This window comes from Hypanus sabinus, chromosome 6, assembly GCF_030144855.1.
Source record: "Hypanus sabinus isolate sHypSab1 chromosome 6, sHypSab1.hap1, whole genome shotgun sequence".
In the NCBI taxonomy this organism is placed as follows: Eukaryota; Metazoa; Chordata; class Chondrichthyes; order Myliobatiformes; family Dasyatidae; genus Hypanus; species Hypanus sabinus.
Genome location: NC_082711.1, coordinates 182407022 through 182528917, shown reverse-complemented (window position 1 = coordinate 182528917; position 121896 = coordinate 182407022). Strand labels below are relative to the sequence as shown.

The 121896-nt window shown below is 41.3% G+C and overlaps 1 long non-coding RNA gene across 3 annotated transcripts; it reads right to left on the bottom strand.

Moving 5' to 3' along the window:
• Positions 1-517: 517 nt before the first annotated feature.
• LOC132396206 (uncharacterized) lies at positions 518-104437 on the bottom strand. 3 transcript variants are annotated; one of them, XR_009512899.1, is made up of 8 exons: positions 104308-104437; positions 79908-80096; positions 79673-79761; positions 78068-78197; positions 65995-66105; positions 64991-65056; positions 58135-58256; positions 518-6277 (listed from the first exon to the last, which is right to left on the bottom strand). It is a non-coding gene; the product is annotated as an uncharacterized LOC132396206 (long non-coding RNA). The 3 variants fall into 3 exon arrangements; XR_009512898.1 differs by lacking the exons at positions 78068-78197; positions 104308-104437 and adding an exon at positions 68323-68574 and having other exon boundaries at positions 79908-83802; XR_009512900.1 differs by lacking the exons at positions 78068-78197; positions 104308-104437 and having other exon boundaries at positions 79908-83802.
• Positions 104438-121896: the final 17459 nt, after the last annotated feature.

The window sequence follows — 121896 nt, the reverse complement described above, 5'->3', positions numbered from 1 at the left end:
AATTCTTTTAGCCAGAGGGTGTTGCACTTGATTAGTAAGGACATAAAAATTATGGAGGGAAGACCAAAGAATGGGGTTGAGAGGGAATAATTTATCAGCCATGATTGAATGGTGGCCCAGATTTGATGAGCCAAATGGCCTAATTCTGCTCTTATGTTTTGCATTCTTAAGGTAAGTACCAAAAAAAGAGTTATCAATAGATATAAAGTTACCAACGATAAGTTCTGTACTGAAGATAGGTACCACTTGGTTGACAGCTGAAGCTATGCAGCAGAATATTAAGGAGTTCACCATATGATATGCACAGTTATTAAAGGTATATTAACTTGCATATGCTAACATTTCCCTAGCTAATCTTTATTCATATATCTTTTCCTTTTTCAATATTTTTATTAATTTCTACATAGAAAAATAGAGTTCAAGAAAATATATATTATAAAACAAAACAAAGATATAATACCAAATACATTATATTTGAATCACATTAACAAACTCCTTTCTTTTCAAATCTTTTTATTATTATTATTCAAAAATAACACAGGTACATCGAAGTAACCACACTTACAATGCCTCAAGAAAAAAGAAATTATCTTAAAGATAGAAATTTTTTGTGAATAAAAAAAAAACCCTACTAAGCAAGAAAAGTGACAGAAAAAAAAAAAGAAACCTATTGGGGGGTACAACCCCGGAGCCATATGTCATACAAAAAGCTTCTAAAAATAAGCATCAAGCTGCCAACAAGAAAGAAAGATATATCAAGAAATACAAAATTTACACTTAGATTGTGGAGGAAATCTATCAGTTAACTGAAATGATAATAATGAGCAAATGAGCCCCATCTCTTCTCAAAATCAAATAAAGGTTCAAAGGTTTGACTTCTAATTTTCTCCAAGCTAAGACACAGCATCACTTGAGAGAACCATTGTGACAAAGTAGGAGCTGATATATCCTTTCATTTCAACAAGATGGCCCTCCTAGGTATCACTGTAACAAATATAATAACATGTTGGTCAGTCACAGAAATACCATGGATATTTTGAGGAATTATTCCAAAAAGCACAGTCAATTTATTAGGTTGTAAATTGATTCTGAGTGCTTTAGAAATTGTCAAAAAGACTGACTTCCAAAACTGTTTTAATATGGAACCTGACCAGAATATATGTGTCAGTATAGTTATCTCAGTTTTACATCTATCACAATATTTTTCAACATTGGGAAATATTTTAGAAAGTCTCTCCTTCGTCAAATGGTAATGATGTGCAATTTTAAATTAAATCAGTGAATGACTAGCGCAGATCGAAGAAAAGTTAACCAGCTTCAGAATCTGCATTCAATCCTCCCATATAAAAATCAAATTGAGTTTCTTCTCCCAATCCTGTTTAATCTTAAGTAAAGGACGCTTATCCCATTGTAATAATAAATTATGAATTCTTCCAATAGAATCTTTTATTGAAGGGTTCATATTCATAATAGTATCTAACAAGTCAGCCTCCAATATGTAAGGAAAATTACTTAAATATATTTGTTAAAAATGTCTTTGAAGTTATTGTAAAAAGTGCGAATATGAGAGAAAATATTTATCGACTAATTGTTGAAAAGACATCAACCTGCCTTTAAGTAAATCCAAAAAAGAATTTATACCTTTATTTTTCCAAAGTAAAAAAATTGGATCACTCCAGGAAGGTTTAAAAAAGTAATTATGATAAATTATACTATAAAGTTTAAAATTTTTAAGATTAAAAAAATTGCGGAACTGGAGCCAAATTTGTAGAGTGCTTAACTACAGGATATAGGTTTAAATTAGCAACTTTAGCTAATTGTATAGGTAGAGCAACTCCTTATAACAAAATTAAATAAAACAGTTTCACAGCTCTCAGTTCCAGGTCTACCCAAATTGGCTGATCATTCCTATCACCCCAATATAACCAAAAGGACACATATTGCAAATTGACAGCCCAATAATACATTCTTAGATTAGGCAAAGCGAGACCTCCATCCTTTTTCAACTTTTGCAAATGACATTTACTAATTCTTGGTCTTTTATTATCCCAAATAAAAGATAGAATAATAGAATTAATCCAATCAAAAAACTTATTAGTCAAAAAACAGGAATATTCTGAAATAAATATAAAAAGTTTGGTAAAATCATCATTTTAACTACGTGAATATGACCAACAAGTGAAAATGTAAGTGGGCTCCATCTACTAAATGAGTACTTCAAAGAGTCCACTAAAGGAGGAAAATTGGCTTTATAAAGATCCTTATATTTTTTAGTAATTATGACATCTAAATATTTAAAAGAATCCGTAACTTTAAAAGGAATATTATCATATATAGAGATAGGTTCATTTAAAGGGAGTAATTCACTTTTACTAAAATTTATTTTATATCCTGAAAAATCTGCAAATTTGTCAAATAATTTTAGCAAAGCAGGAATAAATTCTTCAGGCTTAGATATATATACTAATAAATCATCAGCATAAAGAGAGATCTTGTGCATGGTCTCATTCAGAAAAATCCCATGAATATTTTTGGCTTCATGAAGAGCAATAGCCAGGGGTTCTAATATTAAGTTAAATAACAAAGGACTTAATGGACAACCTTGTCGTCCCCCGTGATAGCTGAATAAAAGGAGACCTACAATTATTAGTGACAACAGTAGCAATAGGAGCTTTATATATTATTTTAATCCAATTATGAAAATGAATACCAAAACCAAATTTTTTTAAAACATTAAATATTTCCATTCGACTCCATCAAATGCTTTTTCAGCATCCAAAGATACAACGCATTGTGGAGTTTTAGAAGAGGGCGAATATATAATAGTTTCCAAACATTTGAAAAAGAATAACAACCCTTTATAAAGTATGTTTGATTTTTAAAAATGATTTCACCCAATAAACTCTCCTACCGATTGGCCATTATCTTTGAGAGAATCTTAGCATCAACATTCAATAATGAAATAGGTCTGTATGAGGCACAATCAGAAGGATCTTTATCCTTTTTGAGAATTAAAGAAATAGAAGCCTCATAAAAAGTAGAGGATAAATCACTTTTCACAAAAGAATCTTTAAACCAATCTCCAACATATATGGAGAAAGCAATTTTCCAAATTTTTATAAAATTCTACAGGATAATCATCAAGTCCCTGGGCCTTACCAGATTGTATTGAAAAAATAGCTTTTTGAATTTTGGATTCAGTAATTTGGGCATCAAGAGATTTTTGGTCCTCAGCAGAAATTTTAGGAAAAGCAATCTTTCATTAAAAGGCATTCATTTCAGAAGAATCTACTGGACATTGAGATTTATAAAGTTCCATCTAAAAATCTTGAAAAATCTTATTAATTTCTTCATACTCCCGAGCCAGGGTACCATCCTTTCTACGAATTTTCAAAATTTGCCTTTTGGCTCCAGCCGATTTTAATTGAGATGCAAGTAGTTTATTATTTTTATCTCCAAACATATAAAATTGGCTCTTTAACTTAAGTAGACAGCCTTCAATTGGATGTTAATAATAGGTTATATTGTGATTGAAGTTCCACCCTTTTTTTAAATAAGTCAATATTACGGGAAGTCACATAGGTATTATCTAAATCTTTAATTTGTTTTGAAATTTTATCTAATTCTACTTTAGTCTGTTTTTTAAGTTTAGCTGAATAAGAAATAATTTGACTACATAAAATGCTTTGAATGTATTCCATATAATTAATTTGGACATACCTCCTATATCATTAAAAAGAAAAATTTATTTTATCTGGCTTTGAATAAAACTGATAAAATCAGAGTTTTCCAATAAAGTCTGAGACATGTGCCATGGTGGACGGGCAAAAATGACATAATCAAATTCAAAGGAAGAACTCAAAGGCGCATGATCAAATATAGCAATAGTGTCATATTCACAGTTTTTAACATTAGGCAAAAGGCAGGGATCAATTATAATATAATCAATCCCCAAATGTTTTTATAAACATGTGAAAAAAATGAATATTTTCTGTTATCAGGGTGCAAATGCCTCCATAATTAAATCAACCCAAAATCGGTCAAGAAGGAGTTAATAACTGATGCAGAATGATTTGGAAGTCGCTGATCAGTTGAGCTCTTGTCAATCATGGGATTTAAACAACAGTTAAAATCCCCACCCATTATCAACATATATTCATTTAAATCTGGCAATAAAGCAAATACTTCTTTAAAAAAAGAAGGATCATCTAAATTAGGACCATACAAAATGACCAAAACAACCTTTCTATTACAAATCACTCCTTTAACAATTAAAAATCTACCATTAGAATCTGATTCAATATCCTCTTGAGTAAATATATTAGATTTAATAAAGATAGATACACCTTTAGTTTGACTCTGAGAAGTAGCATGGAGCTCTAATCCATTCCACCATCCAAAAAGATTTTGATCTTTTTTGATCTGTTTTGATCTCCCGCCCTGATATGTGTCTCCTGAGCAAAAATTAGGTTGGAATTGATTAATAATTTTAAAAGTCTTTTCTCGTTTAATAGGATGATTCCAACCACGTACATTCCAACTTATTACATTAAGCCGTTTAATTGCCATACTATAATTTTATTCTAATTTACTTTATACATGCGCAGAACACATACCAATATGGGATTATCAAAGATGGCAGTGATGAAGAATACAACCATATAAAAAACACGCATGCTCCGGAACCACCCAATGGGCAAAAGCTCCTAACTCTAAACCCACCCACCCTCCCAAAAGCCTGGAAAAAAAGGCAAACAAACTAAGATAGAATACAAAGCCATGGGCCACTCTGTCAGTCTTGTCTCTCCCTCCGCCCAGCCAGTACACAAAAAAATAAAATGACCTTGCAAGAAAGACAGTAACATTTCAACAAAGGGGAACGTTTACATTCCATCATATATTAAACAAAAAAAAGAACCAAAATAATATAATCTCTTAAAGAGAAAAACCAGTGCCATCTTAAGTTTAGTTTTAAATCTCAAAGAAAACTCTAAATTTGGTTATAGGATGCTGTAATAAAACAGATAAAAAAGGTTAATAGTATATTTAACTGAACTAAATTTACAAAAATATTAATTAGGAATATCATAAGTAACTATACCCTCCCAGATATATATAAAAAGAAACCCTATTATTAGGAAAAAAAACTAAAAATTAGTAAATTAAGAAACAACAAAAAGAAACATCAAACCAAATATTAGATAAAAGGAACAAATCCTTTTATCCTCTTTTCTCAGTCAAATATCTAATTAGCCATTTAAACAGTCAAAATTGAACAGTAAATCTTCTTCCCAAAAATAATCCAGTAGGATGTAATGATGAGCAGGTTTTCTTATCTTCTTTTATTAATCTCTCAATGAAATATCCAAATAGCCTTCATATATCTTCTTTTCGAAATGTGAATAATATACAGATAATCAAACAGCTTTTCAGATAGTTTTTTTGGTAGTAACATCAGCGACAGTGACAGGTATAGCCTGAACAAAATCCAGTGCGGCTTTTGGGTCGAAGAAAGTACATGGAAAAGAATTAGGAGGAAAGACTTTCATTCTTGTTGGGTAACTCAAAGAGGGAAATAGTTTCTTATCATATGCTTGTTCCATTACCAAAGCAAATCTTGATCTTTGTTCCATTACTTCTTTCGGATAATCTTCATAAAAACGGAGCTCAGACTTGTTGAATTTGAAAACTCTTTGTTTTCTTGCCTGTCGCATTATTTGAGCTTTAATTTTAAAGTGATGAAAACAAACCAAAATAAATCTTGGTCTGGTGGAGTCTTTAAATTTTGAAGTAGACAACCTTCTTTCAATAGCAGGCAGCTGTGATAAAATAGTCGGAAATAGAGTTTGAAAGAGCTTACCAAAGTAAACCGTTAAGTCTCCATTTTCAGTTCCTTCTTGCAATCCAACAATTCATATATTGTTTCAGTGAGACCTAGTTTCCGGATCTATAATCTTATTTTGATATTTTTCCAAACCGGTTGTAGTTTCAGACAATTTTTGCTTAGTTAACTCCAATTCCTCTTCATGTTTAGTAACTTGAGTTTCCACATCTTAAGTTTTCCCAAAAAAAAGTACATTTCATTATTATTCTTTTCCAGTTGATCTTTAATTGCCCTGTTCTGATCTTGAATTGAATTCAGAGTCCAAACGATATCTTCAGCCCATGATGGCATTTCATCAGATCTTTCCTTAGGCATCGTTCCTTTTCCATTACCTTTATCAGAAGGTTCATGCAGATTCTTTCCACTTCTCGTAGACATAGACATATTACTCCCCTTCAAGAAACAGCAATTAAAATTTTTAAATTCAAAATTTAAACTGGGGGGAGAGAGAGAAAACTAAGAGCAGCACAAAATTACTGCTACTCCATCGACAAACGGAGGCAGTCTCCAAACTCCTTACCCTATATTCATGTAGATTAGATTAACTTGTATGTTCAGATATGAATAATTTTTATATATATAAAAAAAATCTAACCCCACTACCAAAGCCAAAGCTGTTTGTTAAATTGAAAAAAAGGGGAAAAAACACCTTATCAGATAGTGAAATATGCTATTAACCAGCATCTGTACTTTAACAGGAAATAAAAGGTTTTGAAAATAATTCAAAAAACGGTCCCCATAAATTTGGAAAATCTTGGTTAGATTCAGAAATTGAACAACGAATCTTTTCCAAATTTATGCATGCCATAATGTCCCATAACCACTGAGTGTGATTAGGCGGAGTAGCATCCTTCCATTTAAGCAAGAGTGCCCTACTAGCCATAAGAGAAATAAAAGCCAGAATGTCCAAGTCAGATGTCTTCAAAATGATATCTTTCCCTCCAACAATACCAAATAAGGTGGTCAAAGGATTAGGCTTAAAATTTACTTTTAAAAGTGCAGAAAAAGTTTGGAATACTTCCTTCCAATATTTTTCAAGACTTGGGCATATCCAAAACATATGAATGAATGAATGAATGAAGCTTCTCCATTGTTACACCTATCACAGTAGGGAGATTTATCCATATAAAAATGAGATAGCTAATCCTTGGTCATATAAGCCCTATGGACCACTTTAAATTGTAGGAGGGAATGACAGGCACATAACAATGAAGTATTAACCAGTTTAAAAATTTCATTCCAAGTTTCTTCAGAAATTGAAGTCTGTAAATCTTGTTACCAAAGATTTTTGATTTTGTCTAAAGAACCATTTCTCATTCCCATCAAAATATCATAAATATTAGCTATTGAACCATTATAAAAAGGTTTCAAATTAAGAATTTCATCTAATAAGTTCTTATCAGGACTTCCAGGAAATGTATATAATTGAGATTGCAGAAAGTCTCTAATTTGTAAGTATCAAAAAAAATAGGTTTTTGGTAAACTATATTTAGTTGACAGTTGTTCGAACAAAGAAAGACTTCCTCCAACAAACAGATCCTGGAAACAGTTAATACCCAATCTATCCCATTGTTTAAAAACTACACCAGTCATAGAGGGCTTAAAAAATAATTCAGAAAAATGGGACCAGAAAGGGAAAATCTCAATAAACCAAAGTGTTTTCTGAATTGTATCAAGGTCCTCAAGGTACGTTTAAGTACCACATTTTTAGTTATTTTACTTAAAGATAAAGGAAGTGAAGATCCCAAAAGAGAAATAATAAAAAATGTATTAACAGAGTTAGCTTCTAAAGAAACCCATCCCGGTCAGTCCTCATGATTAAAATAATATAATCAAAGTGTAAGATTCCATATATTAACTGCCCAATAATAAAACCTAAAATTTGGTTAAGCTAAACCTCAATTCTTTTTAACTTTCTGGAGATGAACTTTATTCAGTCAAGGATGTTTATTTTTCCATATATAAGAGGATAAAATAGAGTCAAGAGAATTTAAAAAGGATTTAGGAATAAAGATGGGTAAGGCCTGGAAGAGGTATATAAGTTTAGGTAAGATATTCATTTTAATAGGATTAATTCAGCCGATTAATGGTAACGAAAGAGGCGACCGATGATGTTCATCTTATATAATTTAATAAAGTAAGAAAATTTTCTTTAAATAGGTATTATAATTCTTAGTAATTGTTACACCCAAATAAGTAAATTAATTTCTTACAATTTTAAAAGGAAGATTAGTATTGGTTGATACCAAATTATTCAAAGGAAAAAGTTCACTCTTATATAGGTTTAATTTATATCCAGAAAACTGGCTAAAACGAGAGAGTAGAGAAAGTGCAGAAGGCAATGAAGTCTCGACATTGGAAATAAAAAGCAATAAGTCACATGCATAAAGTGAAACTTCGTGGGTAGTACCCTTCTGCAAAATACCAGTGATATCAGTGAAAAAAGGAGAGACTGAGTGAGGTAGTTCTCTTTTGGAAGAGGACAGCGAGGCTTTGAGAGAAAGTGAGGTGGCGGCCATTTTCAAATTGTCCAATTGCGTCTCAGATCGGAGTTCTGAGAGGCGGGACTGTGCAGGCACGGAGTGCGGAGTGCAGAGCAGCGGAGTGCGCCGGGAGCAGAGTGTAGGGCTTGGGCTTAGGTGGAAGAGGGCACAGTAGGCTTATCTCTTAGTTCTTGTTATTGTCAGTTATTTGAGAAGTATAAGTGTGAGGGCAGCTTGTTGCTCTCGGTGTCGGATGTGGGAGGCCCTGGAGTCTCCGAGCCTCCCGGACATCCACATCTGCGCCAGGTGCACCGAACAGCAGCTCCTGCAGGACGGAGTTAGGAAACTGGAGCTGCAGCTCGATGACCTTCGCCTGGTCAGGGAGAGTGAGGAGGTGATAGAGAGGAGTTACGGGCAGGTGGTCACTCCGGGGCCACGGGAGGCAGATAGGTGGGTCACGGTCAGGAAGGGGAAGAGGCAGGTACTAGAGAGTACCCCAGTGGCTGTACCCCTTGACAATAAGTACTCATGTTTGAGTACTGTTAGGGGGGACAGCCTACCTGGTGGAAGTGACAGTGGCCGGGCCTCCGGCACAGAGGACGGCCCTGTAGCTCAGAAGGGTAGGGATAGAAGAAAGAGGACCGTAGTAATAGGGGACTCGATAGTCAGGGGTTCAGACAGGTGGTTCTGTGGAGGTGATCGGGAGTCATGGATAGTAATTTGCCTCCCTGGTGCCAGGGTTCGGGACGTTTCTGATCACGTCCAAGATATCCTGAAGTGGGAGGGTGAGGGGTCAGAGGTCGTGGTACATGTAGGTACCAATGACATAGGTAGGAAAGGGGAAGAGGTCCTGAAACGAGAGTATAGGGAGTTAGGAAGGCAGTTAAGAAGAAGGACCGCAAAGGTAGTAATCTCGGGATTACTGCCTGTACCACGTGACAGTGAGAGTAGGAATAGAATTAGGTGGAGGATGAATGTGTGGCTGTGGGATTGGAGCAGGGGGCAGGGATTCAAGTTTCTGGATCATTGGGACCTCTTCTGGGGCAGGAAGGACGGGTTGCACTTGAATCCTGGGGGGACCAATATCCTAGCGGGGAGATTTGCTAGGGCTACAGGGCAGACTTTAAACTAGTGAGATGGGGGGGGGGGGGGCGGGAATCAATTTGAGGAAACTATGGGAGAGGAGGTTAGTTCACCAGTAGAGCAAGTAAATAGACAGTGTGTGAGAGAGGAAAGGCAGGTGATGGAGAAGGGATGCGCTCAGCCCGAAGATGTAGGGGAGAAGAAAGAAAAGGATAATAAATTTGAATGCATTGTTAGGAATGAAAAGAGAGGAGGAGGTGGAGAGTATCTTAAATGTATCTATTTTAATGCTAGGAGCATTGTAAGAAAGGTGGATGAGCTTAAAGCGTGGATTGATACCTGGAATTATGATGTTGTAGCTATTAGTGAAACATGGTTGCAGGAAGGGTGTGATTGGCAACTAAATATTCCTGGATTTAGTTGCTTCAGGTGTGATAGAGTAGGAGGGGCCAGAGGAGGAGGTGTTGCATTGCTTGTCCGAGAAAATCTTATGGCGGTGCTTTGGAAGGATAGATTAGAGAGCTCCTCTAGGGAGACTATTTGGGTGGAATTGAGGAATGGGAAAGGTGTAGTAACACTGATAAGAGTGTATTATAGGCCACCTAATGGGGAGCGTGAGTTGGAATAGCAAATGTGTAAGGAGATAGCAGATATTTGTAGTAAACGCAAGGTGGTGATTGTGGGAGATTTTAATTTTCCACACGTAGATTGGGAAGCTCATTCTGTAAAAAGGCTGGATGGTTTAGAGTTTGTGAAATGTGTGCAGGATAGTTTTTTGCAACAATACATAGAAGTACCGACTAGAGATGGGGCAGTGTTGGATCTCCTGTTAGGGAATGCGATAGGTCAACTGACAGATGTATGTGTTGGGGAGCACTTTGGGTCCAGTGATCACAATAGCATTAGCTTCAATATAATTATGGAGAAGGACAGGACAGGACCTAGAGTTGAGATTTTTGATTGGAGAAAGGCTAACTTTGAGGAGATGCAAAGGGATTTAGAGAGAGTGGATTGGGTCAAGTTGTTTTATGGGAAGGATGTAATAGAGAAATGGAGGTCATTTAAGGGTGAAATTATGAGGGTACAGAATCTTTATGTTCCTGTTAGGTTGAAAGGAAAGGTTAAAGGTTTGAAAGCACCATGGTTTTCAAGGGATATTAGAAAATTGGTTTGGAAAAAGAGGGATGTCTACAATAGATATAGGCAGCATGGAGTAAAGGAATTGCTCGAGGAATATAAAGAATGTAAAAGGAATCTTAAGAAAGAGATTAGAAAAGCTAAAAGAAGATACGAGGTCGGTTTGGCAAATAAGGTGAAAGTAAATCCGAAAGGTTTCTACAGTTATATTAAAAGCAAGAGGATAGTGAGGGAGAAAATTGGCCCCTTAGAGAATCAGAGTGGTCAGCTATGTGTGGAGCAGAGGGAGATGGGAGAGATTTTGAACGATTTCTTCTCTTCGGTATTCACTAAGGAGAAGGATATTGAATTGTGTAAGGTGTGGGAAACAAGTAAGGAAGTTATGGAACCTATGACAAAGAGGTGGAAGTACTGGCGCTTTTAAGAAATTTAAAAGTGGATAAATCTCCGGGTCCTGACAGGATATTCCCCAGGACCTTGAGGGAAGTTTGTGTAGAAATAACAGGAGCTCTGACGGAGATCTTTAAGATGTCATTAGAAACAGGAATTGTGCCGGAGGATTGGCGTATTGCTCATGTGGTTCCATTGTTTAAAAAGGGTTCTAGAAGGAAGCCTAGCAATTATAGACCTGTCAGTTTGACACCAGTGGTGGGTAAATTAATGGAAAGTATTCTTAGAGATAGTATTAATAATTATCTGGATAGACAGGATCTGATTAGGAGTAGCCAGCATGGATTTGTGCGTGGAAGGTCATGTTTGACAAACCTTATTGAATTTTTTGAAGAAGTTATGAGGAATGTTGACGAGGGTAAGGCAGTGGATGTAGTCTATATGGACTTCAGCAAAGCCTTTGACAAAGTTCCACATGGAAGGTTAGTTAAGAAGGTTCAGTTGTTAGGTATTAATGCTGGAGTAATAAAATGGATTCAACAGTGGCTAGATGGGAGATGCCAGAGAGTAGTGGTGGATAATTGTTTATCAGGATGAAGGCCGGTGACTAGCGGGGTACCTCAGGGATCTGTTTTGGGCCCAATATTGTTTGTAATATACATAAATGATCTGGATGATGGGGTGATAAATTGGATTAGTAAGTATGCCGATGATACTAAGGTCGGAGGTGTTGTGGATAATGAGGTGGGTTTTCAAAGCTTGCAGGGAGATTTATGCCTGTTAGAAGAATGGGCTGAACGTTGGCAGATGGAGTTTAATGCTGAGAAGTGTGAGGTTCTACATTTTGGCAGGAATAATCCAAACAGAACATACAGGGTAAATAGTAGGGCATTGAGGAATGCAGAGGAACAGAGAGTTCTAGGAATAACAGTGCATAGTTCCCTGAAGGTGGAGTCTCATGTAGATAGGGTGGTGAAGAAGGCTTTTGGAACACTGGCCTTTATAAATCAAAGCATTGAGTACAGAAGTTGGGATGTAATGTTAAAATTGTACAAGGCATTGGTAAGGCCAAATTTGGAATATTGTGTGCAGTTCTGGTCACCGAATTATAGGAAAGATATCAATAAATTAGAGAGAGTGCAGAGATGATTTACTAGGATGTTACCTGGGTTTCAGCACTTAAGTTACAGAGAAAGGTTGAACAAGTTAGGTCTCTATTCATTGGAGCGTAGAAGGTTGAGGGGGGATTTGATCGAGGTATTTAAAATTTTGAGAGGGATCGATAGAGTTGATGTGAATAGGCTGTTTCCATTGAGAGTAGGGGAGATTCAAATGAGAGGACATGATTTGAGAGTTAGGGGGCAGAAGTTTAAGGGAAACACGAGGGGGTATTTCTTTACTCAGAGAGTGATAGCTGTGTGGAATGAACTTCCTGTAGAAGTAGTAGAGGCCAGATCAGTTGTGTCATTTAAGGTAAAATTGGATAGGTATATGGACAGGAAAGGAGTGGAGGGTTATGGGCTGAGTGCGGGTAGGTGGGAGATTAAGAGTGCGGCACAGACTAGGAGGGCCGAGATGGCCTGTTTCCATGCTGTGATTGTTATATGGTTATATGGTTATCACTAGATTCTTGAAAGACAATAGCTCAGGGTTCTAAGGCCAGGTCAAAGAGCAAAGGGCTCAAAAGACAACCCTGTCTGGTTCCATGTTGAAGTTTAAATGGTTTAGAATTCTGAGAATTAGTAAGAACCGAGCAGAAGGAGATAGATATAGTAATTTAATCCATTGAGTAAAATTGGGCCCAAAATTAAATTTTTCTGAAATTTTAAATATATAGTGCCATTCAACCAGATCAAAAGCCTTCTCAGCATCTAAGGATATCACACATTCTGCTATCTCCTTTGAAGTGGAATAGATAACATTTAATAACCAGCAAATATTAAAATGCGAATATCAATTTTTAATAAATCCAGTCTGATCGTCAGAAATGATAGATGATAAAATATTTTCAATCCTATGAGCCAGAACTTTAGAAAGGATTTTAGTATCAACATTAAGTAAGGAAATTGGTCTATGTGAAGAACATTCAGTTGGGTTCTTATTCTTTTTAAGGATAAGTGAAATAGAAGCTTCATAAAAAGATTGCGGCAACCTACCCAAGTTAGAATCCAAAAAGACTAAATATAAATGAGGTATAAGCAGTGAAGAAAGAGCCTTATAAAATTCTCCAGAAAATCCATCAGGGCCTGGAGCCTTCCCTGAATGCAGTGAGTATACAGCCTCCGCAATTTCTTCATGAGAAATAGGTTGATCCAACTGTTTTCAGTTATTCACAGAAAGTGTAGGAATATTTAATTGGTCTAAAAAATTATGCATTACAGTATTATCGTTAGGAGGGTCAGAACTATAAAGTTGGGAATAAAATTCTTTAAAGATATCATTTATTTCTAAATGATCAGTTGTCCTGACACCATTAGCTTTACACATTTTGTTAATCTGTCATTTAGCAATAGAAGTTTTAATTTGGTTTGCCAATAATTTACCTGTTTTATCTCCATGAATATAAAATTGATTTTTATCCTTTAGGAGTTGAGTTTCAATAGGATATGTTAATAAAAGATCATATTCAGTTTTAATTTCAACCCATCTTTTATATAGAACAGGATCTGAAGCCAAGGCATATTCTTGGTCTAATTGTTTCAGCTGATTGGCTAAATTAATTCTCTCTTTATTAGCTTTTTTCTTAACACTTGCAGTGTAAGAAATGATTTGTCCTCTAATATATGCCTTAAAGGCATCCCACATAACAAGGCTAAAAGTCTCCTCCACCATATTCTCTTCAAAAAAGAGAATAATTTGTCTCTCCAAGAACTTTAAAAAATCCTTGTCAGATAACAAACTTAGATTAAAATGCCAGAATCTGTTTGTTTGAGGAAAACCAGGAAGATTTAAAGATGAAAGCACAGGAGCATGATCAGAGATAGCAATCTCTGTATATTCACAAGATCGAACTAGTGGAATCATTTGGCTATCAATAAAAAAAAAAGTCGATTCTGGAATACATATGATGAACATGAAAGAAAAATGAATATTCTCTATCTGCTGAATGAGGAAAGCGCCATACATCAGCAATACCACATTTCATTAGAAATGAATGAATAAACAAAGCTGATTTATTAAGTGATTTATTAGAAGATGACTGATCTAAACCTGGATCTAACCAGCAATTAAAGTCTCCTGCCATCACCAATGAGTACAAACTCAAATCAGGCGGAAACGAAAAAAATGCTCAAAGAATCCTGGGTCATCTATATTTGGGGCATATACATTAGCAAATACCATTAATTTATTCTCTGATTTCCCTGATACTAATACAAAATGCCCATTAGTATCAGAGACTACCTTGTGTTGAACAAAGGGAAATGTATTATCTATAAAAATCGAAACTCACCAAGACTTGGCCTGAAAACAAGAGTGAAAGTGTAATTCTCTCCATCGGCTAAAAAGGTGTGAATTATCAGAGTTACGTACATGAGTTTCTTGTAAAAAAAATAATGGGAACCATAAGTATTTTAATATAGGCAAAAATCTTATTTCATTTCACAAGGTGATTTAACCCTTTCATGTTAAGACTAAGTAAGTTCATAGTATAATCCATTTTAATACTATGTAATAGAAAAGTTAGAGGGATAATCACTGAAATGATTAATAAAACTGAACAATGACCTTTGAGATAAGGTAACCAAGCAACAGATTTGGCTAAGAATCCAAAACAGCTTCCAGGAAAAAAAACCCAACCTCCCTCCCCCCTCCTAAAGAGAGAAAGTCGACAAAAGAAAGTCAACACCTACATCTAATGAAAACTTTGCCCCAGAGAACCTACTGGCTTATCTCCAAATTAATTTCAAGGTTAGAAGCATCCCAACCTAGTCAAAACAGCAGATAAAAAGGAACACTTAATTCTGATATCAAGAACTCCAGAGAAATAAGTATAATATAAAATAATATGAACAGACAAAATATTCGCTCATCGTATTCTCAAAATAAAGCCTTAAAAGGTTCAAAAAAAGAGTTGACTACAAGGTTTACCAAAGGTAAAATATGTAGTTATTCATGTAAAAAATAAACAGTCAATTTTCTGACTTTAAAAAGTTCTGAGCCTCTAAACTCGAACAGAACCATTCCTTCAAACCATCCCTCAGTGTAATTCTGAGCTGAGCTGGATACCGTAAAGAAGGTTTAAAATTTTTGTTGAACAACTCTGACATAGCACTTTTAAACTTAGCACACTCCCTCATGATCTCTGATGAGAAATCCTCAACAATCCTAATCTTCTTGCCATTGTAATTGATCATACCTTTCTGAGGGGATTCACAAAATATAAGGTCCTTTGTTTGAAATTCATGAAAACAAATTATTACTGAATGGGATCTGTTTCCAGGCATTCTATTCCCAGGCACTCTGTGAGCTCGGTCAATCATTGGTGTTGACCTTAAAATATTAGGGAATAGCTGAACCAGAAAGTTTGCAAAGAATTCCGTAGGGTGATCACCTTCAGTTAACTCTTCGAGACCAAGAATTCATAAGTTATTTCTTCTGCTTCTGTTTTCTAGATCAGTAATCTTCTGTCTTAATTCTTCATTAGCCTTGGATTGTTTTTCATAATGTTTTTGCAGGTCATCTATTTTCTCATCCAGAATCGACAGGATTTCTTCATTCTCTTTTATTCATTTATCGTGCTCAGTTAAGGTTTACTTTTGAATAGAATCCAGTTTTATACCTAGTTGTTTAACTTCAGAGCCGAGTTGCTGGAACTCTTTGGAGGATTCTTTTCTGAATTGTTGAAATTCCTCGGAAGCTTCTTTTCTGTGTTTTTGCAGCAATTCAATAATAGAATCCAAGGATGTAGAAGGATCATCTTCTTTTTTAGACCCTTTAACAGTTCTTGTGGCCGAGGTAAGACAATGTCATGTTCAAAAGTAAGGTTTCAAATCAGGTTGGAAAGTAAGAAAAGTAAACTAGGAGCAGCTGAAAAAAGCTGTTATTCCATCCACAGCCAGCAGGAAAGTCCCATATATCTTGATAAAATCTATGCACTTTTTATTTGGTAAAGTGTAGGATTTATATCAAGATAAATGAGTAAATTGAGAAGAACCCAGAACATGAAACCTACTCATATTGATTCATTTTTCTCTATAGAGAACAAATCCAGGGAAGATTTACTGAGTGGATTGCAAAACCTTCTCCAACCAGTGATCAGTACTTTTTTTGTAGGTGAGTCCAGAGGGCTTGATGATATCTTATTAGTTTAATTGCATGGCATTTTGTATGAGTATTTTTGAAGATTAGGAAATCTGCCAATGTCCAAATCTTCACTAGCAGTAAGTGCTCCCAGCTGCACGTCCTGATTGACCATGTTAAGGAGCTGGAGTTGGAATTACTTAGGGTTGTCTGGGATGCTGAGAGCATCATAGACAAGAGTTTTAGTGAGGAAGTCACACCTAAGGTTTAGGTGGCAGATAGTTCAGTGACCAAAGCAGAAAGTCAGTGTGGGATTCCTCTTTGGCCATTCCTCTCAGCAACAACTGAATCTCTTTGGATACAGCTGAGGGAATGGCTTATCGGGACACAGTATCAGCAGCCAGGTCAGTGGCACCATGACTGGCTGTGACACTCAGCAGGGAAGGGCAATAGTGATAGAAGGCTTGATAGAGGAAAGACTGGGGATTCTGCATCCACAAAAGAAATGCCACAATGTTGTGCTGCCTCCCAGATGCCGAGGTTAAGGCTGTCCCAGAGTGGTTGAAGAACATTCTGAAGAGGGAGCCTGAGCAGCCAGAGATCATGGAACATATTTGTAAAAAGGGGGGAAAAAACCCTGCACAATAAGAATAGGGAGTTAGGAAAGAAACTGAAAGGCAAGACCTCAAAAGTTGTAATCTCTTTATTATTCAGTGCCATGTTCTAGCCAGGGTTAGAAAGATAGAGCAGATAAATCCATAGCTGAGGAGCTGGTGCAGGGGCAGGAATTCGGGCTCATTGATCGTTAGAATTTCTTCTGTGCACGGGCAACCCGTATTAGAGCGATGATTCACCTTAACAAGAGGGGAACCAACATCCTGGTGGGAAGTTTTGCTGATGCTACTCAGGGGGTTTAAACTAGTTTGGTAGGGAACCAGAGCATCAAGTCAGAAAGTGGAGAGATTGAGAGAAATGTAAATGACATGGCCAGTAAATCTGTAAAGAAGGACAGGCAAGAAAAAATAATAATATAAAAGAAGTGATGAATGGGTTGAAGTGTGTCCATTTTAATGCTGGGAGTATTAAGGATAAAGATGATAAACTTAAAATAGATCAGTGTATGGAATTCTGATGTTGTAACCATTACAGAGACTTGTGGGAGAGACAGAAAGTATTGGGTGCTTTATATTTTAGGATTAAAATGTTTTAAAAAAGCTAGAGAGGAAGGTAAATGTGGGGATGGAGGCAAGAACTGTACTGCTAATCATAGACAATATCACAGCTGCTCTCACAAAGGACATAAGGCTCATTCACTAAGTTATATGGCTAGAAATTGAAATTAAGAAACTCTGAGTTTATATTTCAGACTTTCCGGTGGCCACTGGGACACTGAGGAAGAGATATGCAAGTAGATTATAGACAGGTAAAAGTTGTCATGAGTAACTTTAACTTCTCCAATTTAGACTGGACAGGAATTATTAGATGCATCCATGAGGGTTTCTTAAATCAACATGCAAATAGTCTAACAAGATATTAGTAAATCATGTTGGTAAATGCGAGGTCATTCACTTTGGAAGGAAAATTGGATGTAAAGATTATTATTTAAATGGTAAAAAATTGCAGCATGCTGCTGTGTCGAGAGACTTGGGAGTGCTTGTGAATTAATCACAAAAGGTTTGTTTGCAGGTACAGCAAGCTATCAAGAAGGCAGATAGAATGTTGGCCTTCATAGCTAGAGGGATTGAATTTAAGAGTAGGGGGGTTATGCTGCAACTGTACAGGGTACTGGTGAGGCCGCACCTGGAGTACTGCATGCAGTTCTGGTCTCCTTACTTGAGGAAGGATATACTGGCTTTGGAGGTGGTGAAGAGGAGGTTCATCAGGTTGATGAGAGGGTTAGACTATGAGGAGAGATTAAGTCACCTGGGACTGTACTCACTGGGATTCAGAAGAATGAGAGGATATCTTATAGAAACATATCTAGCAAGTTAGATATGGCCCTTGTGGCTAAAAGGATCGGGGAGTATGGAGAGAAAGCAGGTACAGGGTTCTGAGTTGGATGATAAGCTATGATCATACTGAATGGCAGTGCAGGCTCGAAGGGCCAAATGGCCTACTCCTGCACCTATTTTCTATGTTTCTATATAAAATTATGAAAGGAATACATAAGATAGAGGCAGGAACGTTGTTTCTGGTGGTAGGTGAGACTAGAACTAGGGGACATAGTCTCAAGATTTGGGGGAGTAGATTCAGGGCAGAGATGAGGAGGAACTGCTTTTCCCAGACAGTGGTGAATCTGTGGAATTCTCTGCCCATTGAAGCAGTGAAGGCTACCTCAGTAAATATATTTAAGACAAGGTTGGATAGATATCAGCATTGAAGGGGAACCCACCCTTCCCCCATAACACAAGTGATATGGGGGGAAAGCAGGGTAGGTAGAGATGAATCCATGGCCAGAGCAGTCATGATCTTATTGAATGGTGGAGCAGGCTCAATGGGCCAGATGGTCTACTCCTGCTCCTATTTCTTATGTTAACTTCTTAAATGAGTCTGGCCAGGTGACTAAACTTTCCGTGAGGGAGCATTTAAATAGCAGTGATCACAACTCTTTTGAGGTTTGAACATTTAACTGTCATTCATTTTTTGAGGCACTCCTCTGTTTTTGTGGATGTTTGTGAAGAATAAGAATTTCAGGATGTATAATGTATACATTTCTCTGACATTAAATTAAACCTATTGAAGTTTTTAGACAGCTATGAATAAGGACAAATATAGACCCTTGCAGGAGACTATTCAATTCAGGAGAGTGCAAATTACAAGAATATATAGGGAGAGTTAATTGGGACCAGATGTTTTTGGTCAAATCCACATCTGACATGTGGAAGGTGTTTAAAGACCATCTACATAAAAATAGCTGATGGTGTTTAACCCAGTTAAGTGTGAGATGTTGTGCCTTTGAAGATCAAATGTAAAGAGATAAACACAGCTAATGCCAAGATGCTTAATAGCATTGAAGTACAGAGAGATCTTGGAGTCCATGTCCATTGCTTCCTGAAAGTGGCTGCACAAATTGATAGGGTAGTAAAGAAGGGGTTATGGCATGCTTCACACACAAAATGCTGGGGAAACTCAGCAGGTCAGGCAGCATCTTTGCAAATAAATAAACAGTCGATATTTCAGGCCAAGAAGCTTCACCAGGACATGCTTGCCTTTATTAATTGTAGCATTGAGTTCATGAGTCAGGGAGTTACATTGCAGTTTCATTGTTTTGGCTACATTTGAAGTATTGCATTCATCTGGTCTCCCCATTAGAGGAAGGATGTGGAGATTTTGGAGAGATTGCAGATAGTATTTGCCAAGATTCTGTCTGGATTCAAGAGCATGTACTATAAGAACAGCTTGGACAAACTTGAGTTGTTTTCTCTTAATGGCAGAGGCTGAGGTAGGACACTTTCTAAGATTATGAGAGGTGATATCTTTTTCCTAGGATCAAAGAGCATGTACTTAAGATGTGAGAGGTTAAGTTCAAAAGAAGATGTGTGGGATAAATTTTTTACACAAAGAGTGGTGGATGCTCGGAAAACATTGCTGGGGTTAGTAGTGGATGCAAACTTAATAGAAGTTTTTACAAGAGGTTTTTTAATAGGTTCATGAATATCTAGACAATGGAGGGATATAGACATTATATAGCCAGAAGGGATTAGTTTATAGGCATTTCAAAGTTCAAAGTAAATTTTATTATTAAAGTACATATAGGTTAGCATATGCAACCCCAAGATTCATTTTCTTGTGGGCATACTCAAGAAATTGATAAAATAATAATTGTAACAGGATCAATGACATATAAGCCAGAGTACAGAGAAGACAATAAACTGTGCACATGAAAATATAAATAAATAGCAATCAACAATGAGAGCATGAGACGAAGAGTCCTTAAAGTGAGATCATTGGTTGTAGGAACATTTCATTGATGGGGCAAAGTGAGTGTAGTTATCCTCTTTTATTCAAGAGCTTGATGGTTGAGGGGTAGAAATTTTGATTCAACCTGGTGGTGGGAATCCTGAGGCTCTTGTACCTTCTACCTGATGGCTGCAACAAGAAGAGAGCATGACCTGGGTTGTGGGGATCTCTGATGATGGATGCTGCTTTCCTGTGACAGCGTTTCATGTAGATGTGCTGAGCGACTGGGAGGGCTTTGCCCATGATGTACTAGGCCGAATCCACAACCTTTTATAGGATTTTCTATTCAATGGCAATGGTGTTCCTATACCAGGCTGTGATTCAGCCAGCTGGTATACTCTCCACTGCACATCTATAGAAGTCTGTCTAAGTTTTAGATACATAGAACATAGAATAGTACAGCACATTACAGGCCTTTTGGCCCAGAATGTTGTGCCGACCCTCAAACCCTGCCTCCCATATAACCCCCCACCTTAAATTCCTCCATATAACTGTCTAGTAGTCTCTTAAAATTCACTAGTGTATCTGCCTCCACCACTGACTCAGGCAGTGCATTCCACGCACCAACCACTCTCTGAGTGAAAAACCTTCCTCTAATATCCCCCCTTGAACTTCCCTCCCCTTACCTTAAAGCCATGTCCTCTTGAACTGAGCAGTGGTGCCCTGGGGAAGAGGCGCTGGCTGTCCACTCTGTCTATTCCTCTTAATATCTTGTACACCTCTATCATGTCTCCTCTCATCCTCCTTCTCTCCAAAGAGTAAAGCCCTAGCTCTAGATGTCATGACAAATCTCTGCAGACATCTAAGGAAGTAGAGGTTCTATCTTTCTTTCTTCGTGTAGTGACTATGCCCCATTTGACTCCCGTTCATCTAGGGTAAACTGACGCCGACTCTGCCAACTCTGTAATCACATTGGTGAGGACACGGTGTGATGCTCTCCGGTACACACCACAACATAAAATATCAGACAGTACACAATATGCAAGTAAATGATTACACTTTATAATTTTGCTGGAACTAGGAGGTTAATAGAGAACCAAATACAAGTACAAAAGTGAAAAAAAGTAAGGCGCCACACTTTTATCAGATTGTGCACAAAGCTGTTGGAGCTCAAGAAGCGGGGTAATATCTCCACCATTTGATCCCCTTCGAACTCCTCGACCCTTGGCTTGGGACCAATCATGGTGGTCGACCAGAGTACTTCCCGCACACCCTTCCTCTTCTCCTCTCCACTCCGAAGATCCCAAAACCCACACAAACTAACAGCTTTAGACAGACAAGAAAGAATAACATCTCTCCCATTGGATAAAAGTCCCATTATCACTAACCATAACCCAGACATGCTGCTACAGAAAACCCATTACCTCAGCAGTTAACATTACAAAGAAGCCATCTTATTACTAACACTACGGAGAAGCCATTTCATTAGCAGTTAACATTTAAGTCAAGTCAAGCCAAGTCAAGTCAACTTTTATTGTCATTTCGACCATAACTGCTGGTGCAGTGCATAGTAAAAATGAGACAACGTTTTTCAGGACCATGGTTTACATGACACAGTACAAAAACACAGAGAAAGCTATTCTAGACTACAGATCTACACTGGACTGTATAAAGTACACAAAAACAGTACCGGCATTACAATAAATAATAAACAGGACAATAGGGCAAGGTGTCAGTCCAGGCTTCGGGTATTGAGGAGTCTGATAGCTTGAGGGAAGAAACTGTTATATAGTCTGGTCGTAAGAGCCCGAATGCTTCAGCGCCTTTTCCCAGACGGCAGGAGGGAGAAGAGATTGTATGAGGGGTGCATGGGGTCCTTCATAATGCTGTTTCCTTTGCGGATGCAGTGTGTAGTGTAAATGTCCGTGATGGCTGGAAGAGAGACCCCGATGATCTTCTCAGCTGACCTCACTAGCTGCTACAGGGTCTTGCAATCCAAGATGGTACAATTTCTGAACCGGCAGTGATGCAGCTACTCAGGACGCTCTCAATACAACCTCGGTAGAATGTGATGAGGATGGGGGGGTGGGAGATGGACTTTCCTCAGCCTTCACAAAAAGTAGAGACGCTGCTGGGCTTTCTTTGCTATGGAGCTGGTGTTGAGGGACCAGGTGAGATTCTCTGTCAGATGAACACCAAGAAATTTGGTGCTCTTTACAATCTCTACTGAGGAGTCATCGATGTTCAGCAGAGAGTGGTCGCTCCATGCCCTCCTGAAGTCAACAACCATCTCTTTTGTTTTGTTTACATTAAGAGACAGGTTGTTGGCTCTGCACCAGTCCATTAGCTGCTGCACCTCCTCTCTGTAAGCTGACTCGTTGTTCTTGCTGATGAGACCCACCCCGGTGGTGTCCTTGGCGAACTTGATGATATGGTTCGAGCTGTGTATTGCAGCACAGTCGTGGGTCAGCAGAGTGAACAGCAGTGGACTGAGCACGCAACCCTGGGGAGCCCCCGTGCTCAGTGTGATGGTGTTACATTACAGGTAATAGTACTAAGAACCCTACATTCTCCCCCCCCCACCAAATTTAGTCATGCCCTCATGACATTCAGATAATTTGCCAACCCTTCCTGTAGAACACAAAGACCAATCCAAGTGCAAAAAGCAATGACCTAGTTTTCCAAAACAGTGAAGATCACATCCTGTTCCCTGGGTACTACATAGGCCAACCTATCTGGGGGGTTCCTACTTCTCTGAGACCTACATACCCCCTTTTCTACCTCTTCCACCTCAGACACTATGGGGGGCTCTTTGGAGCTATGGGGCGAACCCTCCCATGAGCGGTCACGCAAACCCCTCTGCACCCCGGAATCCTCTGACTCTTGTTCAGGCCCTACACTGCAGTACCACCAATGGCCCATCACTAGCCCCCCTTACCCCATCTAACCCAGTGGGGGAAGGGCCAGGAGTCTCTTCCTCCTGTACGGGAACATCAACGAATGGCAACATGTACCAAATGTCTGAATCATCATCCTCTGAATCAGTATCCCTTACAGGGGCTGGGGCCGGGCCCATTGATGCACCATCAATAACTCTCTCTGAGACGTAAAGGCGAGATATCGGCTTTTATTGACTGGAAGAAGAAACAAGCAGTGGTTGACCACCATACTACATCCTGGAGACAGAGAGGCCGGGCTCAGACCTCAATCGCCTTTATACCGGGGTCTGTGGGAGGAGCCACAGAAGCAGTCAGCAGGGGGCGTGTCCAGACAGGTATATATAGTTCACCACACCCATCTCTTCCGGGGTGGGCTCTTCTGTCATCCCACGAGTATGCAGAGTCCTTGTACTAGGTGCAGCTGCCACGTCGGGCTCCCGCTCTACCTGTACGTCTTGCCCCAGGGACAACAGGTGATTCTGTTGGAGAATCTTGACAGGCCCCTTTCCATCCTTGGGCCGCACCCAGACAACCAGTAAGTTTGGCGTCTGACTCTCTACCACATAGGGCGTGGCCACCCAGCAATCAGCCAACTTGTACTTTCCATGTAATCCCAAATTCCTTGTGAGAACTTGGTTTCCCTGCAGGAGTTGGAAGAATTTCACTTTCTGGTTATACCTGCTCTTATTTCCCCGATTCTGCTTGGCAGCCGCCTCCTCAGCCAACTCGTAAGCCCTTTTCAGCTCTTTCTTCATATCAGACATATACTTCAAGTAAGGCTTCGGAGATATTTCAACCCAGTCAGTCCTGAAACAGAGGTCAATAGGCAACCTTGCTTTGCGTCCAAACATCAGATAATAGGGTGAGTATCCAGTAGCTTCATTGTGTGTACAGTTATAACAGTGAACCAAAAGCCCAATATGTTGACTCCATCTGCTCTTTTTGCTGATCTCCAGAGTTCCTAGCATGTCTAGCAATGTCTGATTAAATCTCTCTGGCTGAGGATTGCCCTGAGGATGATAGGTTTTCTCAACCCCTAGCATGCCCAGTAACTCATAGATGAGCTTACTCTCAAAGTCCCGTCCCTGGTCACTATGTATCTGTTGGGGAAGGCCATAATGCACAAAATACTTCTTCCATAGCACTTTTGCCACCGTAGTTTCCCTTTGATCCTTGGTAGGGAAAGCTTGAGCATACCTAGTCTAGTGGTCTGTGATGACGAAGACATTCGCCGTGTTGCCGGCATCGGGTTCTTTGGCCAGAAAATCCATACATACCAGGTCCAAAGGCCCTGTACTCTGCAGGTGTGACAAAGGAGCAGCCTGCACAGGCAGCATCTTCTGGCGTATGCAATGAATACAGGACTTGCAGTACTCTTGACCTCCGACCTCATGCAGGGCCAGTAAAACCGGTACTTGATCAATCCATAGGTCTTTTCTACCCTCAAATGTCCAGAGTCATCATGAAATGACTTCAACACAACCTTTCAATACTTCTCAGGCAGGAAGAGCTGCCAACACCAAGGTTGGTCCGGGGGTGGCATTATCCAGTATAACATTTGGTTCTTCAACCTCAACCGAGGCCATTCTCTCAGTAATAGAGACACTGAAGTGTGTTGTGTCTTCTCCACCCGGGCCACTTCCCCCTTCTCAACTGCATACCAAATAGTGCCAATGCCCGGGACATCTTGCTGAGCAGCTGCCACTTCCCCAGGACTCAACTCTGGCAGCTGCATGGTCTTCAGAGCAGTCAGGTCACAGTAAACTAGGGGTAGGGCATCATCGGACGCCCCCAGTGGGTCCACTGCACGATCTGGCCTCTCTTTTTCCTCGGCCTGCACAGTGATAGCAAACTGACACATGGCCTTCACCCTGGATGCAGGAATGCTCTCCCACTCCTCGTACCTCTCCAGGTCCTCATGCCTCCATCAGGACAGAGCGTCTGCATCGACGCTCTGGCTTCCCGGCTGGTACTTCAGGCTGAAATCATATACGGACAAGGCTGCCAAACACCGATGGCCTCTGGCGTCCAGTTTCACTGTGGTCAGGATGTAGGTGAGCCGGTTGTTGTCAGTCCTCACCTCAAACTTAGCCCTGTAGAGATAGTCACTTGGCTTATCTACCACCGCCCATTTCAACGCCAGGAACTCCAACTTGTGAGTGGGATAGTTTTTCTCAGAGGGCGACAAACTCCTGCTGACAAATCAGGCCTCAACCCGATGCCCTGATCCTGATACAGGACAGCCACTAACCCCTCATGGCTGGCACCTGTGTGCAGCACATAGGGTAATCAGGGGTCCACAAAAGCCAGCACCAGACCCTGAGTCAACATCTCTTTCAGCGACTGAAAAGCCTCTTCACATTTGTCATCCCATCTCTGTTCAAATACTCTCCAACCTCCTGTCCTCTCCTCCTTTTCCATTTCTGTCCCAGAGGTGGGTAGCCATGCAGAAGCTGGTTCAAGGGATAACTCACCTTGGCATAGCCCTTCAGGAATCTCCAGTAATATCCACAGAACCCCAGGAACGAGTGCAGAGTGCTCACAGTCTGGGGCCTCAGCGACATGGTCACCGCTTCTATCTTAGTCGAGTCTGTAGCTACTCATTCCACAAGATAATGTGTCCAACATAGTTAACAAACATCTGGCAGAACTGGCACTTGTCCAGGGAAAGTTTTAACCCTTCATCCTTCAGTTGAGCACATTCATTAGCCTCGCTTCATGTTCTTCCAAGGTGGATTCAAATACTATCATATCATCCAAATAGACCAGCACTTCAAGCAAGTTCATATCCCCCACAGTCTTCTCCATGACATTCCGAAAAGTGGCAGGTGCTCCCGATATGCCCTGAGGCATCCTTTTGAACTGGAAAAATCCCAGAGGGCATATGAATGTCGTTTTCTCTTTATCGGCTTCAGTCTTCGGGATCTGGTAATACCCACTCCTCAAATCCAGCATGCTAAACCACTTCGCCCCACTCAGACAGGCCAGCGCATCTTCGAACCTTGGGACCATATACTGGTCAGGGACAGTGCGCCTGTTCAGGGTCCTATAGCCCACATACATATGAATCTTCCCGTTTCTCTTCCGTGCCACTACTATTGGAGATACATATGGACTTTGGGACTCCATGATGATCCCAGCTTCCTTCAACTTACACAAATACACATCTTCCACATCTGCAGGGGCCAGTTGCCACAACCTCTCAAAACGGGGTGTCCTCAGTCACCCGGATGGTGTGGCGAGTGCTCCAGGAACACCCCATATCAAACTCGTCTAGGGAAAAAACATCTTTCAGCGTCAACGTCTTCTCCACCAGTCTTTGCTTCCAACTCTCCGGCACAGGTGAGGCCCCAAAGTTAAAAGCCTCTGTGGTCAATTTATCCCTGTTTTTCAACAGCTGTCCCCCAGCAGGCCTCACGGGGGCACTATGCATCACCATCACCATGAACAAATGCGCCAGGGGCATCCCTTGCTTAAAAGTGACCTCCCTTTTCGTGGTGTTCCTAACAATCACAACCATCCTGTATGCCTGTACCACTGAAGGCTTTTGTAACTCGGGTCTCACCCGCATCTCAGTGGGGAATCTTGATTCCCCCTCAAGATCTCCCAGGGTGTCCACTAAAAGGGCTTCACCCTCAGGCACTCTGGAGAATCTGGGGGTCCCCATCACTCTTTGCTACTTCACCAGATCGTACCATCCAGGGCTTTGACTGGGCACACCACACAGTTCCTCTTTCAAATTCCGTGTCCAGCCCACTGAGGCCACACTCTTCCTTAAAAGCAGCTTGAAACACCGGGTGCACCTCCAGGGTCTCCAAAATGTCCTCACCCACCTTCTCCTTGCAGGCCCCCAGGAATCTCTGCACCACAGGGGTGTTGCTCCCCACCAGAATTGACACACACTCAGTCTCAACTGGGTCCGGGCAAACCAGCAGCAAAGCCTCATGAGCCCCAGACATTCCCACCTCAGCCTCTAGGAACTCCAGTTTCACTGGCAAATAGCCATTGTACGGGTAATCACCAGCACTGATACCCCAACTTTCCAGAGCACTGAAGGGTGTCAAGGGTAAATGCTGCAAATACTGATCATAGAATGACCAGTTATAGTAACATAACTTGCGACCCAGTGTTGAGTATGGCTTTTGCGTCTAATCCCTTTATCCATATCGACACGCTGGATCAGGGTCCCACCAATCCTTCTGGGATAGAGTATTTTCCTCTCGGGGTCCCGTGGCACATTGCTGGGAGTGTTTTCCCAGAGACCCCAGACCCCAGAGACCTCACTGGGTCTCCTGTAAGTTTCCTGACCCCTCTTCCACTTGGGACCCCCGTGGACTTGCTCTCCGAGGGGCTCCCTGCCATTCACATTCCTGCCTGAAGTGCTGTCCTTCCACACAGTTGTAACATACACCTTGTCTCACGGGACCCCGACCTCCCCTGGGCCTCTGTGCAGTCCATCCCTTCCGGGAGGGGCCCTCTATGCTATCCCCCTCCCTCAGAGGGACCCCACCTGCTGTGAGCCCTTTACTATTTCCCAAGGGGAACTGGCCCTTATCATTTCATCACATGGGGATACTACCGAGGACTGCACTGTACTAATGGAGCCCTCTGCCAACTCCAATGTGTCTTCCTCCTCCCTCACCACTCTGAGCAACTGAACAAAGGATGGGGGTGGGATGCATTCTACAGGACTGCTGGAGACTCGTAGCAATCATATCATGCCTTTGCGCACCCCTGGCTACCTGGTCTATCCTTATCCGATCCACCTCAGTCCCCGATATGACCCCCCAGCACCTCAAACAATTTAGCTTTCACTCTATCCGGAAAAAATACTGAGAAAGCTTTTCCCCATTCTCCTGATGCAGATTCCAAAGCCCCCCTAAAAGCTCCACTGTGCTCCCCGTCAGGCCAAAAGCCTCCTCCAATGCTTTTAGATATTCAATCAGAGAAGCAAAGGGCTGGTTAACTTTCACACCTCTTACTACCTCAGCTGCCACCCCTCTCAAACTTTCCATCAATCTCTGTCGCTTTTCTTCCTCAGAACACTGCCACTCACCCAGCAGCTGAGAGACATGTTCTATCCAGGTCTTATAATCATCCTCCCCTTTGGGGGTGGGAGTCCTCCCTGAGAAAATTCTCAACTTCTGAGAAGGACCTGCCACCTTGTTCACTAGGGAGTTAATGGCAGAGGCCAGCTCCGAGCCTTCATCCTTCCATGGGAGATAGGGACTAATTAAATTTTCCAAATCTGACCACTCCCTTCTTCCATCCCTCAGAAACGATTGGACCCGATCTCTAAAATCTCTGTGCCCAGCTTCAGGCAACTCCTCTGGTGTCCCTTCAGACCTTTCCTCTGTAACAATGTGAATGCCCCATGGTCCTGCCTCACTGGGGTCACCGATAGACGGTGCCAGTCCCACCGCCGTGACGTCCGCACTAGTCTGAAATAACACAAAGCCTGGGTCCACCATCTTACCAAACTTTCTGGCTATGATCTCAACCTTACCAATAGCTTTAGCCGTACTCAACCATCGAATTGACTCTTCCTCTGAGGACGCATATCCACCACACTTAATACACAGGCATGGTTAACCAGTACGTCCTCGAACTCACATCAAGGTTCAATCTTATCCAAGTCCATCTCCACTAATTTAAACCGGGCGAATTACACCATATCCAACAAAATTCAAATCCCGGATGAGCCCCCACAATGTCGTGACTATGCCCCAATTGACTCCTGTTCGTCTAGGGTAAACTGACACCGACCCCACCAATTCTGTAATCATGTTGATGTGGACATGGTGTGATGCACTCCGGTACACACCCACAACATAAAATATCAGACAGTACGCAATATGCAAGTAAATGATTACACTTCATAATTTTACAGGAAATAGGTTAATAGAGAATCAAATACAAATACAAAAGTTTAAAAAAAAGGTGCCACACTTATCAGAGTTCATCAGTTTGTGCACAAAATCGTTGGAGCTCAAGAAGCAGGGTATTCTCTCCACCATTTGATCCCCTTCGAACTCCTCGACCCATGGCTTGGGACCAACAACAGTGGTCGACCAGAGCGCTTACCACACGTCCTTCCTCTTCACCTTTCCACTCCGAAGATCCCAAAACCCATGCAAACTAACAGCTTTAGACAGACTAGAAAGAATAACATCTCTCCCATTGGATAAAAGTCCCATTATCACTAATCATAACCCAAACATGCTGCTACAGAATACCCATTACTGTAGTTTGCTTTAAACTAGAATTGTTGGGGGGGTGGGAACTGAACTGAAGAGACTGGGGAAGAGGAGGTTGGCTCACAAATAGAGAAAGCTTGTAGACAGTGCGAAAGGGAGGATAGGCAGGTGATAGAGAAGGGACGCGCTTAGACCGAAGGTTTGATATGTGTCTAACACAAGGACTGTTGTGAATAAAGCATTTGAGCTTAGAGCAAGGATCAGTACTTGGAGATATGATGTGGTGACCATTACAGAGACTTGGATGGCACAGGGACAGGAATGGTTACTTCAAGGGCCAGGTTTTAGATGTTTCAGAAAGGACAGGGAGGGAGGTGAAAGAGGTGGGAGCGTGGCACTGTTGGTCAGAGATAGTGTCATGGCTACAGAAAAGGTGGACACCGTGGAGGGATTGTCGACAGAGTCTCTGTGGGTGGAGGTTAGGAACAAGAAGGGGTCAATAACCTTACTGGGTGTTTTTTAACAGGGATATTGAGGAGCAGATAGGGAAATAGATCCTGGAAAGATGTAATAATAACTGTTGTCATGATGGGAGACTTTAATTTCCCAATTATCAATGATCAAATATCTCCCTTGAGCAAAGGGTTTAGATGGGGTGGAGTTTGTTAGGTGTGTTCAGGAGGGTTTCTTGACATAATATGTAGATAAGCCTACAAGAGGAGAGTCTGTATTTGATTTGGTATTGGGAAATGAACCTGGTCAGGTGTCAGATCTCTCAGTGGGAGAGCATTTTGGAGATAGTGATCATAATTCTATCTCCTTAATATTCAAAAATAAAAACACAAAATGCTGGCAGAACTCAGCAGGCCAGACAGCATCTATGGGAGGAGGTAGTGACGATGTTTCCAGCCGAAACCCTTCATCAGGAGAGAGGTAACATGGGATGGTCAAGGGGGGGATAAGAAGTGGGGGGAGGCATGAAGTAGAGAGCTGGGAAGTGATAGGCTGGAGGGAAATGGGCTAGGGGGAAGGTGGAGAATTATGGGAAATAAAAGAGAAAGAAAGGTAGAGCTGTGGGGAGATTATAGTGGGGGGGAAAGAGAGATAAAGAGAAAAAAGAGAGTGAAAGAGAACCAGACTAAAATAATAGATAGGGATGGGGGTAAGGGGGGGCAGGGGTATCAACGGAGGTCTGTGAGTTGGATGTTCATGCCGGCAGGTAGGAGGCTACCTAGGCGGGAGATAAGGTATTGCTCCATCGACCTGCGTGTTGCCTCATCTTGACGGTAGAGGAGGCCATGGACAGACATATCGGAGTGGGAGTGATCTGTGGAATTGAAGTGTGAGGCCACAGGGAGATCCCGCCACTGCTGGAGGACTGAGCATGACCTGCCATGCTGACTACTCCTAATCATATTATACCTCTCCAAATGTTCATAAATCCTGCCTCTTCTCCATCAACTTACCATCCACTGAGGTAAGACTCACTGGTCTATAATTTTCTGGGCTATTTCTACTCCCTTTCTTGAATAAAGGAACAACATTTGCAACCCTCCAATCCTCTGGAACCTCTCCATTGATGATGCACAGATCATCACCAGAGGCTCAACAATCTCCTCCATCACCTCCCACAGTAGCCTGGGGTACATCTCATCTGGTCCCAGCGACTTATACAACTTGATGCTTTCCAAAAGCTCCAGTACATCCTCTTTCTTAATATCTACATGCTCAAACTTTTCAGTCTGCTGAAAGTCATCACTACAATCAACAACACGAGTGAATCTGCAGATGCTGGAAATAAATAAAAACACAACATGCTGGCAGAACTCAGCAGGCCAGACAGCATCTATGGGAGGGTGTAGTGACGACGTTTCGGGCCAAAACCCTTCAGTGTTTCGGCCCGAAACATCATCACTACCTCCTCCCATAGATGCTGTCTGGCCTTCTGATACCAGTGGTGTGCCTCAGGGATCTGTTCTGGGACCCTTAGTCTTTGTGAAATTACTTGGTTGAAGAAGTGGAGGGATGGGTTAGTAAGTTTGCTGATGGCACAAAGGTTGGCAGTGTTGTGGATAGTGTGGAGGGCTGTCAGAGATTACAGTGGGACATTGATAAGATGCAAAACTGGGCTGAGAAGTGGCAGATGGAGTTCAACACAGACAAGTGTGAAGTTGTTCATTTTGGTAGGTCAAATATGATGGCAGAATATAGTATTAATGGTAAGACTCTTGGCAGTGTGGAGGATCAGAGGGATCTTGGGGTCCAAGTCCACAGGACGCTCAGGTTGACTCTGTGGTTAAGAAGGTGTAAAGAAGGTGTACTGTGTATTGGCCTTCATCAATGGTGGAATTGAATTTAGGAGCCGAGAATTAATGTTGCAGCTATATAGAACCCTGGTGTGACCCCACTTGGAGAATTGTGCTCAGTTCTGGTTGCCTCACTGCAGGAAGGATGTGAAAGCCATAGAATGGGTGCAAAGGAGATTTACAAGGATGTTGCCTGGATTGGGGAGCATGCCTTATGAGAATAGTTTGAGTGAACTCGGTCTTTTCTCCTTGGAGTGATGGAGGATGGGAGGTGACCTGATAGAGGTGTACAAGATGATGAGAGGCATTGATCATGTGGATCGTCAGAGGCTTTTTCCCAGGGCTGAAATGATTGCCATATGAGGACACAGGTTTAAGGTGTTGGGCAGCAGGTACAGAGATGTCGGGGTAAGTTTTTTACTCAGAGTGGTGAGTGAGTGGAATGGGCTGCTGGCAATGGTGGTGGAGGCAGATATGATAGGGTCTTTTAAGAGCCTTTTGGATAGGTAGATGGAGCTTAGAAAAATAGAGGGCTATGGGTAAGCCTGGTAATTTTTAAGGTAGAGACATGCTCAGCACAACTTTGTGGGCCGAAGGACCTGTATTGTGCTGTAGGTTTTATATGTTTCTATACCTCAGCAGTTAACTTTACAAAGAAGCCATCTTATTATTAACACTACAGAGAAGTCATTGTATTAGCGGTTAACAGTCAACATTACAGGTAATATTACAAAGAACCCTACATTCGCAATTGCACCTAAGTGCTGGGTCTGGGACAGGTCCTCTGAAATAGTAACACCTAGGAATTTAAAGTTACTAACCCTCTTCACCTCTGATCCTCTGATGAGGACTGGCTCATGGACCTTTGGTTTCCCTCTCCTGAAGTCTATAATCAGTTCCTTGATCTTGCTGACATTGAGTGAAAAGTTGCTGTTTTGACACCACTTGGCCAAATGTTCAGTCTCCTTCCTGTATGCTCATTCATCACCATCTTTGACTTGGCACGCCGACAGTGGTGTCATCAGCAAACTTGAATATGGCATTGGAGCTGTGCTTAGCCACAGATATAGGATAAAGCGAATAGAACATGGGGTAAAGCAGATAACTTTGTAGTACACTTGTGTTGACAGAGATCGTGGAGGAAATGTTGTTGCCAATCTGAACTGACTGCGGTCTACAAGTAAGAAAATATAGGATCCAATTGTACAAGGTAGTAGTGAGGCCAGTGTCTTGGAGTTTATTGATTTGTTTTGAGGGAATGATTGCATTAAATGCTGAGCTGGAGTCAATAAAGAGTGTGCTGATGTTCCAGGATTGAGTGAAGAGCCAATGAGATGGCCTCTACTGTGGACCTGTTACTCCATTGGCAAATTGGAGCAGATCCAAGTCACCTCTCATGCAGAAGTTGATATGTTTTATCATCAACATCTCAAAACACTTAATCACTGTGGACGCAAGTGGAACTAGACAATAATCATTTATAGTTACCCCGTTCTTCTTGGGCACCAGTAAAATTGACCTCTGCTTGAAGCAGGTGGGTACCACACTCTGCTGAAGTGAGAGGTCAACTATCTCAGTGAACACACCAGCCAGAGGGTCAGCACAGGTCATTACTACATGGCTAGGTACCCCATCTGGTCCAGATGCTTTCCATGGATTCGCCCTCCTGAAGATAACTCATGCATCAGCTTAGGTGACTGAGATTGTAGGATCATCAAGGGACATGGGGGTTCACAATGGTTTTGCCATGTTCTGATGATCAAAGCGAACATAGGTGGCATTGAGCTCATCTGAAAATGAAGCCCTGCTGTCTCTCATGTTGCTTGATTTTTAAATACTAGTTTATTTAGTTTTGCACAAAATTATGGGCTGAATGTTCTGTTCCTGTGCAGTACTGTTCTATGTTGCATGTTCTGAGTAAACTTCCTCCATCAACTCAGAGAACACCTCTACTAGCTGTGGTATTTAACACTGCAGATCACAAGAATATAAGAAATAGAAGCAGGAGTAGTCTATGAAGTTCTTCAATCTACTTTACCATTCAATACTATCATGATGCATAACATTTGAAAAAAAATTCAAAGAAAATGCAGGAATAAATAAACAGTCCATTATATACATAAACCTTTGAAGCCAGCAATAAAAGTTAATAATGCTAAAAATGGAAATTAATCCCTGAGCTTCAGTCTTCACTGTGGAAGTTCCAGTTGTCAGGGGGCATGAGATGTGTGAGGTTGCCATAACCAGAGAGAAGATTCTTGGGACACTGAAACTCTGAAAACAGGTAAGTCACCTGGACCAGACGGTATACACCACAGAGTTCTGAAAGAGATGGCTGAAGAGATCGTAGAGGCATTAGTAATGATCTTTAAAGAATCACTAGATTCTGGAATGGTTCCAGAAGACTGGAAAATTGCAAATGTCACTCCACTCTTCAAGAAGGTGAGAAGGCAGAAGAAAGAAAACTATAGGCCAGTTAGCCTGAACACACTAGTTCAGAAAATGTTAGAGTCAATTATTAAGGATGAGGTCTCAGGGTACTTGGACGCACATAATAAAATAGCCCATTGTCAGCATAGTTTGAGGGAAAATCATGCTGACAAATCTGTTGGAATTCTTTGAAGAAATAACAAGCAAGATAGACAAAGGAGGATCAGTTGATGTTGTGTGCTTGGATTTTCAGAAGGCCTTTGATAAGGTACCACACATGACATTGCCTAACAAGCTACAAACCCATGGTATTACAGGAAAGATTCTAGCTTGGATAAAGCAGTGATTTATTGGCAGGAGGTGAAGAGTGGGAGTAAAAGGAGCCTTTTCTAACTGGCTGCTGGTGACTAGTAGTGTTTCACAGGGGTCTATGTTGGGACCAGTTCTTTTTGTGTTATATGCCAGTGATTTGTATGGTGGGATTGATGGCTTTGTTGCAAAGTTTGCAGATGATACGAAGATAGGTGGAGGGGCAGGTAGCTTTGAGGAAATAGAGAGGTTACAGAAGAACTTGGACAGATCAAGAGAACAGGCAAAGAAGTGACAGATAGAATACAGTGTTGGGAAGTATATGGCCATGCACTTTGGGGGAAGAAATGAAAGGGTAGACTATTTTCTAAATGGAGAGAAAATACAAAAAACAGAGACACAGAAGGGCTGAGGAGTCCTTGCGCTGGATTCCCTAAAGGTTAATTTGCAGTTTGAGTTTAATGGTGAGGAAGGCAAATGTAATGTTAGCATTCATTTCAAGAGGATTAGAATATAAAAGCAAGAATGTAATTTTCAGATTTAAAAAGAAATGGTGGGGCCTCATTTGGAGTATTGTGAAAAGATTTAGGCCCTTTATCTTAGAATGTGCTGAAGCTGGAGAGGGTTCAAAGAAAATTTACAAAAATGATTCCAGTGTTGAATAGCTTGACATAGAAGGGCATTTGATGCTCTGGGCCTGTATTCACTGGAATTCAGAAGAAAGAGGGGTGATCTCATTGAAACTTATCAAATAGTGAAAGACCTTGATAGAGTGGATGTGGAGAAAATATGGTGGGGGGTGTAGTGTCTATGACCAGTGGACACAACCTCAGTCCTTTTAGGGTGTCCTTTTAGAATGGAGCTGTGGAAGAATTTCTTCAGCCAGAGAGTGGTGAATGAATGCAATTCTTTGCCACAGGCAGTGTGGAGGCCAGTCTTCACATACTTTTAAGGCAGAGGTTGATAGATTCTTGATTGGTCAGGGCGTGAAGGGATACGAGGAGAAGGCAAAGGATTAAGAGGAGAATTGGATCAGCCATGATGGAATGGTGGAGCAGGCTAGGTGGGCCAAATGGCCTTTTCTACTCCTGTATCTTATGTTCTTATGGTCTTTATAGGTGGAGATTTGAAGTCTTAAAACATTAACTGAGATGATCATATAGAAGTGTATAAAATTATGAAGGACATAAATAAAGTGAATACACTGGTCTTTTTCCTAAGGTTGGAAAACTCACAACTAGAGGGCATAGTGAGAGTGGAGAGATTTAGTAGGACCTTGAAAGGAAACCTTTTTACACAGTGGGTGGTACATACCATGCCTTTAAAATGTATTCACTCCTCTTCAAAGCTTTCATGTTTTATTGTTTTACAACAGTGGATTTAATTTGGCTTTTTTGACACTGATCAACAGAAAAAGATATTTTTGTGTCAAAAGTGAAAACAGATCTCTACAAAGTGATCTAAATTAATTACAAATATAAAACGCAAAAGAATTGATTGCATAAATATTCACCCCCTTCAAGTCAGTATTTAATAGATGCGCCTTTGGCAGCAATGATAGCTTTGAGTCTGTGTAGATAAGTCTGTATCAGCTTTGCACATTACAAAACTGCTCAGACTCTGTCAGGTTACATGGGGATCGTGACCAAACAGCCCTTTTCAAGTCCAGCCACAAATTCTCAATTGGATTGAGGTCTAGATTCTGACGTGACCACTCCAGGACATTAACTTTGTTGTTTTTAAGTTATTCCCATGTAGCTTTGGGTTTATGCTTGGGTTCATTATCTTGCTGGAAAACAAATCTTCTCCCAGGTCGCAGTTCTCTTGCAGACAGCGTTAGCTTTTCCTCCAGGATTTCCCTGTATTTTGTTGCATTAATTTTATTCTCTACCTTCACAAGCCTTCCAGGGCCTGCTGCAGTGAAGCATCCCCACAGCATGATGCAGCCACCACCATGTTTCATGGTAGGGATGGAGTGTGGTGTTTGGCTTAGTCTGATGGCCAAAAAGCTCAATTCTGGTTTCATCAGACCACAAAACCTTCTTCCAACTGATTTCAGAGTTTCCCACATGCCTTCTGATAAACTCCAGCTGACTTTTCATGTGAGTTTCTTTTCAACTCTTTGCCACTCTCCCATAACCGCTGTGACTGGTGAAGCACCCAGACAACAGTTGTTGTATGTGCAGTCTCTCCCATCTCAGCCACTGAAGTTCGTAACTCCTCCAGAGTTGTCATAGGTCTCTTGGTGGTCTCTCTCACTAGTCTCCTTCTTGTACAGCCACTCAGTTTTTGAGGACAGCCTGCTCTAGGCAGCTTTACAGCTATGCCATATTCTTTCCATTTCTTGATGATTGACTTAACTGTACTCCAAGGGCTATTTGTTCGGTGACTTGGAACTTTTTTTGTATTCCTCCTTTGATTTGAGCTTTTCAATAACCTTTTCACAGAGTTGCTTGGAATGTTCTTTTGTCTTCATGCTGTAGTTTTTGCCAGGACACTGACTCACCAGCAGTTGGATCTTCCAGATACAGGTGTATTTTTACTACAATCAATCGAAATACTTTGACTGCACACAAGTCTTCAAAAACAGATTTCCATTTAACTAATTATGTGACTTCTAAAACCAATTGGCTGCACCAATGATGATTTGATATGTCATATTAAAGGTGGGGGTGAATACTTATGCAATCAATTCTTTTGTGTTTTATATTTGTAATTAATTTAGATAATTTTGTAGAGATCTGTTTTCACTTTGGCACAAAAGAGTCTTTTTCTGTTGATCAGTGTCAGAAAGTCAAATTAAATCCACTGTGATGCAATGTTGTAAAAAGTAAAAGAATAAAAACTTTCAAGGGGATTAATACTTTTTATTGACACTGTACATACATATATTGAATGAGCTATCAGGAAGTGGCTGAGCCAGGTGTAACTTTCAGTGGACAATTGGACGAATTCAGACGACGAGTGCCGAGCACAGGCACCTTGGTCAGAATAGACTGTTTGGCCAAAGGACCCTTTTTCATGCTGTATGACTCTATTAAAGTTGCACTAAACTCAGTAGGCGTTTGCTTGTTTGCTTGTTTTGATGACCAGTGATTGACCTGAAATTTTTATTGCGTTACTCAATGTAATATGTTGAGTATTTCTAGCACTTTCTGATCTTAATTCAGACCCCAGCTTTTTCACTGCTTCCAGATCTAGGCACCATACCTTGGGAAGAATAGAGGAAAAGCAGAAGAGAATGATTAGTAATGAATTAGTCCAAAATTTATGGCAAAAACGGTCATTTGTATGATTGCTGCCATACTGCAGAAATGAAGAGCTATTTTGTTGATCCTCTCAACCTACTCTCAGTTTCTAACTTTGTTACTTATAATCATCCATCTAATTTTAAATGTTTTGATGATTTCTGCCTCAAGAACAAATTTTGAGGCACCTGACCACTTGTGAAGATATAATGAATCATAGCCATAGAGCAGTACAGCCCATTGGCTAATCTAGTCCCTAATAACCTGGTTTTCTGCCTAGACCCACCTACCTGCACCTGGACCATAGCCCTCCATACCTCTCTCATCCATGTACCTATCCAAACTTCTTTTAAATCTTGCAATTGAACCCACCTCTACCACTTCTTCTGGCAGCTTGCACTACCTTCTGAGTGAAAACATTTCCTCTCAGATTCCCCTTAAATATTTCACCTTTCACCCTAAACATATGACCTCTTGTTCAAGTCTCTCTCAACATGAGGGGGAAAACCTGTGTGTATTTACCCTATCTATACCTTCATTATTTTTTTTATCCCTCTATCAGATTTCCCTTCCTTTTCATATGCTCCTGGGAATAAAATCTTAACCTGTTCAAACTATCCATGTAACTCAGCAAATAAAGTCATGGCAAATCCATGTACGTTTTCTCTGCACTCTTTCCAAGTTTGTTGATATCTTTCTTGTAGGTAGGTGGCCAGAATTGCAGACAATAGTCTAAGTTTGACCTCACCAACATCTTGTACAACTTCAATGCAACATCCCAGCATGCCAAAAGCTCTCTCTAGGAACCCATCTACATATAATGCCGCTTTCAAAGAATTGTGCATCTGTATTCCCAGATTCCTTTGTTCTACTACACACCTCAGTGACCTATCTTTTACTGTACAAGTCTTACCCTAGTTTGTCCTCCCAAAATGCAACACTTCACACTTGTCTGCATTAAATATAATATGTAATTTTCAGCCCATTTTTCCAGCTGATAGCTTTAATAGACCCATTCTTGGTGTCAGTCAGAAGTTTGCTGATTCAAGTTAGCACCTTATCAACTAAATCTTATAACAACAATACAGATCACTGAGGCTCACCACTAATCACAGGCTTTCAATCAAAGAGAAAACCATCAACAGTGGATTCTGGTTAATTGAGCCAGCAATTAATCAGGGCAGGCACTTATTTAGGACCACCCATCAAGAACAAAGAGTAATTGAGAAGATAGCTGGGATTCCCTTCATTTACTTGGGACACCATGCCACTTAATTGGGACAGTCAGCTGTTGCTGAGCAGTTTCTAACTAGCGTCAGTCATGTGCTATTGTGTGGCAGTAGACACTACGCTCTGCTTAGAACAAAGTTTTTAAACAGTGTTGGTTTTGTGTGTGTTCAAAAAGCAGTGATATTTGTTACTGATAGTTGGTGAGAAATAAGTAGTAAGACAGTTCAGAACCGTCTTGCTCACTGCAGTTTCAAGCATTCAGGCTTGGAGATTCTAGAAATGGCTGGGAGTGATAATGAAACAATTCACTATTTCAACAAGTTAAGACCTACAAAGAATTTGAAGGCATCATCAACTATCTTGATTGTCACAATCAAAATGAAGATTTGGAGGATGCAATTGTCAAAAGCATTATATGAAAGAAGTCCATTATCTGCACTAGGTGTCTGCGCTGATTTTGTTCACTTATAGTCAATCAAAAGTACACAGCAATGTACGCTGGATGAATTCCTACATCCATAACTGTAAGAAACTAATACACATTTTTATAGTTCTGTAGTAGTGTTTGTAGAGTTCTAATTAATTTTTTTCATTTAAGTACATGATTTCTTAATCACTTAAATGACAGTTTGTCATTTTTATACCCTTTTAACTATTTCCATGAAGCTTCAGCTAATTGAGGCAGCCAAAATGTACTGGCCATGATGTGTCCCAATTAACCGGAACCCCCTGTACTCTCACGCACAGGCTTCCTTTTATTAAGACCATAACACCGTAAAACATAGGAGCAGAATTAGGCCTTTCAGCTCATCAAGTCTGCTCCGCTAATTCATCATGGCCACTCAACCCCATACACCTGCCTTCTCACCATATTCTTTGATGCCCTGACTGATCAGGAAACAATCAAATTCTGCCTTAAATATATGCATGGGCTTGGCCCCACCCCAGTCTGTGACAGAGCATTCCACAGATTTACAACTCTCTGGCTAAAAACATTCCTCCTTACCTCTGTTCTCTAAGGTCGCACCTCAATTTTGAGGCTGGGCCCTCTAGTTCTGGATACCCCCACCAAAGGAAACATCCTATCCACATCTAGTCCTTTCAACATTCAGTAATAATGCAATTCCACAGATGACGTAATAACCACTGCTCTACCCACTGTCCTTTACACACCTGGAGAAGAAGGATGGTTATGTAAGAATGCTGTGCTTGGAGTATAGTTCAGTATTCAACACCACATTTTCCTCAACGCTTGACAAAAAGCTCGGAGACCTCGGCCTTCACCCTGCCTTGTACAGCTGGAACCTGTACTTGCTGTCAGATTGCCAGCAGGTGGTAAGAGTGGGCTCCCTCACCTCTGCCCCTCTAACCCTCAACACAGAAGCATCCACAGCTGTGCCCCCTCCTTTACTCTCTGTACACCCATGCCTGTGTTGCCAACCACAGCTCCAATCTGCTAATTCAGTTTGCAAATGATACTACATTGATTGGTCGTATCTCAAATAATAACAACCTCTCCCTCAATGTCGCAAAAATGTTGTAGACTACAGGAGGAATGAAGATAGGCTCACCCCTATTGACATCAATGGACCTGGGGATGAGGGGGTGAACAGCTTTAAGTTCCTCGGTATACACATCACCGAGGACCTCATATGGTCTGTACATAATGGCTGTGTGGTGAAAAAAGCATAATAGCGCTTCTTTCACTTCAGACGATTAAAATTCAACATGAGTCCCCAAATCCTACGGACTTTCTACAGGAGCGCATTTGAGGGTATTCTGACTGGCTGTATCACTGCCTGATATGGGAACTGTACCTCCCTCAATCGCAGGACTCTGCAGAGAGTGATGCAGACAGTCCAGTGCATCTGTGGATGTGAACTTCTCACTATTCAGGACATTTACGGTGACAGATGTGTAAAAAGGGCCCAAAGGATCATTGGGTACCCGAGTCGCCCCAACCACAAACTATCCCTGCTGCTACATTCGAAAAATGGTACTGCAGCATTAAAGCCAGGACCAGCAATCTCTGGGATACCTTCTTCCAGCAGGCCATCAGACTGATTAATTCACACTGACACAATTGTATTTCCAAGCTATATTGACTGTTCTGTTGTATATCTTACTGTACATACTATTTATTATGAATTACTGTACCTGCACCTCCAATGTTTGAACCTCCTCCCCATTTAGATAATAGTCTGCACTATTATTCTTTTTACCAAAATGCAATATCATACATTTCCCAACACTGTATTCCATCTGCCACTTTTTTGTCCATTCTTCCAAATTGTCTGAGTCCTTCTGCAATCACATTGCTTCCTCAGCTCTACCTACCCATCTTCCTACCTTCGTATCATTCGCAAACTTTGCCACAAAGCCATCGATTCCATTATCTAAATCACTGACAAACAATGTGAAAACTAGCGGTACTAATATGGACCTCTGAGGAACATCACTACTCACTGGCGCCAACCAGAAAAAAACATAGAACATTGACATCCATAGCACATTACAGGCACTTCAGCCCACAATGTTGTGCTGAACACGTAACTCTAGAAACTGCGTAGAATTTCCCTACCGCATAGCCCTCTATTTTTCTTTTCTAAGCTCCATGTACCTATCTAAAAGTCTCTTAGAAGTGTTACATAACCCCATAACTGGGTCAATTACCAGCAAAGATAGAGAGGTCCGTTGAAGTCTGATGGTACTATTTTTTAAAGTATTTATTGGAAAAGGGGCACAAAAGTAAGATTAATGCAAACATACAGATAATATACGTCGTCAATACTAAATCTAAAAGCGCAGGTATAATAATAATCAATAAGAAATAGCTCTATCGTTGTCTAGGGGATAATGTATTATCCGATGGAAATGTAAAAGTCACTGTTAGTTCGTTCAAGCTGCAGCGTTTTGGGTTTAAGAGAGAGACAGGTTAAACTTGCCCAGGTCTCTTATGATGCCAATCCTTTGAGTCGTGGGAGTTGGTTTCCCCGTTGTTAGCTAAAAGCTGTTTTCCGTGGAACAAGCCACCAGTTCCAGGCAAATGCAACTGAACGCACGTGGCCTCCTTCCAATGGCTTCCGCTATTATGGGATCGCTAGCGTTTCTTCTGGTGCGTCTGAAGGGCTGTTCCCACAGACCCTCTTTTATCCTGACTCACAGGGTTGCAGATGTCAATCAGGTTGGGGGTGATGCGATCCCTCCCTCAACCAGCCCACTTTGCCTGAGGGCTTCCACGTAGCACAGTATTTTCAATCCACAAGTTCGCCTTCCAGAAACAATGGCCATGTCCCGTAGCTTTATATTGCCGGGGAACGAGACATTCCACACGTCTCTCTCTCATTTCCTGGGTCTCCTGACCCAACCTAATAGTGATCTTGCGATTTTCACAAAGGAGGGGGCTGCAAGCGTAACAGAAGACCCTATTGTATCTGCTTCTACCACGATCGCTGGCAGTACATTCCACGGACCCACCAGTCTCTGTGTGAAAAACTTACCCCTGACATCCCCTCTCTACTTACTTCCAAGCACCTTAAAACTATGCCCCTTCATGTTAGCCATTTCAGTCCTGGGGAAAAGCCTCTGGCCATCCAGACAATCAATGCCTCTCATCGTCTTGTACACCTCTATCAAGTCACCTCTCATCCTCCATCGCTCCAAGGAGAAAAGGCCAATTTCACTCAACCTGTTTTCATAAGGCATCTCTCCAATCCAGGCAATATCCTTGTAAATCTCCTCTGAACTTTTTCTATAGTATCCACATCCTTCCTGTAGTGAGGTGACCAGAACTGAACACAGTACTCCAAGTGGGGTCTAACCAAGATCTAATATAGACTGTAACATTACCTCATGGCTCTTGAACTCCATCCCACAACTGATGAATGCAAACATACCATATGCCTTCTTAACAACACTGTCAACCTATGCAGCAGCTTTGAATATCCTATGGATATGGACCACAAGATCTCTCTGATCCTCCATCCTGCTAAGAGTCTTACCATTAATCGTATATTCTGCCTTCAAATTTGACCTTCCAAAATGAACCACTTCACATTTATCTGGGTTGAACTCCATCTGCCACTTCTCAGCCCAGTTCTGCATCCTATTGATGTTCTGCTGTAAATTCTTGACACCCGTACAGACAATCCACAACACCCCCAACTTTTGTGTTATCAACAAACTTACTAACCCACCCTTCTACTTATTCATTTCTAAAAATCACTAAGAGGCGGGGTCCCAGAACAGATCCAAGGCACACCATACAGAATATGACCAGTCTACAACCACTCTTTGCCTTCTGTGGGCAAACCAATTCTGGATCCACAAAGCAAGGTCTCCTTGGATCCCATGCCTCATTACTTTCTGAATGAGCCTTTTATGGGGAACCTTATCAAATGCCTTACTGAAATTCACATACACTACATCCACTGCTATACCATCATCAAAGTGTTTTGTTACATCCTCAAAAAATTCAATCAGATTCCTAAGGAACAACCTGACCTTCACAAAGCCAAGCTGACTATCCAAATGCTCATAAATTCTGCCTCTCAGGATCTTCTCCAACAACTTGCCCACCACTGAAGTAAGACTCACTGATCTATAATTTCCTGGGTTATCCCTACTCCCTTTCCTGAACAAGGGAACAACATTTTCAACCCTCCAATACTCCAGTACTTCCCCTGTCCCTATTGATGATGCAAAGGTCATCGCCAGAAGCTCAGCAATCTCCTCCCTCACTTCCCACAGTAGCCTGGGGTATATCTCATCCAGTCCCAGCGATTTATCTAACTTCATGCTTTTCAAAAGCTCCAGCACATCTTCTTTCTTAATGTCTATATGCGCAAGTATTTCAGTCCACTGTAACTCATCTCCATAATTACCAAGGTCCTTTTCCCTGGTGAATACTAAAGCAAAGTATTCATTAGGTACTTCCGCTACCTCATCAGACTCCATGCACACATTTCCACGGTCACACCTGATTGGTCCTATTCTCACATGGCTCATCCTCTTATTCTTCACATACTCACAGAACGCCTTTGGGTTTTCCTTAATCCTGCTCAACAAGGCCTCTCATGGCCCCTTCTAGCTCTCCTAATTTCAATCTTAAGCTCCTTCCTGGCAACACTGTAATTTTCTAGAGCTCTATCAGTACCTAGTTTCTTGAACCTTTCATATGCTTTTACTTACTAATCTCCTAAGCTAGATTTTCTACATGGTTCTTTTACCCTACCATCCTTTCCGTGCCTCAATGGAACATACCTATGCAGACTGACATGCAAATGTTCCCTAAATATTTGCCACATTTCTGCCATGCATTTCCCTGAGAACATGTGCTCCCAATTTATGTTTCCAAGTTCCTGCCTTATATTATCACATTTCCCCCTACCCCAATTAAAAATTTCCCAAATTGTCTGTTCCTATCCCCCTCCAGTGCCACGGTAAAGGAGATAGAATTGTGATCACTACCTCCAAAATGCTCTCCCACTGAGAGATCTGGCACACTCAGTTGCCATTCCTGCCACTGAGATATCCAAGACTGTGTAATGGCCAGAACGTCATAGTTCCATGTATTAATCCATGCTGTAAGTCCATCTGCCTTGCTTATGATACTTCTTGCATTAAAATAGACACACCTCAGACCAGCTGGCTGAATACATCTTTGTTGTATCATCTGCCTATCCTTTCTTACAAACGTTCTACAAGCTGTTTCGATTTGTGTGCCAACCATCACATCCTCTGCCTCTTCACTTCAGTTTCCACCCCCATGCAAATCTAATTTAAACCCTCCCCGACAGCATTAGCAAACCTCCCTGCCAGGATACTGGTCTCCCTCGGATTCAAGTGCAACCCATGCTTTTTGTTCAGGTCACATCTAGAAGAGGTCCGAATGATCCAGGAATCTGACTGCTCCAATCCTTCAGTCATGCATTTATCTGCCACCTCATTCTATTCCTATACTCACAGTCATGTGGCACAGGCAGTAATACCAAGATTGCTACCCTTGAGGTCTCTCAGCTTCTCAGCTTCCTTCCTAACACCCTGTATTTTGCTTTCACGACTTCCTCCCTTTTTCTACCTATGTCATTGGTACCACTATATTCCACGGCCTCTGGCTGCACATCCTCCCATTTAAGGATATTGTGGGTGCGTTCAAAAACATCACAACTCCAGGCACCTAATAGGCAAACTACCAACTGTGTTTCTTTTTCGCATCCATGGAATCAACTACCTGTCTGCCTATCTATAGAATCTCCTATTACTGCTACCATCCTCTTCCATTCCCTACCCTTCTGATTATTCACGGGACAGACTCAGTGTCAGAGGCACGGCCAATGTTGCTTCCACCAGGTCAGTTGTTTCCTATCCCCCCCCCTCCACAAACAGTACTCAAAATGGAATACTTATTGTTAAAGGGGATGGCCACAGAGTTGCTCTCCACTACCTGATGCTCTCCCTTCCCTCTCCTTACAGTCATCCATTTATCTGTCTCCTGTGGCCCCAGTGTGACTACTGTCTGTAACACCTATTGTTTACCTTCTCACTTTCCCTAACAAGCCTAAGGGCATCGAGCTGCAGCTCCACCTTTATCGAGGAATAATAGGCTCCTTTAATTCCCATTCACTGTCTCCTGGCTGTCAGCCATTCCACTATCCATGCCAGTATCTTTCCTGTAACACCATAGGATTTTATCTAGTTAAGCAGTCTCATCTGTGGCACCTTATCAAACATCTTCTGAAAATCAAGTAAATGACATCCACTGCCTCTCCTTTGTCCTTTCTTCTTGTTACTTCCTCAAAGAACTCTAACAGATTTGTCAGGCAAGATTTCCCTTGACAGAAACCATGCTGACTTTGACTTATTTTGTCATTAGTCTTCAATTACCTCAAAACCTCTTCAACCAACTCTTTCCCAGTCACTGAAGTTAGGCTAACAGGCTTATGATTTCCTTTCTTTTGCCTTCCTCCCTTCTTAAAGAGTGGAGTGACATATGCAGTCTTCCAGTTGTCCAGGTCTATGGTAGAATCAAGTGATTCTTAAAAGATCACGACCAATGCACCTGTTTATTTTTTCAGCAACCTCTTTGAGGACTCTGGGACATAGTCCATCCGACCCAGGTGATTTATCCACCTTAAGACCTTTCAGTGGGGGGGGGGTGGAGTTTCAAGATGGTGACGTAAACATCTGCCTTTTAGGCACTCTTCATTTTTTCAACTATAATCACCCTTTAATCAAATCTTTTCAAATTTAATCATATGAGTTGCTACTTCTGATTAACTTTTTTTCCCCTAAAACAATATTTGATCTAATCTTGTCAAACTTAAAATGGCTACAAGCAAGAAATTGTCTAAGGATCCTTTTCCCGTCGACATAATTTCTAATCTTCTGGATGCTAAACTTGCGGGTTTGGAAGGCAGATTAGAAGGTAAATTGGGAAGTAGACTGACAAGTTTGGAAAATAAGCTTACCATGAAAATATCTGAACTTGAAGAAGTTGTTAGATCGCTTGAAACTAAGCTTCAATTGCAGGCATCAGATATTCAGCGGCATGAAGATAAGATCACGACTCTTGAAAAATCAATTTGTGAAAAAGTACGTACAATTGAAGCGCTGGAGAAGACGATTGAGTCAACTGCTAAAACTATGGATCAGTATAAGTTTAAAATTACTGATCTCGAAAACCGATCTCGCAGACAGAATTTGCGTATCATCGGATTTCCCGAAAAAGTTGAGTCCGGTGATTTAACTGAATTTTTCTCTAAATTATTGTGGGAAATTTTCAGTGATGAAGGTTTGCATAATAAACCTGTTATCGACCGCGCTCACAGAGTTGCGAGATTTTCGGCTGTGTCTGGTAAACCACGAGCAGTGATTGTTCGCCTTCATTATCCTCGGGAGAAAGAGCTTTTAATTCGATTAGCTCATAAAAAAGGTATGATCTCTTACAATACCAACACATTTCGAATTGTTGAAGATTATTCATACGAAGTAATGAGAGCGAGAATCGCTTTTAAACCAGTGATGGCAGAGATTCACTCGATTGGACTTAAACAAGCTTTAATGTATCCAGCGAAGCTTAGAATTACGCTGAACGACAACAGCCAACAATTTTTCAACACTCCGGAAGAAGCGAAGAAATTTGTTGAAGAATATCGATCTTCTAGTGCAACTTGAACTATGTGTTATGTTGAAGATTTTTCGGAGAGAGGATGCCATCTCATTTTAAGTTTTAACCTATGAAGCTGGGTTACAACTTCTTATCCTGATCTACGGGTCTGGTTCTTTTTTTTTACTACTATTATCATTGTTTATAGATGCTCTTTTAATTCTTATAATATCCTTTTTTTTAATTCTTTTTTCTGTTTCGGATATACACATTTTTATTTTGTAATAATGATTTACTTTTTTTCAAGATGTCGTTTCTTCTTCCCATAAGACTTTGCTTTCTGTAAGCGTTTATTTGTCTGCCTGTACTTAGAAATGGGACGAATGTTTTGAATTTTTTAGTCTTTTTTTTATATATTGTAGTGTCTATTAAATCTTTTTTTTAATCCTATTTTGATAACTCTTTTTTATTAAATTTTTTTTAATAGATTGCTGAACTTACATTTATATTTTGTAATATGGCTTTTTCAAAATGTCGTTTCTTCTTCCCATAAGTCTTTGCTTTTGAAACGTCATCTTTCTTGTATTTGAACATGGAATTTTTTTTAAAGGTATATTACACTTTCAAATTTTAATGTTCATACTTCTTTTTTATTAATGATTGTTTGTTTTATTATATTAGTTTTTTCATTCTGACTGATATATATTTTCTTTTTGCAACCCTATATTTTGATCTGGGTGTTACATAGTTTTTTTAAATCTTTTTATGGAGCTGCCATCTTGAAATGGGGGTAATGTTAGTATTAGATTATGCGCCTGCCACTTGGCTTTCTTTCGAAGGGTGGGGGGAGGGGGTAGGGATCTTTTTTCACGCTTTTGCTTTTTATTTTTTTGCTTTTAGTTTATGGGCCGACTTTAAATTATTAATATTGTTGAGGTGTCATGTTCTCCGGTTGCTCCTGAATCAATTTTCCTTCTTCCTGAGTTATGGGTTATGTGTCTTTTTAACCTTTTATGATACACACAACTAATATTGGCATAATGGATAAATCTATTAACTTTATCTCTTGGAATACTAATGGTTTAAATCATCGGATTAAACGTAAAAAAATATTTAAAGTATTCCATAGATTGAACGCTAATATTATTTTTGCACAGGAGACCCATATTAGGAGAGAGGATAATCAACGTTTTTTTAGGTTCTGGAAGGATCAACAATTTCACTCGAATTGTACCACCAAAATTAGAGGTGTGTCTATTTTTATAGACCCCTCAATTTCGTTTACACATCATGAAATTATTTCTGATCCACAGGGCAGATTTTTGTTGATAACTGCCTCACTTTTTAATCGAAAAGTGGTTCTAGTTAATATTTATGCTCCAAACTTTGACTGCCCTGAATTTTTTAAACGTTTATTTACTTCCCTTCCTAATCTAAATGAATATATGTTGATAATGGGTGGAGATTTTAATTGTTGTTTGAATCCTTCGATGGATAGATCTAAACCTATTCGAACTCTTCCGAATAGATCAGCCTTACTTATTAATTCTTCTATGGTCGATTCAGGAATTACTGAAATATGGCGGTTTTTGAACCCTAAAGATAAAGAATTTTCATTTTTTTCATATGTATATCATAGTTATTCTAGAATTGATTATTTCCTTATTGATCATCGTTTATTAACAGATGTTACTGATTGTAAATACGATTCTATTGCCATTTCGGATCATGCACCTTTGAAGTTATCTATCAAGATCTCGGACTCTTCCATTAATACTAGATCTTGGAGACTCAACGCTACTTTGCTTCAAGATCCAGAATTTATTACCTTCATAAAACAACAAATTGACTTATTTTTTTCAACAAACTATACCGAAGAGATTGATAGAGGAATACTTTGGGACTCCTTCAAGGCTTTTATCCGTGGACAAATTATCTCATATTCCGTTGGTAAAAGAAAACAAAGATATTTAGATATAGCCTTATTGGTAGATAAAATTAAAGAAATTGATAAGATTTATTCCGTTACTCCTACCAAAGAACTTTATAAGAAGAGAGTTGAGCTTCAAATGGAACATAGCTTATTATTATCTTCTTCAATTGAGAATCAATTAATCAAGACCAGGGCTCAATTTTATATTCATAGTGATCGAACTGGTAAATTGTTAGCTAATCAATTAAAAGCTATTTCGACTAAGCGACAAATTATTAAAATTCGTAAACAAGACGGTAATTTAACTACTGATCATAAAGAAATCAATAACACTTTTCAAGATTTTTATAAATCTTTATACCAATCAGAATTTGATGGTGACCTGTCCATGATGGATAAGTTTTTTAACAATTTGAATATTCCTAAACTGATAGATGAAGATCGTAGCTTGCTTGATGCTCCTATCTCTATGGCCGAAATAAGAGAGGCTATCTCATCAATGAATTCAGGGAAAGCTCCTGGCCCTGATGGTTATATTGTAGAATTTTTAAAAACTTTTTCTTCTTTGCTTTCCCTTTGGTTATGTGAAATCTTTAATGATGCGTTTGCTAAGAAGAGATTACCTCAATCTTTTTATGAAGCTACTATCGCTCTAATTCTTATAAAAGATAAAGATACTACTTTATGTGCATCTTATCGCCCTATATCATTATTAAATGTAGATTCTAAGATTCTTACAAAAATTTTAGCCATTAGATTAGAAAAGGTACTATCACAGATTATTTCAGAAGATCAAACTGGTTTTATTAGGAATCGGTACTCCTTTTTTAATGTTAGAAAATTGATTAATATAATTTATACTTCATCACCCACAACCCCAGAATGTGTTATCTCATTAGATGCTGAAAAAGCTTTTGATAGAGTTGAATGGACATACTTATTTAATGCAAAATCTTAATTTTAGTCCTAATTTTATATCATGGATTAAATTAATATATTATAAACCTGTTGCTTCTGTTCTTACAAATAATTATAGATCCTCTTTTTTTCAATTATCTCGTGGTACGAGACAAGGTTGTCCTTTAAGTCCTTTATTATTTAATATTGCATTAGAACCTTTAGCCATTGCTATTCGTGAATCTCCTAATATTTTTGGTATTACCCGTAATGAGAAGTTATACAAATTATCACTTTATGCTGATGACTTGCTGTTATATATTTCTGATCCTGACAGGTCTATTCCCGCTATTTTATCCTTGTTGGCTCAATTTGGTAGTTTTTCTGGTTATAAATTAAACTTAGATAAGAGTGAATTATTCCCCTTAAACGTGCAAACCTTATTGAATGACAGGATACCATTTAAAGTTGTTACTGATAACTTTATCTATTTAGGTATAAAAATTACCAAGAAATATAAAGATTTATTTAGACTGAATTTTTTATCTATGCTTCATCAAATTCAACAACTTACTACAAGATGGTATCCCTTATTCCTATCATTAGTTGGTCAGATTAATGCTATTAAAATGATGATTTTACCGAAATTTTTATATTTATTTCAAGCCTTACCAATTTTTATTCCTAAATCTTTTTTTGACAACATTGATTCAAAAATTTCCTCATTTGTGTGGCAAAATAAAAACCCCAGGTTAAGTAAAAGGCAATTACAAAAATCTAAAAAAGATGGTGGTTTAGCTTTACCTAACTTTAGATTTTACTATTGGGCGAATAATATTCGTAACCTAACGTATTGGAAATTAGATTTGGACTCACCATTGTGTCCACAGTGGGTAAATTTGGAATGCAATGAGGTAAAGGGATATTCTCTATTCTCCGTTCTTGGTTCTTTTCTTCCTGCTGATTTAGTTAAATTCAATAAACAGATATCTAATCCTGTTATCAAACATACACTACGAATTTGGTTTCAATTTCTTAAGTTTTTTACTCTGAAAAACTTTGTTCTTGATAGCCCTATTTTACTTAATTTTTTTTTCAAACCTTCATTGACAGATCAAGCTTTTAGCATATGGAAAAGGAAAGGTATAAAATGTTTTTGTGATCTTTTTTTTGAAGGTACTTTGATGTCTTTTGACCAACTTTCCAACAAATTTAAATTATCTAAATCTAATTTTTTCAGATATTTACAAATCAGAAATTTCCTACATAAAGTTCTACCATCTTTTCCCAACTCAACTTCAATGGATTTCTCAGATTTGATTTTTACCTTTAATCCTTGTCAGAAGGGATTAGTAGCTTTTATTTATAATATGATTATGAAGATACAACCAGAAATATCAGATAGAATTAAACAAGAATGGGAAAAAGAACTTCGATACAATATATCAACAGATAAATGGGAAAAAATTTTACAAATGGTTAATTCCTCTTTTATATGTGCTAAACATGCTTTAATACAATTTGAAATTGTACATAGAGCTTATATGTCTAAAGATAAGCTTGCTCGATTCTATTCTCATATTAACCCTCAATGTGACAGATGTCATTCAGAAGTGGCTTCATTGACCCACATGTTTTGGTCCTGTCCCACTTTACATAACTATTGGAAGGACATATTTGTTACCATTTCCTCAATTTGGAATATCGATTTACAACCTCATTTTATTACTGCAATTTTTGGTATACCAAATGAGGATGGTAATCAGTTTTCCCCTTCAATCAGACGAATGATTGCTTTTGTAACATTAATGGCCAGAAGGTCTATATTACAAAACTGGAAAGAAGTAAATCCTCCTACCACGTCTCAGTGGTTTTCTCAAACTATTTCTTATCTGAGCTTGGAAAAAATTAGAAGCACTATTTTTGACTCATCAATTAAATTTGAAGAAACTTGGGGACCGTTCATTCGACATTTTCATATGAATTAATTTGGCCTTTTTCAGACCTTCTCTCTGCTTATTCTTGTTCAGGTATGGAGTTCTGGAGTTTTTTGACACTATCATATACTTATAAACTGTTATTATTGCCCATGTTAGTTTAGTTTAGTGTTTTTTTTTCAATATATATTCTCTTTTATATATTTTCAAATTTTTTTTTCCTTTTCTTTTGACGATTATTTTTGTTTTTTTTCATATATAATTATATAGACTTGATTGATTAATGTACCTTTTTTTGTTGATGTTTAATAGGATATTATTATCCTATTATTAATGCAATTTCAAGTCTATTGTATTTACAACCTATTCATTATTATGATATGTTTTTTTATATATATATGAAACTCAATAAAAAGATTGAAAAAGAAAAGAAAGACCTTTCAGTTTGCCTAGCACTTTTTACTATGTATTAGTAATGGCACTCACTCCTATTTCCTGATACTCATGGACCTCTGGCACTCTGTCTTCCACAGTGAAGACAGGTGCAAAGCACCCATTAAGTTCATCTGCTATTTCTTTGTCCCCCATTACTACCTCACCAGCATCATTTTCCAGTGGTCCAATGTCAACTCTCACCTCCCTTTTATTCTTTATATAGCTGACAAAACTTTTGGTATCTTGCTTTATATTATTGGCTAGTCTGCCCTCATAGTTCATCTTTTCCCCTCTGAGAGCTTTTCTGCTGACTTTTGTTGGACTTCCCAATCATTCAACTTTCCATTCACTTTTGCTACTTTATATGCCCTTTCCTTGGCTTTTATGCAGTCCTTAACTTCCTTTGTCAAGCACAGTTGCCTACCCCTGCCATTTGTGAACTAGAGACTTAAACCATCTCTGCTCTACCGTCAACCCCGCCAGTATCCTCCCCTAATCCACCTGGGAAAGCTCTTCTTTCATGTCTCTGTAATTCCCTTCAACCCATTGGGATACTGATACATGTGAGTTATGCTTCTCCCTTTCAAATTGCAGTATGAATTCAATCATATTATGATCACTGCCTCCTAAGGGTTCTTTATGTTAATGTCTCTAATAAGATCAGAGTTAATACACCCAATCTAAGGTGGCCTTTCCATGAATAGGCTCAAAAAAGCCATCTCGTAGGCATTCAACACATTCTCTCTCTCTTGTGGTCCAACACCAACCTGATTTTCTCAATTCCCTTGCATATTGAAGTCCCCCATTACAATTGTGTTCTTACCCTTATTACATGCCTTTTCCAGCTCTCTTTGCAATCTCAAACCCACTCTTGCCTACTATCTGGAGGCCTATATATGATTCACATAATAGTTTTTTCATCCTTGCAATTTCTTAACTCCACTACAAAGATTCAACATTCTCTGATCCTGTGTCATCTCTTTCTAAAGATGGAATTTTATCTCTTACCAACAGAGCCACACCACCACATATCCAGCCTGTCTTTTCAATACAAAGTATATCCTTTGATGTTAAGCTCCCAACTATGGTCTTCTTTCAGCCACGACTCAGTGATGCCCACAACATCATAATGACCAATCTGTAATTGCGTCATGAGTTCATCCACCTTATTCCAAGTGCTATGCGCATTTAAATACAGCACTTTCAGTCCTGTGTTCTAAATTTTGCCTCTGTGGTGTGTTTGCATTTGTACCCAATCATTGGTTTGTCCTTCTATACATTCATGTTACACCCATCATCTACTTGTAAAACTGCTGGCTCATCCTCAGCACTATCATCTGGGTCTCTATCCCCCCCCCCACCATATTAGTTTAAACCACTCCCAACAGCTCTAGTAAATCTGCCTGCAAGAATATTGGTCCCCCTCGGATTCAAGTGTAACCTATTCCTTTTGTACAAGTCCCACCTGCCCCAGAAGAGGTCCCAATTGTCCAGATATCTGAATCCCTGCCCCCTGCTCGAATTCTTCAGCCACACATTTATCTTCCACCTCATTCTAATCCTATCCTTACTGTCGCGTGGCACAGACAGCAATTCCGAGATTAATACCTTTGAGATCCTGCTTCTCAGCTTCCTTCCTAACTCTCTGTATTCTTTTTTCAGGACTTCCTCCCTTTTTCTTCTTATGTCATTGGTACCAATATGTACCACAACTTCTGGCTGCTCATCCTCACTTTTCAGGAATGCATCCAGAAACACCTTGGACCATGGCACTTAGGAGGCAAACCACCGTCTGTGCTTCCTTTTCACGTCCACAGAATCACCTTCTGTCCCCCTGACTATAGAGTCCCCTATTACTCTTCAGTTCCCTACCCTTCTGAGCCACAAGGCCAGACTCAGTGCCAGAGGCACGGCCACTGTTGCTTGCCCCAACTAGGTGGTTTCCCCCCCCCCCCAAACAGTACTCAAAATGGAGTACTTATTTTTGAGAGGGACAGCCACAGAGGTGTTCTCCACTATCTGATGTTCTCTCTTCCCTCTCTGATAGTCACCCATTTATCTTTCTCCTGCAGCCTTGGGATGATTACCTTCCTGTTGCTCCTATCTATCACTGCTTCACTTTCCCTAACAAGCCGAAGATCATCAAGCTGCAGCTCCAGTTCACTAACACGGTTTCTAAGGAACTGCATATTGATGCTCCTGGTGCAGATGTGGCCATTGAGGAGGCTGGGAATCTTCTGGAAATCCCACAGCTGCCAGCCAGAACAGAACACTGTTCTCTCTAGAGTTAAATATGAAATAAGGGATGAGCTTACCTAGCTTCTGCCTATTCTCGCTGAAGCCCTGTTGAGCCAAAGCCTTACTACTCTGACTCAAGACTACTCTCTCATGATGACCTCTCCGCTAAGTGGTAGCACACTTTTATAGAGACTGGTTTTTTTCAAGCTCATTATCAGACCTGCGCAAGAATGCTTCTGTTGTATCTGTACAGTACTCTAATCAATGACTCACGTCAAAAAACTTGCTGCTTTTTCAAGCTCTTTGTCGGACCTGCACAGGAACACTCCTGCTGCATCTGTGCGGTATTCCAATGTTAACTGTATTGCAAATTTTCATATAATCTGCAAAATCTTCATCAGAACCACTGGATATAAATCTAAATCATTCATAAAAGCTTCAAGATAAAAATGATAGAATAAAGTTTTGGTTTAAGGTGATGCTGGTGAATCTCAGCGACTTCTGGCTGGTGGCTAACGAAACTAGGAAAAAACTAAATACTTTTCCGGGCAAATGATCATCGCAAGTAATAGTCTGTAACTTCCCTTTGGACTTGGAGGCAATTTCATATGGAACCGAATGGGCAATGGGCCCGTGGCATGCAGAAAGGGCAGGTACTGATTGAATCAAGCAGTGAGATCCAGGCCCCAAAGTGGAACAAAGCAACTCAATCCGATGCTGCGACAAATAGTTAAGCGCCAGCCAAATTGGAAACATCAGGTGCAGGCCAAATCAAGGTAGCAGAGTCCAGGCCACAGAGCATATTGAGGCAATTAAACCTGATGTTTGGACATCAATTTACGTGCTGGCCAGATTGAAAATTTTTTGCAACAATACATAGAAGTACCGACTAGAGATGGGGCAGTGTTGGATCTCCTGTTAGGGAATGCGATAGGTCAGCTGACAGATGTATGTGTTGGGGAGCAATTCGGGTCCAGTGATCACAATAGCATTAGCTTCAATATAATTATGGAGAAGGACAGGACTGGACCTACAGTTGAGATTTTTGATTGGAGAAAGGCTAACTTTGAGGGGATGCGAAGGGATTTAGAGGGGATGCGAAGGGATGCGAAGGGATTGGGTCAAGTTGTTTTATGGGAAGGATGTAATAGAGAAATGGAGGTCATTTAAGGGTGAAATTATGAGGGTACAGAATCTTTATGTTCCTGTTAGGGTGAAAGGAAAGGTTAAAGGTTTGAGAGCACCATGGTTTTCAAGGGATATTAGAAATTTGGTTCAGAAAAAGAGGGATGTCTACAATAGATATAGGCAGCATGGAGTAAAGGAATTGCTCGAGGAATATAAAGAATGTAAAAGGAATCTTAAGAAAGAGATTAGAAAAGCTAAAAGAAGATACGAGGTTGGTTTGGCAAATAAGGTGAAAGTAAATCCGAAAGGTTTCTACAGTTATATTAAAAGCAAGAGGATAGTGAGGGATAAAATTGGCCCCTTAGAGAATCAGAGTGGTCAGCTATGTGTGGAACCGAAGGAGATGGGAGAGATTTTGAATGATTTCTTCTCTTCGGTATTCACTAAGGAGAAGGATATTGAATTGTCTAAGGTGTGGGAAACAAGTAAGGAAGTTATGGAACCTATGACAATTAAAGAGGTGGAGGTACTGGCGCTTTTAAGAAATTTAAAAGTGGATAAATCTCCGGGTCCTGACAGGATATTCCCCAGGACCTTGAGGGAAGTTTGTGTAGAAATAGCAGGAGCTCTGACGGAGATCTTTAATATGTCATTAGAAACGGGGATTGTGCCGGAGGATTGGCGTATTGCTCATGTTCCATTGTTTAAAAAGGGTTCTAGAAGGAAGCCTAGCAATTATAGACCTGTCAGTTTGACATCAGTGGTGGGTAAATTAATGGAAAGTATTCTTAGAGATAGTATTTATAATTATCTGGATAGACGGGATCTGATTAGAAGTAGCCAGCATGGATTTGTGCGTGGAAGGTCATGTTCGACAAACCTTATTGAATTTTTTGAAGAAGTTACGAGGAATGTTGACGAGGGTAAGGCAGTGGATGTAGTCTATATGGACTTCAGCAAAGCCTTTGACAAAGTTCCACATGGAAGGTTAGTTAAGAAGGTTCAGTCGTTTGGTATTAATGCTGGAGTAATAAAATGGATTCAACAGTGGCTAGATGGGAGATGCCAGAGAGTAGTGGTGGATAATTGTTTATCGGGATGGAGGCCGGTGACTAGCGGGGTGCCTCAGGGATCTGTTTTGGGCCCAATGTTGTTTGTAATATACATAAATGATCTGGATGATGGGGTGGTAAATTGGATTAGTAAGTATGCCGATGATACTAAAGTAGGAGGTGTTGTGGATAATGAGGTGGGTTTTCAAAGCTTGCAGGGAGATTTATGCCGGTTAGAAGAATCAGATGGAGATGGAGTTTAATGCTGAGAAGTGTGAGGTTCTACATTTTGGCAGGAATAATCCAAATAGAACATACAGAGTAAATGGTAGGGCATTGAGGAATGCAGAGGAACAGAGAGATCTAGGAATAACTGTGCATAGTTCCCTGAAAGTGGAGTCTCATGTAGATAGGGTGGTGAAGAGAGCTTTTGGAACGCTGGCCTTTATAAATCAAAGCATTGAGTACAGAAGTTGGGATGTAATGCTAAAGTTGTACAAGGCATTGGTAAGGCCAAATTTGGAATATTGTGTGCAGTTCTGGTCACCGAATTATAGGAAAGATATCAATAAATTAGAGAGAGTGCAGAGACGATTTACTAGGATGTTACCTGGGTTTCAGCAATTAAGTTACAGAGAAATGTTGAACAAGTTAGGTCTCTATTCATTGGAGCGTAGAAGGTTGAGGGGGGATTTGATCGAGGTATTTAAAATTTTGAGAGGGACAGATAGAGTTGACGTGAACAGGCTGTTTCCATTGAGAGTAGGGGAGATTCAAACTAGAGGACATGATTTGAGAGTTAGGGGGCAGAAGTTTAAGGGAAACACGAGGGGGTATTTCTTTACTCAAAGAGTGATAGCTGTGTGGAATGAGCTTCCTGTAGAAGTAGTAGAGGCCAGTTCAGTTGTGTCATTTAAGATAAAATGGGATAGGTATATGGACAGGAAAGGAGTGGAGGGTTATGGGCTGAGTGCGGGTAGGTGGGACCAGGTGAGATTAAGGGTTCAGCACGGACTAGGAGGGCCAAGATGGCCTGTTTCCGTGCTGTGATTGTTATATGGTTATATATGGAAAAGGTCTGGGTATTGGGGCTGAGCTGAGGGACAGGCCGGTTCAGCTCACTGCTCTGCAATGTTTACTCAGTTCTCTGCTGAACTGTGGACCTTGGACTCTCTTTGTGGTCTTCAGTTCAGAATGCAATTTGCTTGTGGTTATATGCATAATTTGTTTTTTTTTTCCTCTCTGCACATTGGGAGTTTGACAGTCTTTTTTCTGGGTTCTTTTGGATTTCTTTGTTTTGTGATTGCCTGTTAGGAGACAATTCTCAAAGTTAGATAATGTATATAGACTTTAATAATAGATGTACTTTGAAATTTATGATACATTTCCCAGGGCAGTGAGGACCAATACCAGAAAATATTATTTAAGGTGAGTGGAGGAAAGTTGAGGGAGATACCAAAAATCAAATTTTAAAATAAATTATATATTTTACTTCTTTTTTTACCAGTTAAAAGTAATACATATAGAGTTGTTTTCATCCTATAATCCAATCTTTAATTTCTTCACCTATTGAATTATTTTAATAGTAAAGCTTTCTAGTGGTCATGATTCAAGGATCTGAAAGACTTACCTATATTTATAGGATACCTGAACATGGAAACCGTGCTGTATGTTTGGGATCAGCACATCATTGGTATGGATCATCCTTCCTACAATCCTCTTCCAGTATTCTGCTTGGCCTTCATTCTTCTGCTACGAGAACATTTACAAATTTGTAAAATGGTATGGAAGAATTATATTGGATGCTCGGTTGCTACATAGTAATCTTAATAAATTATAACACAGAACATTAAGCACAGTACAAGCCATTCAGCCCACAATTTTGTCCCGAACTTTTAATGTACTCCAGACTCAATCTAACCTTTCCCTTCCACGTCGCCCTCCTTTTTGCTATCATCCATTTACCTATCTAAAATATCTTAAGTGTCCCTAATGTATCTGCTTCTACCACCACACCAGGCAGGACAATCCACACACCCAACACTTAATCTGCGAAGAAAAGCACCTACCTGTGACACCCTCCCAAACTTTTATCTGAAAATTTCCCCCCTTGTGTTAGCCATTTCTGCCTTGCAAAATAATCTCTGGCTGTCCACTCAGTCAATGCCACTTATCATCTACTGTACTATACCTCTATCAAGTCAAATAGAAAAGTACAGCAGAAAAAAGCCCTTCAGGCCAATCTGGTCCATGCCAAACCATTTAAACTGCTTACTTCCATTGACTTGCAACAGGACCATAGCTCTCCAAACCCTACCATCTATATACCTATCCAAACTTCTATTAAACATTGAAATCGAACTCTCATACACTACTTGCACTGGCAGCTCATTCCACACTCAAGACACTCTGAGTGAAGAAGTTTCCCCTCATGTTCACCTTAAAACTTTCCACCTTCAACCCTTAACCCAAGGCCTCCAGCTATAGTCCCAACCAACCTCAGTGGATTAAAGCCTACTTGTATTTATTCTATCTCTGCACTCATAATTTTGTATACCTCTATCAAATCTCCTCTCAACCTTCGACGTTCCAAGGAATAAAGTTCTAACTTCTTTAATCTTTCCTTATATCTCAGGCTCTCCAGTCCAAGCAACATCCTTGTAATTTTTTTTCTGTACTCTTTCAACCTTACTTACAACTTTCCTATAGATAGGTAACCTAAACTGCACACAATACTCCAAATTAGGCCTCACCAACATCTTATACAACTTCAATATAGCATCCCATCTCCTGTACTCAATATTTTAATTTATGAAGGCCAATGTGCCAAAAGCTATCATTACAATTCTACCAAACTGTGATGCCACTTTCAATGAATTATGGACCTAATTTCCCAGATACCCTTGTTCTACAGCAGTGCTAAGTGCTCTAGCGTTCACTGTATAAGACCTATCCTGGTTGGTCATACAAAAGAGCAACAACTCACACTTGTCTGAGTTAAATTCCATCTGCCATTTTTCAGCCCATTTTTCCAGTTGGTCTGGGTCCTACGGCAAGCTCTGATAATCTTCCTCGCTTTCCACTACACCCCCAATGTCATCTGCAAATTTGCTGATCCAGTTAACCACATTCTCATCCAGATCATTGATATAGATGATAAACAACAGCGGACCCAGCATCAAAATCTTTGGCACTCCTCTATTCACAAGACCAGTCAGAGGGCAAACATCTCTCTGGCTTCTCCTACAAAGCCCATGTCTAATCCAATTCACTACTTCATCTTGAATGCCAAGTGACTGAACCTTCTTGGCCATCCTCCCATTTGGGACTTTGTCAAGTGCCTTGCTAAAATCCATGTAGACCAACATCCATTGCCTTGCCCTCATGAACTTTCCTGGTAACTTCCTCAAAAAACTCCAGCAGACTGGTTAGACATAACTTACCACACATGAAGCCATGCTGATTATCCTTAATCAGCCCATGTCTATCCAGATACTCATTTATCTAGTCCCTTAGAGTACAGGTCTTTTCCAATAACTTCCCCACCACTGATGTCAAGCACTCCAGCCTATAATATTCTGATTTATTCCAATTTATTTTTAGAGTCTTTCTTAAACAACGGGTCAACATTAGCTATCCTCCAATCATCTAGTACCTCACTTGTCACTAAGGATGATTTAAATATCTCTGCCAGGGTGCCTGCAATTTCTGCACTTGCGTCCTACAAGGTTCGAAGGAACACATTGTCAGGCCCTAGAGATTTATCCACTCTAATTTGCCTCAAGGTAGCAAACACCTCCTCCTCTGAATCTGCAAAGGGCCCATGAAGTTGATGTTGCTTTGCATCACTTCTATTGACTTGATGTTCATCTCCTGAGGAAATACAGATGTAAATAATATCATAGAAACATAGAAAACCTACAGCACAATACAGGCCCTTTGGTCCACAAAGTTGTGCCGAACATGTCCCTATCTTAGAAATTACAAGGGTGTCCCATAGCCCTCTATTTTTCTAAGCTCCATGTACCTATCCAAAAGCCTCTTTCCATGCACTCACCACTCTCTGTGTAAAAAACTTACCCCTGACATCTCCTCTGTACCTATTCCCAAGCATCTTAAACTTGTGCCCTCTTGTGGCAACCATTTCAGCCCTGCAAAAAAGCCTCTGACTATCCACACGATCAATGCCTCTCCTCATCTTGTACACCTCTGTCAGGTCACCTCTCATCCTCTGTCACTCCAAGGAGAAAAGGCCAAGTTCACTCAACCCATTTTCATAAGGTATGCTCCCCAATCCAGGGAACATAGAACATAGATCATAGAACAACGCAGCACAGTACAGGGCCTTTGGCCCACAATGTTGTGCTGACCCTTAAACCCTGCCTCCCTTATAACCCCCCACCTTAAATTCCACCGTATACCTGTCTAATAGTCTCTTAAATTTCACTAGTGTATCTGCCTCCACCACTGACTCAGGCAGTGCATTCCACGCACCAACCACTCTCTGAGTAAAAAACCTTCCTCTAATATCCCCCTGGAACTTTCCACCCCTTATCTTAAAGCCATGTCCTCTTGAGCGGTGGTGCCCTGGGGAAGAGGTGCTGGCTGTCCTCTCTATCTATTCCTCTTAATATTTGTATACCTCTATCATGTCTCCACTCATCCTCTTTCTTTCCAGAAAGTAAAGCCCTAGCTCCCTTAATCTCTGATCATAATGCATACTCTCTAAACCAGGCAGAATCCTTGTAAATCTCCTCTGCAACCTTTCTATAGTTTCCACATCCTTCCTGTAGTGAGGCAACCAGAACTGAGCACAGTACTCCAAGTGGGGTCTGACCAGGGTCCATAAAGCTGCAACATTACCCCTCGGTTCCTAAATTCAATTTCACAATTAATGGAGGCCAATACACCATATGCCTTCTTAACCACAGAGTCAACCTGCGCAGCTACTTTGAGCATCCTATGGACTTGGACCCCAAGATCCCTCTGATCCTCCACTCTGCCAAGAGTCTTACCATTAATACTATATTCTGCCATCATATTAGACCTACCAAAATGAACCACTTCACACTTATCTGGGTTGAACACCATCTGCCACTTCTCAGCCCAGTTTTGCATCCTATTAATATCCCACTTCAACCTCTGAAAGCCCTCTACACTATCCTCAACACCCCAAACTTTGTGTCATCAGCAAATTTACTAACCCATCCCTCCACTTCCTCATCCAGGTCATTAATAAAAATTATGAAGAGTAAGGGTCCCAGAACAGATCACCAAGGCACACTACTGGTCACCGACCTCCATGCAGAATATGATTTGTCTAAAACCACTCTTTGCCTTCTTTGGGAAAGCCAGTTCTGGGTACACAAAGCAATGTCCCCTTGGATCCCATGCTTCCTTACTTTCTCAATAAGCCTTGCATGGGGTACCTTATCAAATACCTTGCTGAAATCCATATACAGTACATCTACTACTCTTCCTTCATCAATGTGTTTAGTCACATCCTCAAAAAATTCAATCAGGCTCATAAGGCACAACCTGCCCTCGACAAAGCCATGCTGACTATTCCTAATCATATTATACCTCTCCAAATGTAGATAAGTCCTGCCTCTCAGGATCTTCTCCATCAACTTACCAACCACTGAGGTAAAACTCACTGGTCTAAAATTTCCTGGGCTATCTCTACTCCCTTTCTTGAATAAAGGAACAACATCTGCAACCCTCCAATCCTCCTGAACCTCTCCCGTCCCCATTGATGATACAAAGATCATTGCCAGAGGCTCAACAATCTCCTCCCTTGCCTCCCACAGTAGCCTGGGGTACATCTCATCTGGTCCCGGCGACTTATCCAACTTGATGCTTTCTGAAAGCTCTAGCACAACCACTTTCTTAATATCTACATGCTCAAGTTTTTCAGTCCACTGCAAGTCATCACTAAAATCACCAAGATCCTTTTCCATAGTGAATACTGAAGTAAAGTATTCACTAAGTACCTCTGCTATTTCCTCTGGTTCCGTACACACTTCCCCACTGTCACACTTGATAAGTCCTATTCTTTCACATTTTAGCCTCTTGCTCTTCACATGCTTGGAGAATGCCTGGGGGTTTTCCTTAATCCTGCTCGCCAAGACCTTCTCATGGCCACTTCTGGCTCTCCTAATTTCCTTCTTAAGCTCCTTCCTGTAATCATTTAAGATCTCTCCATCTCTTTTGACTCCACACGTTGAATGCCATTCTGATCTTCCAGAGGATCAATTTTGTCCTGTGCAATCCTTTTGCTCTTGGCATATCTGTTGAATCCTGTAGGATTCTGCTTCACCTTGTTTGCCAGGGCGAGGCCTTCTTTTAGTCTTCCTGATTTCTTCCTTAAATGTTCTCTTGCATTTTTCTTACTCCTCAAGTACTTCATTTGTTCTTACCTGCCTATACCTGCTGTGCAGCTCCCTATTTTCCTTACAAAGGCCTCAATTTATCTAGAAAACCAAGGTTCCTTACACCTGGTATCTTTACCTTTTACTCTGACAGACATACATAAGCTTTGTATATTAAAAATATCTCTGTTGAAGGCTTCCCACTTCATGTAGTCCTTTGCCAGAAAACAGCCTGTCCTAATCCATACTTGCTAAATCCTTTATGATACCATCAAAACTGACCTTTCTCCATTTCAGAATCTCAACCTATTAACCAGACCTATCTTTTTCCATATTTACTTTGAAACTAATAGCATTATGATCACCTCTCATCCTCTTTCGCTCCAAAGAAAAAAATCCTAGTTCACTCAATCTATTCTCATAAGACATTCTCTCTAATCCAGGCAGCATCCTGGTAAATTTCCTCTGCACCCTCTATAAAAATTCCACAACATTTCTATAATGAGGCAACTAGAACTGTACAAAATATTCCAAGTGTGGTTGAACAAGGGTGGTCTTTGGAGCTGCAACATTACTTCACAGCACTTGAAGTCAGTCCCCCAACTAATGAAGGCTAACACACCATAACCTTTAACAATCCTATCATCTTGAGCAGCAACTTTATGTGATCTATGAGCGAGGACCCCAAGATCTCTCTCTTCCTCTACACTGCTAGGAATCCTGCCATTAGCTCTGTATGCATTCTTCAAATTTGACATTCCAAAGTGTACTACTGTACACTTTTAATGGTTGAACACCATCTGCTACTTCTCTGCCCAACTACCATCCTGTCAATGTCCTGTTGTAACCTAGGACAACCTTCTACGCTATCCTTATTAACCCATGTTTCCACTTCCGCATCTAAGTCATTTATAAAAATCACAAAGAGCAGAGGTCCCTGAACAGATCCAATTGTTTGCAAAAATGTCAACTTAACAATATTAGTCTGTGTACCAATCATAAACATATGGAATATAATTGCTGAAGAACTCTCCAGACCTTCCAAAGATCTTCTGAAGGATTAATTTTGTTGCCTTTTACAAAATGTGGGTGTAATTGGAAAGGCAAGTGGGTATTGATTCTTTAATCAAAACTCCATGATTCCTATGTGCCATGGACCAGACTATCATGTGGACCTCGTCAAAAACCTTAATTCCATGTATACGATTTCTACTGCCTTGCTGTATCAATTTTCCTAGTAATCTATTCAAAAGGTTTAAAGCACATGTGAAGCATGATTTCCCATGCACAAAACAATGCTGCACTCCCTAATCAGATTGCATTTCCAACATCATAGATCACATCCTTAAGAATTACAATCTGACATTTCCACTTTGTGAAAAAGACCTTGTCACTTCTCATAATTTTGCACTAAAATGGACTTAGTTTTGTTTGTTCTAATTGTGTTTTCTTGTAAAAATTGTATATAGTTTATGTAGTTTTTGTTAATGGCTCTTAAAATGCTGCACACCTATGATGCTGCTGCGAATAAGTTTTTCATTACACCTGTATTGTACATAAAATAATGTATTTGACTTCTATCAAATCTGTGTAAAGAGAAACCATTAAAATAGAATTAGGGTAAATGGGTTCTTTATGGTCGGACTTAGTGGGCTGAAGTGTCTATTTCTCTGCATGATTCTGATTCTTCAATCAATTCCTCTCAAGCCAGATGATGTGGATGTAGTGCTGAGAGCACAGGCTCCTGCATTGACAAGTTTACAGTTTCAGAAAGTGATCAAAGACCATTTCTACACAAACCTCTATAAAAGATTAAACAAGCAGAACACTGATGTATTTACAGTACCTGGTTCAGACCAAGGTAAGATCTAGTCCATTTTCACTTGTTAATATTTGGGAAACAACTAAGAATTTTGAGTTTTAAGATATGAAGAGGCATCATACAACATTTATATGGAATTGCTAAACTTATTGGAACCATCTCCAGGGGAGTTCTCATAATTAGCTTGCAAGCAATGAATTTATTTGATCAAAGAAGCAATTATGAGTATACTGTATGCTATAGTGTGATATCTTGTTGCACTGTGAAACTTTAGAACCTTAACTTCAACTCACCTAAGAAGGGAGACTAATGCCAGGGAAGGACAGTTTCCCTTTGCCCTCTCCCCCCTCAACAGGTCTCTAAGAAAAAAAAACATTTATTATCTCTTCTCTGGGAAGTGCATTTGTGCACATCTCCAGACTATCACGATATTCCAAAGTGACATCATTTTGTCTTCAGATTTCCATTTTATTCTGGTGTGTACCAAGGAAGAATCCCAATTAACTCTTTCCTTACACTCCACCCCTTGATTCCTTATTAGCAAATTATACAAAGATTATGTTAAAACAGTTTAACTAGAATCATTATAATATAGCAACTTAAGTCATGGGATTATGATTGAACTTCTTGTCAGGGTGTTGAAGCAGGGACCCAATTACAGTCAAAATACTGTGATATTTACTGAGTAGCAAATCAAGGGGGGGGGGGCAATAAAGTCAGCATCAAAGTTCAGGCAAGAGTTCAAAAATTGCAGAGAAATCCAAAAAACTGAATCAGGAAACAGGCAGAATTGATACTCCAATAGAGTTCAGATACAAATGCTGGAAAGTTCAGGAAATCTCACTAGCACAATCTGGCAACAAGCAGGTCAAAACACAGGACTAAAGTACACTGAGCAATAAACAGAGAGGCAGATGATAGGTGGAGCACAATGAGACACAAGTCGCAGCAAAACAGGTGAGCGGCGGAGTACTCAGTAATACAGGGGCCGGAGTAGAACAGGAGCGGGGACAGGAGCACATGGGGCATGAAAACAAACAAGAGCACATGGCAATACAAAACCACAGACTGATGGCTAGGGGGAAACACACAAAAAGACAGTTCAACTGGAGGTATTGACATTTCTATATAAACTACAAGCTAAAATAAGCTACACTATAAGCACAAATAATAAAATGATAAGTTCATATCCACTATTTGTTCCCCAGTCCCATACTTTATTTAGAGTAATGCAAACCTAATCACAGTTAATCATGGTTATATTTTGCAAATGTATATGTGTTGTATTGGAGGATACCTTCTTCTATAGATGACCTTTGTATGTTCTTCCTGCATGCCCAGACCGTGGCCTCTGCCCAGGGAAAGGTCTATGCCATTGACAAGATTAATTCCAGGGCTGTCATTTCACCTGGGAGAAAACAAAGTGTCTGTTATTATCATTCTTACAGAAATTTAAATCATTCCAATTTGTTCAATTTCTCCCTTTTTAAACATACCAGTTTATCTGCCCCTTATATTGGTACCCAGTAAATGTTACCATCTCCATTTGCTACAATCTCCCCCTTGCAAACCAGAGAATTTGGAATGTACGCTCATACTTTCCATCCTACTGTGGGAACCCTTTCTTCAATGCCTGTTTCCTCCTCCATTTCTGGGGTATACTTGTTCATTCTGATCATCAACAATCCTTAGGGTAAAGGTCTGTTGTTCAAATTGTACAAGGTTTGGGATAGTGGAGTCAGCCATCCCTGTAGGTGTCAGTAAGTGTCAATAAACAAACTTGTTGTTTTAAAAGTCTATTAATTATTTTGATCAGCCCTTCAGCTCAACTGGTCCATGCAAATCAAGATTCCAATCTAAACCATTCTCATAGACAGTCGTACAGCATTGAAATGGGCACCTTGGCTCAACTGGTTCCTGCTGACCAAGGTTCCCATCTAAGCTAATCCCTTTTGCCTGAGTTTTGCCCATACCCCATCAGTTTGGATGCTGAGTATAAAAGTTGGCAGTTATTGTGTAGCCATTTAAATCTTTGGTTAGACATATTTGAAATATTGTGTGCAGTTCTGGTCACTGTATTGCAAGAGAATGTAACTTTCAGTTGAACTCTGTCTTTTTGTGTGTTTCCCCCTAGATGTCAGTCTGTGCAGTTTTTTTATTGCTGTGTGCTCCTGTCCCTGCTCCTGCTCTACTCTGGCCCTTGTATTACTGAGTACTCGTTCTCTCTTCTGTTTCTCATTATTACCTGTATTGCTGCCACCTGTGTCTCATTGTGTTCCACCTATCATCTGCCTCTCTGTTTATTGCTCAGTGTATTTCAGTCCTGAGTTATCACCTATTTATTACCAGATTGTGCCAGTGAGTTTTCCTGAGCCTTTTCAGTATTTGTATCTGTACTCTGCCTGTTGGAGTATTAATTCTGCCTGATTCTCTTTTTTTTTTATTTCTCTGGATGTTTTGATCTCTGCCTGAACTTTCATGCTGACTTTGTTTGTACCTTGGGTTTGTGCTCTGTCTATCTGAATATTGACTCTGCCTGTTTCCTGATTCTGGTTTTTGGGTTTCTCTGGATGTTTTGATCTTTGCCTGAACTTTGATACCAACTTTGTTTGCACCTTGGCATTTGTACTCAATTAATATTATATACCCTGTGGGTATCTTGCCACTGTCTTATGACCCATAATGTGATTGAGTATCTTATAAGCATAGTGTAATTGTCTTGGGATGCTGGGGTGATGTAATTTTCTTGTTTGTATGAGGTCACATGATGTAATTTTCCCATTGGTGTGAGGTCACATGATGACATGTTCTCAACAGGTATATAATGGGAAACCCCTGTTATGCAGTTGATTTGTTATTTAATTTGTCAGTTACTCCATTCTGCTGTGTATTTGTCTCATGATGCAGTTTTGTTTTAAAGTAGAGTTTTATTTTCTATCTTAAGTCACAAAGTTTATTGCTGGCAGTTTCACCAAACACTACCAGTTTTGGTTTGATCTACCTTTGCAGTGTAGCTGGAGAGTGAAGACTTTACTGAAGTAAGGGACCCCAAAGGATTGAGTAAAGTTTGTATTGTTTGGTGGTTTCAAAAAGGATCAACCTTATCAAATATTCGTCCAGGAAACTGGCCTGCATCTGAGATAATCCCTGTAGAGGTTCCGGTGATGTTATTGTCCAGAATGGCAGCTTAAGTCAATAGCTCCTTTAGAAAAACTTGTATTTTGCCCTGTTAATCCATCAAATAAAAGATTTTTTGTAAGTATTTGATCTGATAAGAGGGGCAAGAATGGGGAAAAAGAATGAAAATAAAAAAAGCAACATTGTGGAGCCTGTGGACGAGAGAGGTGCAGCGAGCAGCTCTTCTACCCGACTGCGTGCTAGCGAGGCTGACAATGGGCATTGTTCAGATGAAGCAGCAAACATGATGAAAATTCTGAAAGAGATATGGGAGTTCCAAAAAGATATAAAACAACAACCACAAAGTCAGAGCTTGCTAATGTCAATCAAAAAAATAGTGGTGGCAGAGGCTTGAATTCAGAAGGTGGAAGATTGTGTGCAAAACATGGAACAAATGCTCAGTAAGATTATAAAATTATTAAATCAACAAGAAAGTAAACTGCTTGACCTGGAGGGAAGATCATGGCAGAAAAATATCAGGATATACAACGTTCCCAAAGGAGCGGAGGGTTTGTCTATGATGGAGTTTGTACGAAAGTTGCTTCGGGACACGCTGGGAAGTCCTCTGACTATGGAGCTGGAAACTGAGAGGGCACATCGTGCAATCATCCCGCAGCCTTCCCGAGACAGAAGATAAGCCACGCTCAATAGTAGTTAAATTCCTTTGATACAGTACCAAGGTGGAGATTCTACGAAGGGCCTGGAGTAAGAAGAGGGTGTTTTTAGATGATAAATTAATACATTTTGATCAAGATTACCCCCTGCAGAAACATAAAGAATACTCTGAAGTAAAGCAAATACTAAAGCAAGAAAGGATTAGGTTTCAAACTCCGTACCCTGCTAAACTTCGAGTGTTTTATCAAAATGGGATCCAACTGTATCAGGTAGTCAGAGGCGACTACAGACATGAAGGCCAGAGGGTTGCCCATCAATGTGATCAAACCGAGGGAAAGCCTGGCAGAGGAATTATCCTGCTCTGCTTGGGAAACAGTGCGAGAATCGAAAAGGCAGGAGATGGAAGGAGGGTGAGAGAAGTACATCAGGAAGAGACAGAGTTTTCCAAAGACAGCCCTCACCCCCTCTAGAAGAGCCATAAGGTTTGGCTAACTTTAAAAAATGTTGAGAAGCTAAATGGAAGCAAAATAGACGGTGATATACCTATCTCGAGAAATACTTACTATAATGTAGATTTTGTATTACTCAGTTATTCTTTATTCACTCATTTACTGTGTGTGTTACATTCAGAAATCTTTTCTGTGTAATGGATTTCTTCACTGACTTTTATGAATACTGCAATGGGGGCCCTCAACTCACAAGTAGGAGGGGTTATCCCCCACAGCTAGACATTTCCTCTAGCTCAACCCAGGGTCATCTACTAGAGACCTCAGCCTTAGAATCACACCTTCATTGCCTTTTTGTTATTTGCATTTCTTGGTTCGTTCTTGTTCAGGGAGTAGATCGGTTAAGTTTTATTCTAACTTCAATGATACATTGACAGATAAATACAGATGGCTAAGGACAAAGTAAAATTCATTTCTTTTAATGTCAATTGACTACTAAATCCAATCAAATGTAATAGAATTTTATCCAAAATGAAAAAAAGAACAAGCCCATGTAGTATATTTACAGAAAACTCACTTAAGTGATAATGAGCATAGAAAACTAAAGAGAATGGGCTTCACTAATTTGTTTTTCTCCTCCTATAAATTAGGACATAGGAGAGGAGTTGGTATTATCTCAAGTAAGCTAAATTTTGAAAAAGTATTTGAAATGGGAGATGAGGGCATATGTATTCTGGTAAGGGGGAATATAGATGGAAATTCAGTTACTCTATTGAATATATATGCACCCCTGGGAAGTGATATTGGTTTCCTGCATAAAATTACTGATATTACGGTAGCGGAAACAGAAGGTCTCCTGATATGTGGGGGAGACTTTAAATTTACAATTACAACCAAAGTTAGGCTCTTCCAATAGAAAAGCCTATGAAACAAAATCCTTACATAAGAAAGTTAATACACTTTTTGAGGATGTTGGTTTAATTGATATATGGAGGGACCTTTTCCCCGACAGAAGGGATTACACTCATTATTCTGCTCCCCATTCTGTATATACAAGAATAGACTATTTCATAACATTTGGAAAAGATAAAGACAAAATAAACACCTGTGGAATTGGGTCAATAGACATAAGTGACCGTGCACCTATATATTTATCTGTTGATTTTGATCTACAACCAAAGAATACTATTTGGAAACTAAATTCAAGTCTACTCAATGATCCATACTTTAAGGAACAAATTAAAAAAGAAATTGGTCTCTACTTAGAATTCAATGATAATGGAGAGGTTTCACCTCCCGTTCTATGGGATACTCTGAAGGCTGTCTTAAGAGGGAAAATTATAGCAATATTTTATAAGAAAAAATAAGGAATAAAACATTAGAGGAATTACAAAATAGACTGAAGGAACTAAAGAAAAAACCACAAATTGAATTTAGCACAGGATACAGGAAATTTTGAAAAATTAGGAATGAAATTAATAGTTTGGCTATGCAAGAAATCAAGAAAAATTTAATGTTTCTGAAACAAAGACATTATGAAAGTGGACCTAAGTCTATGAAAATACTGGTTTGGAAACTGGGAAAAAAAAATAGCAAAAAATACAATTCATAAAATTAGGGATCCAAGAAAAAAAAACTAAGCTAAGTGAAATTCAAGAAGCTTTTGAAGTGTTTTACAAAACTCTATATTCCAAAGTTCCAGGGGGAAGCATAACCCAAATTCACACCTTCCTGAATTCTCTAGAGTTACCCACTTTAAGCAAAGAACAAAATAGAATGACTTTTCACTTTTGTTGAGTAGAGTTTAAATGTTTAAGTTTGTTTACAAAATCTACCTAAGTTCTATATTCATTGTTGCTGATCATGTAACAATGTCATTGTGTGCACAGTACTGGGTCTGCAATTGGATCCCTGCTCCGGCATCCTGACATACTTTGAAGATTGTGAAGAAGATCTAGGATGTTGCCTGGATTGGATACTATTAGTGACAAAGTGAAGTTGGATCAACTCAAATTGTCTTCTTTGGAGCATCAGGCAGAGGAGGGAGTTGATAGGAGTAGATAAAATTATGAGAGAGATGGACAGGATGAATTATTAAATAAACTAGAGGGCATAGGCTAATGGTAAAGCTAATTTTACAAGTTTTGTATCTGAATTATAGGTGCCGGGGTAGTGGTAGGAGCAGATACAATAGCAATTTTTAAAAGACATTTATTCAGAGATTTGAACAGGTAGGAAATAGAGGGATGTGGACCTATGGGATGTTTTGATAGGCATAATGGTCAGCACAAAAATCATGACCTATATGACCTGTTACTGTGCTGTACTGCTATTTTCTTTATAAGATGATAAGACATAGGAGCACAATTAGGCCATTTGGCCCATCAAATCTGCTCTGTCATTTAATCATGGCTGATCCTTTATTCTCCCCCTCAAACCCATTTCCCAGCCTTCTCCCTATAATCTTTGATGCCATGTTCAATCAAGAAACTATCAATCTGTCTTAAATACATTCAATGACCTGGCCTCCACAGATGTACATGTATGACTTGTGTGTTTTTAGGTCTTAACTTTTTGAGCACCATCTCCCTTGTAATACTAATTGCACCCACTTCTCTTCCTTCATACACTACAACATCTGACACACTGCTAGTGTCTTCCACAGTGAAGACTGATGCAAAATACTCATTTAGTTCATCTGTCATCTCCTTGTCCCCTGTTATTTCTCCTGCTTTATTTTCTAGTGGTCCTATATCCACTCTCATTTCTCTTTTTTTTAAGATACTTGAAAAAGCTTCTACTATCCACTTTGTTATTTACTAGATTACTTTTCCATTTCATCTTTTCCCCTCTAATGATTCTTCTAGTTGCTCTCTGTAGCTTTTTTTAAAACTTCTTTAAAAAACTTCCCAATCCTCTATCTTCCCACGAATTTTTGCTTTGTTGTATGCACTCTCTTTTGTTTTTACATTAGCTTTAACTTCCCTTGTCAGCCATAGTTGCACTATTTTGCCATTTGAATATTTCTTCCTTTTTGGAATACGTATGTCCTACACCTTCCTCATTTTTTCTAGAAACGCTCACCATTGTTGCTCTGCTGACATCCCTGCCAGCAGCTCCTTCTAATTTACTTTGGCTAACTCCTCTTTCATACCATTGTAATTTCCCTTACTGCACTGAAATATTGGTACATCAGAATTTTTCCCTATCAAATTTCAAGTTGAACTCAATCATATTGTGATCACTGGTTCCTAAGGATTCTTTTACCTTAAGCTCCCCAATCACCTCCGGTTCGTTTCATAAACACCCAATCCAGTATAGCTGATCCCCTAGTAGGCTCAACAACAAACTGTTCTAGAACACCATCTCTTAGGCATTCAACAATCTCACTCTCTTGAAATCCACTACCAACCTGATCTTTCCAATCCACCTGCATGTTAAAATCTCCCATGACTATCATAACATTGTCCTTTTTGACTTGCCTTTTCTATTTCCTGTTATAACCTGTGGTCCACCTCCCAGCCACCGTTGGGAGGCCTGTATATAACTGCCATCAGGATCATTTTACCTTTGCAGTTTCTTCATTCAACATTTTTCAAGCCTATGTCACATATTTCTACTGATTGATGCCATTCTTTACTAGTAGGGCCACGCCTCCCCCTCTGCCTACCTTCCTATCCCTCTGATGCAACATGTAACCTTGAACATCTAGCTCCCATCTACAACTGTCCTTCAGCCACAATTCAGTGATGGCCACAACATCATGCCTGGCAATCTAATAGTGCAACAAGATTATCCATCTTATTTCTTAGACTCCATGCATTGAGATACAACCTTGAGTATTGCATTTTGCTACCCTTTTTGATCTTGCATCCCTAATGTACTGATACTCACCCTGTGGCCTGCGACTATGTCCCATCATATAATCATATATAACCATATAACAATTACAGCACAGAAACAGGCCATCTTGGCCCTTCTAGTCTGTGCCAAACGCTTACTCTCACCTAATCCCACTGACCCGCACTCAGCCCATAACTCTCCATTCCTTTCCTGTCCATATACCTATCCAATTTTGCTTTAAATGACAATACTGAACCTGCCTCTACCACTTCTACTGGAAGCTCATTCCACACAGCTACCACTCTCTGAGTAAAGAAATTCATCTACCTGCTCTTCCTGACAGCCTGACTGCAACCTCACTCTGGTTTCCACCCCCCTGCCAAATTAGTTTAAATCCTCCCTAACAGTTCTAACAGACCAGCCTATGAACATATTGGTCCCCCTCAGGTTCAGGTTCAAAACTGTTCAATCAGTTACCTCCCCCAGAAGGGATCCCAATGATCCAAGAATCTGAAGTCCTGCCCCCTGCACCAGCTTCTCAGCCATGCATTTATCTGCCAAATCATCCTGTTTCTACCTTCACTGGCACATGGCACAGGCAGCAATCCAGAAACTACTACCCTGAAGGTCCTGCTTCTTAGCTTTCTACGTAGCACTTTAAAATCTCTTTTTAGGTCCCCTGCTTTTCCTTCCTATGTCATTGGTATCAATATGTATCAAAATCATGGGATTGGGGATAATATTCTGGCATGGGTCATGGGTGGAGGATTGGCTTTCTAACAGAAAACAGAGAGTTGGGATAAATGGTTTATTCTCAGACTGGCAGTTGGTGACTAGTGGTGTTCTGCAGAGGTCGGTGTTGGGACCCCAACTCTTTACAATCTATATTAATGATTTGGAGAAAGGGACTAAGTGCAACATATCGAAGTTTGCTGATAACACAAAGATGGGAGGGAGTGTAATGAGTGCGGAGGACATTGAAACCCTGCAGGGGGACATAGATAGGCTGAGTGATTGGGCAGACATTTGGCAGATGAAATATAATACAGACAAGTGTGAGGTCTTGCACTTTGGCAGGAAAAATAATAGAGCAAGTTATTATCTAAATGGGGAGAAACTGGAAAGTGCTTCTGTGCAAAGGGATCTGGGGGTCCTGGTGCAGGAAACACAAAAAGTTAGTATGCAAGTGCAGCAGGTGGTCAAGAAGGCCAATGGAATGCTGGCTTTTATTGCTAGGGGGATGGAGTATAAGAACAGGGAGGTCTTACTGCAGTTGTACCGGGTATTGGTGAGACCACACCTGGAGTACTGCGTGCAGTTCTGGTGTCCATATTTAGGAAAGGACATACTGGCTCTCGAGGCAGTGCAGAGAAGGTTCACTAGGTTAATTCCGGGGATGGGTGGGTTGATGTATGATGAGAGGTTGAGTAGATTGGGACTCTACTCATTGGAGTTCCGAAGAATGAGAGGTGATCTTATTGAAACATATAAGATTGTGAAGGGGCTTGATCGGGTGGATGTGGGGAGAATGTTCCAAATGATGGGTGAAACTAGAACTAGATGGCATAATCTTAAAATAAGGGGATGCCGTTCCAGGACTGAGGTGAGGAGAAATTTCTTCACTCAGAGGGCTGTGGAATTTACTGCCCCAGAGAGCTGTGGAAGCTATTACACTCAATAAATTCAAAACGGAGATAGTGTAGCGGTGTGCTACACGCAGCGCTAAAATTACGACACGGAGTCGGTAACTGCAGTCGAAGGAAAAAACTTTATTCCAAAACTTCAGCCTCACTTTTAAGCCTCTGTCAACCGGCCCCCCATGGCGCAGAGGCTCCAAAGCTGGCCGCAGGTGTTTGCTGAAAAACGCCAGGGGTTGCCAGCGACCTGCGATGTGTTGCTCCAGCACCCCACCGACTGCCGTGTTTGATGCATCCACTGTGAGGGCGGTAGGGGCGTCCATTCTGGGATGTACTAGCATTGCGGCGTCCGCCAAAGCTTCCTTCGTTTGAACGAAAGCGGCGGCGGACTCCTCGTCCCAGGTAATGTCCTTGCTCGGACCCGACATCAGGGTGAACAGGGCATGATCCGGGCAGCTGAAGGGAGGAAGCGGCGGTAGAAATTGACCATACCTACGAATTCTTGAAGGCCTTTGATCGTGGTGGGTCGGGGGAAGTGGCAGACCGCATCTACCTTAGCGGGCAGAGGGGTTGCCCCGTCTTTAGTAATCCTGTGGCCCAGGAAGTCAATGGTATCGAGTCCGAACTGGCATTTGGCGGGGTTGATTGTAAGACCGTACTCACTCAGTCGGGCGCAGAGTTGACGGAGGTGGGACAGATGCTCCTGACGACTGCCGCTGGCTATGAGGATGTCATCCAAATAGATGAACGCGAAGTCCAGGTCCCGTCCCACCGCGTCCATTAACCGCTGGAACGTCTGTGCGGCATTCTTCAGGCCGAACGGCATGCGGAGGAACTCGAAAAGGCCGAAAGGGGTGATGAGAGCCGTTTTGGGGACGTCGTCAGGATGCATCGGGATTTGATGGTATCCCCGGACGAGATCTACCTTGGAGAATATCCGTGCGCCGTGCAGGTTTGCTGCAAAGTCCTGAATGTGCGGCACAGGGTAGCGGTCCGGTGTGGTAGCCTCGTTCAGCCTGCGGTAGTCACCGCACGGTCTCCAGCCCCCCGTCGCTTTGGGCACCGTGTGCAGGGGGGAGGCCCATGGGCTGTCGGACCGCCGGATGATCCCCAATTCCTCCATCCTCTGGAACTCCTCCTTCGCCAGTCGGAGCTTGTCCGGGGGAAGCCTTCGTGCGCTGGCGTGGAGGGGTGGTCCCTGGGTCGGGATGTGGTGCTGTACGCCGTGCCTGGGCATGGCCGCTGTGAACTGCGGTGCCAGAACCGATGGGAACTCCGCCAGGACCCTGGTGAAGTCGTTGTCGGACAGCGTGATGGAGCCGAGGTGAGGGGCTGGCAACTGGGCTGCACCCAGGGAGAACGTCTGAAAGGTCTCGGCGTGGACCAGTCTCTTCCTGGGCAGGTCGAACAGTAGGCTGTGAGCCCGCAAAAAATCCGCACCCAGAAGCGGTTGGGCTACGGCGGCCAGTGTAAAGTCCCACGTGAACTGGCTGGAGCCGAACTGTAGCCACACCGGACGGGTGCCATAGGTCCTTACAGTGCTGCCGTTCACGGCCCTCAGGGGGGGACCCGGTGCCCTGCTGCAGGTATCGTAACTCGTCGGAGGTAAAACGCTGATCTCGGCACCAGTATCGACCAAAAACTGGCGTCCCGACCTTCTATCCCACACATACAGGAGGCTATCCCGATGGCCAGCCGCCGTAGCCATCAGCGGCGGCTGGCCCTGGCGTTTCCCGGGAACTTGCAGGGCGGGCGACAACGGCGGGCTTCTGCGCCCCATCGCTGGTGGTAGAAGCACCAGTGTTCATTGGGCCGGGGGTTGGCGGGCTCTGCGGCCGGGCCTGGACTGGTTTGCTGCCGGGAGCGGGGCTGGGTGTTCTGTGCGATGGACGCCCCGCTCACCTTTTTGGCGTTCCACAGCAAGTCCGCCCAGGCTGCCACCTTCCGGGGGTCACTGAAATCCGCGTCGGACAGCAGCAGGCGGATGTCCTCGGGCAGCAGCTCCAGGAATGCCTGCTCAAACATGAGGCAGGGTGTGTGTTCGCCGGCGAGAGACAACATCTCATTCATTAAAGCCGATGGAGGTCTGTCGCCCAAGCCATCCAGGTGCAGTAAACGGGCAGCCCGCTCGCGCCGTGAGAGTCCGAAAGTCCTGAGGAGCAGGGCTTTGAATTCCGTGTACTTGCCGTCTGCCGGGGGCGACTGTACGAACTCCGCGACCTGGGCCGCTGTGTCCTGGTCGAGGGAGCTCACCACGTAGTAGTAGCGGGTGTCTTCTGAGGTGATCTGGCGAACGTGGAATTGGGCTTCGGCTTGCTGGAACCATAGGTTCGGTCGCTGTGTCCAGAAACCCGGCAGTTTCAACGAAACCGCATGAACAGAGGCGGCGTCGGTCATTTCTGGTCCAAAAATCATCTGGACCGTCGGGGTCACCAATTGTAGCGGTGTGCTACACGCAGCGCTAAAATTACGACACGGAGTCGGTAACTGCAGTCGAAGGAAAAAACTTTATTCCAAAACTTCAGCCTCACTTTTAAGCCTCTGTCAACCGGCCCCCCATGGCGCAGAGGCTCCAAAGCTCTGTGCTCGCAAACCCCCGTAGACTATCTCATTGTGAGTCGGTTCGGATACGCCAGGAAAAGGGTCGCCACAATAGACATTTTCCTGGATAAAAATGGCATTAGGGGATACGGTGAGCGAGCAGGTAAGTGGACATGAGGCTAGGTTTAGATCAGCCATGTGATCCCCCGGAATAGTTTTCGATAGCCTGGATGGGTCGGAGAGGAAGTTTCCAGATTTTTTTCTCCTCAATTGGCAAATTGTTTTTTTTCCCCGGGTGATCACATGGGTTTGGGCGGGATGAATAATAAAATAAAATGGGTGGCATGGTGCCCTGTTAGTTGGCACTGTTGCCTTGTGGGATTCGGTGAAAACTAGAGTTAAGATTGGATCAGCCATGATCTTGTTGAATGGCAGAGCAGGCTTGAGGGGCCGATTGGCCTACTCCTGCTCCTATCTCTTATGTTCTTATGTAAAACATCTGGCGGATCTCCCTGCCTGTCCAAAATGTTGCGGATGTGATCTGAGATGTGTCTGACTCTGGCACCTGGGAAGCAACATACCATCTAGGTGCCCTGTTCGCGTCCACAGAATCTCCTATCTGTTCCCCTCACTATTGAGTCCCCTATCACTACCACTCCCATCTCTCTTTCCCTTCTGCACCACAGATCCATGCTCAGTGCCTGTATCCCAGTCACAGTCACCGTGGTATTCCCCCGGGAGGTCATCCCCCACAGAAGCATCCAAAGCAGTGTACTTATTTTTTAAGGGAATGGCCACAGGTGTGCTCTGCTCTAACTGCCTATTTATATTTACATTCCTCCTAACAGTCACCCAGCTACTCGTCTCCTGTAACTGCGGGGGTGACGACCTCCCTGTAACTCTGATCAATTATCTTGTCACTCTTCCGTACAAGCTGAAGGTCATCCAGCTGCTGCTCCAGATCCCTAACATGGTCTTCAAGGAGCTGCAGCTGGGTCACCACACAGTTCCCAGGGAGACTTGGTCTCCCAGGACTCCAACATCCAGCATGAAGAACACACGACCACCTTTTACTATACCAGGTACAGTAAGAGAAAAACAAAACGAAAACCTTAACAGAAACATTCCCAGAGCGATGCTTCCTCCCAGTGGAAGCCTCCTTTGATTGAACCAGGAGACTTGGGAATCTGAAATCCACTTCATGTAGTAGAACAGGCAAAAACCTTCACCATCATACTTGACTGAGCATGAAGAGCCACATGAAAGGTAATGGACCAAGTATTAAGATTGTGGATGGAACTGAATTACATTTTCAAACAATATAGGCACATTAGCCCTAATAGGCTCCAGTGTCATCATTTTTAAAATCATATTATGATTCAATGAACTGCAAAGAATAGCAAGTAGTTTTAGTGGCTTAAGACCATAAGAGATAGGAGCAGAAGTAGGCCATTCGACGTATCATGTCTGCTCCGCCATTCAGTCATGGGCTGATACAATTCTTCTAGTCATCCCCACTCCCTTGCCTTCTCCCCATATCCTTTGATGCCCTGGCTAATCAAGAACCTGTTTATCTCTGCCCTAAATGCACCCAATGACTTGGCCTCCAGGGCCGCTCGTGGCAACAAATTCCACAGATTTACCACCCTCTGACTGAAATAATTTCTCTGCATCTCTGATCTAAATGGACGTCCTTCAATCCTGAAATTGTGCTCTCCCTTCCTGGACTCCCCTACCATGGGAAACAGCTTTGCCATATCTAATCTGTTCTAGCCTTTTAACATTCTGAATGTTTCTATGAGATTTCCACCCCCCCCCCCATTCTCCTGAACTCCAGGGAAGAGCTGTCAGACAATCCACATGCAGTAAACCTTTCATTCCTGGAATAATTTTTCTGAATCTTCTCTGAACCCTCTCCAATGTCAATGTTTCCTTTCTAAAATAAGGAGCCCAAGACAGCACACAATACTCCAAGTGTGGTCTCATGAGTACCTTATAGAGCCTCACATCACATCTTTGGTCTTATATTCTATACCTCTAGAAATGAATGCCAACATTCATTTGCCTTCTTCACCACTGACTCAGTCTGGAGGTTAACCTTTAGGGTATCCTTCGTAAGGACTCCCAAGTCCCTTTGCATCTCTGCATTTTGAATTTTCTCCCCATCTAAATAATAGTCTGCCCGTTTATTTCTTCCACCAAATTGCATGACTATACACTTTCCAACATTGTATTTCATTTGCCATTTCTTTGCCCATTCCTCTCAACTGTCTACTAAACTAGTACTGACCTGGTTTTCCCAATCCACTTTCATATTAAAATCCCCAATGGTTATCATAACATTGCCCTTCTGACACACCTTTTCTATCTCTTGCTATAATTTGTAATCCACATCCCGGCTACTGTTTGGAGGCCTGTATATGACTGCCATTAGGGTCCTTTTACCCTTGCCATTTCTTAACGCAATCCATAAAGACTCTACACCTTCCGATCCTATGGCATCCCTTTCTACTGATTTAATATTATTTCTTACACACAGGGCCATACCACCCCCTTGGCCTACTAGCTTATCTTTCCAATACACTGCATATCCTTGGATGTTCAGCTCCCAATGGCAGCCATCCTTTAGCCAAGTTTCAGAGATGGCCGCAATGTCACACTTGTCAATCTGTAGCTGAATTTCAAGAACAGTTACAGGGAAGTAAACATGTTATACCTGTGCTGAGTTTGTCAGGCAGATTTTTCGCACGTTTTTCTTTGTTTTCCAGTAAGATTCCCGGCTCCATGGAATAATCCCTTCAGAAACTATTTGGCATATCGAACCCAACCAAAAGAGAGGCGACAAGCCAGGTAATGATATTGATACAACATATGTATACATAAAGTAAGATCAATAAAATGTATATATGTTGAAATTTATCTTTTGGATAGTTAAAAACTTAGCAACATACCGTAATTCCTGTTTGTATTGTACCAGATGTATGTTTAATACTTTCCGTTAGTGCAATGCAACGCCCAAACAGCAAAGCAAACAGACCATTGTCTTCATGCCCTTAAACTACAGTACATGTTACAGCACTGTTTAATCTATTTGTTAATTTTTTCTCTTGTAACCCTGATAGTGCCATCATGCCAGTGCCCTGTGAAAAAATAACAAAGATTAGAAGCAAGAATAAGATATCAGCCACTCGTACTGCTTTACCCTGCAATGTTCATGTCTGACCTTTTATAGTTCTGTGCCTATTTTCTACAATGACTCAAAGCTTGAAAGATGAGGGAAAATAAAATGAGTGAGCAAATAGAGCAAAATGTAGAAACTGGCCTTAAGAGTTTCTGTAGATGTATAAAGGGGACAGATTAGCTAAAATTGATGTAGAACATAGAATAGCACAGAAACAAGCTCATCAGCCCATAATGTTGTTCCAAACGAATTAACGTAGTAAATAAAAGACAACTAATCTGTTCTGCCGACAAAATGCTCCATATCCCTCAATTCTCTACATATTTATGTGTCTATCTAAAAGCCAACTAAGTGCCTCTATCATTTTGCAGCAACCACCCCGTCAGTGCATTCCAGGCACCAATCATGCTCTGTATGGAGAAAAAAACTGTCCCCTCTCACCTTTGAGTTTTCCTCTTCTCAATTTAATTGCATACCATCTAGTATTAGACATTTTGACTATGAAAAAATGCACTCAAGATCTTACAAATTTCCACCTAACTAAATTTATACGAGCTCTCATCATAGAGAGAGCTCTGAATCAGGCAGCATTCTGTAAACCTCTTCTGCACCTTCTGCAAATCCTTTCTATAATGGGGCGATCAGAAATTAATACAATATTCTAGGTTTAGCATAAGAAGACTTTTATAAAGCTGTACATTTAAAGTTGTTTAAAATCCATTGAGACAACTTCCTTTGCTCTTGCTTCATCATTCACCTTTACACCTTGAAAAACTCAAAATTTACGAGTTGCCTAGCACAAGGTCCCTATTTCGTTCATGATTTTCAAAATGTTCATTAAATCCTATACCTACAATTCTCTGTTTATGGCCATTACAGAGACTTGGATGACTCGTGGGCAGGAATGGCTGTTGAGTGTGCCAGGCTTTAGATGTTTCAAAAAGGAAGAGGAAGGAGGCAAAAAAGGTGGGAGAGTGACATTGCTAATCAGGCATAGTACCACAGCTGCAGAAAAGGAGGAAGTCATGGAGGGATTATCTACTGTTACAGTTCTGGTCACCGAATTATAGGAAAGATGTCAACAAAATAGAGAGAGTACAGAGGAGATTTACTAGAATGTTACCTGGGTTATGACTAAAAGGAGGGTGCTTGGAAGTAGGTATAGAGGGGATGTCAGAGGTAAGTTATTCACACAGTGAGTGAACAGTGGTGAACAGAATGCATTCCAGCAACAATGGTAGAGGTGCATACAATAGGGTCTTTTAAGATGGGTACATGGACCTTAGAAAAATAGAATGGCTATGCAGTGGGAAAATTCTATGCAGTTTCTAGAGTAGGTTACATGGTCAGCATAACATTGTGGGCCAAAGGGTCTGTAATGTGCTGTAGGTTTCTATGTTCTATGTTCTATGGTTTTCTTTCTGACTGGAGTTCTGTGACTAATGAAGTGCTGCAGGGTTCAATGCTGGGTCTGTTGTTGATTGTCACCTTTATCTATGATCAATCACCGAATTATAGGAAAGATGTCAACAAAATAGAGCACAGAGGAGATTTACTAGAATGTTACCCGGGTTTCAGCACCTAAGTTACAAAGAAAGGTTGAACAAGTTAGGTCTGTATTCTTCGGAGTGTAGAAGGTTGAGGGAGGACTTGATAGAGGTATTTAAAATTATGAGGGGGATAGATAGATCTGACGTGGATAGGCTTTTTCCATTGAGAGTAGGGGAGATTCAAACAAGAGGACATGAGTTGAGAGTTAAGGGGCAAAAGTTTAGGGGTAACACGAGGGGGAACTTCTTTACTCAGAAAGTGGTAGCTGTGTGGAACGAGCTTCCAGTAGAAGTGGTAGAGGTAGGTTCGATTTTGTCATTTAAAAAAAAAATTGGATAGGTATATGGACAGGAAAGGAATGGAGGGTTATGGGCTGAGTGCAGGTCAGTGGGACTAGGTGAGAGTAAGTGTTCGGCATGGACTAGAAGGGCCAAAATGGCCTGTTTCTGTGCTATAGTTGTTATGTGGTTACTGAGTCATTGTGGGTAGAAATCAGAAGCAGGAAGGGGGTAATAACTCTACTGGGTGTTTTTTATAGGCCACACTTATCCCAAAAGAGGTCCCAATGATCCAGAAATCTGAATCCCTGCCCCCTGCTCCAATCCCTCAGCCACACATTTATCCTCCACCTCATCCTTTTCCGATTCTCACTGTCGCATGGCACAGGCAGTAATCCTGAGATTACTACCTTTGCAGTCCTGCTTCTCAACTTCCTTCCTAACTCCCTGTAGTCTTTTTTCAGGAACTCTTCCCTTTTCCTACCTATGTCATTGGTACCAATACGTACCACGACTTCTGGCTGTTCTCCCTCCCACCGCAGGATATCTTGAATGCAATCTGAAACATTCCGGATCCTGGCACCTTGGAGGCAAACTACCATCCGAGTTTCTTTCCTGTATCACAGAATCGCCTGTCTGAACCCCTAACTAAAGAGTCCCCTATCACTACTGCCTTCCTCTTCCCTTCCCTACCCTTCTGAGCCACAGGGCCAGACTCTATGCCAGAGGCATGGCCACTGTCGCTTCCCCCAGGTAGGCTGTTCCCTCCCCCCAACAGTACTCAAACAGGAATACTTATTGTCAAGGGGTACAGCCACAGGGGTACTCTCTAGTACCTGACTCTTCCACTTTCCCCTCCTGACTGTCTGATCCCACTTGTCTGTCTCCCATGGCCCCAGTGTGACCACCTGCCTATAACTTTCTATCACCTCCTTACTTTCCCTGACCAGGTGAAGGTCATCGAGCTGCATCTCCAGTTCCCTAACCTGGACCCTCAGGAACTGCAGCTCGACACACCTGGTGCAGATATGGTTGTCTGGGAGGCTGGGGGACCTTTTGTTGGATTTTAAAAGCTTCCCAATCATCCAACTTCCCACTCACTTTTGGTGTCTATATCTATCCTGCACCTTGTGAATATTCCCAGAAACTCCAGCTGTCTCTGCTCTGCCATCATCCCTTCCAGTACAACCTTTCATTCCACCCTGACAAATTTCTCTCTCAGGCCTCTGTAACTCCCTTTATTCCATTGTGATACTGATTTATGTAATTTGTGCTTCTCCCTCTCAAATTGTAGGATGAATTCAATCATATTTTGATCACTGTTATCTTAGGGTTCCTTTACATTAAGCTCCCTAATAAGATCTGGGTTATTACACAACATCTAATCTAATTACACAACATCTAATGGTCGCAGATGTCAATCAGGTTGAGGGTGATGCAATCCCTCCCTCAACCAGCCCACTTTGCCTGAGGGCGTTCACGTAGCATAGTCTTCAATCCATAAGTTTTTTGAGGGTGTAACAAGGATGTTAGATGAGGGTAAGCCAGTGGATGTTGTGTACCTAGATTTTCAGAAGGCATTCGATAAGGTGCCACATAGGAGATTGGTGAGTAAAATCAGAGCTCATGGCATTGGGGGCAGGGTTTCAACATGGATAGAAAACTGGTTGGCAGATAGAAAGCAAAGGGTAGCAGTGAATGGGTGTTTCTCAGACTGGCTGGAGGTGACTAGTGGGGTACCACAGGGCTCTGTATTGGGACCACAGCTCTTTACGATTTATGTCAATGATTTAGATGAGGGCATTGAAAACTATATCAGCAAGTTTGCTGACGATACTAAACTGGGTGGCAGTGTGACATGCGAAGAGGATGTTAGGAGAATACAGGGAGACTTGGATAGGCTGAGTGAGTGGGCAGACACTTGGCAGATGTCATTCAATGTGAATAAATGTGAAGTTATCCACTTTGGAAGCTGGAACATGAGGGCAGAGTATTGTCTGAATGGTGTAGAGTTAGGTAAGGGAGAAATGCAAAGAGACCTAGGAGTCCTAGTTCACCAGTCAATGAAGGTGAATGAGCAAGTGCAACAGGCAGTGAAGAGGGCAAATGGAATGTTGGCCTTTGTTACAAGGGGAATTGAATACAAGAGCAAGGATGTCCTTTTGCATTTGTACAGGGCCCTGGTGAGACCACACCTGGAATATTGTGTACAGTTTTGGTCTCCAGGTTTAAGGAAGGACATTCTGGCAATTGAGGAAGTGCAGCGTAGATTCACTAGGTTGATTCCTGGGATGGCAGGGCTGTCTTACGCAGAGAGATTGGAGAGATTGGGCTTGTACACGCTGGAATTGAGGAGATTGAGAGGGGATCTGATTGAAACGTTTAAGATAATTAAAGGATTTGATAGGATTGAGGCAGGTAATATGTTCCAGATGTTGGGAGAGTCCAGTACCAGAGGGCATGGATTGAGAATAAGAGGTCAGTTATTTAAAACAGAGTTGAGGAAGAGCTTCTTCTCCCAGAGAGTTGTGGAGGTGTGGAATGCACTGCCTCGGAAGACGGTGGAGGCCAATTCTCTGGATGCTTTCAAGAAGGAGCTGGATAGATATCTGATGGATAGGGGAATCAAGGGATATGGGGACAAGGCAGGGACTGGGTATTGATAGTGAATGATCAGCCATGATCTCAGAATGGCGGTGCAGACTCGAGGGGCCGAATGGTCTACTTCTGCACCTATTGTCTATTGTCTATAAAGTCGCCTTCCGGAGACAATGGCCATGTCCCATAGCTTTAAATTGCCGGGGGAACGAGACATTCCGCACGTCTCTCTCTCATTTCCAGGGCCCCCTGACCCAACCCAACAGTGATCTTGCGATTCTCACAAAGGAGGGAGCTGCAGGCATAACAGTATCATCAGCAAACTTGCTAACCCATCCCTCCACTTCCTCATCCAGGTCATTTATAAAAATCACGAAGAGTAAGGGTCCAAGAACAGATCCCTGAGGCACTCCATGCAGAATATGACCCGTCTATAACCACTCTTTGTCTTCTGTGGGCAAGCCAGTTCTGGATCCACAAAGCAATGTCCCCTTGGATCCCATGCCTCCTTACTTTCTCAATAAGTCTTGCATGGGGTACCTTGTCAAATGCTTTGCTGAAATCCATATACACTACATCTACTGCTCTTCCTTCATCAATGTGTTTAGTCACATCCTCAAAAAATTCAATCAGGCTCGTAAGGCACGACCTGCCCTCTACAAAGCCATGCTGACTACTCCTAATCATATTATACCTCTCCAAATGTTGATAACTCCTTCCTCTTAGCATCTTCTCCGTCAGCTTACCAACCACTGAGGTAAGACTCGCTAGTCTATACTTTCTTGGCCTATCTCTACTTACTTTCTTTAATAAAGGAACAACATCCGCAACCCTCCAATCCTCTGGAACCTCTCCCGTCCCCATTGATGATACAAAGATCATTGCCAGAGGCTCAACAATCTCCTCCCTCGCCTCCCACAGTAGCCTGGGATACTTTCCATCCGGTCCCGGTGACTTATCCTACTTGATGCTTTCCAAAAGCTCCAGCACATCTTCTTTCTTAATATCTACATGCTCAAGCTTTTCAGTCTGCTGCAAGTCATCACTACAATCACTAACATCCTTTTCCATAGTGAATACTGAAGTGAAGTATTCATTAAGTACCTCTGGTATTTCCTCCGGTTCCATACTCACTTCCTCACTGTCACACTTGATAGGTCCTATTCTTTCATGTCTTATCCTCTTGCTCTTCACATACTTGTAGAATGCCTGGGGTGTTTTCCTTAATTCTGCCTGCCAAGGCCTTTTCATGGATTCTTCTAGCTCTCCTAATTTCTTTCTTAAGCTCCTTACTGGTAGCTTTATCTTCTAGATCTCTAACATTACCATGCTCTCTGAATCTTTTGTAAGCTTTTCCTTTCTTCTTGACTAGATTTATTACAGCCTTTGTACACCACGGTTCCTATACGCTATGATAAAGAGGGTCATAAAGAGAGCTTTTGGTACATTGGCCTTTATAAATCAAAGTATTGAGTATAAGAGTTGGAATGTAATGGTGAGGTTGTATAAGACATTGGTGAAACTGAATTTGGAGTATTGTGTGCAGATTTGGTTACCTACTTACAGGAAGGATATTAATAAGGTTGAAAGAGTGCAGAGAAGGTTTACAAGGATATTGGTGGGACTTGAGAAACTGAGTTACGAGAAAGGTTGAATAGGTTAGTACTTTATTGCCTGGAGCTTAGGAGAATGAGAGGTGTATAAAATTATGATGGGTATAGATAGAGTGAATGCAAGCAGGCTTTTTCCACTGAGGCCAGGGGAGAAAAAAACCAGAGCTCATGGGTTAAGGGTGAAGGGGGAAAAGTTTAAAGGGAACATTAGTGGGGGCTTCTTCACACAGAGAGTGGTGGGAGTGTGGAATGAGCTGCCAGATGAAGTTGTGAATGCGGGCTCACTTTTGACATTTAAGAAATAGTTGGACAGGTTTACGGATGAGAGGGGTTTGGAGGGATATGACCCAGGTGCATACCAGGTCAGTGGGACTAGGCAGAAAAATGGTTCGACACAGCTAAGAAGGGCCAAAAGGCTTGTTTCTGTGCTGTGATGTTCTATGGTTCATAACTTCCCTGTTTCATTGGAATGTACCTATACAGAACTCTACACAAATATCCCCTGAATATTTGCCACATTTCTTCTGTACATTCCCCTAAGATCATCTGTTTCCGGTTTAAGCCTCCAATTTCCTGCCTGATAGCCTCATAATTCCCCTTTCTCCAATTAAACACTTCTTTAACTTACAACACACACAAAATACTGGTGGAACACAGCAGGCCAGGCAGCATCTATAGGGAGAAGTGCTGTCGACGTTTCAGGCTGAGACCCGGCCAGAAACATCGACAGCGCCTGTCCCTGTAGATGCTGCCTGGCCTGCTGTGTTCCACCAGCATTTTGTGTGTGTTGTTGTTTGAATTTCCAGCATCTGCAGATTTCCTCGTGTTTACTTTTTTAACTTGTCTGTTCCTATCTCTCTCCAATGGTATTGTAAAGGAGATAGAATTATGATCTCCAAAATGTTCTCCCACTGAGAGATCTGATACCTGACTAGGTTTATTTCTCAAAACCAAATCAAGTACAGCCTCTCCTCTTGTAGGCTTATCTACATATTGTGTCAAGAAACCCTCCTGAACACACCTAAGAAACTCCACCCCATCTAAACTCCTCGCTCTAGGGAGATGCCAATCGATATTTGGGAAATTAAAACCTCCCATCACGACAACTCTGTTATTATTACACCTTTCCAGGATCTGTTTCCCTATCTGCTCCTTGATATCCCTGTTACTATTGGGCGGCCTATAAAAAACATCCAGTAAAGTTATTGACCTGTTCCTAACCTCAACCCACAGAGACTCCGTAGACAATCCCTCCATGGCGTCCATCTTTTCTGCAGCTGTGACGCTATCTCGGATCAACAGTGCCACCTGTTTTACCTCCCTCCTGTCCTTTCTGAAACATCTGAAACCCAAAACCTGAAGTAACCAATGCTGTCCCTGAGCCATCCAAGTCTCTGTAATGGCCACCACATCACATCTCCAAGTACTGATCCATGCTCTAAGCTCATCCGCTTTTTTCACAACACTCCTTGCATTAAAATAGACACATCTCAAGCCTTTGGTCTGAACACGTCTGTTCTCTATCACCCGCCTATCGTCCCACTCACACTCTCTACAAGCTTTCTCTGTGAGCTAACCTCCTCTTCCCCAGTCTCTTCAGTTCAGTTCCCACCTCCCAACAATTGTAATTTAAACTCTCCCCAGTAGCCTTAGCAAATCTCCCTGCCAGGATATTGGATTCAAGTGCAACACATCCTTTTTGTACAGGTCATACCTGCCCCAAAAGAGGTCCCAATAATCCAGAAATCTGAATCCCTGCCCCTGCTCCAATCCCTCAGTCACGCATTTAGCCTCCACCTCATCCTTTTCCTATTCTCATTGTCGCATGGCACAGGCAGTAATCCCAAGAATACTACTTTTGAGGTCCTGCTTCACAGCTTCCTTCCTAACACCCTGTAGTCTTTTTCAGGATGTCTTCCCTTTTCCTACCTACGTCATTGGTACCAATATGTACCACGACCTCTAGCTGTTCTCCCTCCCACCGCAGGATATCTTGGTCACGATCTGAAACATTCTGGACCCTAGCACCTGGGAGTCAAACTACCATCTGAGTTTCTTTCCTGCATCCACAGAATCACCTGTCTGACCCCTAATTATAGAGTCCCCTATCACTACTGCCTTCCTCTTCCTTTCCCTACCCTTCTGAGCCACAGGGCCAGAATCCTTTCCCCAGGTAAGCTGTTCCCCCCCCCCCAACAACAGGAGTTCTTATTGTCAAGGGGTACAGCCACAGGGGTACTCTCTGGTACCTGACTCTTCTCCTTCCCCCTTCTGAGTATGACCCACTTGTCTGTCTCCTGTGGCTCTGGTGTGACCACTTGCCTGTTACAAAATTACAGTGGAGTAAAGGGAATTAGAGGCATGAGAGAGGAGTTGGCCAGAATTGATTGGAAAAGAACACTGGCAAGGATGGCAGCAGAGCAATTCGGAAGGCATAGGATATATACACTTGGAGGAAAAAGTATTCTAAAAGCAAGATGACACAAATGTGGCTAACAAGAGAAGTCAAAACCAACTTAAAACCAAAGAAATGGCATATAATAGACCAAAAATTTGTGGGAAGTTAGTGGATTGGGAAGCTTTCAAATATCATCAGAAGGAAACTGAAAAAGTCATCAAGAAGGTAAAGATGGAATACAAAAGTAACCTAGCCAATAATATTAAAGAAGATACCAAAAGTTTCCTCAGATGCATAAAATATAAAAGAGAGGCAAGAGTTGATTTTGGACCGCTAGAAAACTATGCTGGAAAGGTAGTAATGAAATCAAGGAAAGGGCAGATCAACTGAATTAGTATTTTGCAAAAGTCTTCATTGTGGAAGTCACCAGCAATAGGGTGTAAGTTCCATGAGTCAGGGGTCATGAAGTGCATGGAGTTACCATTACTAGAGAGAAGGTTCTTTGGAAACTGAGAGATCTGATGATAGATAAGTCACCTGGACCAAATGGTGTATGCCCCAGGGTTTTGAAACAGATGGCTGACTTCCAGTTAAGATGACGATGGTTTAGTTGCTAAAAGCTATCGCTCCATTTTATTTCTTATCTCCGCACTCCTTCTCTCCCTTTTTTTTCACTCCAAACTGTTAAACCTTTTATTCTCCCTTCTGCCTGCGAATACGCCTGTTTTACGATGGCTGCAAAGTCCACCAAATCGGGGAAGAAAGAAGTTCCTGCCACTGGCCCATCGGGTGAGATTATTATATCGATTTTGGAGCCGCACTGACAGGAGATAATAGCTGAATTTAAGTCTTCTATCAGTTCAGTGAATTTGAAATTGGATCAAATTAAAGTACATAGTGGAGGATCATGCCCAATGCTTTATCACATCTCGAGTCTGCTACGGATATGTTAGACTGCCATTTTAAAGAGCTGGAAAGCGTTTGTTCCAACTTAAGAGATCATAACTGCAAGTTATTATCCAAAGTTACTGATTTGATAAGTTGGAGTAAACATCAAAATCTACATATTTTCGGCTTGCCAGAACATGGATCTCCCGTCGAATTTTTCTCTACTCTGCTATGTGAGATTTTCAAGAACGAAATACTTCTGAACCTGCCCGAGATACACAGAGCTCACTGCACTTTAGAGCCTATCCCAGAGCCAGGACACAGGTTACGTCCAGTAATTATCTGTTTTCATCGCTACCAGTCTAAAGGTCTCCTCATTAAGGAAGCTTGAAGAGGGAAGTTGGAATATAAGGGTCAACCAATTCGTGTTGTCGAGGACTATGCTCCCCAAGTTCTGAGTCTGCGAGCCGAGTTTAAAGGAGTTACGAAAGAATTATATAATCGTGGATTCGGGCCTTCCCTTCGATTTCTGGCACGCCTTCAAATAATTCTTACTAATGGAGACAAAAAGTGGTTTAACTCGGCTTCAGATGCTCAGAAATTTATTGATGACCTCCCTGTGGCTTCGACTCCCTCTGGTTTGGTCTGATTACTTATATTGTTGGAGAAGTACTTTTTTTGGTTTTTTTTCCTGATTTTTCTTTCTTAAGTCAGTAAATTTTTTTTCATAGTTTTTCGCGGGTAGGTTATTGGGTAAAATCTGTTTACCTGTTTTTATATTTTCTCTTAAACACTAGTTCATATCTTTTTTTTGGATTATTACCTTGAGTTAAACTTAACAAATTTTGGTGGAATGGTTTTTCTTTTCACTATGTATAACTTTAGTTTGTAGTGCTAAAAGTTTTCTTTTTTGTAATTGATGTAAAATGGAGCTGATGATGATGTTAAAAACAAGAAGTGGGGTTATGGGTGATTATTTTTTGAAGAGCTTGCTGCTGCTTTTCGGTAGCTTTCTTGTTCTAGGGTTTGGGGGGATCTCTAATGCCAATATTATTCATAGAACCTTTAGACATTTGTATTGTTTAGGACATTTTTCTGTCCTGTTTTTCTTGTTTTATACTTTTGCCCCAGAGTTGTTATTTGAATTTCAGACAAGGTTTATGCCTACTATCCTCTATCCTTTTTTTAAAGGACAATGGTTAGTCCATTGAATTTTGTAAGCTGGAATGTTAAGGGATTGAACCATCCTGTTAAAAGAAGGAAGGTGTTTTCACATCTTAAACAGCTTAAAGCAGCAATTGCTTTTTTGCAAGAAACATACATTCGTAGTTCTGATAACTCTCGTCTTAAGTCAAGATGGGTGGGGCAGCACTTCCATTCAACTTTTCAGGCTGAAGCTGGGGGGGGGGGGGTTTCAATTCTTATAAATCAAAATGTTCCCTTTGAGCTTCATAATAAAGTATCTGATACAAATGGTTGTTTTATTATTGTCTTAGGGAAATTATACAACACACTGGTAGTCCTGGCTAATTTATATGCCCCCAACTCGGATAATGTGGAGTTTTTTGATAATTTCTTCTCTTTACTACCTGAGCTGAGTTCATATTCTCTCATAATGGGTGGTGATTTTAATTGTTGATTAGATCCAATTTTGGATCGATTGTCCTCTATTTTTAGATTACCAAGTAAATCTACTTTATCAGTTCAGTCTTTCCTTTCTAATTATGGTATCTCTGTATGGTATTTTCTCCATCCAAATGTGAGAGATTATTTGTTTTGTTTTACATGTTCATCATACTTTCACTAGAATTGATTTCATAATTGATAATCAGTTGATTCCATCTGTTTGCTCTTGTGACTATCGGAGTATATTGACTTAAGATCACACCCCAGTCACCCTGTCTATAATTCTTCCTGGTTTCCCCCAAATTAATAAACATTGGTGTTTTAATCTGACCTTGTTGTCAGATAATGATTTTGTAAAATTTATGGAGGACCAGATAACTTTTTTAACATGTCATCTGAAACCTCAAGTCAGGTTGTTTGGGACGCTATGAAAGCATACCTAAGAGATCAAATAATTTCATATACTGTGAATTTGAAAAGAAAGATCCATAAAGAGCGATTAGATCTGGTCAATCAAATTAAAGCAATAGACCAACTACATGTCCAGACTAAAAATCTGGAGCTGTATAAGAAACGAATGGAACTTCAAACTAAGTTTGACCTTATTTCCACTCACCCAATTGAATGCCAACTTTTCGAAAGTAAGAGCCAGTTTTATATCCATGGCAATAAATCCGGTAAATTTTTAGTCAACCAACTAAGACGCTCTAAAGTTAAATAACATATTACAAAAATTCAAATGGAAAATGTGAACATTACCTTGAATCATTCTGAAATTAATGACATTCCAGAATTACTTTTCTTGACTCTATACTTCTGAATCTCTAAATGATAATATCTTTGTCGAGCATTTTAAAATAGTTTAAATGTTCCTATGCTTTCTCCAGATCTTAAAGCAAAATTGAATGAACCATTATCACTAGAGGGAATATCCTCAGCTATTTCTGTACTGCAGTCTGGTAAATTTCCTGGACTTGATGGGTTCTCTGCAGAATTATATAAATCATTTTCCTCACTGCTTTTGCCAAAACTAATATTATTTTTAATTGACTCATTTAAACATGGTAAGTTGCCAGCATCATTTAATAAGGCATGTATCATTCTTTTAGCGAAAAAAGGTAAAGATCTAATAGTGTTCTTCGTACAGGCTGATTTCTTTGCTAAATTTTGATGTTAAAATTTTGGCTAAAGTTTTGGCCTGTATATTGGAGAACATTATACCTTTAATTATTTCTGAAGACCAAACTGGTTTATTAAAAATTGTCTCCCTTTTTTAATATACGGTGTCTATTTAAAATCTTATACTCACCTTCAGCTAGGATTCCTGAATGTGTCATTTCTCTAGATGCAGAAAAGCATTTGATCATGTGGAGTGGAATTATCTTTTTGCGGTTTTAGAAAAAATTGATTTTGGATAGTTTTATTACGTGGATTAAATTGCTATATTCACACCCCACTGCTTCTGTCTTGACTAATTCTCAGCAATCCCAACCTTTCAATCTTAAACGTGGCACCCGGCCAGGGTGCCCTTTAATTCCTTTACTTGTCGATTTGGTCATAGAGCCATTGGTGATTGCGTTTCGAAGTTGTGCTGAATTGACGGGGATTTGGACGGCGGGTGTTAAGCATAAAGTATCTCCTTATGCTGATGATCTTTTACTTTTTATATCAAACCCGACTACCTCCTTATCCCCAGTGTTTTCACTCCTTAACAAATTTAGCCAGCTTTCCAAATACAAACTTAATTTACGTAAGAGCAAACTGTTTCCAATAAATAGAGAAGCACAATTATTAGAATTTTATAACCTCCCTTTTAAAGTAGTAAATAAACAATTTACTTACCTTGGCATTACAGTAACAAGAAATTATAAGCATCTTTTTGGAGAAAATTTGACTGATCTTTTAAATCATACAAAACAGAATTTAGCACAGTGGTCACCCTTATCCATGTCTCTGATAGATGAAATTAATGTTAATGTATATCCTTCCTAAATTTTTATACTTATTCAATCTTTACCAATTTTTATTTCTAAAGCTTTTTTTGATTCATCTATATTCTATTATTTAGTCCTATCTATGGAAGGGTAAATGTCCCAGACTAAATAAAGCTCATCTTCAAAAACCTAAAAGGGTAGGTGGTATGGCCTTGCCCAATTTTCATTTATATTACCGGGCAGCCAACATACATTGTCTTATCTTTAGGTCTTGCTTTTATAATCAGTTTGACTGCCCAATATGGGTGGCAATGGAGTTGAACTCTAATAAGAATCTCTCCATCTCTGCACTTCTTGGATCTGCACTTTCTTGCCATTTGCCTAAATCAATTGTTAATCCAGTTATCAGACACGCTCTGAGAATATGGGCTCAGTTCAGAAAATATAATGGGCTTCATGGTTTTTCACTCTCGTCCTATTCTACATAATCATCTTTGTCAGCCCTTTATGCAGGATTTAACATTTCTAGACTGGCATAGAAAGGGCATTAGCTGCTTTGAAGATCTTTTCATAGATAAATGCTTTGTAACGTTGTCTGTAAAGTTTGGCCTACCTAACACTCATTTCTTTAGATATCTCCAAATTAAACATTTTATCAACCCTTTAATAGCAAACTTTCCTGAGGTACCCATTAAAAATATTGTGGATTTGTTTCTTCATATGAATCCATTAGGTAAAGGTTTAACTTCTACTATTTGAGATATGTTAACGATGTTGAGGCGAGCCCCCTTTGACAAAATTAAAACTGCCTGGGAGCATGACTTAAATTTTTTTTGTCCAACAAGGTTTGGGATTCAATTCTCAAGTCAGTTAATTCAACTTCTCTATGTGCTTGCCACTGCCTTTTACAGTTCAAGATGGTACACAGGGCTCATATGTCTAAAACTAAATTATCGCGGTTCTATCTTGATATTAGTCCCTGTTGCGAAAAGTGTAAAGGGGGAAAGGGTTCTCTTATTCATATGTACTGGGCTTGTCATAGCTTGGAGAACTTCTGGAGAGATGTTTTAACTTTATCTTATGTACTTAATTGCTATTTGGAACCTAACCCTCTGATTGCTCTTTACGGTACCTCGGGAGAAGTTGACATGCATTTAATTCTGACTAAGTGTTATACATTGTCTTTGGTCTCTTTTGGCCAGATGTGCAGTCCTTCTTAGGTGGAGAGATGTTGCCGCACCCACTCATTCTCAATGGCTCGGAGATATTATGTCCTGCTTAGACCTTGAAAAGATTCATTATTCATTTCTTAATTCGGACATAAAGTTCCAAAAGGTGTGGGGACCTTTTGAATATTTTCATAATTCCTGTTTAGATTAAGGGTGCATCCATCCCTTTTTCCTTTTGTATTGAAATCCCTTACTTCCAGCTTCTTACGGTTAAGATTTATGGTGTTTTTGATGTGTAAACATATTATAGATTAGGTAGAAGGCAATATAACTTATTTTTATAAATACACCTCTGTGGTGATAAAGTTCTGGTTAACTTTTTATATATTGTAAGGTTGGCTTGGAGTTGGGTAGTGGGAGGATGGGGTGATAACTAACTTTATACGATTCTACTATGGGTGCTTTTCTTAATTGTTATGAACTGTACTTTTGCTATGTTTGTTCTGCACTGTATAAACCTTTTTGACTGTTTTTGTTTTTTTGCATTGGAGAAACTCATTTAAAAAATTAATATTAAAAAAAAAGAAACAGGTGGCTGAAGAGATTGTTGAGGCATTTGTAATGATCGTTCAAGAATCTCTAGATTCTGTAACCATTCCGAAAGAATGAAAAATTGGAAATGTGACTTCAGGAAGAGAGAGAGAGACAGAAGAAAAGAAATCATGGGCAAGTTAATCTGACCTCAATGATTGGGAAGATGTTGGAGTCAGTTATAAAGGATGTGGTTTTGGGTTACTTGGAGGCACATAATAAAATAGGCCATAGTCAGCATGGTCAAGGGAAAATCTTGCCTGATAAATCTGTTGGAAATCTTTGAAGAAATAACAAATAGTTTAGACAATGGAGAATCGGTTGAAATTGTGTACTTGGATTTTCAGAAGGTCTTTGACAAGGTGCTACACTTGAGGCTGCTTAGCAAGTTGCAAGCCAGTTGGATTATAGGAAATATCATAGGATGGAGAAAACAGTGGCTGACTGGTAGAAAGCAAAGAGTGGCAATAAAGAAAGGCTTTCTCTGGTTGGCTGCTGGTGACTAGTGGTGTTCCACAGGGGTCTGTGGTGGGACCAGTTCTTTTTCCGTTATACATCAATGATTTGGATGATGGAATTGATGACTTTGTTACAAAGTTTGCAGATGATATGTTAATATTAAGGGAGAGGAGGTGTTGGAATTGTTAAAATACATTAGGACAGTTAAGTCCCCGGGGCCTGACAGAATATTCCCCAGGCTGCTCCACGAGGCAAGGGAAGAGATTGCTGAACCTCTGGCTAGGATCTTTATGTCCTCGTTGTCCATGGGAATGGTACCGGGGGATTGGAGGGAGGCGAATGTTGTCCCTTTGTTCAAAAAAGGTAGTAGGGATAGTCCAGGCAATTATAGACCAGTGAGCCTTACGTCTGTGGTGGGAAAGCTGTTCGAAAAGATTCTTAGAGATAGGATCTATGGGCATTTAGAGAATCATGGTCTGATCAGGGACAGTGAGCATGGCTTTGTGAAGGGCAGATCGTGACTAACAAGCCTGATAGTTCTTTGAGGAGTTGACCAGGCATATAGATGATGGTAGTGCAGTGGATGTGATCTACATGGATTTTAGTAAGGCATTTGACAAGGTTCCACAAGGTAGGCTTATTCAGAAAGTCAGAAGGCATGGGATCCAGGGAAGTTTGGCCAGGTGGTTTCAGAATTGGCTTGCCTGCAGAAGGCAGAGGGTTGTGGTGGAGGGAGTACATTCAAATTGGAGGGTTGTGACTAATGGTGTCCCACAAGGATCTGTTCTGGGACCTCTATTTTTTGTGATTTTTATTAACAACCTGGATGTGGAGGTAGAAGGGTGGGTCGGCAAGTTTGCAGACGACACAAAGGTTGGTGGTGTTGTAGATAGTATAGAGGATTGTTGAAGATTGCAGAGAGACATTGATAGGATGCAGAAGTGGGCTGAGAAGTGGCAGATGGAGTTTAACCCAGAGAAGTGTGAGGTGGTACACTTTGGAAGGACAAACTCCAAGGCAGAGTACAAAGTAAATGGCAGGATACTTGATAGTGTGGAGGAGCAGAGGGATCTGGGGGTACATGTCCACAGATCCCTGAAAGTTGCCTCACAGGTAGATAGGGTAGTTAAGAAAGCTTATGGGGTGTTAGCTTTCATAAGCCGAGGGATAGAGTTTAAGAGACACGATGTAATGATGCAGCTCTATAAAACTCTAGTTAGGCCACACTTGGAGTACTGTGTCCAGTTCTGGTCGCCTCAGAATAGGAAGGATGTGGAAGCATTGGAAAGGGTACAGAGGAGATTTACCAGGATGCTGCCTGGTTTAGAGAGTATGGATTATGATCAGAGACTAAAGGAGCTAGGGCTTTACTCTTTGGAGAGAAGGAGGATGAGAGGAGACATGATAGAGGTGTACAAGATATTAAGAGGAATAGACAGATTGGACAGCCAGCGCCTCTTCCCCAGGGCACCACTGCTCAGTACAAGAGGACATGGCTTTAAGGTAAGGGGAGGGAAGTTCAAGGGGGATATTAGAGGAAGGTTTTTCACTCAGAGTGGTTGGTGCGTGGAATGCACTGCCTGAGTCAGTGGTGGAGGCAGACACACTAGTGAAGTTTAAGAGACTACTAGACAGGTATCTGGAGGAATTTAAGGTGGGAGGGTTATATGGGAGGTAGGGTTTGAGGGTCGGCACAACATTGTGGGCCGAAGGGCCTGTAATGTGCTGTACTATTCTATGTTCTATATGAATATAGGTGGAGGGGCAGGTAGTTTTGAGGAAGTAGAAAGACTACAGAAGGTCTCATATAGATTAAGAGAATGGGCAAGATGGCAGATGGAATACAGTGTTGGGAGGTGTATGGTCATGAACTTTGGTAGAGGAATTGAAAGGGTTAACTATTGTCTAAACTGAAGAGCAAGTACAAAAATATGATGTTCAAAGTCACTTGGGAGTCCTTGTGCAGGATTCCGTAAAGGTTAATTGCAGGTTGAGCCTTGTGGTGGGGAAGGCAAATGCAATGTTATCACTCATTTCCAGAAGACTAGAATATAAAAGCAAGGATATAATGTTGAGACTATATAAAGCTCTAGTGAGGCCTCACATGGAGTATTGTAAGCAGTTTTTGGATCCCTTATCTTAGAAAGGATGTACTGAAACTAGAGAGGGTTCCAAGGAGGTTTACAAAAATGATTCCAGATTTGAAAGGCTTGTCATATGAAGAGCATTTGATGGCTCTGGGCCTGTATTCACTGGAATTCAGAAGAATTAACTGTGACCTCATTGAAATCTATTGAATGGTGAAAGGCCTTGATAGAGTGGATGTGGAGAGGATGTTTCCTATGGTGGGAGAGTCTAATACCAGTGGACACAGCCTCAAAATAGAGGGGTGCATTTTAGAATGGAGATGTGGGGGAATTTCTTCAGCCAAAGAATGGTAAATCTGCGGAAGTCATTGCCATAGGCAGCGATGAGGCCAAGTCTGTATGTATATTTAAGGCAGAAGTTGGTAGATTCTTGATTGGTCAGGGTATGAAGGGATATGGGGGGGAGAGGCAGGAAATTAGGGCTGAGAGGGAAAACAGATCAGCCAAGATGAAATGGCAGAGCAGATTCAATGGGCCAAATGGTCTAATTCTGCTCCCATGTCTTATGGTCTTATTATGGTGTTTTTCCTGAATTCCACCCAAGTTGCCTTAGTAGACGAGCCTTCCAGTCTGTCCTATCAGCACTATCATGACATTATACCTGATAAAAATTGCCACCCCTCTTCCTTTAATCCCTCCCCTCCATGTCTAAAACCCCACAACACTGAGTTTTCAGTCCTGCCTCTCCTGCAAACATGTGTCACTAATAGCTACAGCTTCATAATTCCACATATGAATCATGATCTTAAGTTCATCTACAGTACTACTTGCATTGAAATAGATGCACGTCCCTCCATACTCACAATTGATCTAATACAATACAGTTTCCATCTTGGTTTATTGTCTTAACATCTACTATCCACTTGCTGTCCTGGTTCTCTCTGGTTCTCACATTCTGGCATCTCAAGTTTAAATCTCCTGCACCAGCACTAACAAACTTTCCCAAAAAGATATTGAACCCCTCCAGTTCATGTGCAAACTGTACCATTTGTATAGATCCCACCTGTTGTGGAAGGGAGCCCAAAGATCCAAAAACCTGAGGCCCTCCCTCTCAAACTATCTGTTTAGCCACATATTAAATTGTACTATCTTCCTATTTCTTGCTTCACCAGCACATGTCATAGGTAGCAATCCTGAGATCACCACCCTGGTTGTCCTGCCCTATAACTTAACACCTAGCCCCCTGAGCCCCCTGAGCGCAGAACCTTTGCAGAACCTTGTCACCTTCCTGCCTATGTCATTTGTACAAATGACTTCTGGCTGCTCAGCCTCCCCTTTAAGAATGCTGTGGTCTTAATCCAAGGCATCTCTGACCCTGACACCTAAGAGGCACACACCATCCGAGAATCTCATTCTCATCCTCTATCTCCTGTCTGCTCCCCTAACCAATGAATCCTGTATCAGCACTGCTTACCTCATTTCCCCACTTCCCTCTGAGCCAAGGAGCTGAAGACAATGTTCAAGACCTGACTGCTGTGGTTTTCCCCCGCCCAACATTATCTGTAATAATATACTTGAGGGGAATGGCCACAGGAATGCTTTGCACTGACCGCCTATTCCCCTTTCCTCTCTTGATGGTCATTGAGCACCTTTTTCTTGTAACTTCAGTCTGACTGTCTCTGTATCTCCTGTCTATCAACCCTTCAGTCTCCCAAATGATCTAAAGGTCATTGTAGTGTTCTCGTGCAGGTGTAAAAACTCTGAACTAAACACCGAGGTAAACCGTAGTCAATGAGGCACGATCCCAGTAAGATTAACCGTTCACTCTTCCACATTAACATATGGGGAAAACTGTTGATAAAACAATACAAAATATATACAGTATTTGTTTCCTTCTTGGCATTGCATTTACATCATAAATACTTGAAAAAGTAAAACTACAACAAACTATATTACATTAAAGTACAACATATAGTCAGAATCTACCTATGCCATCCATTGGCTTTAAATACACCACACAAACTATCCAGCAATGCTTTCAATAACAAAGAAAATAAACTTTATCAACCGTCATTACTTTTAACAGAATCAGCATTAACATTTTTACTTCAACATATCGATTATCTTATGAACTTTAGGCGTTGCTTCTATGATGGTTCTTAGAGCGTGGAATAAAAACATTTCTCGCTTTGATCCTGCACACACAAGCCCCTGCCTTCCTGTTTCTCCAAACCAGTATTTTCCCACAAGACGCAGCGAAACTGGGTGTAACATCATCGCATACTGCGATACATCACAGACAATGAATTTACTTTCAACAACCTTAACTTTAACTAGAAAATAATTACAAATGAATTACTAAAGCGAAAATGTAATAAAGCTAAACAAATGCCATAAGGGCAACACACTCCCCGCCTGACCTTTGTAAGGTCACTATGAACATGATACAAAACTTCAATCTATAAATCAGTCCTTAGGTAGAAGTAGAATGACTTCTGCAACTGGTCTTTGGTAAATTTTCATATCACCTTGGTCAGAAGTTTTCAACTCACCCTTCCTGACATGTCCATCCCTACCAGGGAATGTGGCACTGATTCTGGCCATTGGCCAGCAGTTGCAGGCAATATGCTTGTCCCTGAGCAGGACTAAATCTCCAACTTGAAGATTCCTGCGAGGTTCTGTCCACTTTTGTCTGTGTTGCAACAAAGGTAGATATTCATGTCTCCAACGGGACCAGAACTGATTTGCGAGAGCCTGAACCTGTTTCCATTGCTTTGTGTACAAGTCCTTATCTGAGAAGTCCCCAGGTGGAGAGGGAACTCCTGCCTTCTGCATAAGGAGCATTGATGGTGAGAGTACGAAGGGGCTTTCCGGGTCAGAAGACACAGGTAGGAGTGGTAGCGCATTTATAATGGCTGTGACCTCTGCCATTAGTGTGCACAGTACTTCATGGATCAGTCGGGTGCGTTGATGCAAAAACATTGAATCAAGGATCCTCCTAGCGATACCAATTATCCGCTCCATGAGCCTCCCATGTGAGAGGCGTGTGGTGTGTTGAATTCCCAGTTGCGTCCCTGCTCACTGAGGTACCTTTGTACTGTTTTGTCCATCCCGAGCTCTTTGGACACTCCAACAAAGATCCTGCTGCAATCAGACCTTAACTGTTTTGCAGGGCCTCTTAGTGCAAAGAAGTGCCTGAGAGCATTAATGCAGCCGGATGTATCCAAAGATTCGATTACCTCAATGTGCACCGCTCTTGAACTCATGCAACTGAACATGATGGCCCACCGTTTGCTCTCTGCTTGTCCTCCTCTGGTGCATCTAGTGATGATTGTCCAGGGACCAAATACATCGGGCCGCACATATGTAAAAGGAGGGCAGATATTGAGGCATTCTGGTGGGAGGTCCGCCATACGTTGAGCTTCCAGCTTCCCTCACAGTTTCCTGCAGGTTACATATCGGTGGAGTACTGAATTGATCAGTGTTTTGCCTCCCAAGATCCACAGTCCCGCTGCCCTGATGCCTTACCTGTTCATGGTGATGGCGAGTAAGCAGTAAGGACACATGGCTGTCTTTGGGCAGGATTACTGGGCTCTTTTCTGCAGCTGAAAGGTGAGAGTGTATTAACTGGCCTCCAATGCAAATGAGATCGTTCTTCAGGATCGGGTTAGTTTCCTCAAAGGGCTGTCCTTTGGTATTGGTTTATTAACTTGGAGGGCTGAAAACTCCCTTGCAAAAGCTGCTCTTTGAGTTGCTTTAAGGATGACGTCCTTTGCCTGGGCCAATTGGTCCGCAGTGCGAGGTAAGTTACATTTGTGCTATCCCTTGCATTTACTATTTCGGGATGAGCATGTGTAGGATCTGGCCACGTGAATGAGGAACGCAAGTCCTCTCACTAAGGAACTCAGGTGGAGAACCGCTGAAAGCGTTCGGTGGTACGTATTGATTCTTTGAGGTAGGTGATTCCTATTTGTATTTGCGGCTAAATTTCCGAGTCTCTTTTGGGTTCGATCAGCTCAAATGTCTCACTCATTTGAGTTTTTTCCGCTGATGGAGCAAGTTTATTATCATGCTCAGTTTGAGTGAAGACTGACTGTCCCAGTGACTTGTCGGTTACTTTACTACACTTGTTAAAGCCTTGTTGTGCTTTCTTGATACACATAAGGCTTGTGCAGGGTTGAAAAATTGAATTACAGCCACTCTCTAGCACGTTGGTTTTGAGTGTGTTAACTGTCGGTTTGTGTACATTGACAAGGCACACCACCCAGCCCAGATCCAGGCATTGGGCAAAGGGGGCGTTGTGTGGTCCATTGACCTGCTGCTTGACCCTGGTCACCTGGATAATGTCTCTTCCAAGTAGCAGGAGTATTTCTGCTTTTGGATCCAGTTCTGGGATGTGCTTGGCAATGTGGTGGAGATGCGGCTGGTGTCGCACTGCGCTTGGTGTCGGGATCTCGGTGCGGTTATTCAAAATTTCATTGCACTCTAAGAGCGGAGGGTGACAGATGACAACTTTACCATTCAGCGACTCGAGCTGGAAGCCTTCTGCCTTCCTGCCTGAGCGAGTTCTAAGGTAGTATGGAAACTGATTACTCTCTACGTTGAACAAGTCAAAGAACTCTGGTCTGACTAGTGAGTGATTGCTCTGGTCGTCCAGAATTACATAGGCTTTGATGGCCTTGTCTTTGCCTCCCTTAAGGTATACCTTAGTGAGGCAGATCTTTGAGCAAGAATGGCTTGACTGACCTTGACCGCAAACTTCTGTGCAGCTCGAGCTGACAATAGTTGTCTTGAAGTAATCCTCTCCCTCCCCGCCATCCTCTTGTGAAGGTGAAGGAGCTTTGTCAGTTTGCGGTAACAGGGTGGGATGCATGACCCAATCGTGATTAGTGTTATTACATTCCGAGCACTTCACGGGGATCATACACTCTCTAGCGAAGTGAGAGGTAGAGGAACAGCATTTAAAACATTTTTTTCTCTTTGAGAAGGGCCATTCTCTCGTCAAAGGGTTTTTTTCTAAATGTTCTGCATTTTTGAGGGGGTGGGGTTTGTTGTGTAATGGACAATTCTTGCTAGGTTCATTGTTAGTTGTGGAAACTTCAGTTTTACACACCGAGACAGGTTTATTAATGTTAAAATTATTCAAAGTGGATTTGACTGGCTTGGTGTGAATTGTACTGCTACCTTGACTCATGAGGCTAGGGTCGTTTCGCTTCTTCGCCTCCTTGCACACAAACCTAGTGAAATACTTGAAGGGAGGAAATCGACCACCGTTCTCTTCCTTGAACGCTGAGCCAACAAACACCCACCTTTCCTGCAGCCCAAATGGAAGTTTGTCCATGATTGGTCTAATTCCGTATGAAGTATCTAGATATGACAGGCCCTTTAAATAGCCATCTTCTTTAGCGCCTTCAATCTCCATGAGTAAATCTCCAAGTTCTCTTAATTTAGTGTGGTCCTTGGCTGACACTCTAGGAAAATTTTCCAGCTGTCTTAATAGTGCCATTTCAATAATTTCAGGGGCCGCATAACACTCCCGAAGTCTCTCCCATGCTTTGCGTAAGGCTAGCTTGGGGTTGTTGATGTACATTGAACGTATGCATCTCACCTGTTTGCATGATTCTTTTCCCAGCCATTTTGTCATAAGATCCAACTCTTGGGTTGCTTCGAGCTGGACTCCACCAGTAGCGTTGGCAAATGAGGAGTACCATGCACGGTAATTTTCAGGCTTATCATCAAACTGGTATAGTCTTGAAGTGATGAGATCTCATCGTGCTAAATACTGTGCCATGGGTTCAACTGCAAATGGCACACTGGCTGGGGGAATATGTCGGCAGGCATATGACTGAGGGTGTATGTTCGTTAGGGGATTTGCTGTTCTGACTTCATCCTTTGCCTCTTTCGCCAAATCTGGTAAGTTTGGTGTCGAGAAGTATTTGTCGGCAGCCCTTTCATTCTCGAGTTTGTCACAAAGTTGCAAGGGTAAATTTTCTTCCTCAGATGGATGCGATGCATTTAGGCCTCTCTTTGACTCCTCATGAAATGGAACGTTAGTATATAAGTATGGAGAGGAAGAACAAATCTTCAGGTCCATTTGAGATCGGACGTAGTCGCTAGTGCGTTCCAATCTGGACCTTTCTGAAGTAGATTTTACTTCATCTAGAACGTGCATTTCTTTAGCACTTTCTAATATTTCTGCTTCCACCCTGGCAGCTTCAGCTTCTCAGCGTAGCATCAGCACTTCTAACTCTGCTTCTACCCTTACCCTTTCCAGCTGGTTTTCAGCTTCTCTGGCAGCCTTTTCCCTTTGTTTTTTGGCTTCTCTGGCAGCCTTTTCCCTTTGTTTTTTGGCTTCTCTGGCAGCCTTTTCCATTTTCAGTTTTGCTTCCTGTCCAGCGTATGACGCTCGCCCGCACCTTGGCAGTTTCTGCTTTAGCTCTTGCGTGGGCAGCCTTATTTGTTGATGCTCTACTGCTCCTGGCACTGAATGGCAATGACTTGACGCTGGATCATGATGCCATTGTACCACTTGGTGAAACACCTGGTAATGCCGCCTTTTCACTGTAGTGTTCTCGTGCAGGTGTAAAAACTCTGAACTAAACACCGAGGTAAACCATAGTCAATGAGGCACGATCCCAGTAAGATTAACCGTTTACTGTTCACTCTTCTACATTAACATATGGTGAGAACTGTTGATAAAACAATACAAAATATATACAGTATTTGTTTCCTTCTTGGCATCGCACTTACATCATAAATACTTGTAAAAGTAAAACTACAACAAACTATATTACATTAAAGTACAACATACAGTCAGAATCTACCTACGCCATCAACTGGCTTTAAATACACTTCAACACAAACTATCCAGCAACACTTTCAATAACAAAGAAAATAAACTTTATCAACCGTCATTACTTTTAACAGAATCAGCGTTAACATTTTTACTTCAACATATCGATTATCTTATGAACTTACGGCGTTGCTTCTATGATGTTTCTTACTGCGTAGAATAAAAACTTTTCTCACGCTGATCCTGCACACACAAGCCCCCACCTTCCCATTTCTCCAAACTGGTATTTTCCCACAAGACGCGGCGAAACCGGGTGTGACGTCATCGCATGCCACAATACATCACAGCCAATGAATTTACTTTCAACAACCTTAACTTTAACTAGAAAATAATTACAAACGAATTACTAAAGCGAAAATGTAATAAAGCTAAACAAATGCCTTGAGGGCAACACAGTCATCCATCTCCAGTTTCAGTTCCCTGGCACAATCTGTAAGGAACTGCAGCTGGATCTATTTCATTAAGTCCACTGACAAAATTTATCTCAAATTTAGGTTGAAGTTTGAAGTATCATTGCCTACACTATTTAATTACTATAGAAACCAGACTCTCAAGGATCTTTGCTACATTTTCTCAAAGAACAAGAGGTTCAAGTTTCTATGAGATCTTCTATTTTTCTGATTGCACAAAGCAGTATGGTTGGTTTGCGATCAAAATGTTTCTCACTTTTGGCCTTGACCACAATTTGTCTTGATTTTTCTGCTCTATTGTTATTTATTACTGTAAGATACACTGAACATTGAGCTAAGAAACTTTTGAAATCTCTCTATTCCAGTCATGGCACACAATTTTAAATAAAAATTTAACCGGTGTAACTTGGTGTGGTTTTTTTTTCTAGAGAGAAATGGAAGGCTCAGCACCTGCAGTATATAGAAGAGACGAGGCTGATAAGGCTAAGGGAAAATGAGGAGCGAAGGTAAAATAAGAAGCTGGTGTGCTTTGCTCAGTGATGTTCATCTTCCCAGAGAGAGCTTAAATGATTGCTGACACAAGAAACTGTTAATCCCGAAATCTAGATGAACTCAGCAGGTCAGGCAGTATCTATGGAGGGGAAAATGACAGGTGATGTTTCATGTGGACTGGAAAGAAAGAAGGGAGGTGGCCAGTGAGGGCCAGTGGCGTATCAGGGTTCCATTGATAACAAACTGGGGAAGGGAGACATCTCAGATGTTTAGAGTGGACAGCTTTGATAAAAGAACATATTGGAGGGAATCAATAAATGTAGATAACAGCAACACAAACAGGTACTAGTCCCTTCCCTCTCTCTCTATTACATCAATAACTATTTTGGTGTTGCTTTCACATTCATCAGAACTCATCAATTTAATCACCTTGCCTACTAATTTCCATCCTTGAACCATTTCTCTACTTTTTCTAGGTCTCTTTGCCTTCCTCACCACAGACTCAACCTGCAAATTAACCTTTAGGGTGTTCTGCACAAGGACTCCCAAGTCCCTTTGCATCTCACATTTTTGGATTTTCTCCCCATTTAGAAAATAGTCCGTACATTTATCATTTACTACCAAAGTGCATGACCATGCATTTGCCAATATTATATTTAATTTGCCACTTTCTTGCCAATTCTCCTAATCTAAGTCCTTCTGCATTCTACTTGTTTCCTCAACACTACCTGTCGCTCCACCAATCTTCGTATCATCATCTGCAAACTTGGCAATAAAGCCATCTATTTCATCAACTAAATCATTGATGTACAGCATAAAAAGATACAGTCCCAATACCAATCCCTGCGGAGTACCACTAGTCACTGGCAACCAACCAGACAAGGATTCTTTTATTCCCACTCGCTGCCTCCTATCAATCAGCCAATGCTCTAACCATGTTAGTAACTTCCCTGTAATACCATGGGCTCTTAACTTGATCAGCAACCTCATGTGTGGCACCTTGCCAAAAGCCTTTTTAAAAGTCCAAATTTACAACATCCACTGCATTCCCTTTATCAATCCTATTTGTATTCTCAAAGAATTTCAACAGGTTCATCAGGCAGGATTTTCCTTTTTCTTTTGAGTTTGTCCTATCTTGTCATCTGTCACCAAGTACTCCATCACTTCATTCTTAACAATTGACTCTAACATCTTCCCAATCACTGAAGTCAGGCTAACTGGTCTATAAGCTATTTTCTGCTGCCTTCCTCCCTTCGTAGAGTGGAGTGACATTTTCCAGTCCTCTGGCACCATGCGAGAGTGACATGATTTTTGAAAGATCATTACAAATACTTCCACAGTCTCTAACATTTCCTCTATCACCCTCCAAGCTTTCTCTTCCCTCACTCTGTCCCCACTCATCTGTCTCTTCCTGCCTCACTGTCTGTTTACTTGCCTTTGCCTCTCATCCACCTGTTTCTGTCTCACAACTCCAACTTTACCACTCCACCCTTAGCTGGCTCAATCTGCCTGTCGTCTTTCAATTTCAGTCCATCAATCACTCTGGCCCATCTCACCACTCCTTCTCTTTCCTCTCCACTCTTAGTCCCACTGCAATGTTCCAACCCAAAACATCAACAGTTTCCATTATCTGCAGTCTCTTGTGTCTGCAATATCTATCTTTATTGTGCATTTTTTCTGATAGATCTCTTAAAAAATATACTTCTCCCAAAAAATGTACTTCTCCCAAATACCTGAACTTTATCTGCAACAGCAGCTATGGTATTTTTAAATAAAGTTTTGTCTTTTGAAAGTTTTGAAAATCCTTAAAATTATAGGCATGGAAAATAATAATCAATTTTACCTTGGGACCTGAGGGTATCCTTTACTCACGGAGGGTGGTGGGTATGTGGAACAAGCTGTCAGAGGAAGTGATGGAGGCAGGTACAATTACAGCATTGAGAAGTATGTGAACCAGTACATAGATGGGCAAGGTTTAGAGGGCCAAATACAGACTAAAGTGACCAGCTCGGGTAGGAAACTAGTCAGTTTGGATCAGTTGGGCCAAATGACCTCTTCATGTGCTGTATATCTCTATGGCTTTATGACTGCAGGATGGAAATAAAAAGGCTTCAAAGACAACTGGAAAACACTCAGCAAATTAATTTTGAACAGAAGATCTCATTTGAAGAAAAACTTTGCCAGGTACTTTAGCAAAGCTAGCATGCAATATATCTGTGGATGGTTTACAAGTGTCTCATAATTTCTCTTATTACTCAGTTATTATTGTGGTTTTCATAGTATGTTATTTAGTAAATTTGTGTGTGCCTTTGCAAGTGCTTTGGGGGTGCCAAAATAAATGTCAACAAAGAATGTCCTAAGTAATATATTAACACAGAGATCGTGCATCCAATCCTAAAATACTGTATGTACTCGATTGTAATTAATACTGCAAATCACACAAAATGCATTTTGTGTGTGCTGATCAAGATTTCCAACATTTGAAGAATCTCTTGTGTTTATTCTTAATACTGTGTTGGCTCCTCCTTAAAAATTGCAGAAATGGGAGGGATTTGTTATGAAGAGAAACCATAATTATGCTTGAAATTGGAATTTGTCACAACAGCTTCATCAGGAATCTGCTGACCTACCTATTGATTGATCCCATTGTAATTCAATGGTACATCACAGCTTATCATATATATTAAAAACTCAGTTACTATTCCACTACTGATTTATTTCAAACAGAGTTTTTAGAGTTACAGTCATAAAGCTACACAGCACCTGAACAGACACTTTGACTTAAGTCGATGGTCCCAATCACAATGTCTATACAAACTAGATTTGTTTGCCTGTTTTTGGCCCACATTCCTCTACAGTATAAACCTTTTCTCTCCATCTGCCTGTCTAAATGTCTTTGAAGTACTATAATTGTAACCACCTCTGCAACTTCCTCTGACAGCTTGTTTAATATAGCACCCTCTTCAACAAGAAAATATTGCCACTTAATCCCCCTTTTTATATCTTTGTTCTGTGTTCCTTACCCTGGGGGGGGGGGGAAGACTGTGACCATGCACCTTATTGATGGCCCACATAATTTTATAGGCATTAACCCCTGAGGCACCAAGGAAAAAGGTTCCAGCTTATCCAGCTTATCTCTACCAGTAACTTCTATGTGAATCTTTTCTGAACCTTTTCGGTTTAATGAAACCCTTCTTAAAGCTGGGTAACCATAAATGCACATAATGTTGTTTCACCAACATCTTGTATAGTTGCAACAGAATATCCCAACTCTGGAACACAGAATTCTGACTGCTGAAGGCAAATGTGCGAAATACTTTCTTTGCCATCCTGTCCACTTGTGTTCCACTTTCATGAAACCATGTAAAATCCCTCTTTGTTCTACAGCACACTTCAGTGCCCTACCACTTATTGTGTAGACCCTGTCCTTGTTTAACTCTACTTGACTAACCCTAATACTAACCCAAAACACACTTGTTTGAATTAAATTTCATCTCCAATTCTTGACCCACTTCCCAAGTCTGATAAAGGCACATACTGGAAAGTAACCCTGACAATTACAATATTTCAACAATTGATCATTCACAGTTCTGTGGGGCAAGAATATGCAAAATTTCATCAAGTGAAGAGTTTCTTAGCCTCTGTACAAAATAGCCAACAGGTAGATCCCAGCTGTGCTACAAGGACACCTGTAAACGTGACTTCAAGACACTTGGTATTAGCCCCAACACGTGGCAGTCACTCACCTCAAACAGGTGTGCCTGGAAGCAGGAGGTGAAAAAGGGTCTCTTGAGAAAAAAGCAATGCACACAAAATGCTGGTGGAACACAGCTGCATTCCACCAGCATTTTGTGTGTGTTGCTTGAATTTCCAGCATCTGCAGATTTCCTCGTGTTTGCGTCTTGAGGTAAAAGGTCACTCTGATGCAGCAAGCAGAGGAAAAGATAGCCCAATAACAGCTCCATGCCCAAGCTGCCCAAGACATCAGAGCTGCCTCAGTGTTTTGTTGTGTGCAGTGTAGCAAGGCTGTCACTGCCACATTGGCCTCCACAGCCACAGTAGACACTACTTAACCCTACCAGAGGCACAAACCCATGATCACCTATGGTAGCTAGACCATTGGGTGTATTTAAGGCATGAATTGATAGGTTCTTGATTGGCCACAGCATCAAAGGCTAGAGGGAGAAGACTGGGTAGTGGGGCTGAAGAGGGAAAAAAGGTAGGATTAGCCATGACTGAATAGTGGAGCAAACTCGATGTACCAAATGGCCTAATTCTGCTCCCATGATAAAGACTTGCAGTCTTATTTCAGATAGGCCCCTTCCATTTTTTTATTTTCTTTCTTTTCTCTTAATAACCGCTTGATAAAGCTGAAATTAGTACATACACTTTCTTTATTAACGTATGCAGTGTACGATCGTTATTTCTTGCTGACGGATAATTGTGTATGGGCAGTATTTACACAGAATTCGCTTAAATTGGGGTTTCATTCATCAAAACATCCCAACATTCCTGTTTGGTTAAACCCAAATCATACCTTTCCTGGATGTATATTGTTTAAGAAAGGTGGGCTTCTCACCGCTGTGTCCCGTGGCTATTAGCAGAGTCAGCTCATGAGCCAAGTTTGCATACAAGCTCAGTGAGGGGGTTACAATGGCGGGGTGTCTGTTTGGGTTTCACTGCATGCTGTGTAATTACAGCTAAGAATTGATTAAGCGGTTTGAATGTTTAAGCCTGTGTTTAAACTAGTGTCAGGTAAAGGAATTAAGACACTTTATTATGGATGCTGCAGGGATTGTGGTTTAGTGTGATTCAAGAGATCACCCACAAATAATGTTTGTCTTCTGAGCAGGGGTAATATTTGAAGCCCTAATGAATTGCTGATTAGAATGCTGAGTCCTGTAAAACTGCTTGAACAGCGGTTTAATCAATCAGCGGGTAAGAATATCATGTTAGTCCAGACTAACAGTGACATTACTGAAGATGTGCTGCCTGGTAGGGTAGGGACACCTGGAGAGATGGGGCCATGGGCAGTACATATTTTCAGAGAAGGGGGGCATGCAACTGAGGGTGAAGACTTTAAAGACAAGTTGTTCTCATTTCTGCGAAGTGAGGGGAAGAAGTTGTTTAATGTGAAAGGTCTAATGAGTCCTTCAGCAGGTAGTGGAAATTCTGAGTTGGTTTCAGCAATTACATCACTGGTAGATAAATGCCAAAGTGTACCAGTGGAGAGCCAACCTTATCGTGGATTGAGAATGCTCTCTGGAGTCAAGCCCACCCCAGCAGGGAGGAGGAATATCAGACTTGGCCAGAGCAGACATCTCAGTTGCTGGATGTGTAGCAGTACTCAGATAATATGGGAAAACGACAGTGGCTGTGCCTCTGGCACAGAGACTGGCCCTATGGCTCAGAAGGGTAGGGAAAGGAAGAGGAAGGCAGTAGTGATAGGGGACTCTATAGTTAGGGGGTCAAACAGGTGATTCTGTGGACGCAGGAAAGAAGCTCAGATGGTAGTTTGCCTCCCAGGAGCCAGGATCCAGGATGTTATAGATCATGTCCAAGATATCCTGCAGTGGGAGGGAGAACAGCCAGAGGTCATGGTACATATTGGTACCAATAACGTAGGTAGAAAAAGGGAAGAGGTCCTGAAAAAAAGACTACAGGAAGTTAGGAAGGAAGTTGAGAAGCAGGACTGCAAAGGTAGTAAAAAATAGTCATCCGTTAGTTTCGAGAGACCGTGGATTTGCGCCTTGGAAAGTTTCCAAGGTGCAGGCCTGGGCAGGGTTGTATGGAAGACGGGCAGTTGCAAGTCTCCCCTCTCCACGCCACCGATGTTGGCCAAAGGAAGGGCAAGGGCCGATACTTGGCATTGGTGTCATTGCAGAGTAATGTGTGGTTAAGTGCCTTGCTCAAGGACACAACACGCAGCCTTAGCTGAGGCTTGAACTAGCAACCTTCAGATTACAAGACCAATGCCTTAACCACTTGGCCACAAAACAGTAATCTTGGGATTACTAAACACGAGGAAATCTGCAGATGCTGGAAATTCAAACAACACACACAAAATGCTGGTGCAACACAGCAGGCCAGGCAGCATCTATAAGGAGAAGCACTGTTGACATTTCAGGCTGAAACCCTTCGTCAGGACTAACTGAAAGGAGAGATACTAAGAGATTTGAAAGTAGTGGGGGGGGGGGGCGAAATGCAAAATGTAGGAGAAGACCGGAGGGGGTGGGATGAAGCTCAGAGCTGGAAAGGTGATTGGTAAAAGTGATACAGAGCTGGAGAAAGGAAAGGATCATAAGATGGGAGGCCTCGGGAGAAAGAAAAGGGGGGAAGCACCAGAGGGAGATAGAGTACAGGCAGAGTGATGGGCAGAGAGAGAGAAAATAAAATGACTAAATATGTCAGTGATGGGGTAAAAAAGGGAGGGGGGCATTAATGGAAATTAGAGAAGCCACACATTTTAATTCCACATCCCATTCCCATTCTGATATGTCTATCCATGGCCGCCTCTACTGTCAAAATGAATCCAAACTCAGGTTGGAAGAACAACACCTTATATACCGGCTGGGTAGCCTCCAACCTGATGGCATGGACATTGACTTCTCTCATTTCCATTAATGCCCCTCCTCCCCTTGTCCAGTTAGGGAACTGGAGCTGGATGAACTTCGGATCATTTGGGAGGCGGAGGCAGAAATAGACAGGAGTTTCGGGGAGATAGTCACCCCTAGGAGTCAGGAGACAGATAGTTGGGTGACTGTCAGGAGAGGGAAGGGGAATAGACAGGAAGAGCAGAGCACCCCTGTGACCATTCCCATCAACAATAAGTATACTGTTTTGGATACTGTTGGTGGGGACGACCTACCAGGGACAAGTTGCAGTGGTTGCATCTCTGGCACCGAGACTGGACCCTCAGCTCAGAAGGGAAGGAGAGCAGTAGTGATAGGGATTCAATAGTTAGGGGGACAGATAGGAAGTTCTGCGGAAGAAATCGAGAATCCCGGATGGTCTGTTGCCTCCCTGGTGCCAGGGTCCATGATATCTCGGTATTCTCAAGAGGGAAGGTGAGCAGCAGGATGTTGTGGTCCATGTAGGGACCATTGACATGGGTAGGAAGAGTGAGGAGGTCCTGTAAGGTGAGTTTAGGGAGCTAGGTGCCAAGTTAAAGGACAGGACCTCCAGGATAGCAATCTCGGAATTGCTACCAGTGCCACGTGCAGATGGGTTTAGAAATAGTAAGGCAGTGCAGATCAACATGTGGCTGAAGACATGGTGCAGGAGGGAGGGCTTCAGATTTATAGATAATTGGGCAGTTTTCCAGGGAAGGTGGGACCTGTTCCAGTGGGACAGTTTACATCTGAACTGGAGGGGGACAAATATTCTTGCCGGTAGGTTCGCTAGAGAGGCTCCAGTGGACTTAAACTAGATATTAGGGGGGAGGGGAGAGTGTAGGAACAGAAGTATGAGAGAAGGAAGAAAAAGAAGACAGTAAAGTTCTTTGTACTGTTAGAGATAAATGGAGAATTTCTTAAATGCATTTATTTTAATGCTAGGAGCATTGTAAGAAAGGTGGGTGAGCTTAGAGCATGGATTGATACCCGGAAATATGATGTTGTAGCTATTAGTGAAACATGGTTGCAGGAGGGGTGTGATTGGCAACTAAATATTCCTGGATTTCATTGCATCAGGTGTGATAGAATTGGAGGGACAAGAGGGGGAGGAGTTGTGTTGCTTGTCAGAGAAAATATTACAGCAGTGCTCTGGCAGGATAGATTAGAGGGCTCGTCTAGGGAGTCTATATTTGTGTGCAATTGAGGAATGGGAAAGGTGTAGTAACACTTAAGGGGTGTATTATAGATCACCTAATGGGGAGCGAGAATGGGAGGAGCAAATTTGTAAGGATATAGCAGATATTTGTAGTAAGCACAGGGTTGTGATTATGGGAGATTTTAATTTTCCAATCATAGACTGGGAAGCCCATACTGTAAAAGGGATGGATGGTTTGGAGTTTGTAAAGTGTGTGCAGGATAGTTTTTTGCAGCAATACATAGAGGTACCGACTAGAGAAGGGGCAGTGTTGGATCTTCTGTTAGGGAATGAAATAGGTCAGGTGACGGGGGTATGTGTTGGGGAGCACTTCAGGTCCAGTGATCACAATGCCATTAGTTTCAATATAATTATGGAGAAGGATAGGACTGGACCCAGGTTTGAGATTTTTGATTGGAGAAAGGCTAACTTTGAGGAGATGTGAAAGGATTTAGAAGGAGTGGATTGGAACAATTTGTTTTATGGGAAGGATGTAATAGAGAAATGCAGGTCATTTAAAGGTGAAATTTTGAGGATACAGAATCTTTATGTTCCTGTTAGGTTGAAAGGAAAGGTTAAAAGTTTGAGAGAGCCATGGTTTTCAAGGGATATTGGAAACTTAGTTAGGAGAAAAAGAGAGATGTCTACAATAAATATAGGCAGCATGGAGTAAATGAGGTGCTCGAGGAATATAAAGAATGTAAAAAGAATCTTAAGAAAGAAATTAGAAAAGCTAAAAGAAGATATGAGGTTGCTTTTGCAAGTAAGCTGAAAATAAATTCCAGGGTTTCTACAGTTATATTAATAGCAAAAGGATAGTGAGGGATAAAATTGGTTCCTTAGAGAATCAGAGTGGACAGCTATGTGTGGAGCCGAAAGAGATGGGGGAGATTTTGAACAATTTATTTTCTTTGATATTTACTAAGGAGAAGGATATTGAATTGTGTAAGGTAAGGGAAACAAGTAGGGACGTTATGGAAGCTATAATGATGAAAGAGGAGGGAGTACTGGCGCTTTTAAGGAATATAAAAGTGGACAAATCTCCGGGTCTTGACAGGATATTCCCTCGAACCCTGAGGGAAGTTAGTATAGAAATAGCAGGGGCTCTGACAGAAATATTTCAAATGTCATTAGAAACGGGGATGGTGCTGGAGGATTGGCGTATTGCTCATGTGGTTCCATTGTTTAAAAAGGGTTCTAAGAGTAAACCGAGCAATTATAGGCCTGTCAGTTTGACGTCAGTGGTGGGTAAATTAGTGGAAAGTATTCTTAGAGATGGTATTTATAATTATCTGAATAGACAGGGTCTGATTAGGAACAGTCAACATGGATTTGTGCGTGGAAGGTCATGTTTGACAAATCTTATTGAATTTTTTGAAGAGGTTACGAAGAAAGTTGACGAGGGTAAAGCAGTGGATGTTGTCTATATGGACTTCAGTAAGGCCTTTGACAAGGTTCCGCACGGAAGGTTAGTTAGGAAGGTTCGATTGTTAGGTATCAATATTGAAGTAGTAAAATGGATTCAACAATGGCTGGATGAGAGATGCCAGAGAGTAGTGTTGGATAACTGTTTGTCAGGTTGGAGGCCTGTGACTAGTGGTGTGCCTTAGGGATCTGTACTGGGTCCAATGTTGTTTGTCATATACATTAATGATCTTCATGATGGGGTGGTAAATTGGATTAGTAAGTATGCAGATGATACTAAGGTAGGTGGCATTGTGGATAATGAAGTAGGTTTTCAAAGCCTGCAGAGAGATTTAGGCCAGTTAGAAGAGTGAGCTGAATGATGGCAGATGGAATTTAATGCTGATAAGTGTGAGGTGCTACATTTTGGTAGGAATAATCCAAATAGGACTTGCATGGTAAATGGTAGGGCATTGAAGAATGCAGTAGAACAGAGTGATCTAAAGCTTTTGGTATGGTGGCCTTTATAAATCAGAGCATTGAGTTTCGGAGTTGGGATGTAATGTTAAAATTGTACAAGGCATTAGTAAAGCCGAATTTGGAGTATTGTGTACAGTTCTGGTCACCAAATTATAGGAATGATGTCAACAAAATAGATAGAGTACAGAGGAGAGTTACTAGAATGTTTCAGCACCTAAGTTACAGGGAAAGGTTGAACAAGTTAGGTCTTTATTCTTTGGAGCGTAGAAGGTTGAGGGGGGACTTGACAGAGGTATTTAAGATTATGAGGGGGATAGATAGAGTTGACGTGGATTCGCTTTTTCCATTGAGAGTTGGGGAGATTCAAACAAGAAGACATGAGTTGAGAGTTAGGGGGCATAAGTTTAAGGGTAACATGAGGGGGAAACTTCTTTACTCAGAAAATGGTAGCTGTGTGGAACGAGCTTCCAGTAGAAGTGGTAGAGGCAGGTTCGGTATTGTCATTTAAAGTAAAATTGGATAGGTATATGGACAGGAAAGTAATGGAGGGTTATGGACTGAGTGCAGGCCAGTAGGACTAGGTGAGAGTAAGCGTTCGGCCTGTTTCTGTGCTGTAGTTGTTATATGGTTATAATATGGCAATGGAATAAAGAGAATTACAGAGGCATCACAGAGGAGCTGGCCCAGTTGGATTGGAAGAGGATACTGCTAGGAATCAAGTCAAGTCACTTTTTATTGTCATTTCGACCATAACTGCTTGTACAGTATGCAGTAAAAACAAGACAATGTTTTTCAGGACCATGGTGCTACATGAAACAACACAAAAAACTACACTAGACTACAGACCTACCCAGGACTGCATAAAGTGCACAAAACAGTGCAGGCATTACAATAAATAATAAGCAAAACAATAGGCACAGTTAGAGGACAGTAAGTTGGTGTCAGTCCAGACTCTGGGTATCGAGGAGTCTGATGGCTTGGGGTAAGAAACTGTTACAAAGTCTGGTTGTGAGAGCCCAAATGATTGTAGAATGTGGTGAGGATTGGGGATGGGAGATGGACTTTCCGCAGCCTTCGTAGTAAGTAGAGATGCTGCTGGGCTTTCTTTGCTATGGAGCTGGTGTTGGGGGTCCAGGTGAGATTCTTTGCCAGGTGAACACCAACAAATTTGGTGTTCTTATCTACCGAAGAGCTGTTGATGTTCAGAGGAAAGTGGTCGCTCCATGCCCTCCTGAAGTCAACAACCATCTTTTTTTGTTTTGTTCACATTCAGAGACAGGTTGTTGGCTCTGCACCAGTCCGTTAGCTGCTGCACCTCCTCTCTGTATGCTGACTCGTTCTTGCTGATGAGATCCACCACGGTTGTGTCATCGGTGAACTTGATGATGCGGTTCGAGCTGTGTGTTATGGGTCAGCAGAATGAACAGCAGTGGACTGACCGCACAGCCCTGGGGAGCCCCAGTGCTCAGTGTGATGGTGTTGGAGATGCTGCTTCCAATCTGGACTGACTGAGGTCTCCCAGTCAGGAAGTCTAGTATCCAGTTGCAGAGGGAGGTGTTCAGGCCCAGTAGGCTCAGCTTTCCAGTAAGTTTCTGAGGAATGATTGTGTTAAATGCTGAACTGAAGTCTATGAACAGCATTTGAACATACTGTCTTTTTTTGTCCAGGTGGGTTAGGGCCAGGTGAAGGGTGATGGCAATGGCGTTGTCTGTTGAACGGTTGGGACGGTATGCAAACTGCAGGCGGTCCAGTGAGGGGGGGGTCAGCAGGGTCTTGATGTGCCTCATGATGAGCCTCTTGAAACACTTCATGATGATGGATGTGAGTGCAACGGGATAGTAGTCATTGAGGCAGGACACTGAAGATTTCTTCAGCACAGGGATGATGGTGGCAGCCTTGAAGCAAGTTGGAATGACAGCGCTGCTCAGGGAGATGTTGAAGATGTCAGTGAGAACATCTGCTAGCTGGTCTGCATATCCTCTAAGCACTCTGCCAGGAATATTTCTGGTCCGGCAGCCTTCCATGGGTTGACCCTGCACAGGTTTCTCTTCACATCAGCCACAGTGAAACACAGCAATTGGTCATTTGGAGGAGGGGTGGACTTCCTTGCTGCCATGTCATTTTCCACTTCAAAATTAACGTAGTTGTTCAGCACATCTTGGAGGTAGGTATCACCCTCATAGTCAGGTGATGTCCTGTAGTAAGTGATGTCCTGAATGCCAGCTGCATGGTGCTGCTGTCCTGGAAGTGGCTGTGGATTTGCTGGGCGTGTGCACGCTTTGCTTCTTTGATGGTCTGGGACAGTTTGGCCCTTATTGTTGTTAGGACTGCCTTGTCGCCTGCTCTGAAGGCGGAGTCATGGGTCCTCAGCAGCGCATGTATCTCCGCAGTCATCAGTGGCTTCTGGTTAGCGCGTATAGTGATGGTCTTGGACACAGTGACATCATTGATGCACTTGCTGATGTAGCTAGTCACTGATGATGTGTACTCCTCTAAGTTGGTAGAGTTGCCATCAGTTATAGCCTCCCTGAACATGTGCCAGTCAGTGTACTCAAAGCAGTCTTGAAGAGCAGAGATGGCTCCTGATGGCCAGGTTTTCACCTGCTTCTGAACTGGTCTGGAGCATCTGACGAGCGGTCTGTCTGCTGGGATTAGCATAACAGAGATGTGGTCTGAGTAACTGAGGTGGGGTCAGGGCTCTGCCTGGTACGCATCGGGGATGCTTGTGTAAATGAGGTCCAACGTGTTCTCCTCTCATTGCAAAGTCCACATACTGATGGAATTTGGGGAGCACTGACTTGAGGTTCATGTGGTTAAAATCTCCGGCGACAATAAACAGTCCATCAGGGTGTGCGTTCTGCAGCTTGTTAATAGCTCCATACGGTTCACAGAGCGCCTCCTTAGCATTAGCAGAGTAAGAGTAGAGATGGCTGAAGTTTCTGGGTATAGTTTACAAGGTGTAAGATAGATATGTCACACAGAAGTAGTTCTCAAATGGCAAGGGCAGGCAACCGTGGCTGACAAGTAAAGTTAAGGACTGCATAAAAGCCATGGAAAAGGGATATAAGGTAACAAAAATGAGTGGGAAGGTGGATGATTGGGAAGCTTCTAAAGTCCATCAAGAGGCAACTAAAAAGCTATAAGAAGGGAAAAGATAAAATGAGGGCAAACTAGCCAATAATATAAAGCAGGATACCAAACGATTTTTCAGTTATGTAATGAATAAAATGGAGGTGAGTGTTGATATTGGACCACTGAAAAATGATGCTGGTTAGTAATGGGAACAAAGTAATGGCAGATGAACTTAATGGGTACTTTGCACCTACCTTCATTGTGGAAAACATGAGCAGTGTGCCAGAGTTCCGTAAGTGTCAGGGAGCAGAAATAGGTGCAATTACTATTACAAAGGAAAAAGTGCTAAGCATACTGAAAGGTCTTAAGGTGGATAAGTCACCTGGACCAGATGGACTACATTCCAGAGTGCTGAGACTGGTTGCTGAAGAGATAATAGATGAATTGGTCATGATCCCTTGATTCTGGCAAGGTCCCAGAGGACTGAAAAATTGCAAATGTCACTTCTTGAGAAGAAGGCAAAAGAAAGGAAATTATAGGCTAGTTTTAGCCTAAGTTCAGTGGTTGGGAAAGGGTTGGAGTCTATTATTAAGGATGAGATTTTGGGGTATTTGGAGCATGGCTTCTGGAAAGGGGAATCTTTCCTGACAACTCTATTAGAGTTCTTTGAGGAAGTAACAAGCAGGATGGATAAAGCCGATGTCATTTACTTCGATTTTCAGATGTTTGATGGGTGCCACACATGAGGCTGCTTAGCAAGATAAAATCCTATGGTGTTATGGGAAAGATACTGGCATGGATAGAGGAATGGCTGACTAGCAGGAAGCTTCGATTGGGACTAAAAGGGGCCTTTTCTGGTTGGTTGCTGGTGTTCCTCGGGTCAGTTTTGCACTTTTCACATTGCTTGTCAATAATTTGGATAATGGAATTGATGACTTTGTGGCAAAGTTTGCGGGTGACATGAAGATGGGTGGAGGGGTAGCTCGTGCTGAGGAAGCATTACGATTTCAGCAGGATTTTGACAAATTGGAAGAATAGGCAAAAAAGTGGCAGATGGAATACAGTGTTGGGTAAATGTATGATAATGCATTTTGGTAAAAGGAACAATAGTGCAGACTATCATCTAAATAGGGAGAAGATTCAAACATCAGAGGTGCAAAGGGACTTGAGTCCTCATGCAAAATTCCCAGAAGGTTAATTTACTTGTTGAGAAGGCAAATGCAATGTAGGCATTTATTTCAAGGGGAACAGAATATAAAAGCAAGGAGATAATGCTGAGCTTTTATAAGACACTAGTCAGTTTGCACTTGGAGTATTGTCAACAGTTTTGGGCCCCATATCTCAGAAAGGATGTGTTGTCATTGGAGATGGTCCAGAGGAGGTTCATGAGGATGATTCCAGGAATGAAGGGATTAACATGAAGAGCATTTGGGAGCTCTGGGCCTGTATTCACTGGAATTTAGAAGAATACAGGGTAATCTCATTGAAACCTACTGAAAGTTAGAAGGACTAGATAGGGTGGATGTGGAAAGGATGTTTCCTGCGGTGGGGGTTTCCAGAACTAGACAGCACAGCCTCAGAACTGAGAGGGAACCATTTAGAGAAGAGGTAAAGAGGAATATTTTTTAGCCAGAGACTAGTAAATTTGTGGAATGCTTTGCCACAGGATACAGTGCAGGCCAAGTCTATGGGTATATTTAAGGTGAAAGTTGATAGTTTCCTGATCGCTCAGGACATCGAAGCATATGGCAAGAAGGCAACTGTATGTGGTTGATTAGGATCCAGGATCAGCCATGATGGAATGGTAGAACAGACTTGATGGGTTTAATGGCCTAATTCTGCTCCTATGTCTTATGGCCTGACTATGGTTTTGTGATTATTCAGGTAATTTGGGTTTGATAAGACTTACAGATTAGTCTGAGATCAGTTCTAGTTAATCCCAAATGAAGCCTGAGGTGAAAGTGTACTGTAAGTCGTGCATCTGATGTGCTCAGAGGAAGACCCTGCCTACAAGAGTTGCTCCATTATCTCATTTACAGAGTGTGGGTCCATTTTATTATGTGTATGGATTTCCTTTCCATAAAGCCTGATTCCAGCAATGCTGCAAATATTTTAGTCATCATCAATCACTACACCAGATGTGCTCAAGCCTTAAACACAAAGGATCAGAGGGCATCCACAGTTGCCAAAGTGTTTTGGGAGAAATATTTTGTTCATTACGATCTCCCAAGAAGAATATATGGTGATCAGGGAAAAGATTTTGAGAGTCAACTCATACATGAGTTACAAAGCATGCTTGGAGTCAAGAAGTTGAGACCCATCCCCTGTCACTCTCAGGGTGATCCCCAGCCTGAAAAGTTCAATCATACATTTTTAGACTTGCTTGGAACCCTAGATATCTTCAAAAAGAACAAATGATTTAGATGATGGAATAGATGGCTTTGTTGCCAAGTTTGCAGATGATGTGAAGAATGGTGGAGGGGAAGGTAGTGCTGAGGAAATGGGTAGACTGCAGAGGGACTTAGAAAGATTAGGAGAATGGGGCAAGAAAGTGGTAAATGAAATACAATGTTGGAAAATGTATGGTCATGCACTTTGGTAGTAGAAATAAATGTGCGGATTACTTTCTAAACAGGGAGTCTGAAATGCAGAGTGACTTGGGAGTCCTTGTGCAGAACACCCTGAAGGTTAACTTGCAGGTTGAGTCAGTGGTGAGGAAGGCAAATGCCATGTTAGCATTCATTTCAAGAGGAAGAATACAAGAGCAAGGATGTGATTCTGAAGCTTTCTGAGGCTTTCTACGGCTCTGACGAGGCCTCACTTTGAGTATTGTGAACAGTTTTAGGCCCCTCATCTTAGAAAGGATGTGCTGGCATTGGAGAGGGTCCAGAGGAAGTTCACAAGGATGATTCCAGGAACGAAAGGGTTATCATATGAGAAACTTTTGATGGCTCTGGGTCTGTACTCGCTGGAATTCAGAAGGATGAGGGGGGATCTCATTGAAACCTTTTGAATGTTGAAAGGCCTAGACAGAGTAGATGTGGAAAGGATGTCTCCCATGGTGGGAGAGTCTAGGACAAGAGGGCGCAGCCTCAGGATAGAGAGCTGCCCTTTCAAAACAGATGCAGAGAAATTTCTTTAGCCAAAGGGTGGTGAATTTGTGGAATTTGTTGCACATGCAGCTGTCGAGGCCGGGTCGTTAGGTGTATTTAAGGCAGAGATTGATAGGGTCTTGATTTGATATGGCATTAAAGGTTACGGGGAGAAGGCTGGGAACTGGAATGGAGGAGGAATTTTTTTTTAAAAGGATTAGCCATGATTGAATGGCAGAGCAGACTCGATGGGCCAGATGGCCTAATTCTGCTCTTACGTCTTATGGTCTTATTTGGGACACTGCAACTGTACATAGAATGAAGCTACCAAATCATTGTCATACTATTTGATGTTCAGACGTGAAGTGAGATTGCCTGTAAATCTCTGTTCTGGAGCCAGCAGTGAAGACTTGCCACTGAAGATGCATCTTAAGTATGTGTCTAACATGAGGAAAGAACTGCAAAGGGCTTTTGAGCTAGTAGCAGTTTCTGCTACCATGCAAAATCAAGGAAACAAGAGGAGATATGATCAAAAGTTTAGGTTCTCTCAACTGATGCCTGGAGACAGTTTTTATAAGAAATTTGGGACTACCAGGAAAGCATAAGTTGGCTGACCACTGTGCCTATGCCTTATGTAGTGGAGAGCCAGATGCCAAATGTGCTTGAGGCCAGAAGATGGGAATAGCCCTGTCAAAATTCTCCATTGAACTCACCTTTTTCCCCTAGAGCAGCATGTTGACCCAGAGCATGACATGGAATCCACACCTAGTAGGAGAACTTTGCACAGAAGAAGGAGAATAGAAAGGCAATCAGAAGAAAGGCCTGAAAAGGACCCAACCACTGAATGCTGTATGGACTCAGAGGATGAGAAATTGGAGGTGTGGTATACATTACCCTATACAAACTCCTGAAGAATAGAAGAGATTCCTAAATCTCCCAACCCTGACTCAGATGT